Source organism: Eubalaena glacialis, chromosome 17 (genome assembly GCF_028564815.1).
Source record: "Eubalaena glacialis isolate mEubGla1 chromosome 17, mEubGla1.1.hap2.+ XY, whole genome shotgun sequence".
Lineage (NCBI taxonomy): Eukaryota > Metazoa > Chordata > Mammalia > Artiodactyla > Balaenidae > Eubalaena > Eubalaena glacialis.
Genome location: NC_083732.1, coordinates 88216012 through 88352327, shown reverse-complemented (window position 1 = coordinate 88352327; position 136316 = coordinate 88216012). Strand labels below are relative to the sequence as shown.

The following is a 136316-nucleotide window of genomic DNA, read 5'->3' as shown; positions in this document are numbered from 1 at the left end:
ACCAGCAGGGCACCAAGCAGCCGCGAGCCGGTCCAGGGCGTGGGCGCTCCAGAAACATGGTCTTGGAGGACTGTTGTCATAATCGTGGTCCAGCCCGGCTGTGACCTGACACCCCTTGGTGACCCTCACCTGCGTGACCGCTGCTTCCCCACCCAGAAGGAGGAGGGAGGCCCCTTGGGGACTGCTTCCCGGTGGGGGGGTGGACATCGGCCACCTTTGCAGTGGGCCTCTCTGCAGTGGGGCCTTAGTATCTCAGGGCTCAGGCCCCTCTGGCAGCTGGGAGTTCCCAGTCCATGGCTGGGCACCGCCCAGTGGGAGCCCTATAAATAAATAAACCTCGTCATATAAATAAACCACAGCCTGCCGGGCAGTCCCGACCTGGGGGCAGCTGGTGTGCCTGGCCAGGCCGTCACCTGCATCCAGGCCTGCACGCAGCCTCTGGAAGAGGGAAGGAGCTGCCAGACGTTTCCGGTGGCTCCCTTCTCCCTGGCCCAGCACCCATGCCGGCAGTGGCTCAGCCCAATGAGACCAGCGGCTGGACCCTCGTGGGGTATGACTGGCCTCCCATGCACCCTCTAGCCCAGGTGATGGGCAAACAGAGGCCCAGAGACCCAGCAGTGTCAGCCTCAGGCCCCCTCCAGAGGGTGGGCCATGAGGGGCCGGGTTGTGACCGGCCTGACCCTGACTCTCCAGGCCCAGGCACCTGCTCTGGCCGCCAGCCGGGGCTGGGCCGTACTACTGCCCCTCCTGGCTTGGGAGCTACCTCCCCTCCACATGCTCCCAAGTCCTCCATGGTGCCCTTCCTGAACGAACAGTCCTGTTGAGGGCCCCTGGCCCAGACCAAGGTGGAGGGGGCTGCAGACCCCAGGGTCCATGATTGATGGGGGTTTGGGGGCTGAGGCCCCGCCCCGAGGTGGGCAGACGGGGAAGCAGCTGTCAGCTCCTAATGGGTCCCTTGACAAACAGGATGGAGGATGCTGGGGGAGCTTCCGATCTGTCCCTGCCCCCCAACAGGGCCCCCAAGGGCAGGGCAGTTCCGGCCTGGCAGGCAGGGGTCAGAACTGTGGTCTGAAGACCCACAGGACAGGGCTCTGCACCCCTCTCCTTGAGTTCTTTGGTGGCCAGTTCTGGTGGCCCTGGAGGGGAGGAGGAGAGGGGGTGGGAGATGAGTGCCAGGGTGGGCCCCTCCCAGCGTCACGGGGGAATGCTGAGCTCAGCGCTGCCAGCTGACCGAGGGCTTGAGGGACCATTAAAAACCCTCTCTGCCTCTGGCCGCCTGGAGACATCAATTTGCTGCTGGACTGTAGTTACCGCTGCCGCCTCCCCTCCCCCATGCCTGCTCCATCAAACCCTCCACCCATAGGGTCTCCCTTGGCTTCCCCCACCTCCCCCCCCGGGTGAGGTCTGCCACTCCCTGGGCAGAATACCTGCCCTCCTTCAAAGCTGCGGGGACACACGCATGATGCGGCCGAGCCTGGTGGATGTGTCCGCTCTCCGGGAGGGGGCCAGGGCCTGGGGGAGGGGTTGGGGGACTTTAAGCGGGGCAGAATCTCAGGTTGGGAAGATGAAAAAGTTCTGGAGCTGGAAGGTGGTGAAAGTTGTACCACAATGTAAATGTGCTTAATGCCACTGAACTGTGCTTATAAAAATGCTAAGATGGTGAAATTTATGTTAAGTATATTTTGACATGATAAAAAAAATCTAACTGTCCCGCGTCCCACGCCCTCAACACCAGCTCCTGGCCGCCCCCCAACCCAGTCCACGGAGTCTGTACTGAGGGGGTCCGTGTGCCTCATGTATTCCTTCTATTCCCATGCTAGCCAGGCCCTCCTTTGAGGACGGTCCTGGGTGGGGTGGCAGTGGCCGAGGGGGCCAGGGACGAGGGGAAGGGGGGAGGCTGGTGTTCCAGGCCAGCTTGGGCCTGGGGCTCCCCAAGGACAAGCCCAGGCTCAGGAGGGCACCCCAGGCTGTCCCCGTGAGCAAGGCTGGGGACCAGCGCTGGGACTGAAGGAAGCAGGGCAGGTGGGGCAGGGGAGGGTCTTCCAGAGGGAGGGGCATTTTCTTGTTGACACTGGTTAGTGCGGTGATGATAAAAAGCAGGGCAAGTTTTAGCTGGTCTATTGGAGTTTTTCAACTCTGTGTTTAACCCACCCCCTTTGCCTGCACAGGGCAGGCTGGCCGCTCCCCTCAGCACAAGACCACCTGGATGCCCGGTCGGGAAAGGGCAGGCCCGACCCCGCAGGGCGCTCCTCACCGGATCCCCGTGTTGGCCACAAGCTTGTGTCTACAGTGTAGGTGGGGGGCCCTCAGGCCTGGGGAGGCAGCCTTGACAGGGGCACTTGAGATTGACCATAAGGAGTGATTCTGTCCCAGGCTGGCCAATCTGGCCATCCCAGGGCTCACGGCTGCTGTCCTGACGAGCGGGAGGTGAGGGCTGCTGACCTGGCAGTGTGGGTGCTGCCTGGCGGGGAGATGGCAGGCTGCCCGCGGAGGCCGGCCACGCGGCTACCAGCCCAGAGGATTTAAAGGGTGGCTCGCTCCGCCATCCATCCACCCCGGCGTCTCTTCCGAGGTGTATAAAACTGCATGTTCTCCCAGTTAGAGAAACGGCCACGTTCGGGATAATTGATTGATTTTTCCTCTTTAGGAATATTCATAAACACCGGTTCCAAGAGCAGGTAAATCCCAATCCCCCTCCCAAGTCAGCCACGGGGGGCAGCTGGATGCCCCCACACAACCGCCCTCCAGGGCAGAGAGCGCAGCGGCCCCGCCCTGCTTCCTCTCACCCCCACTGTGCACATCGCCCTCGGCAGGGGATGCAGGGGCAGACAGAAGGTGGGCTGGCCCTTCGGGGCTCCCAGTCAAACCCTAACAAACTGCTCTGAACAGGCCCAGAGGTGAGTGTCTAGGTCCACCGACTCTGCCCAAATGCTATGTGACACTGGACAGGTCTCTGAACCTCTCTGGGCACTAAAACAGAAGTCCAAGCCCTGCCCCATGAACCTGAGAGGCTGTGTCATGGTCCAGGGCTTGGAGGGCCAGTGCTGCAGACAGAAGGTCGCTCAGTCACCATGGAGATTGTGGGTTGAAGGACCAGGGGTGGTGGTCCGGGTGGTTGAGGGGCCCTGGGCTGCTGATTCAGGTTGCCCACCCTCCACTGCCTCTGACCAACTGCTCCGCTGCCCCGGCCATGACCCACCCCTCACTGGCCCTCGGCCCGTTGGTGGGCCAAGCTGCCAAGGCTTCTCGAGCCAGGCTTGCCCCCAGCTGGCTAATCTCTTCTTGGAGCCCCTGTTCTTTGGGCAGGAAGCCCTGTCTGGCCGGTCAGGGTGCTCACAGAAGTGCAGGACGACGTGGTGTGAATGCTGCGTGGGGAGCTCGGGCCCACTTTCTTGGGGACAGTGGGTGGTGGACCCTCTGACCAGAAAGGGCCTGGCTGCCTGCTGTCAGGGCCACTAGGCCTCCTCATGAACAGCTCTGTGATGGGGAGCTCAGCCTTCCATGGCCCCCCACTATCTGAGACAGCTTTGCCTCGTAGAAAGTTCTCCAAACGGAGAGTAGTCTGGCCCAGGAATTCCTCCCAGTGCCCTGGTGGGATTCTAAGGTCTTGCCAGTCCCTTCCACCCAGCAGGCAATGCCTCAGAGGTGAGGGGTCAGCTGTCCTGAAAGCCCTGCAGGAGTCCTGGGAGTGAGGCCTCGTGGAGGCCCCCAGGCAGCTTTGGGGGCCCACCCTGCTGGGGCTTGGAGGCCACCAGGGAGATGGGCAGGTGGAGAGGCCCAGGAGCCTCCAGTTGACTGCCCACCTGCCCACCTCGCTCTCAGGGCCTGCCCCACTGTGGCTGCAGGGCCCGGCCATCGTCCTGCCGAGGCTCCCTGGAGGGCTGAGAGCAGCACAGCACCGGATGATCTGCTATTGATGGGACGGGATGCGGCAGGCTGGCCTGGGTCAGCAGATCCATCCCCCACTCAGGATGTCGGATTGTGCCTGGCCATTGATCAGACAGATGCTGGCCTGGCTGGGCCCTGGGGGAGGTGGGGGGCTGCCCGTGCAGCGTGGTCAGGGGGTGGGCATAGAGGTGTAGACACACTCCCTTCCTCGTGCCCACCAGCCTCTGCTTGGTTGACCCTCAGGCCGGGGCATCTTGATGCTGCCCTGGCATCGTCCCAGTGGGCAGAGCTGAGGCCTGGCCGGTGGTGGGGAGCTAGAGTTCCTCTGGCCTCAGCGGGCCAGTCCCTGGCCCTGTGCGGGCTCAAGACACCCCTGACACACTGTCCTTGCCTGGCAGGGAGACCCTTGCCCCGGGCAAAGTGGGAACTTGGCTGTGACCTCTGAACCCTAGCAGGCACACTGCCAGCCTGTACTGAGGGGCACTCTGACCTGGAGGGCCTGGCTCCCTCCTGCACTGGCTGGTCCTGGGCACCCCAGACCTGCCCAGGTATGAGAGGGTGCAGGCAGAGAAGTGACAGGTGCCCGGACGGAGAGGGAGGGGATGCGTGCATGAGAACCAGAACGAGAGGGGCACCTGGGAGACAGGCCAGGAGTGGGAGGAGCAGAAGGGAGTCGAGACCCCGAGGAGAGATGGACACAAAGGGGGAGCAACAGACACGCCCGGACAGAGAAAGGGCTGGGCCGGGACCTGGGCCCCCACCGCCGCTCCTGGGCGCCCCTCAGAGGCGGGACCAGGCTCAGGTCACCTTGGGCCGCCCGCCGCGCTGTCTGAGTGGTTCACGGTTGGCATGCGCCATCCCCGACCGATTATTGGAAGCGGGTTCCCTCGGTGGGGTCTGGGAGCCTCTGGAGCCAGGCGGCCAGGCCACCCGGAGAACCGCAGACAGGGTCTCGGCCCCTGCCCACAACTACCCTCCCGCCCCGGCCGGCACCGCTAATGAATTGGGATTTGATCCGCAACACCACAGCCGGCTGCAGCGCGACTCTCTGGCTCCAGCCCGGGGGGGTGAGGGGCGGGCGGGCAGCGGAGTCAGGCCCCGGAGCCCACTGAGCCCGCCGCCCCGCCTGCTCAGGGTCACCCGGGGCAGCCACCCCTCTGGGCCGGGGGTCCCCACAGCCAGGCAGCGGGGAGGCCCCCTGAGTGTGCCGCTCCCCGTGGGCCATCTCCTGCAGCAAGCTCGGGGCGGTGAGGTGGGCTCGCAGGGTCTGAGGGGCTCCTCCAGCGGCCTCAGCTCCCGGGGCTGCAGCCCGCCCCGGGCCGGCCCCCGGCACCACCCTCCGCTGCGCCCAGCGCCCACCGTTAGGGCCTGGCCCGGGCCAGCACCGCATCTGCCCCAAACCCGCCCCGGCGCCGGCCTGCTCTGTCTCTCCCCAGCCCGGCCTCCTGCCCCGCTCCCGTGGGCCCTCCTCTTACCTGCCTGGCCTCCCGTAACCCACCCCCTCCTCAGGGGCAGGGGCCGGGACTGAGCCCCGTCTGGGCAGCGGGGGCCGGCCGGGCGGCACCGCAGGACAGGCTCCGGAGCCGTGCGAGTGAATGAACGGTGAGCAAGTGAGGCGAGCAGAGCCCGGGAGGACTCAGGAGGGTGGCAGCTCGGAATGACTACACAACAGGGGCTGGGTGGGGTGCGGGCACACGGTGGGTGAGGCCACGTGGCCGTCACTAGAGCAGGTCAGGCAGGGGTCCCGGGGAGAAGGGCCAGGTGAGGGGGCAGCCCTCTAGGCCCTGGGCTTTCCCTGGGGTGCTGCCCGCCTGAGGCCAGGCCCGAGGGAGCCCCTCCAGGGGGGTGGGTGACAAGGTGACGGGAGGGGTTCTGACTGCGCCTCCTGAGAGGCGTCAGAGGGAGACGGGCTGCTGACGGATGCAGCTGTCAGAGCAGGAGAGTTTTAAGGCAGGATTCCAGGATTCCAGGAGAGAGGGGAGAAAAAGAGAGAGATTTGCCAATTTAATGGAAAATCAAGCAGTCCAGCCTCCTGGCCCGGTGCAGGCCCCCTGTTGGGCATGGAGGACCTCAGACAGCCCGGTCCCCTCCTCTCAGTGGGGAAGGAGTCCCTTTTGCAGTACCCGGGTCTGGGGTCAGCCAGAACCCTCCTGCTGTCCCGACCCCTGGCCCCTGCGGCCTCCGTGGAGTGACAGAGCCCAGGGCCTCCTGCCCTTCCCGCAGCTCCCCACTCCCCCTCACGGGCCTGGCACCTCTCACCACCCAGCTCGGCACGGTCACCAGGGCAGCACCAGCCTGTCTCCACAGCCAGCAGTACCATCGCCAGCCACACTGACCCTCACGGCCACAGACCGCTGAGCAGCCAGCCGAGACCACAGCCAGCCTTCCGCCCATGCGGCCAGTTGCGTGGACACCGACATCACCAGCACACCCCCCGGGCAGCATCCCCCATCCTGTCTACCCCACCTTCACCATACTGCTACCTCGCTCAGTCTCCAGGGACCCCTGGGTCTGCCGGGGGAGCCCCTGGCTGACTCAGCTGGACACTGGGGTCCAGGGCTGGGGCCTCCGAGGGGCTCTGGGGTAGGAGCCCTGGACCAGCCGAGTCTGGACGCCTGGGGGGCGGGGAGGCAGGTGTCTTCTCAGCAGTAAGCACCATGGGGTAACGAACAGGGGTGGGGGCTGCAGTATTTAACAGCCGCCGCCGTCGGATCGTGCGGCTCGGCCTGTAACCGGTGCATTATGAAGGCTAATGGATTTTTGAGGCCAGATTGATTTTTCATTAATTTGGTAAAAATCTTTTTCCTCTCCCCTATAATTCTGTCTTAAAACGCTCCCCCTGACAGCTCGATAAGTCACTCTTGTCTTAATGCACGTCTGGCTCACCCATCCAGGGGCCGAGGGGGAGGGGAACGTGGAGCCTGGGGGGCTGCCAATCAGCCCCAGGTAAATACTGCATTATGCATGGGCCTGGGGAGGCCGCCCTGCAGGGCCCTCTCCCAGGGTGGGCCTCGGCCCTCAGGACCCCCTGCAGGCCACAGGCTGCTGAGGAGAGGGCACAGCCCGCATCGGGACAGAGATAGTGTGTGAGAGACAAGGGGGGAAACTGAGGCAGGAGCCCCCACTCCCAGAAGGGGTGGCCTGCCGAGGCCTTCCTCCTGGTCAAGGTAAGGTGAGACCTCTGACCCCAGAGGGGCTGACCTTGACGGGGACCTGCCCAGCCCTCTGTCCATCCTCCTCCCACCAGCTCAGGGCCCCCCTCCCACCCCGATACCGGGGGGCCTACCCCCAGCCTGGTCTGGGCTGCCTGACCAGCAGGGGCCCCTGCCCCTCCTGGACTCCATGCCCACCTGCATCCTCCAGAGAGACCTCAGGACCCCCAGGGCCTGTCGCTCCAGCCACCACCCCTCAGCAGGGCCGGCCTGGCTGGGCTGGGGGCAGGGAGGGAGCTGACTACTTCCTCTTCTTCCTCTCCTCCCCTCAGCCGCTCCGCCTCTGCTCTCTGGGGCAGTGCTCCCTACTCCCCTCTGACCTCCCCCTCGAGATTCTCCCGCCAGCCTTCTCTTATGGAGTCTCCAGGCTGTCCCCCACTCCTCCAGCCCCACCACCCTCTCCCAGGGCTTCAGGTAACCCTCCAGGGCCCTCCCGCAACCCACCCTCTCCCTCCAGCCCCAGACCACGCCCAGCGGCTCCCTGGACACGCTCCTCGTGCCCACGGGCAGCCCAAGTCCAGTGGGTCTACCTTGAGCTGGCCCACCCAAACCTGCTCGTCCTCCTGGAATCGCAGTCGCACCACCACAGTGGCCTCACAGACGTGCTCCTGGAACTGTGAGCCCTGGTCCTCAGCGTCCAGGCCGCCAGGGGCCCTCCGGGAGTGGGGTGCAGCCCTGGAGTTATGCCCTTCCCCAGGCAGGGCCCCACCTTGTGGAGTGAGTCCCAGCCCGCAGGCCCACCGCAGGCACCTTGGCCCTGCCTCTCTTTGCCAAGCTGCCTCCTGCCCCCTCTAGGCTCTCCTCATCCCCCCTGTCCCCAGGGACCAACCTGAACCTGGGCAGGTGGGTGAAGGCCCCTTGGGCTCCCAAAGCTCCCTGTGCTTGTTGCTGCCTCTGCCCTGAGATGCCTGTCTCAGCCCCGTCAATGGTCAGCCCCCCAGGGCCGGCGCCTGGCTTGCCCTCTTAGTGCCTAGAGCCCAGCTCAGTGATGCAAGCTGAGCGGGGTGCTGGTGGCCCTCCTGAGCCGATCCTAGGCTAGCTCTGGCCCCTGTCGTCATCACCCCAGCACTGACTGGCCCCAACCTGAGGTCCTCTGTCCAGAAGAAGGGACGATGAAGGAGAGCCTGGCCGGGGGCTTGTGAAGCTGGCGTGTCGTGGCCGTTGAGGGGATTAAGAGCGAGTTAGTGGTGACACTGATGTGGCTGTCGGCCATGGCGGTGATGGTGCTGCTGGTCAAGTGACAGAGATGCAGTTTGGGGGAGATGATGATGTGGATGCCGGGGACAGTGTGGGGGTGACGGTGCTGATGGCCGTGGGGACGGGGTGCGGGTGGAGGTGCTGCTATTGGCCGGCAGTGGCCACGGTGCTGGTGAAGACAGAGGTGGAGCTGTTACTGGTCCGAACGTTGGCTGGAGCAATGGGGCAAGTGGAGCAGGCGATGGTGGCAAAGGGGAGTCTTGGCAGGGGAGGGGAGGGCAGGGGAGAGGAGAGGCAGCAGGTGGGCGGAGGCCGGCTCCTCTCTGCTCCTCTGAAGGCCCAGGAGCCTCGGAGGGGATCTAGGAAGTGAGGAGGGTCCTTCCTGCCTTTCCCGGGCTGACCCCGCCCTCTGGGCCCGGTGCTTCCTCCTGCGCTCCCTGGGGTGCCGTGGGCCAAGCGTGCGGGACCTGGAGCCGGCTTCGGCCTCGGGGTCTGCACGACCTGGGAGGACTGGCTGTGTGTGTGTGAGCGCGTGGTGGCTGGGCTCACCCCGACCCCGGCTGGCTGAGTCCACAGTCAGCGTCCGGAGAGGAGGGAGTCACGGCGGACACGTCCCCTCCGGGAGGGACGCATGACTCCCAGACGTCGCTGCCCCCCCTGCAGCAGGGCTCTGAGCTCTCAGATAGGGAAACTGAGACCCAGCGATGCGTTCTTCGCAGGCTGGGACGGGCCGCTGGGACAGGGCGCCCCAGGGACAGCCCCTTCCCAGTGGGGCCTTGGGCTTCAGCTGGGCAGTTCTGTCTCGTCCTTCCCCGCCCCCTCTGGGAGCCCACGTGCCCTCCTTCCCACACTTCCTGCCTCGACTCCACTCAGGGGCAGGTGAGGACCATGCCCACCTGGCCCCGGAGCTAGGTGCCGCTGAGAGAGTGCAGGCCCTGGGGAGGGGTGCTTCGGGGCTGCCCCGCAGGGGCCTGAGAGCGGCTCTCCTTTCCCTTGCACCAGGCCACAGAAAGGGCGGCCCGAGGTTGCCCCGGGAGACCCTCACCCCTGGTGCTGGGAGATGGGGGCTCGTGGTGGGGGGGGCGGGTTCAGTATCCTCTAAACCCTGCACTGCCCATTCCCTCGGCGGCCACACCGACCACTGACCCTGATCCAGGTCACCTCCACTCCACTTCCTTGGACGGCCCCAGTGGAGCCTTCTAAGTTTGCCTGGGGGCAACTGTATTTGGGTCCATCGCCCCCCCATAGGAGCTCGGTGAGGTAGACTCACCTGCACGACAGCTGAACGCACAGACCCCGGCCACAGGGAAGAGGGCAAAGCTTGCTAGGGTGCCTGGCCCTGGGGGTGGGGGTGGGATGGGGAGCTGGCTGAGCCTGGGCAGCCCCCCAGGCCTCAGACCCCCCTAACACACACAGCCAGGGGCGTGGCCGGGCTGCTCCACACGGGCTCTGAGCGACCCCACGGTCCTGTGCAGAGGCCTCACCAGCCACCGAGAGAACGGCCTCCCACCTCCCCCTGGGGCTGAGACCCCAGGAGGCAGCACTCAGGACCCGCGACCCGTCTGAGGGGTGGTGAGATGCCTCAAAGGCACACAGCCACCTGGGAGCCAGCCACAGAAGGCTCTGAGCCCCCAGGACTCTGAGGCCGAGGGAGATGAGCAGGGTGGGGGATGTCTGTGGCTGCCTAATCCACTCGGTCAGTCTCTAGCGGGGTAGCCCTGAAATGCAGATGTTCAGGCCATTGTAACCGAGTGCCCCAGCCAAGTGCTTCAGAATCTGGGGGTGGGGCGGGCTTTCCAGAAGTGGGAGATTCTTCTCATGGACAGCTGGGCTGAGCCCACCCCTCTAATCCAACACCTGAGGCCCTGTTGGATCATGTCCATCCTACGGAGAAGTGGGAGATTCTTCTCATGGACAGCTGGGCTGAGCCCACCCCTCTAATCCAACACCTGAGGCCCTGTTGGATCATGTCCATCCTACGGAAGGACAAACTGAGGCCCAGAAACACGGGGACTTGTGTGAGGTCAGCTTATTGGCTTCCTGCTGCTATTCTAACAAATTATCCTAAACTCGGAAGCTTAAAACACCAGAAACTTGTTCTCTCCCAGTTCTGGAGGCCAAAAGTCTGAGATCGAAGTGTCAGCAGGGCCGTGCTCACTCGGAGGCTGGAGGGGAGGACCCTTCTTAGTCCCTTCCGCTTCTGGTGTCCCCAGGTGCTCCTAGGCTGCTGCCTCATCACTCCAGTCTCTGCCCGTGTCTCCACATGGCCTCTCCTCTTCTGTCTCTTACTGGGAAATGTGTCAGTGGACTCAGGGCCCACCGGGTAATCAGGATGATCTCATCCCAAGATCCGTAACTTGAATACATCTGCAAAGATCCTTTTTCCACACAAGGGCACGTTCACAGGTTCTCGGTGGCTGTATCTTTTGGGGGCCACCATTGAGCCCTCTGCAGTCAGGCAGCAAGTTCAGCTTCTCCAACAAAAGCTCTGTCTCGGGATGCCAGGAGTACAGTGTGCCTCGGGCTTCTTGGGCTCGGGTCCCTACAGGACACCCCAACGCTGGAGCCCTACCTCCCAGCCTCCATGAGAGCCGGCAGACCTCTAACCCAGCCTTATCAGCAGGGCCTTGGGAACTCGGCCCCACCAGGAGCTCGGGTCGGAGCGGCTGCTTCTCCCACTTACCGCCTCCCACGCACCCCACTTCTGGATCCCCAGGGCCCTGGGACCACCCTGGCTGCCCCCACCCCCGCGGCGGCTGTGCAGCTTTGGTGAGCCGCACCGCCTCTCACACTGGCCCTGGGTCCCCGAGTGCTGCCTCCCGTGGGCTCACCCCAGGGGCTGGTGTCCAGTGGGGTGAAGGCTGGGAACCACCACGTGGCCATGGTTAGTGGGGTTCTGGCTGGAGTGTGCCATCGATCCAGGTCCTGTTCTGGAGGCTCCTGGGCCAACCCTGCCTTTTGGGGGATTGGGGCAGATTGAGGCGGAGGTGGACGGGCCTGGGCTGGGTGCGGGTGAGGGTGGGGTGCGGTGGGAGCCCTGGGAGAAGTGAATTGGGGGGTACGGGGAGAGAGCGAAGCCAGGAGGGGTCCCCCCAGCCGGCGGCCCTGACACCTGTCCTCCGCCTGGCCCTCTCCTGTGACCCCTGCGCCCCACCCCCTCCCTGGCCCTCCCGCCTCCGCCCCGGGGCTCCCTTCCGCACCCACGCCTCTCCTCACGTTAATCTGCTGTGCTCACTGCTGACCCAAGCGAAAGGGAGTTTGCCTTTTCCCCTCGCGGCAGTTTTCTGTTGGCAAAGCAAAACGATCACAGCGTGCGCTCACCCCGACCTCCCGGCGCAGGGGGGAGACCACTCTGGAAAATGAGACGTCCTTGAGTGGGGCGGGGGCGGCGGCCGGGGGCGGGCCCGGGCGCGCGCTGGGGACCTCTGCGTGCACGCTGCTCAGCGCATGTCCTCCTGGGCCCTCCCTGTGCTGGGCACGGGGGCAGGGGCAGTGTCCCGCTGCCGCCTCAGAAGCTCCCGGGCCTCACCCTCCCTCCCCCGGTGGCACATGCATGGGACACTCGCAGCAGGTGGCTGCATCTTCCCAGGTATTTGTGGAGCTTGTGGATGAACTGGTGCGGTCCCTGTCTGTGGCCCACGGCCCATCCGGGGTGCCGCGACAACGGGATGTGGCTGGACCAGAAAGTGGGGGGCTAGAGCCGTGACCTGAGACGTGGCCACGTCTGAGGAAGGCTGAGCACATCCCAGCTCGGAACTGAGGGCGCAGAGAGCACAGGGCAGAACGGGGCTGGGGCGCTGGTACGGGCCAGGCAGCGGGGGAGAGACGGAGCGCCGAGACACGTCAGGGCAGAGTGCATGGGCCAGGCAGGCACGCGCCTCCTCACACCCACCCCCACTTGTGTGCAGATTCCCACGCGCCAGCCCGTCAGGGCAGCCACTGCCACTGGGGAGAGGACTCGGCCCAGGTGGGCTCTCAGGGCATAGCCCCTCTCCCAACCTGGACAATCCCCCAGCACACACGGAGAAGCCCCTCGGCCGCCTGCTTCACTCCTGGGCTGGGCCAGGTGCTTACACGACCCCAGGCTGATGTCGTGTGTGGCGGGACTCACCCTCGGGTGCCAGGCAGGCCACTGCCAGCTTGTTCTGAGTCTTGCCCCCACCGGGGTGCAGTATTGCCCTCAGGGTGGGGGTCAGGCCACGACTGACCGCTGGGGGTCCTGCCAGGCCCAGAGTCATGTCCATGACCTCATCCCCAAGGCCTCCTGGAGCCAGCCCAGGACTCCGCCTTCAGCCAACTCAGCCGTCCAGGGACACTAGGGAGATGCCAGGGAGACTGGGTGGGCTGGGCCATTCCTGTGTGCTGAGGTGTGCTGGACACAGGGTGGCAGTACTCTCGGAGTCCAGGAACAGCTGACAGGTGCCTCAAGTGGCTGGAAGCGTGTGGGCAGAGCCTCCGCTAGCCTTGTGGGACGCCGGTTGGTCTGTGCCCCACGCTCAGCACCTACTTTCCCATCTGGAAAGTGGGTTCACTGCTTCCTGGAGAGCTGGGGCTCCCCTCGATGCCCAGCCCCACCTGGCCCAGGGGAGCAAAGGCCCTGGCTTGCCTGAGGGCCAGGAGGCAGGCCACTTGTGCAGGGCAAGGGAGGGGCTGGGAAGGCCCTGGTGGGGCGTGCACCACCGGCTGTCCGCATGGGGAGGGTCTGGTCCTTGGCAAGGGGCCCTCCCCACCTGCCTGGGGCGAGAAGCAGGTAGCAGCTCCGTGCCCAGTCCCAGCCCCTCTTGGGTCCAGATCGGCTGCTGGAAGCAGGGAAGTTGCTGAGTCCTGGACAGGACCTGCCAGCCCTGTCGTCCCCAATTAGCGGGTAATGCTTCTTTGATGCACAGTTTTATTAATCAAATTAGTAAGTCCTGAGGTGACCTTGGCCGGTTCTGCTGAGAGGGGCGTTCTCCCAGGAGGGGCAGGGGGGTCGGGGAGGGACGCACCTGGATGCCCTGTCCCCAGGTTCAGGCAGGTGGGGCAGCCCTGCCGTCCCACTCCGAAAGCGGCATGCCCTCATCACACCCACTTACCCATTCCCTCACACTCTCACACCGCCCCCACTCACTCCCCTGCCCCAGTAATGCTAAAGAAGGTGGTGGATGGCAGGGGCCAGGTCCCACAGGGCTGCTAGTGCCTGGGGACCTCACGGAGGGGACAGGGATGATGCCCGGACACGGGGGTGGCTGGGCCTTGGTCTGCAGGGGGGCTTCCCTGCTCTCCGGGGTCTGCTGCTCGCCTCTCCCCAAACCTGCACTGCACTTAAGCGGGCAGCGGCTGCCCCCTGGTGGCCACGGGGACCCCTGCCCCCCAACCCTAACCTGCCGAGGGCTGCAAGCGGCACCCCGTCCCACCTCTCACTCTTCTTTTTGGGGCCAGATCCTGAGCCACACGACCGCGGGACCCAGGAGAGTGTGGCCGCCGTGGTCTCTGGGGGCCGTCCACCAGTATGCATGGCTGGGGGACACTGAAGGCTCACGGTCTGAGGAGCCCAGTTCAGTGCCAAAGGGGCTGGGGAGGAGTCCAAGGGGGCTAGAGTGGGCTGGGGGCACCCCTCAGTGCTGGGCTCAGGTGCAGGGGGATGAAACGGCCCCACAGACACCTGCCCGAGGCTGGAGCAGGGGCCTCGGACGCCCAGGCTCGACTGCAGGGCGAGGACAGGTGGGGCAGAGCCTGGCAGGATGGGGCGGGGCCTAGCGGGGTGAGGGCGGAGACAGGGTGAGGCCAGGCGGAGCTTGGCCAGGTGGGAAGTGAGGGTGGGGGATGGGCCTGGCTGGCAGCTTGGAAAAGGACTGGACCTCAGGTGCAGGGCTGGGATCAGATCTAGGCCCTCGACGCAGAAAGGGTCAGGATGAGAGGACAGGAAGGACGGAAGCAGGGGTGGGTCCCCGTTCTGTGCACGGAGGGACAAAGGTGTGGCAGTAGTTGGCCTTGGCTGGGACCCCGATCAGATGGGAGGCGGTGCTGTGCGCACTCCAGGCTGCTGTGTGGAGGGAGGGGCAGGGCAGGAAGGTAGCTGAGCCTTCTCCAGCCTGTTCGGTGCCAGGTGGGCGAGTGGGAGGGGTGCCCCGAAGGAATCACTGGGGGCCAAACAGAAGCTTGGCTTGGGGCGGACCCAGTCCTGAGGGAGGGTGTGGACAAGGTATGGCACGCTGGGGGGTGGGGGGCAGGGGGATGGGGAGAGCTCAGCTGAGGGGCCTCAGGGCCCAGCACAGGGGGCATGGGCATCTGGGCTGCAGGGACCCGCTGGCAACACATCACCCCAGCCTGCCTGGCTCTCTGGGGACGGCTCCTTCAGGATCCAAGAAGGGCAGCCGGACGCCCCCACCCGGGAAGCTGCCCTCGAGTGGGCACTTGGGGCACAGGAGGACAGGGCAGCCTCCTGGCACTTGGGAGTCGGTGTCCAGAGGCGACTGTGACACTTCCCGTGGGGGGGGGGCAGCACCTGGCCCCCAGCACGGGGCTCGGACACACCTCATCTGACAATGTCTTTAATGGGCAGCTCCGGGCACTGGGTAGGGCAGCAAACTGGCCCGAAGGTGCTCTGGGGTCAGGAAGGCGTGCCTGGGGTCCTCACTCCCAGCCAGCTGGAGCCTGTGCGGGGCTCGGGTGCGGGGAGAGCGGGCCCCTCACCGCCAGCCTCAGCAGCCCAGCTCAGGGGTGTGGCGCCGGGGACAGCCTCCTGCCAGTCTTGCCCCTCTTGGCCTTACGGTTCCAGCCAAGGAGGGGCCTGGGGCTGGCCTGCGCGGGCTCTGGTGTCTCCCAGCCACACTCCTTCTGGCTCCTCAGAAGCCCCCCCAGGGCTGGCCGGCGGTCCCCCTGTGTTCCGGATGGAAATGGGTATCGGTCGGCATCCTGGCCTGGCCTGCTTGTGGCCAGCCTGGTGAGTGCAACAGGGACGAGCTGGGTGGTATTCAGGGGGCACGTGGCGGGGTTCCTGGGAGGGCAGCCCTGTAGCAGGGCGCCCCTGGGTTTGCCGCGCTGGGCGGACAGAACTCCCGCGCAGCTCCTGCCCGGGGCCTCCAGGAGGGTGGAGGCCAGCTGAGGGGTGGGCTGGGGCCTTGTCAAGGGCAGGAGCTGCCACCAGGTGGAGGCCGCAGCGTAGGTGGCTGCTGCCTGGAAGGTCATCCCAGTGCTCTCTTGGCATCTGCGGGTGTTTGGGGCTTGGCGGAAGGCCCAGGGCCGGGGCGGGACAAGGAGTGAGGGACCACCCCCCCAGGGCCCCCGGGGCTCACCGAGCCAGGCGGCTCGGCACTGGGCAGCAGCGTCAGCACCTGCAGGCTCACGCCCGCGTCGCCCACGCGCTTCAGCTGGGCTACCACGTCCGCGTGCTTCCACCACCTGCACGGCTGCCCGTTCACCGACACGATGTAGTCACCCTGCTTCAGGCCGGCCGCCTGCAGGGAGACGGGCAGAGGACCGCCGGCACCCCTCCACCTCTGGCCGGTCCCATCTTCCCCCTTCCCGCAGTCAGCCCTGGGGTGGGGGCCCTTACCGCGGCCCGGCTCCCTGGAACGACGGCAGCGATGAGAACGGGCGCGTCTCCCCGCAGCGTGAAGCCGAAGGCCCCCTCTCCTCGGGCCACGTGGATGGGCCCTGCCAGCCGCCAGCGGTTCTTGGCTGAGAACACGGACAGGGGCCCCTGGGGGCGGTCAGAGGTCAGAGGCCTGGCTGGGCTGCCGCACGTGGGGGAGCCCCGGCCTGGAGCACCCTCGCCCCGATCTCCACATTTGGGGACAGAAAGCAGCAGGGCCTGCAGGGGCGCCGGGCAGGGTTGGGCCCCCATCGAGGGCCTGCCTGAAAACGCAGCGCAGAGCCGAGGTGGGGGTGGCCTGGGAGGGGTGCTCACCAGCCGATGGAAGATATCAGCCACCTTCACCCGGGAGAAGCTGGGTGCCCTGCCCTCCGGCCTCCGCTGCGTCTTAGCTGAAAGGGTGAAGCGGAAGGGAGGGCGGGGCTGAGCCCAAGGCTCACGGCCCCAGAACCCTGGGAAGCAGCCGGGCGTGGCTCGGCCAGAGCAGAGTGGGTGACCCGAAGTGCAGCCCGTGCACACTGGCCCCTCTGTGGACCACCAGCAGGAGGAGCCCCGGGGGGTGGTTCTTGGGGATCCCAGGTGCAGGGAGAGGGGGGCGTGGAGGAGCAAGGGAGCTGCCATCATGGCTCCCCCGCCAACTGCCCTGCTCCTCCTTTGGGGGCCCATAGCTCTGTGGCAAATGGAAGTTGCTCGCCGGGAGGCCTCCGCCCACCGCCCCCCTGGGGCCAGGACACACCCACCCAAGGGGCCTGGCTGCTCACGCCGAACGTCAGGGGCCTCGGCGGCCTCACAGAAGTCGTCCTCGAGGTCGAGTTGCGAGTACTTGGCCAGAGAGCGCCGCAGCGCCTGGGTCAGCACGAGCTGCAGCAGGTCCACGCTGCGCAGGGCCCGGCACACGGCGTGCAGCCGCAGAGCCTCCTCCTGACCCAGCACGGCCCGCTTCAGGTGGGCCTTGCCTGCCCGGGGCAGAGCTGTCACACGCCGCCTGCCTGGCCCTTCCAGGCCGGGCCCCAGCTCCCCCACCCCCAGATGCTGCAAGAGGAGGGCAAGTGAGGGCTTCTGGGCTCATCCTGAGGGCCCGCTGGCAGGTCTGAGCCGCGAAAGAGCTGCTGCCGTGTGTGGCTCGCCCCCCCGCCCCCGCCCCCTTCCGACGCTGCCCGCACTGCTGGGGCCCCTGCTCCAGGCGAGCTGGGGACCCCACCCGCCAGGGCCGGGACACCAGGACTGGGGATGACAGGGTGGAGTGGGTCATTCACCCCCGCGGAGGCCCCAGCGCCCCACCCTCCTCCCTCAGCCACCTCACCCAGCTTCCGGCGCTCCTCGTGCTCCTGGGGCAGTGCGGGGCCCCGGGGCTCAGACGAGGCCGGGAGCCCGAGGAAGATCTGCTCGAGGGCTGGAAGCTCCGCCTCTGCCACCGCTGGGGGTCAGAGAGGGCGGTGAGGCGCCGGTGGGGCCCTGCCGGCACACGGGCATGCGGGGCGGGGCACTCACGGGCGCCGTCACACAGGGCCAGGGCCGCGTGGTAGTGGGCCAGGGCGCGGAAGTACTCAGCCTTCACGTGCACCAGGGTGGTCCAGGGGAAGGGCACGTAGTCCTGGACGGGCGGCTGGGTCATGGTCTGGTGCACCAGCCGGTACTCGGCCGCCACCTGCTGGCGCACACGGCAGGATGGTAGGGCCTCCCGCGAGCCCAGCAGTCTGGGCCCCCGCCTCTCCCCACCCTGGGGCTTTGCCCCGACCAAAGCCCCAGCGGCCCTGTCCCACGCCAGGCTGAGCTCAGGGGCAGGGCCCCAGTTCCTGCCCTGATTGGCGTTGCCCCAGAGGCGGGGACTCAGGACCTCGGGGTCGACAGCCAGCTTTGGGACCCTACAGGAGACCCTGCACCTGGCCACCCCGGCCCAGAGCCTGGCTCTGCTCCTAAGCTCCAGCCGGCACCCTCGACCCAGGCCCTGCTGCCCACTGAGACACCGCAGCTTGGCCGGGCTCCCCGCCCTCACCTGGGCGGCCTCCTGAGCCAGGTGCAGCTGGGCCAGGCAGTCATGGGGGGCCACGGGGGCCTGCAGCGAGAGGCCCTCGAAGACGCACTCCTGGGCCTGGGCGGTCATGAGCTGCTCCAGCATGGAGAGTGAGGCGGGGCTCATGTCGGGGCTGGGCGCGTGGGAGAAGTTCTCCCTCAGGAGGCTGAAGGCCCCTGCGGAGGGGAGGGGGCTCAGGGTGGCACGGCGGGGCCGCCCCACCCCCGCCCCATGTGCTCGGCCCTGGTTGGGGAGCACCCTCTGCGCCCCACAGAGGGCCTGTGCGTGTGACCCCTCGGGCCAGGGGGCCATCGTCCTGGGCCCCTAGCTCTGGCCACAGAGAAGGCTCTGCCCCTCACGTCTGGAAGCGAGGACCGCGCAGGCACAGCTGGGGGGCCAGCCCTGGGCGGCTCTCACCCACAGCCCTCTGAAAGGCCTCCACAGCACAGCTGGTGCCCTCGGGGCAGGAGCGGTCCTGGCGAGCCCCGATCTGGGTGTGGAGGGCGCCGATGTTGAAGAGCACGCTGCCCTTCTCGAAGGCCAGGGCCCGCTGCTGGGCCGGAACCCCCGTCAGCGAGTCGTACCTGCAGGGTCGGGTCAGGCTGGGCAGAGCCCTCACAAGAAGCCGGGGTCTCAGAGGCGGCCGCCGCCCCCAGCCCCGCCCCGCCCCGCCCCTACCAGTGGAACAGCAGCCCCAGGCTCCTGGCAGGGGTGACAAAGCGCGCCTCCTGGAAACACAGCTGATTGTAGTAGGCCGTGAGCAGCTCCAGGCCCGCCTCGCTCCGGCTGGGGGTCCGCGTGGCCTGCCGGGTGGAAGTCAGCGGGGTCCACGGCCCCAGCCCACCTCATGGCATGCACACCGCCCTGGGAATCCCCTTGAATGCCATAGCCCCAGGGGAGCACCCCAGGGTCTCGGGGTGGACACGGTCACACCTGCCCTCCCGGGGGCTGCTGTGGACCACATGTGCCACTCCAGGAGACTGTGCAGGGCACTGAGGTGAGAGACCCAGGCAGGGTCCCTGGGGTGGGGACAGGCACAGAGTAGCCATTCCCAATGGGACAGCAGCACCGAGCTTCTGTTTTCTCACCTACGGACTAGGGGGAGCCCACCCACCTGCCGCAGGTCCTCCAGCTCCTGGATTTCAGCCTCGTAGGAAGCACTGTCCTCTCCAAAGTGCCCTGAGATCAGCTCCTGATTCGAAGGGACAGGCGCTGGGCTTCCCTGAAGTCTCCCAGCCCGACGTGGGTGAAGACCCGAAGCGAGGGGAGGCCCTGGTCTACACACGGACGTGGATGCCCCCCACCACGGATATGGGGCCTGGAGACTTGGTGATGTTTCTACTTGAATTCCCTTATTAACCCCACGAGGCAAGTGCTACCTGCCACTTGACAGGCGAGGACACTGAGGCCGAGAGGTGAGGCACCTTTCTGCCGGCCTGGCCGGAGTGGCAAGTTGCCCAGGGCAGCCAGGCTCACGAGCCCCCACAAGCACCCGGGAACCAGTGGGTTTTCTCAGCACAGGCTCTGACTGGAAGAGGTGGCCCCCGCCAGCGGGACCCTCAGAGTGAGAGTCAGGACCCTGCAGCCGTCTTGGGGCCTCCAGTTCTGCTGACACCCATCCCAGGGTGCATGCCTTTCTGCAAAGCCGATCCAATCCAAATCCCCCGTAGCCTGGGGAGGCCAAGCGGCTCCAGGGCAGACCCCTCTTCTCTCTGGGCCTCAGAGTCTTCATCTCCGTGAGAAGGCTGGACCAGGAAGCCCCAAAGACCCCCCAGAGCCCAGGGCTCACAGGCCAGCACTCACCTTCAGGGGTGTGGCCCAGTCTAGCTGCTTGGTCTCCTTCAGCCCCAGGGGGATCATGGGGACAGTGATACCTTCGCTAGAACCAGAAGCATCGAGTCTGGGCTCTAAGGCTGGACTCTGCTGTCCCCAGTGGCCACGAGTCCACCCGCTACCACTCCTGCCCCACGGGACACGCCCCTCCTCTGATTATGGTACATGTCCTTGCACACCACACACATCCCACCACGCTCTGTCCTGGATCACATCCTCCCACACACGCGTGGTGGGTGGTGTTCTCCTGCGCACGCATGCACACGCACCTCTGGGGCCACTCCGCATCCTTGCACACACGCACCTCTGGGGCCAGGCTGCGTCCTTGCACACATGCGCACACGCACATCTGGGGCCAGTCTGTGTCCTTGCACACACGTGCACACGCACCTCTGGGGCTGGTCGGCGTCCACGTTGCCATCGAGCCCCTCCAGCTCCTCCTTCAGCAGCTGCAGGCTGGAGTTGACGTAGCTCAGCTCCAGGGCCACAGTCTCCCTGACCCGGGCGTTACTGGTGGCTCTAGGGGAGGCCAGGCTGAGGTGAAGTCCTAGCCCTGCAGGTGGACCCACGCCCCTGGGCTTTGCTGCAGCCCCTGCCCCATCCTGAGCTCTGGAGCCCACTCCCAGAGTGATGTGCCGGTGGGCCCAGCCCCCTTGGGGGGCAGCAGTGGGGTCCAGGGCCCACCAGATGACCTCCCCCTTCTCTGCAAACCCCCGTGGTTCATGCAGACTCCTGTCCACGCGGGTATGTCATGACTCCGGCCCAAGTACATCTCCATGGCCCCTGAACTTCCAAGGCATAAATGTCCTCCACCACCTCTCCCTCCCCCAGGACACAGCTCACGCCTGCCCTCCACAGCGAATGGAAGCCAACTTCCCTGGAGGGGCGGGGATCAGACCCTCTCTGTGGCTGGCAGGGGGGCCACAGGTCCAGGAAGGCAGGGCTGGCCCTACGGATGGGAGGGACAGGGAGGCAGGGCTGCTAAGGAAAAGGAGGGGCCCAGGCCCAGCAGAGCCCCGCCCTGGGGCTGGCTCTGCACTCACTGGCACTCTGCACTCAAGCAGGCCAGGCCTCCTCCCTGGGCCTTGGGCCATCAGCGGTAGACGGGCGTGTGTGTGAAGGTCAGCACACAGCTGCTGGTCACCACGTGCATCTCAAAGGCTCCCACACTGCACACCGGTGGGGACATCCCTTCCAGCCCTGCTCCAGCCCCGCACGGAACGGAACTCGGCTGGCCCTGAGCCTACCCCTGCCAGTGAGGGCCACCAAGGTGGGGGCCTGAGTCACCTGTGAGGGTCTCAGCTGAGCGGCATGGCTGCCCCAGACCCCAGTGGGAGGCCCAGCCCTGCCTCTCAGGAGCCTGAATGGGAGTCCACGGTCACGGAATCACATGTGGACCACAAGACCAGGCACCCACCTGGGTCACTGCCCTGCCCCAGGATGCACCTGCCTCGCAGGGGCCTCGGGGAACACGGCACTGTTCTCCCATGGGTCGGCCGGCGGCAGGTGTCCCAGGCAGCCAGCACGCACCTGTACAGGTTCTCGGCGCCCGTCCGCATCCTCAGCTCCCTGTTGATCTGCTGGTGGATCCGGGCCCTGCGGCTCTGCAGGCAGCCGTGCTGCGAATTTGCCAGGAGGTCACAGCCCTGCAGAGAGGCCACAGGTCACGGGGGCCAGGCCAGCAAGGACATGGCGGGCGGGGATGTGGCTGGGACTGGGGCCCCGGGAAGAATCTGGGCCTGTCCGGTGTGGCTCTGGGTCTCAGCAGCCCAGCCTGGAGCTCCTGCCGGGAGATGGCCAATTACTCACCACACATCCTCCTGAACTTTTGAATTCCTTCTGTAACCCCCACGACCCATCCCGCCCACACAATTATGCCAGGCCACACACGTTTAATTGGAGGGGATGCCCAGCCGGCTCCTGCTGGGGTGCTAACAGAGAGGAGGCTCCCCTGGGCCACGCTGAACATGGCCGGGCTCCGTCCCAGTTGGCTGCTTACTGGCGGCAAACGCCCAAACCACAGGCCCAGGGTCCCTCCGCTCACAGGCAGCAGGCCAGGCCTCCCAACGGCCACCATCTGAAGTGCCTCCGCGCGGGTTCTGTACCGCATATGAGCCACCTGCCAGCCTGCCCACGTCCCGGGCCCCAAGCAGGGAGCCCTGCGGCAGGTTCAGAGGGTGAGAGGCTTCCTCTGGTGAGGGGAGGGGCTTCAGGGCCCCAGTGGGACTGGTGCAGCCGCGGCTACCACACCTCCTCCTGGCCATTTAAGGACCTCCCGTATGGGTCAGTCACCAGCCCAAGAGTTGGGAAGGATTTCTCAGAACGTACTTCCTTGGGCAACGTCCCCTCAGGCTCAGGTGATCACCTGGCCCCCTGATTGGAGCAGGGGTGAGAACACAGTGCCTCCCAGGACCCTGCCCTGAGGGCACAGACAGGGGAAGTTTTATTCATGCGGGGCTGACGCTGGCCTCCCTACAATGGCCACTGTCTTCCGCAAATCTGAGGAAGCATGCCCCCACTGTCACACACAGGGCAGTTTCCCACCTTCTGGGGGCTCTAGTTTGTCCCAGCCCCGTGCAGGGGGCACCCTAAAGAAGGCCTCACTCCCTTGCACAGACAAGGCTCCTGGCGCATGGCCACCTTGGATTACGGCCCAACATCTCCTCCACACTCCAGTATTCTCAGGAGAGATCAATCAGGGAAGACTTCCTGCAGGAGGAGGCATTCTTCTGGGACTTGAAGGATAGAAGGCTTCAAGGTAACTGCGGAGAGGGGACTTGTCCCCATTGAACAATGGGAGAAAGAGCAATCAACTTGGAAGACTCCCTGCTGTGGGACCCTGGGCAAGCCCTCATCTGTAGATGGGAAGGGGGCTGGTGTCAGGGTGGCACCAGGATGGAACAAGACAAAACACGGCTCTCCTCTCTCCGCTCTGCTGGTTGAGTGTCTGTCTTCCCACTGGCCTGCGCCTCTTCTCCGTGGTGCCTCCCACACCCACTTGGTGCAAAAGGGAATGAGCAGAGGACATGAGCAGTCTCCCCTCCAGGAGGCCTGAGAATTTGGGGAGAGAGGGGCAGGCCACAGTCGAAGCTACATCCCTATCCCTCCGAAGGTCCAACTGCAAAGCTCCAGCAGGTTCTAAGGGTTCTGGGTGAGCAGCACTGCTGTCTGCCTGGGGAGGGGTGGTCCACGTGTTGGGCAGAGGCCGCCAGCCCCGCAGGGCTGTCCTCATCAACACAGTTCGTTTGTCTCCAATGTCAAGTGCTCCTGGAGAGATGTGTTGGAGGCAGGAGACCACGGCCTCTGAGCCAGGGTCCCCTCTGAGCTCCGCAGCCAGCACCCCCATGGCCTCATGACCCTAACGCTCCCTCCAGAAGGCAGTCTGGCTGCGTGACCTGGGTGGGAGGTGTGCCTACGGCCCAGTCTGCAGTGCTGGGCGGGCTGAGAGCCACACTCACCCCCATTTCCACACCAGGTGGTAAAGGGATGTGCCAGCTCACCCACCTGTGGAAGAACCCCCACCCTGACGGAGAAGAGGAGCGACCCCCCACACCCTCCCTGCAATGGCCCTGATGGCATGGGTCTAGCGGATCCCCCAGAAGCCCAGAAGGAAATGGCATGGGCAGTGGCCAGAACTGGCTACGTGTGGGGGCAACTATGCCAGCACAGGCCTGGGAACAATCAGCAAGATGGTCAGCAGGGCCAGGCCTTACACCCTTGTGGGTGCAGGTGCCACCTATGCTCGGTGGCACCAGACTGAAAACCCTTGGGGACATGGATGCCCAAGGCCTGGCATAAAACTGGGGCAGCCTCTTGGTGACCACCAGGGGACAACTGGGCTCCCGGGCTGCAGAGGGAGGGAGCCAGAGCACCCTCTCCTTCCCAGGCACAGACTCGAATGTCTCCACACCCCCTCCCTTCCAGAGCTTCCCCAGTCCTCCTGGAAATGGTCCACAGTCCACAGTGCGTGGGGTCAGGGACTTCAGGAGGGGGCAGAGGTGCGGGGAAGTGAGGAGGGACAAACCGCCTAGCTGGGCAATCCTCCAGCCATTTCCTGTACCCAGAAGGCTTCAGCCACCTGTTGCTAAAAGTTTCATCACAGAGCTGGGTGCCCAGGGCAAAGCTGAACAGCCCTAGGAGAGAGAGGGGAAAGCTAAAAAACGAGGAATGATGGGCACCAGGAACAAGCACGAGGGCCACGGGCTGTCACTGACCAGAGCCCAACACCTGTCACAGAAGGGGGTCCTGAAGCGTTGGAGAAAACCACAAGGTGGACTTGCGCTCCCACCTGTTCCTGGTCGACACAGGAGGGGTCCCCAAACGGGCTAGAGAGGAGCCCAGCACAGGCAGACAGCTGGGCTCTGGCTCCGCACCGGGCCCCAGTTTCCCCAGCGATAAGCCCACCTCGCCTCTAGGGGCGAGCGAGATGTGGGGTTCGCCCCGGAGTCTAGCGGCGCGCTCGGACGGGAGAAGCCAGCGCCGACCCGGCAGCCCCGCGCCCGCCGGAGTCAGATGGCGACAGGACCACGTCGGGTCTGGCACCCCACCTCCCGGCGCCCCCCGCCCTGGGGCACTCCCACCTTGCGGACGCTGCCGGCCGCCTGCAGCCGGGCGCTCTCCTCGCCGGCGCCCGCGCCGTCCGGCCTCCCCTCGGGGACCATCGCCGCCCGCCGTTCGGGCCGCGCCCGCCTGGAAGCCAACGCCGGCGCAGGAACCCCGCGCGCACGGGATCGCGCACTGCCCTCTCCTGGGGGGCGGGGGGGGTGGTGGTGGCCCGGTCGGCTGGAGGGGCGGGGCGCTGGGCGCCGAGCGTGCGAAACTTTCCGCTGCCCAATCGGCGGCAGCGGAGACTCCGACGGACAGCAGCTTCGGCCAACCAGAGTGCGAGGGAGGTGGTTCCGAGGCCAGGCCCCGGCCGCCCGCGCCCGCGGAGCCCCGGGGGAATGCGGTCGCCCCTGGCAACCGCCGGCCGGCGGATAAGGGAAAACACTGCGCACCGCAGGGCTCCGGACAGCGCGGGTTTTACCCGCACAGGCGGCGGGGCCTCCGCGGGGCTAGTCCGGAAACATCCGCAATGGGGTTAACGGTTTTGCTAGCGCGAGCGCCCGTGCAGCTCTTAAGGTCCGCTTTCCTGTCTCCGCGCGGGTACCCAGGCTCCGGCCTGGCCCCAGTGAGGTGCCATGGTCGGCCGTCCTTTGTCACACCTCCAGAACCCGCTTCCAGAACCTTCCTCTGGAACCCGTCTCTGGAGCCCACACCCCAGAATCCTCCTCCAGAACCCACCTCCACAACCTGCTTCCAGTATCATCTTGCTTTCACAACCTACTTCTAGAACTGACTTGCCTCCAGGACCAGCCTGCTTCCAGAATTGGACTCTTTCCGTAACCTGCTCTCCCTGCAGGGTTGCTCCAGCGATGTGCCTCCGTCCAGGTCCTTTCATAATTTCTCTAGTTATGGTGACTCTGCAACGCACTCAGATTTCATGTGGGCCTCACCTCACCTAAGAACACACCGTTTGTAGGGGCAGGAACACCAGAGCATAAGCAGTAGCCCTAGTTTATCTTCAAGTTCCGATAAAGTTCCAGCTTGTCCGTCCTCACCATCTCCCCTCCGTGCAGAGCCCTAGGCTCCTTCTCTCCAAACGTGCACGCCTGATCCGGCCGTTCCCCAGCGCTAAATCCTGTAAACTAAGCTCCTTGGCCCACCCTGGCCATCTGCAACAATAACAACTCCAAAATAAGGTAATTGTTAACTCCTGGGAAAATAAAATGTAACCACAGAATATAACCTGACTCAGCTGTGTACTTCAGGATGTCCTGGAATCTTGACCTCAGGACCATTATAACGAGTTTCTGTTAGGAGGAGGTAAGAGAGGAAGAGTGAAGAAGTGGGTGAAAGAAGCTGAAGCTTCAGCCTCCTGAGGCGAAGTCAGTAGGTAAGGCCTCAGTTAGAAAGCAGAATTCCGGATGCAGAAGTATGTTGTTCGGAACTGTGGAATTCAATACCAAATCGGCAGCTCAAAGAGTTACAAGAGGTCGCCCCTGGGGAGGGCGGTAGGGCACTGGAGGAGACTCCTGTTTGGCTAATCGGGTCTTGTAGAGCTAAGGTTGGTGAAACTCTGCACCTTCTATAACAAAGCAATCCCAAAGCTTAGTTTTGGAAGAGTGGATGTCTAGAAATTGACAACAAAAAACATCCAAAATAAAAGGTAACCATTGGAAGTGAAGAGATATTCCTAAATAAGGTTTGAAATAGAAGAAAGAACACAAACTTCACATTACCTAAAAAATAACTAGAAGGCTTCCTTGGTGGCACAGTGGTTAAGAATCCGCCTGCCAATGCAGAGGACACGGGTTCGAGCCCTGGTCCGGGAAGATCCCACATGCCGCGGAGCAACTAAGCCTGTGCGCCACAACTACTGAGCTTGTGTTCTAGAGCCCGCGAGCCACAACTACTGAAGCCCGCACGCCTAGAGCCCATGCTCCACAACAAGAGAAGCCACCGCAATGAGAAGCCCGTGCGCCACAACGAAGAGTAGCCCCCGCTCACTGCAACTAGAGAAAGCCCGTGAGCAGCAACAAAGACCCAATGCAGCCAAAAATAAATAAAATAAATAAATTTAAAAAAAAAACTAGAAAGTAAATAATGTTATATAAAATGTGTGGAATAAACCAAAGGAAATTCTGTAATCTTACAGGTGTTTATTACTATATAGATGTCATATATGTGAAATAAATCAACAACATCAAAAAAAAGAGGAGGAAATAAAGATTAAAAGCTGACATCAGTCACGTAGCAAAAACACCCTGAGTGTTTGAGAAAAAAAAAAAGTTGATAAATCCCCAAGAGGCCCAATCAGGGAAATAAAAGAGATTGTATCAGCTAGGATCCGCCTCTGACTGCATGAGATTGGGATGCAGCGGCTTAGACCCCGGGAGTGAGATGCTTACTATTTTTCCCCAGGTCACCATTCAGAGATGGATGGTGGTGGTGGATGCATCCACAGGGGCGTACACCACGGACCTTCAGCCTCACAGTGGAGAAAAGGTTACTCCTCCTCCGGGTTCAGTTCTGGTTTCCAGGGAGGAAGAAGCATCAGGAGGAAGGCAAGAAGTCCCCCACGTCCCCCCAGAACTTTGTCTCACGGCCACACGTGGCTGCAGGGGAGGCTGGGAATGTATTGTCCTTGTTGGCAGGTGCTGTCCCAAACTACTTGGGGTTCTGTCTGTCAGGAGAACTGGAATGGGTTTGGATCCCACAAGTAGTGGCTGTGTCAGAGCGAAAACACAAATACACCACATTAAGAAAGGAAAAAAGAGCAATTACCAAGACATGGGGAGATTTTACAAACCACGAGAGAACATTGTGACAGAAACTGGAAGATCTAGAGAAGATGGATGACTCTGTACCCAAACATAAATGATCAAAGCTGACCCCAGAAGAGGGGGAAAACAAGAATAGACCACTAACTGTAGAATAAACTGTTGGAAGGGGCTCTAGACTCTAACAGCCGCGCAGCAAGTCCACCTAAGAACAGGTGCCTCCTCTGCTCCTCAAAGGAGCCCAGCCTGTGAAGGGGACGGAGGGACATGGAGCCGCTTACCAAGGTAAGATGCCCACGTCTAATGAGGAGAGGGCATGAAGCACTGCATTGATTTCACCCACACACCTAAGCGGCACACTGTCGTTGGCCCGGTCCTTTCCACCTGCCCCGCCCCTGTTGTTACAGAATCCACATGGGAAGGACAGCCAGTCAACCCCAGAAGGCAGAGACCTCAATGAATGACCAAAGGGTGTTGGAAAACATGGGGGGCCGTGTGGGTCACAGTCTGGGGAGGTTAAATGCCCATGACGGGGCTTCCCTGGTGGCGCAGTGGTTAAGAATCCACCTGCCAAATCAGGGGACATGGGTTCGAGCCCTGGTCCGGGAAGATCCCACATGCCACGGAGCAACTAAGCCCGTGTGCTACAACTACTGAGCCTGCGCCCCAGAGCCCACGAGCCACAACTACTGAGCCCACGTGCCAGAACTGCTGAAGCCCGTGCGCCTAGAGCCCGTGCTCCGCAACAAGAGAAGCCACTGCAGTGAGAAGCCTGCTCACTGCAATGAAGAGTAGCCCCCGCTCGCCGCAACTAGAGAAAGCCCGTGCGCAGCCAAAAATAAAAATAAATAAATTTAAAAAAACCCCAGATCATCTTCAAAAATGCAAAGAAAGAAAAGAGACGTTAAAAATATATATAAGTAAGTAAATGCCTGAGACGCCAGGGCACACCCGCACGGAGTCACTGTTCAGTCCCAACACCGGCAGGACACAGTGACCCACTGTGGTCACCTTAGCCCATTCCTTTGGCCAGCCATCGGCCTGCACGCATGGGCTCAGGATGTAGTTGTGGCCGGTTGGGCAGGGGGCGTCTTCAGAGGGCCCCTGGGAGAGCCCCACAGGAGGAGTAGTTTGTAGCTTTTAGTTAAGGAAATAATGCAGGGAAACTAAATACTAGGGGAAAGAAGACAAAATTATCTTTATATTCAGATGACATGATTGCATAATTTAAAATCCCAAGAAATTCAACCAAAAAGAAACCCTATTAGAACTAATTAGATAATTTGGTAAGGTAGCTAGTGTTAAGCTATGTTATGGACTGAATTTTCTCCACCTTCCAAATTCCTATGTTGAATCCCTAACCTCCAATGTGATAGGATTTGGAGGTGGGGCTTTTGGGCGGTGATGAGGGTTAGATGAGGTCATGAGGGTGGGGACCCTATGATGGGATTAGTGTCCTTGTAAGAGAAAAAGACACCAGGGAATTCCCTGGCAGTCCAGTGGTTAGGACTCCCTGCTTTCACTGCCGGGGGCCTGGGTTCGACCCCTCGTCAGGGAACTAAGATCACACAAGCTGCATGGCATGGCCAAAAAAAGAAAAGAGACACCAGAGTTTGCTTTCTCAGCCATGTGAGGACGCAGTGAGAAGGTGTCCGTCTGCAAACCAGGAAGAGAGTCTTTACAAGGAGCTGAATCAGCTGGCACCTTGATCTTGGACTTAGCCTCCCACACTGTGAGAAAATAAATTTCTCTCTGTGGCAGTACACGGTAAGTGCCGATGAGCTCTGACTTACACTTTTATACTGATCGATACTTTGCAACTATGAGCCAGATAGGCTCTTGATGCGAACGTGAACACCCAGATTTTCGAGTTGGGAGGAAAGTTGGGCTCTGTTCTGAGCCTCTGCAAGTTCCAGAGGAGGGCCTGGCCATCTGGAGTGTCACCGGCTTGCCCAAGACCCAGTGGCCGGAGAGGAGCCAGGACCCTTGCAGCGTCCAGCACCTTCTCTGCACGCAGCCCCTTTCCTGGTAGGGACTGACCATGGGGAATGCCCCAGGTGAGCCAAAAATGCCATCAGGAGGAGGAGGTGGGACAGAGAAACCTAGAGAAAGCAGCTGATTCTAGAAAATTCCCACCTGGCCTGGATTGGGCCATTTTGATGGCTGCCTCGTCCCCAGGAGGGGCTGAAGAATTTGGGTCTGGGGTCTTTTGGTTCAATGCTAAATGTTGAATGACTTGGTGAAAAGTGGTGGCACTTCCGTCGACCTTCTCTCTGGTCCCAAGTCTCAATTAGGGACGGTGCTGACACTGTTTATTTACATTCGCATTTTTTCAGAATGAGGGGCAGAGGAGTCAGGCTCTGGAAGCACAGGATTGGCAAAGAATTCCTTTACTCCTGTATTTGCTCACTGTTGTGGCATGCTAAGATTTTGGAGTTTTGGTGTGCGCCTGTACTTACAGGGTACGCAACATAAATTGAAGAATAAATAACCGTAAAGCCCGAAGGGAGCATGATATACTGCTGTGTGCAAGCCGCTTGTCTGTGACGAATGGCGTACCAGGCACCACGGGACCACAGGAAGCCTTAATCAATGGAGGTAATAGCCACCAATGCATCAGCCGTGCGGGTGTCACTGAGGGACCAACGCTGGAGAAGAATCAACGGAACGTGAAAAAGGAATTGTTTGTAAATACAATCAACAATTTTGTGTTCGTGAGAAAGCCATTCATCATTTGGAAACCACCTTTAGTAAAAGATGCACCTGGTTTCTCAGTGAGACAGGGCTATCAATCCCACCCAAGTCATGGGGCCAGCTCAGGGCTGTCAAAGGCCCAGGGAACAGACACACATATTTATTCTTATTTGAAGGCAAGTTGAGAGTCATTTGGGAAAAAAAAAAAAAAGAGCCACTGAGAGCATTGGCTGCAGAGGGCACCTAGAAAAGCCACTTGGGAGCAGAGAGAGCTCCTTAAAAGTGTCTTCTTCAGGGCGCCCAGCCCAGGGCCCTGGTGGGAGGGGCTCTGTGGGCCCTGAATACCCACCACACTCTGGACGCTTCCCAAGCCACGTCTGTGCTCTCGCCCCTCCTGGACACAGAGGTGCATGTGGGGAGGGAGGGAGAGGTCTCTCTCCAAGCAAGGACGGTGGCTTCTGGGGAAGTGGCACTTTTCGGGGATGAGGTCCAAGGAGGTGGGGGGGTACAAATTATTGTCCTTGTAAGTTTGGCATCGTGGCCTGGCTCCACGGACTGGCCACTTTGGGGAACTAGTTTTATCCTTTGAACAGTGCGAGGTGAGGACGCCCAGGGCTCCCCAGAGCGTGGTGTTTACTGGTCTGATCCCTGGCAGACGGCTGAAGGCACCTGCATGTTTTCCCCCACTGAGGCCTCCCCACGACCCTCTGTGGAAAATCCTGCTGCCGAAGGACCACCCTGGGCTCTGGAGGAGTGGAGGCCAGGTGAGGCCAGGTGGGGAGCGGGCCGCAGGCAGGGCCACGTGGGGTGGAGCAGTCATGGGCAGACAGCTTGGCAGTTCATGGCAGTGTCAGGAAGAGGAGCAGCAGCTGGGGCAGCAGGGCTGGGCCAGATGCCCCCCAGAAACCTGGGGAGGGACAGGGTCCAAGCAGCGCCTGTGAATGAGGCGTCAGCCCATGTTGCTGACGGTCAGCGGGATAAGGCCAGGGAAGGTGGCGGTGGGTGTCGGAGACCTCACTGGGGGCCGTCTCAGTGGGGTGTGGGGAAGGCTGCCTTAACGGGGATCAAAAGTGAGCCAGAGGACAGGAAGTAGACACCCGTCTGGGGAGTTCTGCTTGGTGGGGGGGCAGAGAACTGGTGGGACGCGTGCTTGTGGGGTCAGGGGAGGGCTGAGGGGCTGGCCAGCCTAACAGAGGTTCGAACAGTCCAACCACAGCGACAGGAGGGGGCAGAGGAGGGATGGCGGACACAGGCAGGGCACACGTGGGGCTGGGAGGATGCGGACACTCCCTGTGGGCTGTTTCTATGTGTCGGTGACATAGGAAGCAAGGCCCCCGCTGAGAGTGGGCCGAGGAGGGGTGCTGGAGGTCACAGGAGGCGAGGAGGAGGACAGCTAAGGACAGGGGGGTGGGGCTTCCTGGTGGGGCGGGGGCCCCAGCTGGCTTGTGGCTGCCCAGAAGGCAGAGGGCTCGGTTTAACCAGGGTTTAAGGGGGTGAGAGGGCGCGGGCAGCCGAATGATGCTTTGCATACTCAGCCTCACTGATGGGCTGTGACACCTAAGAGAAGGAAAACACCCGTCATTCCAAGGACTCATTCGTGACCTAATCCAGAAAGATTCAGATTCTGGATGGCGGTAACTCTGATGACTGAATACCTTGTTGTCAGACAGTTTTGGATATAAGTTATAAAGTGTTTTTGACACCTGCCCAGTCAGTCAACTGACAACAAGGCTCTTACCCCAAATCTGGGACCACCTAGACATAGCTACCCTCGAAAATATATATCATCGGAAAATATGCATCCTTTATTTACCAAGCAAAAAAGGGGCATAATTCAGTGGAACCAAAGCTTCCTTTTCCCTGAAAACCTGTTTCTATTTTCCACGTATGACTAATTTTTAATCTCAGTGACTGAGCGGTAATGCCATTGTCACTGATGCTGACAATGGGGTTTTTTAAGAAGCATATGATAGATGTTGCCTTCATGGTATCCTTTTTTGGTTATCGTTCCGTGGCGTTCTGAATAAAATGAGTTCAGCCTCCGTGGGGCTCTAGCAAATCCAGGCGTAATTGTAGATTAGATGCCATCTTTATGCAAAGCTTCCGCAGCACACACTGGGCTGGCAGTGAGAGGCCGTTGACACGACAGAAGGCTTCCGTCTGGCCATTATTCACCAAAGGAGGAAAACAGCTATTTACCTAACGTCCATTTGTTAAGAAGGCAGGAAAATGGCATCTTTAATAACGTCAAACAAAGGCACCAGAACTTATAAAACAACCACCAAATTGTAAAGTAAGGAGCATGTTTGTAATAGCCTCCTCTGTTTTCACCAAAGGTATGTTTTTAGGCGGTTTTCCTGTGATGGGGTTTTAGGGTCAGAGGACAGCCCCACCCACGCAACCATGCAAACTGGAACCCTGGGTGTCATCCTCAACTCCTCTCGTCCCCACCTCCACCATCCTCCGCTGGCCGACCTCATTGCCGTCTCCCACGGGACCAGGCACTCAGTTTCCCGCAGGCCTCTCTGCCCCAAGAGCTGTACTGCCCACTGAGGCTCATTCATCCCTCTAAATGCAATGGGAGCACGTTATCTTTCCTAATCTGACAGTCCCCGCCCCCCTCCGCCTGCACCATCACGTCCACGCCCCGCCGGCCCTTCCCCAATCCCAGCCCGCGCACGCAGGTGCATGTGCACACTCACACACATACATGCACCCTCACACACTTGCGCCAAGATCTCCCGCGGGGCCCTGGACCCTGGGCTGCCCCCTCGTCGCTCCCACCCACCCTGCCAGTGCCCACCTCCCGCGCCGCCTGCGTCGAGGAGTTCGCGCCCCAGACCCCCAGCTGCCGGGCCGCGCAGGAGCCCCGCCCCGCGCTTGCGCCTTCTGCCTTCCCGGCGGCCCCCGCGGCGCCGAGGCGCGGCACGTGGTGGTGGAGGCGCTGCGCACGCGCGGACTTGATGGCAGGAGAGGGCGCGTCGGTAGACGGTACGCTCGCTGCGGAGCCCGAGGCCTCGAGGAGCCGCAGGTGGGAGTTCCGGAGCGCGCGGCGGGTGGGGTCCGGAGGGGGACATTCTCCCCGGTCTCCCCTTCTCCGCACGACCCAGCGTGGCCCGCGGGGCCTCCTGTGCCTGACCAGCTCCCTAGGAGATGGGCGTGGACCGGCGCCGACACACGCAAATCCCTCGGTGCCCGGGCTCCAGTCCCCGCCGGGGGCCGCCCTGGAACCCAGATATCTGCCTTAGGGCCTGGGTTGTCCTCATCGTGGAGCCGCCCGCTCCATTTCCTGAGTTCTGATCTGCCTTCTTTGTCTTTACCACCTACTGGCGTTCATCTTGTTAACGCCACGAGCTTACAGCTTTCTTTTCCTTTTCCTTTTGGTCTGATGCATCTAAAGCCATAAGTACTCAGCTGGAATTGGCAAACAGGCTATTTTCAGTGGAGTTGATGCTTGCCTTCAAGATAGTTAATTGTGACGTTTCAAAATATAAAGATGATGACACATAAAACGCGGGAAAATGCTCAGGACCTGTTAACTGAAACTGTTCCTGGAGACTGTTTCTGTAGTAATGGGGTCAATAATGACATGCACCTCCTGGTGCACCTGTTGTATAGAGACCTTGTGAACAGTGGGCCTTTGCTCTTCTCTTAGTCGTGGGTTGATGTGAGTTAGCTGTTGATGTGTTTTAGATGTAGACTCAGCCAGTGGGACCACCGGCCACAGGCATGACAGGCCATAGAATGTCCCTGCACATGGGCCCAGGCTTACCTCCTTTCCGACTGACCTGCTGCTTACCTGGGGTCCTCTGTGATGCATTTCAGCTCTGTTTTCTCACAGTTGGAGACACACGATAACAGGTAAAGAAGAGGCGATGGGAGATGGTCAAGTGTCTGATTTGAAGCCATTCTCGGTGAAGGATGAAGTTGCCCTCACAAGGTAACTGAATGTTTTTGGGAAGAAGTGGCCTTTGCTTAGTGGAGTGTGATTTTTATTAACGAGCTGGCTCACCTCTTGAAATGCCCTAGTCTAATTGGCCCCATCCCTGCACTAGTGGAAAATGGGATGCGAAGAGTGTGTACACACAGACATGGCCCAGGTGGTGTCGAGCAAGGAGTCTGGTGTCAGGCTGGGGAGGGAGACAGCGGGGTGATCCTATCGCTTTTCTGTGCAGTTTGTATTTTTCCAAGCCAGAGACATCGTTTCAATGTTGGCTTTACATTTCCTCCCTTGGGACTTGCATTAAAATTTTTTTTTCATTAAAGGAAGAGGGAGAATACTGACCAGATGAACCTAGAAAACCTGAAGAAACAGAAAGTGAAGGAGCCAAACCAAAAAAATCAGGGAAGATGTGGGAAAGACCAGGTTTGAATCTTTCATTTACTGTTAATGTTCTATTTTTAAACTTGACAGTCTTCACTAAGTTAAATTCTTCATTTTTTTTTTTATCCGTAAGCCTTTCTTAGTCTCTATGGCATTTTGATAGTTTTAAAAATGTACATTTTGCGTGTAAAGTACATTTATTTCTAATTTCAGAAGGCGCGCTGCTTTCTGTGTTGTGCCTGGGCCTTGGAATCAGTTCTGGGAGGGGTGGGTTTGGTTACGCATTACTCAGAATCCTTTGAGGCGGCTGCCACTCTCTTGCTGAGTTCTAAGGACCGGGAAGCTGCCGGCTGGGGGCGTCATGGTGTCCTGGACCTGACTTGCTCACTTCCTGAGGGTCATGTTTGCTCTTCCCAGGGGCCACTTCAGGACACATTGGTGGTGGTCTCTTTAGTGTTTTAACAAAAGTTCTAATCATTACCGCAACATGGAAATGTTCTCAGTAAAACTCTTTGTCTTCTTGTGACTCGTAGCAGTGCCTGAAGGAAGAAAGTACATTCTCCATTTCAAAAGATATCAGGTAGGGTTTGTTCTGTGTCCCTTTCCTCTGTGCAGGAGGTGAGGTGGGGATGGTGAGGAGGCAGCAGTGGGAGGGGCAGCGACATCACCTTCAGTCCTGACTCCGCCCTTGGCATTGGAATTGGGACCTGCACTCCCTGTTTTTATCCAGTCTTTGCTCTCACTTGAGCAGAAGTGAACAATCCAGTAGAACCACAGAACGACTGGTAACGGGAGCTGCTGGCTGCCGCGCAGGAAATCAGTCTTTTGCGCATTCTGTGAAGGCCGAGATGTCAGGCCGCTGTCCTGAGGACTGGCCCCCCTCACCTGCCGTCGGTCCTCTCTTTTGTGGTTTTTATTTTATCAATAAATAAAGGATCTTGTCAGAAATAATAATAGGTAACAACAGGTACCCACATCTTTTTCAAAGAATAGAACCAAAAATAGTTTAAAAGGCATTAGGCATATGGTTGTTGCTGACCTTTCTTTACCTCTCCTGTTTTCTACCACTTCCTTGTCTCAGAGGATAGTATAAATAGCTCTCTTTGTCCAGTAGAACAAAGAAAAAACCTGATGGAAAAAAACCATGGTAGTTTTGCTTTTGGAAACTTCGGTGCTGGAAACACGTGTGGCCTGATGACAGGATTTGCGTGTCAGTTCATGGTGAAAGGAATCTAGGCTTTAGAATCAGGCAGTTGAAGCTCTGTTCTAAATAGTATTTCCAGTTTTGAACGAAGCACCCGGCCTCGGAGTACAGGATTAGTTTAATTTGATGTTTTCTCTGAGTCATGTCAAATCATGTTTTTTAGTTTCCCGTAATTGGGTGGGGGGGAGTGGGGTGGGGGAGGGTGGGCCGCTCCCTTTTCTGGCTGCCATTTGCTCCCTCCCTCCCTGCTGGACCCCCGCTGTGAGCGGTGGATGAACTTCTGAGCAGGCTCCTGGGTATGCAGCTCACACACCACGGTTATGGTGAAGCGTCACGAATGTTAAATGTTGCTGACATTTTACAGAACTGCTTGGCCAGACATACAGAAATGTGTGCGGCCCAGGTCTAGCTTGTGGGCCACATCGTGCGGCCCCCATGCTGTGAACAGAGGCAGGATTTCTCCTGTGCCTGGTGTTCTGTCCCAACTCTTCTTTTTCTCTCATGGAAAGTGTCAGAAATTTTGGGAAACTTTCCTTTTGTGTTTGTTGTTGTTGTGATAACATTCATATAATGTAAAATTCATCATTTTAACCATTTCAGAGTGTACAATTCCTTGGCACTAAGGACATTCACAATCTTGGGCAACTATCAGCACGATCTAATTCCAGAATTTTTTCATCACCTCAAAGAGAAACCCCATACCCCTCATTTCCCTCTTCCCCAAGCCCCTGACAACCTCTCATCAGCCTTTTATTTCTACGAATTTTCCTATTCTGGGTATTTCGTACAGTGGATCATACAATATTTGTCCTTTTGTGTCTGGCTTCTTTCACTTAACATATTTTCAAGATTCATGCACATTGTAGCACGTATCAGCACTTCATTTTTATTTATTTATTTATTTATTTATTTATGGCTGTGTTGGGTCTTCGTTGCTGCGCGCGGGCTTTCTCTAGTTGTGGCGAGCGGGGGCTGCTCTTTGTTGCAGTGCGCGGCCTTCTCATTGCGGTGGCTTCTCTTGTTGCAGAGCACGGGCTCTAGGTGCGCGGGCTTCAGTAGTTGCGGCACGCGGGCTCAGTAGCTGTGGCTCACGGGCTCTAGAGCGCAGGCTCGGTAGTTGTGGCGCACAGGCTTAGTTGCTCCACAGCATGTGGGATCTTCCCGGACCAGGGCTCGACCCCACGTCCCCTGCGTCCACAGGCGGATTCTTAACCACTGTGCCACCAGGGAAGCCCCAGCCCTTCATTTTTATGGCTGAAAATATTTTACTGTTTGAGTATAGCGCTTTTTGCTTATCCGTTCATCTGTTGATGGACGTTTTGGGTTGTTTCCACCTTTGGGCTCTTGTCAATATTGCTGCTGTGAACATTCGCTCACAGTATTTGTATGAACACCTAGGAGTGGAGTTGCTGTGTCTTGTGGTGGTTGTTTGCCTCGCTCTGGCACTGCCACACTGTTTCCCGGGGTGGCTGCATGATTTTCCATTCCCACCAGCAATGTGCGAGGAGCTCGCGTTCTCCGCATGCCTGCCAGCACTTGGTATTGTCCATCTTTTCGCTGTAGCCATCCTAGTGGGTGTGAAGTGAACGGTTTTGGGCGGTCAGTCGACTGGTGGCGGGCCCCCCTTGCCCTCCGTAACCCAGTGCCTGGCCCCCCCGGGCCTGGCCCCGTGGCGGCCGAAGGGGCTGCCCCGCTGCTCCTGCTCCGGCCTGTTGTGTCTCGTCTTCTCTCTGTTTAGTTTGGGTTTTGTTTCTGAATGTGTTTCTCACAATTACTACTTCTTAAAGGTTACTTTTGAAGGACCGTTTTTCTAAATTGATGATTTCCTGGCAGTCGTAGTTTTTTTTTTTTTTCTTTAATTTTTAATTTTTTTGGCTGCGCAGCATGGGGGATCCTAGGTCCCCAAGCAGGGATGGAACCTGCGTCCCCTGCATTGGAAGCGTGGAGTCTTAACCACGGACCACCAGGGAAGTCCCATGGCAGTCATACTATTGACAGGGGCCGGGGGTGGGCAGAGGTGGACCTGGTGGGTGACAGGGCTGGCTCCGCCATCCGCTCTTTCTGCAGCCCCCGCAGGTCTCCTGTCGGCAGGAGGTGTGCCAGGGGTGCTTCTGCGGCTTCCAGCAGCTCACTAGTGTCAGACTGGAGGTGCGCTCATTCTCCCCCTGCCCACAGATGTCCTATGAACATGCTCATGTTTACCAAGCATGTTGTGAAAAATAGAAGAGTCCCCTGAAAAGACTGGAGACTCTGTAGTCCGTAATGTAGGTTATTTATCTGTTTTTTGGTTATCTGTTTTCAAAATGGTAGGCTTTCTAAGTGAGCAGCAGATTTATGTATATACGTTTGGTTTTGTATTCTAGATCTGCACAGACCACCAAGCCTGTGAAGACGCGTAACGGTGAAAAGCTTTCCAAGAAAAAAGGCCAGGTAACATCTTCAGGTGTGATTCGCATGATCAACTTTCTAGGCACTCGTGCTTGCGTGTTTATTCTTGCAAGTGTAAGAAGACAATGAATGGGGATATCCCTGGCGGTCCAGTGGTTAAGACTCCATGCTTCCACTGCAGGGGGCATGAGTTCCATCCCTGGTACCGCGCGGCATGGGCAAAAAAAAGATAATGAATGACCTTACTGTCTGACTTTCTTTCTTTTGTTAAAAAAATATTTATTTTTTATGGCTGTGTCAGGTCTTATTTGTGGCACGCGGGATCTTTGTTGAGGCGTGCGGGATCTTTTGTTGCAGTGCACGGGCTTCTCTCTAGTTGTGGCATGTGGGATCCAGAGCACGTGGGCTCTGTAGTTTGCGGCACATGGGCTCTAGTTGAAGCGCACAAGCTCAGTAGTTGTGGCGCGTGGCATTAGTTGCCCCGTGGCATGTGGGATCTTAGTTCCTCGACCAGGGATTGAACCCATGTCCTATGCATTGGAAGGCAGATTCTTTACCATTGGACCACCAGGCAGATCCCCTGTCTGACTTTCTAATAGGAATGTATTGAGAAATGAGTCTGTAGAGCCTGGGTGGGGGAAGTGGCATTGGAATAGCTGCTCCTCCTGTGCCCTTTCCCAGTGGGGTTTGTGCCTGGGGGCAGTGCACTGCCCTGGGTTCCACTCCTGACAAGGGCCAGGAGGGCTGAGACACAGAAGCTATTTTCTGAAGCTCCTTTGGAGGCAGTAGAGGCGCATAGTCTGGATTTGTTGCCCCTCTGATGGCAGCCCCTGTGGGGAAGGGCAAGGCAGGATGTGGTGAGTAAAGCAGTCACTGGGGTCTGCGACCTGGGCGGGTGCTGCCTGTGGGGTGTGGCCCACTCATAGCGTGCTCTCTCTCCTGCACAAGGTTCCAAGGCTACAACAAGGCCCTGGGGACGAGAGGAAGATGGCCCTTGGTGCTCTCCAGGTGTCCTCTGAGGATGGGGCACTGCAGGCTGTGCCCAGCGGCCAGGACGGTGGGAAGGCTGTGTGGCCCAGCACCCTGGGAGAGGGAGACAAGGAGCGAGTGGACGCAAGCCAGGGAAAGGATGGGGTGAAAGTGAAAAGCAAACAGAAAAAAAAAAAGGAGAACAAATCGGAAGAGCAAAGGCGGGAAGGGCTTAAGGAGAAAGGCGCTAGGAGACAGACCAAGGCTTCGAAGCCGGAGGAGGGCAGCGGGGACTGGAGGGGTGCGTGTGGCCACAGCAGGAGGGCGCCTGCGGAGAGGGGGCGCGGGCCCAGCGGGGAGGCGGTGCATGGAGGCGACAGGGACGCGGGAGCCGAGAGCGGCAGGGAAGACGCGCAGGCGGAGGTGGGGGGAACGTCCACGACGGGGCAGCTAGCCTACACCGAAAAGGTGGGAGAGTTGGTGGGGAGGAAGCAGCTACGAGGTGAGGTCGAGGAGGGGAAAGACGTGTGGGCTGGAGAAATTAAGAAAGAAGAAAATGAAAAATGTGGTGCTGGTAACGAGCCCGCATCAGAGACTGTGGTTTCCAGAAAAGTCAAAAAAAGGAAGAAGGACAACGCAGGCGGGGCAGGGGCTCCGGAAGCAAAGGAACGGAGACAAGGGGATGGGGAGCTGGGGAGGGATGGGCGGGCGGAGAGGGCCGTCAGGCGTGGACTGGGCCGGCCCGGGAAGGACGTGCGGTGGGAGAAGCAACGGAGAGAGGAGAGAAGTCGGTGTGGCCTGGAGCGGGGCAGAGACGAAGAGGAGGAGCCGGTCGGTGCAACGTCCCGAGGGAGAGACAGGAAAAGGGACCACGAGGCCACCAAAGGGCCGGAGGAGGAGGGAGAAGGCAGGTGGAGATGGTACGCCCGCGCCGGCCCCGCCCCCACTGCCCATCACCACCCCCTGCAGGCCGTGCCCCGCCCCTCACCCCGTCACCACCCCTGTAGCCCCGCCCCGGGCCCTCGGCCCGCCTCCGCCCCACCCCCACCCGCGGTCTCTTTCACGCCCACGTGTGGGCGTAAAGAGAAGGTGGCTGTAAGTGCTGGCTTTTGCTGCCAGCTGTGGGCCTGTCGGGGAGGCGTGGTGGGTAACGCCAAAATGCTGTAGTGCGAGGGCAGCTTTGGAATGTAGGTGTTACCGGGTGCTAGCGAGAACCAGCGTCCGTGATGCACTTGCTCTGTGTCTCCATTGCTGTTGGCGAGGTAGGTGCTGTTATCTCCACTTACCAGCTTAGGAAACTTGAGGTACAGAGAGGTTAAGTAACTTGGCCATGGTCACAGGGACACTAAGCAGAGGAGCACACATTGGACACCGCCGTCTTAACCATTCCTCCTGGGCCGTCCAGCCTGCAGCCGCCAGCCGCTCGTGGCTGTGAGCTCCTGAGACGTGGCTTGTCCCGGTGGGGACATGCTATGGGTGTAAAGTGCATGCTGACTTCAAATAGTAGGAAAAAAGAATGTGAACTCATTTTTTATATTGATCACACATTGTAGTGACAATATTTTAAATATTTTGGTTGAAATTAAGTATATTGCAAAAAATCAAATCGGTTTAAAATTCACTTGTGGCTTGTGTCACATTTCTGCTGGTCAGTGCTGTTTCACACCTAGTGAAGGGGTGCAGCAGAGACCACAGGTGGGGCTGCCAGCTTTGGGATCAGAATGGTCTTTATTGGTATCAGCTCCTGCTTTCAGCAACGATATGATTCTGGGGAAATTAGATTTTCTGAGCCTTTTTTCTCTTGTATGTGAAATGGGGTACTCTTTGTGGAGTTGCTAGTATGAGGAGACATGTGAAGGCTTATGAAGTGGATGGGTGTGAAGTGGTCTCTCATTGTGGGTTCAATTTGGATTTCCCTGATGGGTAAGGATGTTGAGCATCTTTTGTGCTTAGTGACCATTTGTATATCTTTGGAGAAATATCTGATCAGTTTCTTTGTCTATTTTTTTTTTAGTTGGGTTATTTGTTTTTTTATTGTTGAGATGTAAGTGTTCTTTATATATTCTAAACACTAGACTCATCAGATACGTGATTTGCAAACATTTTTTCCCTTCCTGTGGATTGTCTTCTCATTTTCTTGATGGTGTCCTTTAAAGCACAAAAGGTTTGAAATTTTGATGAGTCCACTTTAGCTGTTATATTTTTCCTTGCTTGTACTTTTTAAAAAAAATTTATTTTATTTTTGGCTGTGTTGGGTCTTCGTTGCTGTGCGCAGGCTTTCTCTAGGTGTGGCGAGCGGGGGCTACTCTTCGTTGTGGTGTGCTGGCTTCTCATTGCAGTGGCTTCTGTTGTTGCAGAGCACGGGCTCTAGGCTCGCGGGCTTCAGTAGTTGCGGCGTGCGGGCTCAGTAGTTGTGGCGTGTGGGCTCAGTACTCGTGGTGCACAGGCTTAGTTGCTCTGCAGCATGTGGGATCTTCCCAGACCAGGGATCGAACCCGTGTCCCTTGCATTGGCAGGTGGATTCTTAACCGCTGCGCCACCAGGGAAGTCCCTGTTAAATCAGAATGTGAGTCCTCTAACCTTGTTCTTCTCTTTCAAGATTGTTTTGGATATTCTGGATAGCTTGTATTTCCATGTGAATTTTAGGATTGGTTGTCAATTTCTGCAAAGAAGCCAACCTTTTGATGGGGATTGGGTTTTTCTGTGGATCACTTTGGGGAATATTGCCATCTTAGCAAAATGAAGTCTTCCAATCCATGAATATGGGATGACTTTCCATTTACTTAGATCTTCTTTAATTTTTTTCAGCATGTTTTGTAGTTTAAAGTGTACATATATTTTACTTCTTTGGTTAAGTTCACTCCTAGCTATTTTCTTTTTTTTGGTGCTACTGTAAATGGAGTTGTTTTGTAATTTTCTTCTCAGGTAATTCACTGCAGGTGTAAAGAAAGAAAACCAATTTTTGTATATTGATCTTGTACCCCACGACTTCGTTGAATTCATTTATTAGCCCTAGTAATTTGTTTTGTTGTTGTAGAATCTTGTGGGTTTTCTATACACAAGATCCTGCCATCTGCAAATAAAGACAGTTTACTTCTTCCTCTCAAATTTGGATGCCTTTTATGTCGCTTTCTTGCCCGTGTGCTCTGGCTAGAACCTCCAGGACCGTGTTGAATAGCCGTGTCCAGTTCTGGTCTTGGGGCCGTGGCGCCTTTGAGTACGGTGTAGCTGTGGGGTCTTTAGCTGCTCTGTCTCAGGTTGAGGAGGTTCCCTCCATCCTAGTTTGTTGAGTGTGGCTTTTTGCTTTTATCGTGAAAGGGTGTTGGATTTTTTTGTCAGATGCTTTTTCTGCATCTCTTTAGAGATCTTATGGTTTTTGTCCCACCACATTCCCGTTTACAAAGTTGCACGGTCTGAATTTAAAACACAGTGGCCTCAGCATTCTGTGGAAGGAACAGTGGGCCTGGGCTAGAATGTACGTCCTGATTTTAGAAGGATTATACGGGAGAATATATGCAAGGCCTCTAAGCACACCTGGCAGAAGGTGGGCCTTAAGGAGTGTCAGCTGCTGCAGTCCTAGTGCACGTCCAGCCAGCGGCTGCGTGGCTTATTCCAAAACGGTGGTGACCACCGCCATGGCCCGCCTGGGTGCTGAGATCCAGCCCGTGCAGCCATGCAGCTGTGTGCCAGTGCTTCAGCCACCAGATGTCAGCGGGGACTGAGGAATTGGTGGCAGTAGTGGGGGTGAGTGAGGATGTGGGCGGGCCTCTGCTGAATTCCTCTGGTGGCAGGAGGCATGGCAGGCGTGCCTGGGCCTGCTGCGCACTCGCTGGGCGGACGCTGACAGGTGTGCAGGTGTCCGCTTCCCACAGCCCCTAAGCTGCGTCTTACAGATGCAGGAGAGTTGGACGCCTGCCCAAGGTTGACAGATGGTGGGGCCCTGTCCACTGCTGGCTCAGGGCCCGCGGATGGGCATCGTGGCCTGCTGCAGACCAGGACTGGCCCTGGAGGGCTCGCAGCTGGATCACGCTGCCCAGGGCGGAAGTGGGGGTCAAACCCAGGGACAGTGAGTGCGGGAGGGAGGGTTCAGCTGCACAGGGGCGAGAGGTGAGGGGCTGGTCTGCAGTGATTGTGTTACAGGACTTGCAGGAGGCCGCGTGGGCCTGGATGGAAGGCGCCCCTGGTGTTTGCACATCGTACCCTTACACAGCTTCACTTGTCAGGCCCTCTGACAGCGTGGAAGTGCCCCTCTTCCATGTCTGGCCTGGTGTGCCCGGCGAGCGTGTGATCACAGAGGACCCACCGGGTGCCCTCGGGAGCTGGGGGGCGGAGGGAGGTGGGCAAGCGCTAAAGCCCTGTGCCGGCCCCTCGCGCCGCTCCCAGGTGGCCTTCCGGGAGGAGCCTTGGGCCGGTCATGGGGCCCGTGAGCGTCCCGCAGCTCTGGGCCAGAGCTAAGGGACCTTCGGGACGGAGGGGTCGGCGGGACTGGACTTGAATCCAGGGCCTGTCCGCATCGTCAGGAGGCTGGCCCGAGAGCACAGGGAAGCGGGCGCAGGAGCAAGGCGGGGACAAGGGACCGCGCGGGACCGCCCTGGCCCTGCCCAGTGCCGCTGTGCGGCCCCCAGGAGGCCGGCGCGGTCCGCGTTCACCCGCCGAGTCCGCCAAATGCGCCGGGGCGGGGCGGGGCCTGCGACGAGGCCTGGGGGGCGGGACCTGCCCGAAGATGAGGGGCAGGGCGGGTGCGCTGGGCCTTTGCACATGGGGGGCAGGTTCTCGCTCCCGGGGCTTCAGAGGGCGGAGCGCAGGGTGCGCCCCGACGGCCCCCCGAGGCCCCCAGACCCGGCGGAGGGTCGTCAGCTGAGTCCGGTAAGGTGGCCGAAGACCTTGGGCAGAGGCTCAGGAAGGGCGCATCCCTGCTCCTCCCAGACATCTGACCGCTGCATCCGGGCGGGATGGGAGCGCAGGGTGCAGCGCACGTTGCTCTTCGGTTTCCCCAAAGGGGATCTGAGACCACAGATGCAGCACGTGCCGTTTCCTGACCGCTGGACCACACGTGCCCCGTCTCACCCCTGCTCCCCCGGGGGCCCCCATTTGGGAGTTTCTTCCCCCACTGTTTTTTTGTTTTGGTAAGCTCTGTTGCTCATGTAGCTGTGCCTGGCCTAAGCACCGTAGTGTTTGGTTTTGAACGTGATATGTGTGTGGTCTCACACTGGCCTCTCATTCCATGTTGGATTCTCAGTTCCTCCACTTCCAGGAGTTTTGGTCCATTCATTCTCTTCACGGGCACGTAGCCCGTGGTCAGTTCCCCTTAGTGGCTTTTGTGCTCCGAGCTGAGGCCTGCTTCTGCCCACTGTGCTCCCAAGCTCTTTCCTGGGGGTTGTGGGCAGAGGCCCTGTGGTCACGTGGGGGGTGAGTTGTGGCCGGTGTGGAATAGTGGGAGGGAGGTGGGGATCTCCTGTGTGTGAAATGCCACCTTTCCAAAGAGCAGGGTGGGTTCACACCCGTATGGGGCTGCGCTCAGGCTTCCTGTTGGAGGTCTGACGTCATTAACTGAGTGCTTCCAGATGACGTCTCACCGCGGTCTAACTGGTCCCCTTCTGTGACCTAAGTCCTATCAGTACTTCCACTTTACAGCCAGGGGCCAGAGACTTGCCATGATCATGGAGTCCCGTCTGCCTCTGGGGGCTCGGGCTCTGCTGGTGGGGGTGGGAGGGACAGCGTCCTGGGAACAGAGGGGTCAGGCCCGAGTGTGGAGCTGGGTTGCAGTGGCCGCTTCGCTGGTGCACCCTCACTAGATGCATTCCAAAAAGAGCTGCGAATTACAGTTGCACAAGATTGGGAAAGTAGGTTGGAGCCAGACCTGGGGACTCTGGGGGCGGCCCTGAAGGGACCCAGCTGGGGGAGCCTCTCTGCCCCTTTCCCTCTGGGTCCGGGAGGTGTGGTTGTTTAACGAGAGGCGTGGTCTGAGGTCGGGCAGGGTCAGTCCCCGCACCCCTAGTGGGATGACCCCTCCTGTTCTTTACCTAGCTCAGCTGGGAGGTGGTCACGGGGCGTCCAGAGGGATGCGCAGGGAGGACCTGCGCGCAGGTGCGGCGTGAGAGTCGGAACCTTCTCGTGTGTCCTCCAGGTGGGAAGAGGAGAAGGAGAGCCCAGGCGGCGTGAAGTGGACGCAGCTGGAGCACAGAGGCCCATGGTTTGCGCCCCTGTACGAGCCGCTTCCTGAGGGAGTTTGCTTCTACTATGATGGTGAGGACTGCCTGGGTGGCTCGAGTGACTGTGGCCAGGGACCTTCTGCACCTGGTAACTGGCGGCCACCCAGGCCTGCTCCGCTGGTGGCTCTCCCACCAGGGTCTGGGCTGACCCGTGCACCTGGGACACACTGGCCCTTTGCTCAGGAGCCAGGCCAGGCTGCTTCCAAGTCTGCAGTTCAGAGGCTCCCTGAGACATCAGGGGGGCCGGCCCTGCTCATCTGCAGCCTGGCACCCCCTCAGAACTGCCGTGCTTGGGGGGGCGGGGGCTGCACATCCAGTGCCCGCTGAACCAGGTGGTGTCCTTGAACTCGCCCAGCTTGGTTCTGCCACCCCTGCCTTCCTGCTGTGCTGGCATGGCCCACGTGGGCTTGCATCCAGGAGGACCTTCTGGGTGAGGGCCTGAGTCTCTGGGTCCCTGGGTGTTTGGAGCAAGCTGCCTGCGGTCTCCCAGCTGTTACCGTGGGCACGTGCTGACTGGCCCGACCCCTCACTGTCCCTTCCCTGGCCTCTGGCCCTCATCCTCTCCACCCCTCTGGTTAGGAGTGTCAGCTTAGTTGTTTTTTTTTGTTTACTTTTCTGGCTGCGTTGCTGCGCGCGGGCTTTTCTCTAGTTGCAGCAAGCGGGGCTTCTCTTATTGCGGAGCATGGGCTCTAGGCGCGCGGGCTTCAGTAGTTGCGGCTCGCGGGCTCTAGAGCGCAGGCTCAGTAGTTGTGGCGCACCGGCTTAGTTGCTCCGCGGCATGTCTGATCTTTCCGGACCAGGGCTCGAACCCGTGTCCCCTGCATTGGCGGGCGGATTCTTAACCTCTGCGCCGCCAGGGAAGCCCCTTCTGCTTAGTTTTGTGCTGCTAGTTTGACCTGTTTCCCCCCATTTTCTGCACCTCTGCTAGGGTAAGCCTTCTGAAGGCGGCCCTCCGCCTCTCCTGGGTCAGACCAGGCCCTCGGCAGGGCATGCGCAGGCACTGCACACAGGCCAGCCTTGGTCGCTGGCAAGTTGTCCCGGCTCCTGCAAGGCGCTGCCACAGGGAGGCCTTGGTGGACGGCAGGGAGGACTGCCTCCCCTCCTTCCCCTCCTCTCTCGCTGGGGCTCTTGTAGTGCTTGCCTCCTTGGGGGATCTGGTGACCCCGTGGGCTCCTGCTGGGTCACACGTGCCTGTCCCTGGGGGACACTCGGCCAGCACACACAGCCACGCTTTTTCTTTGTTCACTGCGACTCCATCGATGTGGGTGTTGGTTTAGAATCTGGTTTTCCGAGCTAGACTAGATTCCGTGACTGTCAGAGCTTGCCCTCGTGGGCACCTGGGCGGCCCAGCCATGGGAGGGGGCGCTCGCAGGGCAGGAGCTGAGCCCCTCGGGCTTTGGCTGCTCAGCTAGTTCTCTGTCCTCCCGAGAAGCTGGTTTGGGGAAGAATTGTGCTGTTTTATCACAAGTGCCTTTTTCTTATTATCAAAGTAACGCATATTTGTTTTTCAAACGTTTGTGATAAAAATTTTCGAACGTACACAAGAGTTGAGAGGACTCCGTGGTGAAAGCCCCCACCCCCGCCCCCCGGCCTTCGCGCTGCTCTGCTGGATCTCTGTCCCGCACTGAGCCGTCTCTAACACTGATTCTTGGAGTAAAATGTCGGAAGTCATTGGGCAAATGGGAGGGTGTTTAAAAGGTTGCAGCTGCTACAGTTATTCACATCTTTCTGCTTTGGAGCCTTAACTTTTGTTTTACTTTTACATTACGTGGCGATGTGTGTCCTAAAACTTCTCGTGTTTTTGAACTGTAAATTTCCATGTAAGCGTAGCAGCAAAATAAATCATTAAAGCAGTATAAACGTGAGCAACTCTGGCCGTTGACGCCTTCTGCAAAGGCCTGGCCTGGGCTCCAGGATGCTCACAGCCGCACCTGTGCACGGGTGTGGTTGTCTTCTTAAATTTAGAGCCTTCTCCTGAGCTACGAAAAGTCAGCTATGTTACGATACAATACAACGTGTGTAACAAAGCGCGACCTAAGGAGCAGGATGTTGAGGGCCGGAGGGTGAGGCAGGGTCGGCTCCCTAAATCAGTGTATCTTCCGGCGTCTGCAGGGAAGCCCATGAAGTTGAGCTTAGCAGCCGAGGAGGTCGCCACGTTTTATGGGAAAATGCTGGATCACGAATATACAACAAAAGAAGTTTTCCAAAACAACTTCTTTAGCGACTGGCGGAAGGTACGTGCTGCGCGGCCGCGGTCTCTTGGTGTCGGCCTGCTGCTGTCAGACGCTTGCCCGCCTTCACTTCTCTCCAGTGGCTGGAAGGGCAGGGAGAGCCAGGCTTGGAATCTCCAGGAAAGGGAGGTTGCGGGGTGCCAGGAGTGGCATTTTCTGGCCCCCAGGAAACAGAGATACTCGTTGGGAAGCTATCTGAAGATAAGGTGCTGGTTGTTTTTTCTTTTCTCGTTAAAAAAAAACTGGGTTCTGTGCGCGTCTGCACTCATCTTGGCTAGACCTGTGGACTCTGCCCCGAGAAAGCGCAGCCCAGACCCCCTTCCAGCTGCTTTGGGCAGGACACCGGCGCCACGTGTGTCCCTTCCCGGCTGGCGGGCACCTGGGTTCTGCCGCAGGGTGTGGTGCGGCCTCACACCTGCCTCTGCAGGGACCTGGGGGATGGTGGGGCTGCGGGCTGTGTGCGTGTGGCTGGACTGGGGACCGCCAAGCACGTGTGCGTTCCTACCGCGCGTGGGGCGTTGGGCCGACTTCCCTGGTGGTGAGTGCCATACACAGCCCACGCGGCAGCCAGAGGGGGCGGTTCTTCAGATGTGGCCACGTGGCCTAACTCAGAAGGCCACTAGGAGGAAGCACCGGGGCCTCAGCTCTCCGCCTGTCCACCTGCACACCTGGGCCACCTGCCTGAAAAGGCTCTCTTTGGGGGACAGCTGCAGAGGCTGCTGGTCGGGGTGGCCTTGGCGTCTTTGCCCAGAGTCTGCTCCTCCTGCTTCTGGGATGTCACCGTTCCCTGTGGAGTGGGCCCCCTGCCGCGGTGGGGGAGGGTCCCCGCTGCCCCTGTGACCGTTGCCTGTGTTGGATGTTGAGAACGCGTGTCTGATTTTGGGGCAGGAAATGACAGCAGAAGAGAGGAAAGTGATCAAGCACCTGGACAAGTGTGACTTCACGGAGATCCACAGATACTTTGTGGACAGGACCGCCACCCGGAAGGCCCTGTCCAAGGAGGAGAAGCAGGTCGGGCTGCCCTGGGGCTCAGTCTGGCTTGGGCCCCCGGGGCCTTGCGTGGGAGGCTGCTGGTATGCAGAAGACGACCCCCTCCTCTCACAAAAGCCGTTCCTGTGGGATTCTTCTAGACGAGAACCCGACAGGGTGTGGTGAAGGGGCCTCTGATTCTGCTCCGTTATTCTCAGACACTTTTGAGTTACGTGCCCCTAAACGCATTTAAAAAGCGCTCCGCCTAACCAGAGCACGGGGGGACAGTGGCCCTGCCATGTGAACTAGTGGCTCCGTAGTTCATGCTCCGTGGTGACAGTGGACCAGCACAGCTGCAGCCGGGAGCTGGGGGGGCGGGCGCCCCGCCCTGCGCTCGGCCTGCCTGCCTTGCTGGGCCTCCCGGGCTCCCGCAGCAGTGAAGGGGCTCTGACGAGCCGTGGGCACCAGGCTCGTCCTGTCTCTTCACCACTAATGCCTACACGCTATTCTATGAACGCAGAAGCTCAAAGAAGAGGCGGAAAAACTTCAGCAAGAGTTCGGCTACTGTATCTTGGACGGGCACCGAGAGAAGATCGGCAATTTCAAGACCGAGCCCCCTGGGTTGTTCCGGGGCCGCGGCGACCACCCCAAGATGGGGATGCTGAAGAGGAGGGTCCTGCCGGAGGACGTGACCATCAACTGCAGCAGGTGCGCGCGGGGCGGCGGGGGGTGGTGTTTGGTCCCGCCTCTCACCCGGGGAGTGGGGCCCGATGTAGGGTGTGTCTCCGTCACTCCAGGCTCTGTGGGCCGGGTGGGAGGGCACCTTCCCCACAGATGGACGCTCTGCGGCAGCCCATGTGCTGTTTGCTGAACCAGCCCTTGTCACTCTGCCCCTTGCTTGAGATTTCACTCCACCAAGAAAGCGTGTCCGTGTCCTTCCAACACAGTTTTCCATAGTTCAGGTGATCGAGATGGGCTAGTAACACATGAGTGTTTGGAACTTACGGGCCACGCTCCAGCAGGAGCTTCTGTTCCTCCGCTGCGTGGACCACGGCCGAGCCGGGTCGGCAGAGGCATCCTGGGAGCCCGGGCCCATCGGGAGCCCAGCGGCGGCTTGTGTCCCGTGGAGCTGCCGAGCTGGCAACGTGTGTGGCCTTGGGGGTGGCCGTCCCGGTTCACGTGTGGGAGCAGCTCTGAGCGAGCCCCTCACACGCCTGGCGACACAGAGGCCGCGACGCGAGGGTGTGGCCTGGGCGAGGAGGCACCTGCAGTGCCAGCGCGGTTGCAGGAGGCGGTGGCGTTTGGCCGGTGTTTCAGGGAGCAGGGTCTTGGATGGTCGGGTTTGGGTCACTCTCCTGCTGCAGGGACTCCAAAGTACCCGAGCCTCCGGTAGGTCACCGGTGGAAGGAGGTGCGGTGTGACCGCACGGTCACGTGGCTGGCGGCGTGGACGGAGAACGTGCAGAACTCCATCAAGTACATCATGCTGAACCCCAGCTCCAAGCTGAAGGTGAGCCGGCTCTGACCCGCTGCCCCCGGCTGGGCCCGGGCCGCTTTGGCAGGGAGTCCCTGAGGCCATAGGCATTAGCAGGCCAGTTTTGAAGTGATATTGTGTCCAGCGGCCATTTGTCTTAAAAAACAAGGAATTTAGATTTACACTCTCTTTAAATTTCGCTGAGTTCGGAGTCTGCCCCCGGCCCTGAGCCGAGCAGGTGAGAGCGGGCCCGGGAGGAGAGTCGGCAGTTTCCTGTTGGAAGGGATCACCAGGGTTTTCTCTGCCACTCGCTCCCTTCGTTAGGGGGAGAGAGACTGGGAGAAGTATGAAGTGGCTCGGCGCTTGAAAGGGGTTGTGGGCGAGATCCGTTCTCAGTACCGGGCCGACTGGAAGTCCCGAGAAATGAAGGCGAGACAACGCGCTGTGGCCCTTTATTTCATCGACAAGGTGCGGATGGTTCCAGGCTTTCCCGCCTGCTGTTCACAGATGCTCCAGTCGGTCTCAAAGACCCGGTTGGACGGGCAGCTGGGGGAACCGTGGGGCTCGTGTGTCCTGAGCCGGAGCCTCGGGCAGGTGGAGGGGTGGGTGTGCGCCCGTCTGTACGTTGTGTGCCCGAGGGGGCGTGTCCGTGTGTGCCCCGCGCCCTGATGGGCCCCGTCCGCCCAGCTGGCGCTGCGAGCCGGGCACGAGAAGGAGGGCGAGACGGCTGACACGGTGGGCTGCTGCTCCCTCCGCGTGGAACACATCCAGCTGCACCCAGAGGCCGACGGCTGCCCGTACGTCGTGGAGTTCGACTTCCTGGGAAAGGACTCGATCCGCTACTACAACAGAGTGCCGATGGAGAAGCCGGTGAGTGCCTGGTGTGGGCGGTGGGTCGTGCCCCACGCTCGCCCCTGAGATCTGGGCGCGCTCTTTCGGGGAGCATCAGAGGAAGGCGCAGGGCCACGAGGCCCATTTGCCTGTCCCGTCAGGCGTGGTGGCAGGGCCCAACGCCCGGAGGCCGAACTGGACCTGCCCTCCAAGGCGCCAGCGCCGCCACTGCTCTCCTGGTGGGTTAGGGTGGCATTCTAGAGGCCAGGATTCCGAGAGCAGGGTGTTGGCAGGGCCGTGCGCCCTCTGCGGCTCTGGAGAGAAACCTTCCAGGCCCCCTGGCGTCTGGAGGTGCCCGTGCATCCTGGCGCGTTGGCTCGAGGCTGCAGCAGTGCAGCTCTGCCTCCGTTGTCCCCGCGCGTCTGTCTCTCTTCTTGTGAGGACACGGTCCTGTCGGAGGGCCTGTGACCTGGTCTTGACTCATTGCATCTGCAAAGACCCTATTTCCGAAAAAGGTCACGTTTTGATGTTTTGGGAAGGACGTGAATTTGCGGGGGGCACTGTTCACCCCAACGCGCCTGGGAAGGGTCTTCTGGCCGCTGGGCATGCAGCTCGCTGTGGTCACTCTGGCGGTGTCGCCGGTCTCCCCTCTGTGAACGAAGAGGTTCAGGGGTTGAGCCTGCTGGCTGACCGCCATGCCCACGGCGCCTGGCCTCGCCCCTGCTGGTGGAGGGACGGATGAAGTCGGGGTGGGGGGGTGGCGCGGGGGGTTAAGTCTCTGGTTTGCAGAGGGCTCTGAAGGGAAATCAGGATTTCCACTCCTTCTGGAGTGATGAGCCCTAGAGTGTCAGTCGCCCTGGCCTCCGTCTGGGTGGGCCCCGTGTCATAGCAACGAGAGCAGACCCAACACTGACCACCTGCAACTTACACACACCTTACACACAGACATGGCTGCCCGAACACAGAACGGGAAGTCTGGGGAGACTGTCGAGGGTGACAGAGAAACGCCCACTCGGGAGGGGCTGCACAGCGTGCCCAGGCATCTGAAATCTGTTCCAGGGCATGAATTGGTGGGGAGCCACAAGTGAGGAAAAGGAGAGGCTCTCCTTGGGGCAGGAGCAGGGGTTTTAGGAACAGAAGATAATCACCACACAGCTCAGTTCGGGCTGCTCTGATAAGTACCCGGCCTGGGCGCCTCGTTAACGGTGTTTCCGTCTCCTGGTCTGGAGGCTGGAGTCGGAGGCTGTGAGCCGGTGAGGCCCCTTCCTGGCGTGGCCGTGCTTTCTCACTGTCCTCACGTGGCAGAGGGCGAGGGAGCGCTGGGGCCACTTTCCTAAGGCACTAGCCCAGTCAGGAGTCGGGGGACTTGGGGGCCGCGGTGCTGAGAGCGGGGGCTGTTCCAGTCGCTGTGGAGCTGGGTACACGCAGAGCGGCATGGAGAGACAGGCCCAGGCCGACAGGAGCCGGGAGGACATTTGCGCTCCCTTAGCAGGATGGAAAGGAAAGTGAGGGTGGAGGGAAATTGGACAAAGGGACCTTGAAGGTCCTCTGTGGTGTTGGGCGAGTCTGACTGTGGACGTGGGGTCACCTGGAGGGACCCGGCGTGGGTGACGGAGGAAGGAGCCAGGGTGTGCATTGTGAGGGGATGGCGCCAGCCTCGCGACGGACAGCAGCCTGGACACGTGGCGCGTGACCCTGCGGTGGTGCTGACTGCTCCCTGGGAGAAACCCCGTCTGCTAGTTTCCCAGTTCTGTCGCACAGCTGGCCCTTCGGGCCCCTCGTTTACCTCCATCTCCTCGGCCCCAGAAGGCTTCTTCCTGCCCGGGGCACGAGGGGGTCTTTGTAAAGGCTTCTTCTCTCTGCCGCAGGTGTACGAGAATCTGCAGCTGTTCATGGAGAACAAAGGCCCTGGGGCTGAGCTCTTTGACAGACTGACCGTAAGCCTGGGGGGCTCAGAGCAGTGCTGATGGGGTGACCCAGGGCCGCCAGCGCAGCCCGGCCTGTCTGCGTCCAGAAGGGCCAGGCTGACGCCACGGCGCGAGCGTGAGTGCCGACTGGCACGTTCTCTTGCTCGAGAAGGCTGAGGGCCGTCTGTCTAACCAGCAGCTTCCTTCCGCCCAGAGGTGTGGGGCGGGGGGGCCGGGAAGAGTGCTATGAAACTGTCCCCAAAGGAGACCACGTTTTGAGACCCACCTTCTTCCCCGTGTTCAGACCGCCAGTCTGAACAAGCACCTGCAGGACCTGATGGATGGCCTGACGGCCAAGGTGTTCCGGACCTGCAACGCCAGCCTCACCCTGCAGGGCCAGCTGAGAGCGCTGACCAGAGGTGAGAATCCCTGGTGTGGGGACAGGGCGCCTGCTTGTGTGCTGGTGCCCGGCTGCTGGGTTGGTACGGAATGCCTCATGGCCGATGTCCAGGGCGGAGTGGAGCTCCCCTGGCCCGCGGGGACGGGTCAGGGATGTGCGGGTCCCCAGGCCGAGCCGCCCCTGCAGGGCCACCCGCACGGTTAGGCCCCCTGCCCGGTCTCCGCGTCTGCTCCTCCGCCGAGTCGGTTTTGAAGCGCCTGTCCAGCTCTGCGTGTCCCCCCAGCGCGTGCGGGAACCCTCTTCCTGCCACTCCCACCCCCAGCGGGGGCTCCTGGACGTGGGCCCGATGCTCTCGGGGGGCTCTGGGGAGGCCTCTTCTCTGCCCCTGTTGTGAGGCCCTTGGGCTAGGTGTGGACCCTGAGTCCTGTCCTGTGAGGTCCTTCCTCGGGGCGGCAGCGGCTGTTGTCCTGTGGCTGCCGCTGCGTAACAGGCTCCTGTTTTCTAGCTGAAGACAGCGTAGCCGCTAAGATTCTGTCTTACAACCGAGCAAATCGGGCCGTTGCCGTTCTCTGCAACCATCAGCGAGCAACTCCCAAGACCTTCGAGAAGTCGATGAAGACTCTTCGGTTGAAGGTGCGCGACGGGCATGGCGGGAGGGCCTCTGCGGGCGACTGTGCGGCTCCCCTCCTCTGCCCTCCCTGGGACCGCACGGCCCTCGGAGGTGCTTGGGCACATCAGGGCTGCCCGGGGCCAGGTGCTGCCCAGGAGGGGAGAGCCGGCTAAGGGAGGGCCAGAGGCTGTCCTGCACGGCCTTCTGGTGTGGAAGGGCCTCTAGCCCAGGAGGGAGGTCAGCGGAGCAGGGGGGCCGGGTCTGGCTGGAGCAGGTGGTATGTCTGGGGCCTCTTGGCCTCACCCTTCCCCTGGCCGCAGAGTGACCCATCAGGGCCAGCGCTCTGGCACCCTGACTGGGCGGACGGGTACCCAGGGGACCCGGTCAGCTGGGCCCTTTCGGGGCATAGGGCCTGGGGCTTGACTAGGGTGGGCAGGGGCAGCCCTGACTGGGTCCCTCTTCTTCTGCAGATTGAGGCGAAGGTGAAGCAGGTGGCCGAGGCCAAGGCAGAGCTGAAGAAGGCAAGGGCCGACCACAGATCCAGAGGGGACAGCAGGTCCAAGAGGCAAGTGTCCGGAGGCCCCAGCCCATCCAAGTCACGAGGTTGGCAGTGAACCTGCTTTTCTCTTCCCCAGTTCTCTGGTTTTCTTTTCAATCATATTTTCTGATTCAAAAAATATAAACTATATTTGTGCCAAAAGGTGAAGCAGAAGTGCAGAAGTGCAGGAGGAGAAGCGCCTGTACTCGGGCACCCGAGCTCCAGGCCACGTGGGTCTCTCCTTCAGAGGCTCTCGGCTCTTGGCTGCGGGCGAGCGGTTCCGGCTCGTTCACAGAGCTGCACAGCCGTCGTCACCTTACATTTTAGAGCGTTTCCATCACTGCAGACAAACCCCCTCCCCTCTCCCAGCCCCTGGACATTCGCACAAATGGAATCCCACCACCTGTGGACCTTGTCTGGCCTTTTTTGTTTAGCGTAATGTTGCTGAGGTCCACCCGTCAGTGCTTCAATCGCCGAATATTCCGTTGTGTGGCCAGACCACGTTATACTGTCCATGTGTCTGGACGTTTGGGTGTTTCCACTTCGTGACTTTTGTCGTAGAATTGTTGGGTTACTCTGTAGCGCCAAGGTTTAGCATTTTAAGAAAGCGCCACCTGTTGTCCGCTGTGCTCACGTTCTCACCAGCCGTGCACTGGGTCCCAGTTTCTCCACATCCTCCCTGGCACTTTTCTCGTCTTCCCTCTTTTTGGTTACAGCCCAGCGGGTGTGGGTTTGGTTTGCGTTTCCCCGATGGCTAACGATGTGTGAGGATGTTTTCTCTGCTTATTGGGCGTTTGTGTGTGGTCTTTGGAGAAATGTCTGTTCAATCCTTTTTCAGTTTTTCAGTTGAGTTCTTTGTTTTTTTTTACTGTTGAGTTATAAGAGTTCATTATTCACTCCAGATACGAGCACCTTTTCAAATATATGATTTTTTTTTTTTTTTTTTTTTTTTGGCCATACCACGTGGCACGCAGAACTTCCCCAACCGGGGATCGAACCTGCGCCCCCTGCAGTGGAAGCGTGGAGTCTTAACCACTGGACCACCAGGGAAGTCCTCAAATATATGATTTGAAAAGACTCTCTTCTATTCTGTGTGTTGTCTTTTTACTTTCTTGGTAGTTTCCTTTGAAGCACAAAAATCTTGATGAGTTTAGTTTTCGTTGCTTATTTTTTAGCTGTCACGTCTAATAAGGCTTTGCCTGACCCGAGGTCATAAAGATGCATTTCTAGGTTTTCTTATAAGAGTTTTATAGGTTTAATGTTTACATTTAGGTAGTTGATCCATTTTGAGTTATTTTTTGTATATGGTGTGAGGTAAGGATTCAACTTCATTTTTTCTCATGTGGACACCCAGTTTTCCCAGCACCGCTCCCACTAGCTGAATGGTCTTGACACCTTGTGGAAGATCAGCTGATGGTAGGTTTTTCTGGGCTCCGTTCTGTTCACGTTCATCTGTCTGTCTGTCTTCCTGCCAGTACCACTCAGTCTTGATTCCTGTAAGTTTGAAATCAGGAAGTGTGAGTTCCAATTTGGTTTTCTCGTTAAAGATTGTTTTGGCTATTCAGGGTCCCTTGAAATTCCATATGAATTTTAGGGTTGGCTGGTCAGTTTCTGCAGGGAAGTCAGCCTGGATTTTGATTGGGATGCGTTGACACTGTAGGTCAATTTGGGAAGTACTGCCTTCTTAACAAGGCCAAGCCTTCCAACCTGTGAACACTGGGATGTCTTTTCAGATGCACCGTTCTTCTTCCATTTCTTTTAGCAAAGTTTTGGAGGACAAGTTTTGCACTTTTGGGGGTTAAGTTTATTTGAAAGTGTTTTATTTTCGTTGCTGTTGTAAATGGAATTGTTTTCTTAGTTTCACTTTTGGCTTGTTCACTGCTAGCTTTGTTGCGTGTCCCCGAGCCCACCCACAGGTTCCGTGATTCGCGAGGAGGACTCCCAGGACTCGGCATCGAGCTGAGATTCCTCCCAGGGGCAGGACACATGGGCGGTTCTCAGGTTCTCGGCCGCTGCGCACGACTCCTTCCCACTCCCTGGGCTCAGAGCCGGTGCTGCCGCCCTCCTCCCCAGGGACCAGGATCTCAGGAGTGTTCCCCCTCGTTGTTACAAAGTCATGTTCGTGGCCAGTCATCATAACTTTGCATTGCTTTCTTTCCCAGACCTTTCATCTGGGTTTTGTGCACAAGGGGCAGAAGTGTTGCCCCAGAGAAACGTTTGTATGCATCTGGGCCAGAAAAACACACCACACCCGGGCGCTGGCGGGACGGACTCTGGAGTTCTCACAGAGGTTCTGGTGTTTGTGTAACGTCCACGTGTGCACGGCTGTACCCTCCTGCTGACCCAGTGAGCAGCAGCGACAAGACGGGCTGTGTCTGGGGGTCCACCTGCCCCGCTGGGCTGTGCGCCGGGGTAGCCCCCTCCCCTGCTGCGGGCTGCCCGTACCTGGAGAGCCTCCGGTGGAGCGCCGAGGCATCCCTGGGGCAGCTGTCCCTGTGATGTGCGCCCCTGCCCCCCGCTGGCACACGTGCAGGATCCACCCTGGGCCGCGGGCAGTCTCTGCATCAGAGACACACGGCCCGGCGCACTTGATTTCTGACTGCCCCGCCGGAAAAACGGGCCTTTTCCCGGGGGCATCTGCAGGTGACCCCAAGGTCCAGCCAGCAGCTACGTCTGCATGGTTAGGGTCCCATGAAGGGGTGTCCTGAATCTGCCACAACCCTGGGGTCTGAGGTCCAGTCCTGGAGCCTCCGTCCCACTCGCTCTCCTGCTGCAGACGGTGCTGGGTTTCTGCCTAGAGTCAGGCCCAGGCAGCAAGACCCAGATTCCCAGCAGACGGGCGGCTTTCCTGCAGCAGCAAAGTGGAGACGCCGCAAGTCCAAGTCACAAGGCTTCCCTGAGCCCTCAGTCGCTTGTCCATCCGGAGGTTAGAAGTTGATCTGCTCCAAAGGGCACACGTCAGGCCAGAAGGGCACCAGCCTGGGTTCCATCTCACGAGAGCTCGTTAGAAATCCACCCAGCTTTCCAGACTCCAGGACGTGTCGCCCTCTCGGGAGAACCTCCTTCCTCACGTGGTCTCCTTCCCCAGAGATGTCAATAGGCAAAATCAGAGTAAGAAACCATCGTTTATGGAGATGTGTTTGCTGCACTCAGAGTTTGAATTCTGACCCTCCCACAGCCTTGTTCTCAAGGCTGTTGAGTCCCCTTGGCACTTTTCCTGGGCATCCTTTCTGATTGCGATGATTCCTCTGGCATTTATGAAGTTACAAGGATTTTCCTTTTTTTTTGGCCGTGCTGTGCAGTGTGTGGGATCTTAGTTCCCCGACCAGTGGAAGTGCGGAGTCTTAACCACTGGACCGCCAGGGAAGTTCCAGCCATTTTACATTTTATGTCAGCTTTTTACTCTACGTCCAGATGCGGTAGCCACAATACAGAGCCATTGCAAGAATTGTGCTGTTTTTCTTTTTCTTTTTTTTAATATTAATTAATTTATTTAGGCTGCTCCGGGTCTTAGTTGCGGTACGTGGGATCTTCATTGCGGCATGCGGACTCTTAGTTGCGGCATGCATGCGGGATCTAGTTCCCTGACCAGGGATGGAACCGGGCCCCCTGCATTGGGAGCACAGAGTCTTACCCACTGGACCACCAGGAAAGTCCCTGTCCTGCTTTTTCTTACTGCTAATTTTTTCAAACCCCTAGCAGGTAAACCTTTACAGGGTTAACGTTACAGCTGCCTGGGAAGATCCCAGCTGGAATGGGGGTTGGAGGGGGAGAGGGGAGAGCAGCAGTCTTTTCTAAAACTTTGTTCCAGGCTTTTCTGCTTGGAGGGGAGAGCAGTGTAAACTTTTAACATTTTTGGCCCATCCAGAGCTCAATTTTGGGAATTTTTGGGTCCTTTCTCCCACCTGGAGAACAGAAGCCCAGGCATCACCTGAGCTGTATTTTCCCCCCTCACTTCAGCCATGGTGGTCAGAAGCAGCCTGAGGATCCGAGCCCAGTCAGCTGGGGTTGGACCTGTCATCTCCAGGCTCGCCTTCTCACAGCAGACGGCAGCTCTCCTGCTGTTGCACACCGAGCGAGACTCTGGGCCACCCAGGGACCAAGGGCGTGTCCTGCCCCAGCCCTTCGTCCTTCCTTTCCAGAACAGTGTTCTTGCCGTGTTTCATGGGTCAGAGTGCTGGCGAATCCCACTTTCCCGCTGACTCCCCAGACCACCTGTAGGTTCGATGATTCCGTAGGACTCACAGGACCCTGCACGGTCACGGCTGTGACTTCGTACAGTGAAAGGTCATGTGGGCACCCTCTGCCTGGCACATCCCAACCTTCCAGACTCCGGAGGAAAGCAGGAGTTCAGCATGACCTGTACTGTTGGTACACAACTTTGGGCTCCATGAGCCTCTCTTTTCTTACTGGTTAGGGAGATGGGCGCCCTCCCGACATCCAGCCTTGTAGGCAGGCCTTTCTCTCCAGGGTTGGTCGGGCCTGCTGTGTTGACTCGTCCTCTGCAGACCACATAGAAGTAGAGTTGATGCGTGTGGGTTGGTCTCACACCCTGCACCCCACTGAACTCACCTGTTCGCCTTAGCAGTTTCTTGGCGGATTCCTTAGGGTTTAAGATCATGTCATCCTCAGGTAGAGATAGTTTGCGTCTTCCTTTCCAACCTGCATGCCTTTTACTTCTTTTTCTTGCCTGATCCTCTGGCTGGAACCTCCAGCACAGTGTTGAGGACAGGTGATGTGTGTAGACCCCTAGTCTTGTTCTCACCTCACAGGCAGAGCTTTGACTGTTGAGGAGGATGTCAGCTGTGGGTTTTCTTAGATGCCTTTATCAAGGTGAGGACGTGCCCTTCTATTCCTTTTGTCGAGGTTTGTGTTTTTCCTGGAAGGTGTTGGATTTTGTCAGATGCTTTTTCTGTATCTATTGAGACGATGCTGTGTTGCACTAACTGGATTTCGGGTGTTACATTCTTGCATCCCAGGGATAAATCCTGTTTGGTCATGGTGCAGAATCTCTTCTATAGATCCTGGATTAGGCTTGCTGCTGCTGTGATGAGGATTTTTGCTTCTGTATTTACACTGGATAATGGTGTATGGCTTTCTGGTGATGTCTTTGGTTCAGTGTCAGGGTGATGCTGGTCTCGGAGGGACATGGGAAGCGGTCTCTCCTCTTCTCTTTTGTGAAAGTTTGTGAAGAGTTGGAGTTAATTCTTCTTTAACCATTTGGTAGAATTCACCAGTGAACGCCTCTGGGCTTGGGCTATTCTTTGTGGGAAGTTTTTAAATTGCTGAGTAGTCGCTTTGTCTGTGTTCCCTGTCGCGTCAGCACTGGTGGCATGTCTCCCGGGAGCTGGTCTGCCCCACCAGGACACAGTCGTCTGTGGTTTCCCTCATCTTCCTTGTTTCTAGCGGGGTGCCCCCTTTTACTCGCGGCTGCTGTGGCTGTGAAAGCATGAAAGTTTCCTCAGGTGCAGGCAGGTGCTTTTTAGTCGTGGGGTGTGTGTGTGAGAATGTCCAGCCATTAGACCGAAAGGTATTCATGTTCAGTGAAAAATGAGGCTCCCCAGAGGCGGCTGCTGGGAAGCCTCTTGTGTCTTCCAGGAGGACTCGAGTGCGCCCCCTGCCCCTCCCCTCTTGGTGGCATCAGCAGCTGCCTGCCGTTTGCCGCTGGCACCTTGGCGTTCGGCTGGCGCTCTGGCGGCCACTGCAGAGCAGTGCCTGGGGCTGCGCCCACCCTTGTGCACAGCCTGGGGACAGACACCGCCTCACGCTCCGCTGTAGTGTCTGTCGGGGCCGCTCAGCCTTTGCGGCGTTTCCTCCACCCGCGGTCCTTCCACACGTGTCCAGGTGGATTCGGAGCCGGAGTTCCTGGAACAAGGACTGGGGTCGAAGTTCACGTGCACATGGATGTCGTGGCTGTGCCTGTCCTGTGCCCTCTGCAGGGTGCCCTGTCTGGCGTCTCAGGAAGGGCGTGCGGAGGGTGAAAGGAGGGTCCTGCCTTGATAAATCAGCTTTTCTGTAAAACAGTAGGAATAAGGACTGAGCATCTTTCACAGATGTGAAAAGGCTTTTGTATTTGATTCTGTCCTTTGCCCGCATTTCTGTTTGCTTGTGGCCTTTGGGTGCTTCCTGTGAAGTCAGGTCTGGATGGATGGTCCCTGCTTCGTGCCGAGGGTGGTCTTCCCTGTGTTCCAGCCTCCTAGGACTCCCCCAGGAGATGGAGGAGGGCAGTGAGGGGCAGCACGGGCCTCCCCCATCACTGGGCTCACCTGGCCTGAGTGGAGCTGGGTGGTGCCAGCATGGGGGCTTGTGCCCCTCCTTCTCTCGCCAGCTTCCTGGAGAAGAGGGGACGGCTGCTGGAGAAACTGGAGGAGCAGCTCGGGAGACTGAGCATGCAGGCCACAGACAAGGAGGAGAGCAAGCAGGTGGCCCTGGGCACGTCCAAGCTCAACTACCTGGACCCCCGGATCAGTGTCGCCTGGTGCGTGGGCCCAGGCCGCCGTGCCCACTCGCGGCCTCAAGGAGGGGACTGGACCCCTGAGTGGCCCCAGTTCAGTCCCCTGGGCCCTGTGGTCAGGACAGGTCCTTCCTGTGATGGGACCCGACTGGCTGGTGTGTCTAATGCTGAGTCCTGGGTCACTGGTCCTCTCTGCCCGAGAGCTCTGGGGCCGTGGAAGGCTGGGGTGGGACCCCGAGCTGCCCACCCAGCCACAGAGAGCCCAGCCTGCCCACTGGGGGTGGGGGTGACTGGGTCGGCTGTGTGCCCCGTAAGCGTTCCCTGAGCACCCCGCTCGGAGGACACTTGGGCTGCACGGGGGGACACTGCCTCCTCCCTGTCCTCCTGCCTCCCTGCTGCCCTGGGCTGGTGGCCGTGCTGTGGGTGCCGTGCCCAGGAGGAGCAGGTTGGGCAGCCTGGTGTCCTGACCTCCGTCCCGCTCCTCCCGAGAACCCTGGTCTCCTCTTGGCAGGTGTAAGAGGTTTGGGGTGCCCGTGGAGAAGATCTACAACAAGACACAGAGGGAGAAGTTCGCCTGGGCTCTCGACACGGCAGGCGAAGACTTTGAATTCTAAATGAGCATCTCTGTGCCTCGTTGGAACTTATTTTTTTTCACCATTAAAGCAGATTGGGGAATTTTGTACAAAGTCGTGTCTTTTGTGTCATCACACAGAAGGTGGCGGACGCCCGGCCGGGTGCTTTCAAGTGTCCCCTCCCCCATCAGGTGTCCCCTGGCCTGGCTGGGAGCTGGCGTGGCTGTGTGCCTGGTCCCAGGCCCTGACTTGGGGAGGGCCCGACTGTCCCGTGAGAGGCCTATGCCTCCCCACTCCCAAACTGCCCCAGCACCCGGCAGGGACCCCCTCAGACACGCTGCACCTGTTCCCTCAACAGATGGGACGGCGGGGCCCTGAGTGCCCACTGAGCCTGTCTCTCCCTGGTGGGTGGGTGGAGTCCACGTGTCCCTGAGAGAGCAGCTGGCAGCACGTGGGGCTGTCCTGAGTTCCGGCAGGAGTTGTGGTGTCTGTGCCCTCAGGCCGCCTGGTGCGGCGCGCCCTCAGGGGCTGGTTTTGGAGTCACGGGGAAAGATCTCAGGTGGGTGTGTGGCACTCAGTGGCCAGGGACATGTGGGTGTGGCTGAGGATGGACGGGAGCGTCACTGATGTGGGGTGGGAGGGACGTCCCTGCCGCAGCCAGGCCTGCGGTCTGCCTGCAGGCTCCTGGAGCTGGAGGTGGGCAGGGGCTGGGAGGTGTCTTTTTTCAAATTCTAGGTTGGGGGGCAGATAATTTTTCTTTGTAGTTTATAGGTCTCTGGCTCAAGAGGCGTCTCATCTACTACACCCAGACCAGGTGAAACTCACCAGAGAAGAGCCTTTGGATGGGACTTCCGGGTGCCTTAGGGGTGGGCATGTTTTGTGTGGAAGGAAAAGTGAGTAATTGTGGCTACAGCGTGGAGTGTAGAAAACTAAGTGGTCCCAAGTCTGCAGATCCGTGTCATTCCCTGGGGCTCCCCCTGCCCTCGCCCCTGTCTGCAGTGGATTCCCTGTTTACCGGACCCCACCCACCCCTGCCTCCCAGCTCCTCGTGTGTTTGGGGATCTTCTTTTTGTAGCCTCCTGAAAAAAAGTTTCATGAACAGCAGTGAAAAAATTTCAGTTTGCATGTCTGAAAATATTGTTATCCGACTGTCACACGGGACTCACAACTCAATACGCATAAACTTACAGGTTGCAAATTATTTTCAGTTGTAACTTTCAAAGCATTGTTCCGTTGTCTTCCGACTTGGGACGTGCTGTTGGGAAGTCCCCTGGGATCTGATTCCCGGTGCTCCATGGGCTCTGCTGTCTGGCCTGCCCCCTCTAAGGTCGCGTCACTGATACTCTTGTGTTCTCCACGTCGAGACTCGGCATCAGTTTTCCTTTGTTGTTTGTGGAGGGTACTGGGAGGTGCTTTTGCTCTGGTGATTCACGTCTCTTAGTTCTGGGGAAAAATTAAGATTATTTCTCTGATAATTTCATTCTCACCATTTTGTTTCCTTTTCTTCCCCCTAGAACTCCTGTTAGTCTTAATCTTTCTATCTTATCATCCACCTCCTTGTCTTTTTATTCTTTTAAAAAGATTTTCTCAACTTTACCTCTCAACCGTCTTACTAATTTTTAAAAAAAATATTTTTATTTGGTTGCACCGGATCTGAGTTGCAGCTCGAGGGCTCCTTAGTTGCAGCATGCATGTGGGATCTAGTTCCCTGACCAGGGACCGAACCCGGGCCCCCTGCATTGGGAGCACAGAGTCTTAACCACTGCGCCACTAGGGAAGTCCCCTAACGTGTGTGTGTGTGTGTGTGTGTGTGTGTGTGTGTGTGTGTGTTTAGATTTATTTATTTATTTTTTATTTTTGGCTGCGTCGGGTCTTAGTTGTGGCATGCGGGATCTTTCATTGTGGCGCACGGGCTCTTCGTTGTGGTGCGTGGGTTTCTCTCTGGTTGTGGCATGTGGGGTTTTTTTCCTCTGGTTGTGGTGCACAGGCTGCAGGGTGCGTGGGCTCTGTAGCTTGCGGCACGTGGGCTCTAGTTGAGGCGCGCGAGCTCAGTAGTTGCGGCGTGTAGGCTTAGTTGCCTCGCAGCATGTGGGATCTTAGTTCCCCGACCAGGGATCGAACCTGCGTCCCCTGCATTGGAAGGCAGATTCTTTACCACTGGACCACCAGGGAAGTCCCCCCTAATTTGTTTTTAATTTTACTTACCACATGTTTTTAAGATTTGTTTCTTTCTTTTGAATTGTTCCTTTTAAAATACTATTCTGTTCTCTTTTTTTTTGCTGCAGTGCACAGCATGCGGGATCTTAGTTCCTCGACCAGGAATCGAACCTGTGCCACCTGCAGTGGAAGCGTGGAGTCCTAACCACTGGACCACCAAGTAAGTCCCCTATTCTGTTCTCTTTTAGTGGACACAGTTCCTTCTTGATCTCCTTGAGGTTACTAACTACCATCTCGCTCACCTTTTCTACATTTCTTGCACTATCTCTGTTTCCTCTGAGTTTGTAAAAAGCTCCTTTTCTTTGGTTTGACCTCGCATGCGCATCGAGAACCTCCTCAGCTGTCTGGCGCTGGCCTTCCATCCATGGAGACGGGGTGGGGGCGTTCTGAGCCCAGGGGAGCCTTGCTGCCTCTGGAGCAGCTGAATGCGGTTGCCACTGAGGTTGGTCCTTATGGCAGGACTTTGTTGTTTCTCCGAGATGGTTCCTGTTCTCTGGTGAGGACCCTGCAGACCCGCCGTCTCCAGTCAGGGAGCCTTCCCAGAACTTCGCACAGCAAATTGGCGGGCGTCTCACCTCCGGAGGCCCCTTGGCCCCTTGGTGGACTCCTCCCTCTGCCTACTTTGTCTTCACAGGTACTGTGGTTCTTAATTACAGGCTCCTCCTACCAACCTTACTGTTTTAACTGGACATTTCATTTAGTTAGGTTTACTGTGATTATGAACCTATTTGGGTGGTTTCTACCATCTTACTCTGATTAGCTTTTTTCAGATTTTTCTTTTCCTATTTATTTTTTAGTTGATATAGTAAGTTTTTGTTCATTTTAAATTATTGCATTTCTTTTCTATTGGACTGAAAACATATACACCGTTTATATTTAGTAATTAAGGTTAAACTATACTATGCATATTTAAAGTCTAAAATTAAAGTGTGTTACAGCCCTTCCCAACAAAGGAGGATCTTAGAACCTGAAAGTCCCTTCTGCCCCCGTGCAGGGCCCAGTGGACGTCCTCACACACAGTGTGGGTTTACACTCACATCGATCTTCTTTGCTCCAACTCCATCTTGTATCGAAGGCTGTCATTCTGAAATCATTTTCTTTCTTTTTGTAGTACAAACTTTAGAAGTCCTTTCAGTGAAAATTGCTTAATGAAGAACTGCCTCAGATTTTACTTATTTATAAATGTCTGTTTTCACCTTACCTATAAAAAATAATTTTGCTGGGCGTGCAGTTCTAGATGGACAGGTGTTTTCTCTCAGCACACTGAAGACACGAATCCACTGTCTTCTGTCTCTTACTGTCACCTTGAGCAGTGTGATGGTGTGACTGTGATGGTGGTGATGGTGTGACTGTGATGGTGGTGATGGTGTGACTGTGATGGTGGTGATGGTGTGACTGTGATGCTGGTGATGGTGTGACTGATGGTGATGGTGTGACTGTGATGCTGGTGATGGTGTGACTGTGATTGCTGGTGATGGTGTGACTGTGATGCTGGTGATGGTGTGACTGTGATGGTGGTGATGGTGTGACTGTGATGCTGGTGATGGTGTCTTTCTCTGGCTCCTCAAGGTCTTTGTCTTGCTGGTCTGTGTTCTCATTGTGTTGTGTCCAGGTGTGGATTTCTTTTTATTTATGCTGCTTCATATCATTATACTTCCTGCATCTGTGAATTTATGTTTTTCATTAAATACACAGAAGCCTTGCTGGAACACTGTGAGCGGGGTGTAAAGTGCAGAGTCACAGTACTGTGATTGTGGCACAGGGGCCACCAGAAGTTGTGGAAGTCCATCCAAGCAGTCAGGCCCTCCATTCTCAGCTGTAGGTTGGCACGACTTGCTGGCAGTTGTCCACTCTGGCTTAAACATTGAAGATGATGATTCTGGGTCTTGAGAATGGCTGGAACGTCCAGGACATAGATAACAATTTCAACATTCTCTCCTTTAATTGATTGTTTCATTGGCCTGATTACGGGGAGACTGGTTGAGGTTAAATCTGGGGATGCAGACACTCATCTTCACCAGATGGGGTTGGCTGTTGTTTCTCTGCCTGGATGGCCTGTGGGAGAGGATCTGCATATTCACAGGGGTCAGTGTAGGGTCTTGCTGTATCTCCTCTCCTTCATTCTCTCCTCCTGGGATTTTGTCACATCTACGTCAGACCTTATTCTCTTCTACAAATCTTTGAACATTTCCTTCATGTTTCCCATCTCCTCGTCCCTGTGGTATCCTGGGCCTCCGTGCATGTTTCTTCCACTACACTAATGCTTTCTTCAGCTGTGTCTAATCTGCTACTTAACCTACCCATTGAATTCTATTTCAGTGATTATAATTTTCATTTCTAAAAGTTCTACTTTATTTATTTATTTTAAAAAAAATTATTTATTTATTTATTTAGTTTTTGGCTGTGTTGGGTCTTCGTTTCTGTGCGAGGGCTTTCTCTAGTTGCGGCAAGCGGGGGCCACTCTTCATCGCGGTGCGCGGGCCTCCCATTATCGCGGCCTCTCTTGTTGCAGAGCACAGGCTCCAGACGCGCAGGCTCAGTAGTTGTGGCTCATGGGCCCAGTTGCTCCACGGCATGTGGGATCTTCCCAGACCAGGGCTCGAACCTGTGTCCCCTGCATTGGCAGGCAGATTCTCAACCTCTGCGCCACCAGGGCAGCCCCTAAAAGTTCTACTTTAAAAGCCTGCCTTTTCATGAGTGGTAGTCTCTTATTGCTTTCTTGTCACTGTGTCTGTCTTCTTTTTTATTCTTTTTTTAAAATTGAAGTATCGTTGATTTACAATGCTGTGTTTGTTTCTGGTGTACAGCAAAGTGATTTACACTTTATATATATATATATATATAGACACACACACACATACATATATATTTTTTCATATTCTCTTTCATTATAGTTTATTACAAGATATTGAATATAGTTCCCTGTGCTATACAGTAGGACCTTGTTGTTTATTTTATATATAGTGATGTGTATATGTTAATCCCAAACTGCTAATTTATCTCCCTAACTTTGGTAACCATAAGTTTGCTTTCTATGTCTGTGAGTCTATTTCTGTTTTGTAAATAAGTTCATTTGTATTTTTTTTTTTTAGATTCCACATGTAAGTGATATCATATAGTATTTGTCTTTCTCTTCCTGACTTACTTCACTTAGTATGATAATCTCTAGGTCCACCCATGTTGCTGCAAATGATATTATTTCATTCTCTTTTATGGCTGAGTAATATTCCATTGTGTGTGTGTGCGTGTGTGTGTGTATATATACACACATATATATTCAGTTGGCCAAAAAGTTCATTCGGATGTTATGGACGAACCTGAATGAACTTTTTGGCCAACCTCATACCACATCTTCTTTATCCATTCACCTGTTGATGGACATTTAGGTTGCTTCTATGTCTTAGCTATTGTGAATAGTGCTGTTATGAACATTGGGATGCATGTATCCTTTGGTATTAGTTTTCTCCAGATATATGCCCAGGAGTGGGATTTCTGGATCATATGGTAACTCTATTTTTAGTTTTTAAAGGAACCTCCATACTGTTTTCCATAGTATGGAAGCCAATTTATAGTCCCACCAACAGTGTAGGAGGGTTCCCTTTTCTCCACACCCTCTCCAGTATTTATTATTTGTAGACTTTTTGATGATGGTCATTCTGACCAGTGTGAGTTGTTACCTCATTGTAGTTTTGATTTGCATTTCTCTAATATAATTAGCTATGTTGAGCATCTTTTCATGTGCCTGTTGGCCATTTGTGTGTCTTCTTTGGAGAAATGTCTGTTTAGGTCTTCTGCCCATTTTTTGATTGAGTTATTTTTTCTGTTATTGAGTTGGATGAGCTGTTTGTATATTTTGGAATTAAGCCCTTGTCAGTCACAACATTTGCAAATATTTTCTCCCATTCCATAGGTTGTCTTTTTGTTTTGTTTATGGTTTCCTTTGCTGTGCTTTCAAGCTTTTATGTTTGATTAGGTCCCATTTATTTTTGCTTTTATTTCTTTTGCTTTGGGAGACTGACCTAAGAAAACGTTGCTATGATTTATGTCAGAATGTTTTGCCTATGTTTTCTTCTAAGAGTTTTATGTTGTCATGTCTTATATGTCTTTAAGCCATTTTGAGTGTATTTTTGTGTAGGTGTGAGGGACTGTTCTAACTTCATTGATTTACATGCAGCCGCCCAGCTTTCCCAGCACCACTTGCTGAAGAGACTGTCTTTTCTACATTGTATATTTCTGCCTCCTTTGTCGAAGATTAATTGATGGTAGGTGTGTGGGTTTATTCCTGGGCTCTCTATTCTGGTGATCCGTATGTCTGTTTTTGTGCCAATACCATGTTGTTTGATTACTGTAGCTTTGTAGTATTATCTGAAGTCTGGGAGGGTTATGCCTCTTGCTTTGTTCTTTTTCCTCAGGACTGCTTTGGCAATTCTGGTCTTTCATGGTTCCGTATAAATTTTAGGATTACTTATTCTAGTTCTGCGAAAAAACGTCATGGGTAATTTGATAGCGATCGCATTAAATCTGTGTATTGCTTTGGGTAGTATGGCCATTTTAACAATATTAATTTTTCCAATCCAAAAGCATGTCTTTCCATTTTAAATCACCTTCAGTTTCCTTTATCAGTGTTTCATAGTTCTCAGCATATAAGTCTTTCATCTCCTTGGTCAGGTTTATTCCTAAGTAAGTATTTTTTTTTTTTTGGATGCCATCTTAAAAGGGATTTTTTTTTTTTTTTTTTACTTTCCCTTTCCAATATGTCATTGTTAGTGTAAAGAAATGCAACAGGTTTCTGTATGTTGATACTGTATTCTGCTACCCTGCTGAATTTGTTTATCAGTTCTAGTAGTTTTTGTGTGGACTCTTTAGGGCTTTCTATATACAGTATCATGTCATCTGCATATAATGACAATTTTCTCTCTTCCCTTGTAATTTGGATACCTTTTATTTCTTTTTCTTGTCTGATTGCTGTGGTTAGGACTTCCAGTACTATCTGTTGAATAGAAATGGTGACAGTGGGCATCCTTGTCTTGTTCCAGATTTTAGTGGGAAGGTGTCTGATTTTTTTAAACACTTCATGCGTAACTATTCTCTTGCCTGCATTATCTGGCAATTTCAGTATCTGCAGTTTTTGTGGTTTTATATCTGTTCTTTGCTGATTTTGTTGACCCCCAGTCAATGAGACTCACCTTCCTGTGTACTTGGTGATTTCTGTAAGTTCATTGCTTTGATCTCATGATCAGGGACACTACAGGGTCTAAGTAGGGAAAGTTTTCCTCCAAAAAGAGCTACCTGGGAGGCACAAACCTGGGTCTTGGCTTAGCATGGGAGTGCCAGGCTTAGCGTTCCACCTTACCTTGGCCCAAGAGTCAGCAGCCCAATAGCTGTGGTGCCACTGAATGCACTCTGAGGGCAACTCTGCCCCTACAGGCTGCACAACCCTGTGGCCTAAGCTCACACCGTAAAAGAAATAGGTGCCAACGAGAGCCCTAGAACTGAGCTAGTATTTTGGAAGTCCCAGCCAGCTACAGGACCCAAATAATTCAGTCAGTAGTTAAACTAGAGCAGACAGTTCCCACGAAGTGGTACCAAACCACAGCTTGACTAGGACGGATTTGGGTCCTGCAGCTGGACCCCCAGGACTTGTGGCCAGGTGACTGCTCAGATTTGTCTTAGTCATTACAGTAAACTTTCAATAACATGACCTCACTCAGTTTGTTACAGCAGAGTTTTATGATATGTACAGAGTATCATCCCCTACAAAGACACCTCTCCCTTCCTATCTGGCAAATAGCATTTGTAGGTATCTATAACACTACTGTACTGTGATATGAAATATCAGATCATGAGCAGTGAGCTCACCTAGACCACTGTTTTACACACCCTTTTTGTCTAATCTCCCAGCTACGAATTGGAAGGTCCTCTGGGTGAGCACATTTCTTAACGCTCTTCAAGCTCCCCTAGTGTGCCCTGACCTCTGCTTTGTACACAACATTTAATCCATCTGCTCAGGAATCCCCTCCCCTGGGTGTTCACCCCCGTTTTCCCCTTGCCCCAGTCTTGTTTACTGCTCTCCTGTGTCACTAGTTCCCTCTATATACTTGTTATTGGACTTTTACCTACAAAGTCCTTGAATGCAGCCATCACAGTGGCTTTGTGTTTCCTACAACAGTGGCATAAGAGCCTGGACAGCTAAGTGCTTAGGAAACGTCTGTTGGAAGTACAAACATCTTAAACTTGCTTTATCTTATACTACCTTCCTGAGCCTGAGAAGAGTTCTGTATACTCCAAAATGGCGTGAAAACAAGTGAATCAGTACCTCCTCCTTCCGGCCAAGCCTGTGGTCTCTCCTCTATGCCTATCTTTCATAAACTCCCCTGCATATTTCATGTACTTATTTTTTTGTGGAGTGCACATCCTGTATCCGGGGCTGTGCTAAAATAATTCTAGCTACAGGGGCTCATACTTTGATAGAAAGACACAGACATAAGCATATAGCTTTGATACAGGGTAGAAAGTGATTCTTGACTTTTCAAAAGAGCTATGAAACTGAAAAAAAAACACAAAAAAACGCCCAAAACCTACTGATACATGGATAAACCTCAAAAAACGTTAAGCAAAGGGAAAAAGACATAAAAGAGTATAAATTATATCACTATTTATATAATGTTCTAGAACAAGCAAAACTATAGTGACAGAAATGAGATCACTGGTTGCCTCTGAGGATAAGGGGCTGACTTGAAGGGGCATAAGGAGACTTTCTGGGGTAATGGAAATAGTCTACATCTTGAGAGTGTGGTGGTCGTAAAAGTCAAAGCACATTGTACTTGTTGAAACTCATAAAACCAAACACTTAAGATCTATGTGTTCCACTATATGTAAATTATACTTCAGGAAAAAACCCAGTGCTGTGAAAATGAAATAAACTAACTTCCGAGGCACACGTTGCCATCACGTCTCCTTCCCCAAGGCTCCTCTTTCCTTTCTGGTGCTCCTGGCCAGGCGGCGGTAGACAAACTGCAGGCCTCCACGGGCAGGCTTGGAGACCACCAAGACAGTTTTATCCTCTTCCTGTGGGGTGAAGCACACAAAGCTGGGGGCATGGGCAAAAAGTGAAGGGCGTTGTACCCACACTCCAATCTTATTTACTCAATTTTCCACTCCACGTTTACCCCCCAACAGGCTCACTCCGTGCTGTGAACTTGCTGGTGCTGGATAAGATGAAAGCTCAGGCGGAAGGCCCTGCCACACCTGGCACAGTGGAAAGGCTTCTCCCCAGTGTGGATTCTCTGGTGCCGGAAGAAGCCCGACAGGGCCCTGAAGGCGCGGCCGCACTCGCCACACTCGTAGGGCTTCTCCCCGGTGTGGATGCGCCGGTGCTCGCTGAGGAAGGAGCTGCGGCTGAAGGCGCGCCCGCACTCCTGGCAGGCGTAGGGCTTCTCCCCGGTGTGGACCCGCTGGTGCTGAATGAGGTTGGAGCTCTGGCTGAAGGCTTTCCCACACTCTTTGCATTCGTAAGGATTCTCTCCATGGTGAATTCTCTGGTGCCGGACGACGTTTGAGCTGTGGATGAAGGTTTTCCCGCACTCGCTGCATTCGTACAGTCGCTCGCCAGTGTGAATTCTCTGGTGCTTAATGGCGTCTGACCTCTGACTGAAGGACCTGCCACACTCAGCACATTCGTAGGGCTTCTCTCCCGTGTGGATTCTCTGGTGTCTAATGAGGTTGAAGCTCTGGCTGAAGGCTTTCCCACACTCCTTACAAACGTAAGGCTTCTCCCCATTGTGAATGCGCTGGTGCCTGACGACGTGGGAGCTGTGGATGAAGGCCTTCCCACAGTCGCTGCACTCATAGGGTTTCTCCCCAGAGTGAATGCTCTGGTGTTTCACCACATCCGAATAGCATTTGAAGCTCCTGTCGCAGGTGCTGCATCGGTAAGGCCGTCCTTTCCAGTGGCTTCTCCTATCGGCCGTGGAGGCTGCATTCAGGGTGACCTCTGACCCGGACACACTGTCCTCATGGCCATTCTGCCCTCCAGTTTCCTCATAAACAACTGGTCCCCGAGGGGAATCTCTGGGCCTCTCTCCAGCTTCCTCATTCCCACAAGGGTCCGGAAACCGCAGTGCCTGGGGAGGCCCCCGTAACAGTCCTGGCACAGCCTGTCCAGGGCATCCCCCTTCTTCTAAGGTTGCCTGCCGTGGCATCAGCCCTGGGCTCTGAGCCCCTTTCTCAGCCACCGAAGCAGCGTAGCAGGAAGCCGGGCCGCCACTCGGTGCCTGTGCTAGAAAAGCTGGAAAAGAGGGGCAGAGATGCACAACTTAGAACTCTGCTAACGACACACAGATGGCACGGGAGAGCCACGTGATAACAGGAAACAGTAAGACGCCAGTGGGCAGCAGACACCCATTATCCCGCCTGTCCTCCTCCTGCCCAGCTCTCCTCCCCAACTTCTAACACCTGTGGTCACAGGAATGGACAAGGGACTGGGGGAGAGCTAATCAGCAGGCTTCCCTGTGACTCCAGAAAAGGCCCAAGCCTCTAACCTCAGTCTGCCTGGTCTCACGAGTGGGGGGAGACAGACCCTCAGGCTCTGGTGACCCCCTCGTATGGCCTCATGGCCTGGAATGCAGAGAGAAGTGGTTGGCAGCAGAGCAAGCACGTGTGGCCACGTTTGAAAACACTTCCCAGTGTCACAGTGGGGAGGGGGCGCTCCTGGCACCTAGTGGGGAAAAGCCAGGGAGGCTGCTCAACATCCTGGAATGCACAGGCTGCCCCCAACAGGCACCTCCAGCCCAAAGTGCCCAGAAGTCTTCCCGGAAGGCAGAACCTGGGCTGCCAGACGTCCTAACCAAGAAGCTCAGTCCCCTGGCACAGATGCTGGTCACCACTCTGACACTGGGACCCCGCCCTCAGCCTCACCGCCCTTCAGGCCGTACATCTCATAGTATATGCTCAGGCCAGCAACCAAGACAGGGTGCTTTCTCTTCATTCCTTTTCTGGATGGGATGTTTTGGTGACCTGTTTCCCTCCACACTCTGTACAGTGGCATTTGCTAAAATTAGCCCCAAGTTGTGAGACTGAAGAGTGCTGTCTGGGCCGGATCTGGTCAGGATTAGGGTCAGACAAGGGAGGGAGACGGTGGCCTGGAAGTACTGGGCCCGAAGGGTGGCTCCATGGCTGCGCCTCTGGGTCATCCCCAACTCACCCACCAAGGGATGATGTGCAGGGACACAGGGTGGCTGAACCACCCAACACGGGGGTCCTGTGACTTCCCAGGAGAGCAGGTGCACGTGTGTTTGGGGGAGCCACGGTCATGTTCTCCCCAAGCGCCCAGTGCTGAACCAGAACCTTAGGGTAGAGTATGATGGGGAAAAGCTTGAAATGGCACGTGTCTTTGCCAAGGGAAGATGGCCTGGTTGTTAGCACAGGTCATGTGACAATTCAACAACAGCAACAACAGGCAACTGAATACGAGCCCTCCCCCAAATGTGGCCTGAACTCTTCATGCCCCAAATGTGGCCTGAACTCTTCAGAACAGAGGGGCCTGGAGCCGGAGAAGGAGGTGGCCAGTGGGTGGGAGGCCAGCCAGATTCTCATCCACTACACACTTCCTGGTCACCAACCCTGAGCCTAGGCCAGTTGACACTGCTGGGCCCTGGTGAGACAAAGCCAAGAATTAATATTCTTGTTCCTCAAAGCTGGAGGCATAACCCTCCCAGACTTCAGACAATACTACAAAGCTACAGTAATCAAAACAGCATGGTACCTACCTAGGGAGACAAAAAACCTGTATGCAGAAAACTATAAGACACTGATGAAAGAAATTAAAGATGATACAGATGGAGAGATATACCATGTTCTTGGATTGGAAGAATCAATACTGTGAAAATGACTATACTACCCAAAGCAATCTACAGATTGAATGCAATCCCTATCAAATTACCAATGGCATTTTTTACAGAACTAGAACAAAAAATCTTAAAATTTGTATGGAGACACAAAAGACCCCAAATAGCCAAAGCAGTCTTGAGGGAAAAAAACGGAGCTGGAGGAATCAGACTATACTACAAAGCTGCAATAATCAAGACAATATGATACTGGCACAGAAACAGAAATATAGATCAGGATAGAAAGCCCAGAGATAAACCCACGCACCTGTGGTCAACTAATCTATGACAAAGGAGGCAAGGACATACAATGGAGAAAAGACAGTCTCTTCAATAAGTGGTGCTGGGAAAACTGGACAGCTACATGTAAAAGAATGAAATTAGAACACTCCCTAACACCATACACAAAAATAAACTCAAAATGGATTAGAGACCTAAATGTAAGACCAGACACTATAAAACTCTTAGAGGAAAACATAGGAAGAACACTCTTTGACATAAATCACAGCAAGATATTCTTTGATCCACCTCCTGGAGTAATAGAAATAAAAACAAAGATAAACAAATGGGACCTAATGAAACTTAAAAGTTTTTGCAAAGCAAAGGAAACTACAAACAAGACGAAAAGACAACTCTCAGAATGGGAGAAAATATTTGCAAATGAATCAACGGACAAACGATTAATCTCCAAAATACATAAACAGCTCATGCAGCTCAATGTTCAAAAAACAACCCAATCAAAAAATGGGCAGAAGACCTAAACAGACATTTCTCCAAAGAAGAGATACAGATGGCCAAGAAGCACATGAAAAGCTGCTCAACATCACTAATTATTAGAGAAATGCAAATCAAAACTACAATGAGGTATCACCTCTCACCAGTCTGAATGGCCATCATCAAAAAATCTACAAACAGTAAATGCTGGAGAGGATGTGGAGAAAAGGGAACCCTCTTGCACTGTTGGTGGGAATGTAAACTGATACAGCCACTATGGAGAACAGTATGGAAGTTCCTTAAAAAACTAAAAATAGAACTACCATATGACCCAGCAATCCCACTCCTGGGCATATATCCAGAAAAAACTCTATTTTGAAAGGATACATGCACCCCAATGTTCACAGCGGCACTATTCACAGTAGCCAAGACAGGAAGCAACCTAAATGTCCATCAATAGATGACTGGATAAAGAAGATATGGTGAATATATATATATATATATATATATATATATATATATATATATATATATATATAATGGAATACTATTCAGCCATAAAAAGAATGAAATAATGCCATTTGCAACAACATGCAGCAACAGATTATCATATTAAGTGAAGTCAGTCAGACAAAGACAAATATATGATATCATTTATATGTGGAATCTAAAAAAATGATACAGGGGCTTCCCTGGTGGCGCAGTGGTTAAGAATCCACCTGCCAACGCAGGGGACACGGGTTCGAGCCCTGGTCTGGGAAGATCCCACATGTCGTGGAGCAACTAAGCCCGTGTGCCACAACTACTGAGCCTGTGCTCTAGAGCCCGCGAGCCACAACTACTGAGCCCAAGTGCCACAACTATTGAAGCCCACGTGCCTGGAGCCCGTGCTCCGAAACAAAGAGAAGCCACTGCAATGAGAAGCCCGTGCACCGCAATGAAGAGTAGCCCCTGCTTGCCGCAACCAGAGGAAAGCCTGCGCGCAGCAACGAAGACCCAATGCAGCCAAAATAATTTCAAAAATAAAATAATTTAAAAAAAATAAGAAAATGATACAAATGAACTTATTTACAAAACAGAAACAGACTCACACAGAAAACAAACTTATGTTTACCAAAGGGGAAAGGGAGCGGAGGGAGGCATAGATTAGGAGTTTGGGACCAGCAGCTACACACTGCTGTATATAAAATAGGTAAACAACAGGGTCCTACTGTATAGCACATGGAACTATGTTCATTATCTTGTAATAACCTATAATGGAAAAGAACACAAAAAACATGTACATATAACTGAATCACTTTGCTGTACCCTTGAAAGTAACACACTGTAAATCAACTATAATTTAAAAAATAAAATTCTTGTTCTCAGAGGTCTCCAGGTGGGGGGACCAGAGAAAGGAGAGAGCAGGGTGTAGAGTGTGTCCAGGAGAGCAAAGGAGGGAGGGGCTGAGGGAGCACAGCAGGCACAGAGGTGGGGAGCTGTGATGGTTAGAAGCTGCCCAAGCCTAGTAACACCTCCAGAGTAGCAGCCAGGCAGATGGACTTGGGAGCCCCAATTCCTAAGCTGTCCCCACGTCCCTGACCCCAGGATGGCCCTCTGGGCCTGGCTGCCTCCCTCACCTGTGCATGTGTCCATCAGGGTAGCCCTCTCTGTGGCGTTCTGCGGACCCAGGCTGGGGCTCTGCTTGCTGCTTCCTGCAGAAACACCAGTAGTGGGGCACCTGCCTGGGAGAAAGAGAAAGAAAGGGGAGAAAATGAGAGAGAGAGTGGGGGTGAGGTCAGAGTACCTTCAGAGAAGGGAGGGTCAGAGCCTGCCCAGAGGGCCCTGAAGGAGCCACCTCACTATAAATCAAGGTCTGAATAAGCAGACATCCCAGAAACTAGTGCTCCACGGGACACCCTCTGGGAACTGTCTAGGCCATGCTGGCTCCCCCACCCCTGCCCCCAAGCAGATTAGGAGCAGAGACAGATGTTGGCAGCACCTGTTACCTGCCCGCTGTGGTCTCAGCTGCACCAGGAACCAACCAGCACCTTTAGTCAGTCTTTGGATGTCTGGAAAAATTTCTATGTATTTACATTTTTTCTTGATAGTAATAAAAGATCTGAATATAAATATATGAAACCAAAAAAGTAACGATCTGAGTGGCGCAATTTTGGATTGAGGAATGCTTTTGCTAAGCTTGCCACCAAAGGTAAAGTGTGACAGATTTAACTACACAAGGACATTTACTGTCAAAAACAGAAAGGAAAAAAAAACAAAAAACAAAAAAAGGGAGAGATATTTGCAACACAAGGATTCATATCCTCAATATCTAAAACCCACTATATATACATGAAAAAGCACGAAAAACTAGTAAAATTTATGAACAGGTAACCAGCAGAAGAAAATAAACAAGTAGCTGGGACCTCCCTGGTGGTCCAGTGGTTAAGAAACCGCCTTCCAGTGCAGGGGACACGGGTTCCATCCCGATCGGGGAACTAAGATCCCACATGCCACGGAGCACCTAAGCCCGAGCGCCACAACTACGGAGCCACGCACTCTGGACCCCATGCGCCCGCAACTAGAAAAGCCCAGGTGCCACAACGAGGAGCTCGCGTGCCTCAGCGGCAGTTCCCCCAAGCCACAACTGAGACCCGACGCAGCCTAAAATAAGTAAAATATTTTTTTAAAAAAAGGCTTAAAAACTGTGGCACCTTATGAGCATACAGACGATTAGGGGAAACAGGCACCTTCATACACCGCTGGAAGAAGAAAAAGTGCACTGGACGGCGGGTAATTCGATGATTTACAAAGGCTTTAAAATCATACTGTGACTTCACTTCAGGGAACTGTCTGAGGCTGTCCCGGGGCCTTCACACTGGTCGTCACAATGGGCGGGGAAGTCTGTCCCCGGGGCCCTCACACGGCGGGGGTAGGGCCGCCCCCCGCTTCCGCTCTCCTCCCGGATGTGAGCCCTTTCGCAGGGAGAGCCCAGGACAGACAAGGGCCCCGTGCCCCGTAGGGACGGCCCGTCCTTGCGCCCATATTTCTGTTTCCCTCGCGGGCACGGCCCAGCGTCTGCCACCCCCTACCCAGGCCTCGGTCCGCCGCCACTTACCCGGATCCCCCGCCGCCCGCCGGAACCGCCACCTCCCTCTCCCGGGCGGCTCGGGCACTTCCGGTGACGTTCTAGGGCGCCGGAGGACCTGCACTCAGCTGCCCTGGAGGCCGCGGGGGGCGGCGTGAGCCTGCCTTCGCGAGTTATGGGCGGATTCCCTAGCTTCGCGTGCAAGACCCTCGGTTGCTGTCCGGCCACCTCCACACCGACTGCTCCCGCCCCTGCAGGGCTTCACTCCCCGCACCTCTGGGACGCCTCCCGGGCCCCCGCCCTGGGCCGCGTGGCCTCCACCAGGTCCAGGCCTGAGGTCCGGGGAGTAAGCCGGGTTAGGTGACCTTGCTGACTGCGGAATGAGCGAATGCACGGACGGATGAAGTCAGCGCTCTTGGAGAAAGGGGGGAGCACCCCGGGGGAAGAAGCAGGCAGAACCGAAGGAACCGCTTCCCCATGGAGAAGATCCGCCGAGGGGAGGGCGCCCCGAGCCTGCCCGGCCTGGGCGCCAGAGCCTCACAGCGGCTGGTCCTCGGCAGGTGGATCCCCCTCCTAAGCCAGAGGCAGCGCAGAAATCCTCTTCCTCCCGCGCGCCGGCCGCTGCGCCACATTCTCCGGGGTTCCCTCACCGCTAGTTTTCAATGACCACACACTTAAGGGCTTGAAGCATCATGCGTTTATGATCTCATGGCTTCCTTGGGTTGCACGAGTCCGGGCACAGCCTGGCCGGTCCTGGGCTGGGGTCTCTCCTAGGCTGCAGGCAAGGTGTTGGCCACGACTGGGGTCTCACGTGGCTGTGGGCAGGATTCAGTTCCCGAGGGCGGGAGTTCTCTGGGCTCCACACGTGACGTGGGGCTGCAGGCTTCCCACAGGAACGGCGGCCTTGGGGTCCTCTGCAGAGTGGGTGCTCTTGTGTTTAATCCCGGCTGAGAAACCTTCACAGCGTCTGCCTTAGACACGTGTCGTGGGGCCTAGGCGACGAATGTCCTGTCCCCAGCCCATCACTGAGTTGTCTCTCCGTGCTCTGGGCACTTTCCTGTAGATGACTCCTGTGGTCTCTCCTCAGCCACCTCATTCTAACCTGCTTCCAGAAACCCCACAGCCCAGAGAGCCCTTGAAATGACCCCCTGGTCCCTGACAAAGTCCCTCCGCAAGATTCTCCTTCTATGGAAGTCTGGTGCTCTGGCACCCACCCCGGGTTCTTAGCCCAGACAGAAGCACGGGTGGAGACTGGCACCCTCACAGCTGGGCTGGGCCTTCGATGGTGGCCCAGTGCCTGGACGGCAACAGGCCTTACCTCCATCGGCTTCCACCCACCTCTCCAGTGTCACCTCTTCCTCCAGCTCCCCCCAACTGTGAAACCGGTCACTGCTCCCTGAACACGCCAGGCTCGTTCCCGCCTCCCTCCGAGCTTTGCCCATTCCCTTCCCTTTCCGCATCACTGGACGCAGGTCGCACCTCTCCAGCTGGAATCCTGCAACCACGTGTCCTCTGGGCGTCACGTGGAGGGACATGGTGTCCACGGGCTCTTCACTGGCTAGTGATCATTTTGATCACACAGTCCTCTGGTTTTTTGACTGTGTGGGTACCATTTTCCCCCTTGCAACTAATAAACCATCTCGGGAGAGAAGAAAGGCTGAGGAACTGCTCCACACTATAGATTGCTCAGGAGACACAGTGACCACAGGCAGGCTAGGATCCCAGAATGGATGCTGGGTTGGAGGGAAAATGCCACGAGCACGATGAGAAGGCTCGCTTTGTTGAGCATTGTATCAATGTCCGATTACCTGGATTTGGTACCTGCACTGTGGTTTTATAAGAGAATATCGTTGAGTATAGGAAATACACACTAAAGGGTTATGGAGCCAAGAGACATAATGGATGCAATCCATTCTAAAAAGATTCGGGGAAGAAAGAATTTGTATAGATATAAAAAATTAAAAGGTACATTTCTGCCATGTGGTGTGAACTAGTGTGATTTCTTTCTTTTCCCCACTTCCCAAATTTTCTACGCTATATTCTGTTTATATAATAGGGAAAATGGGCTTTGTCAAAAGTTTTATCAAAAAGTGAAATCTTGACAAACAGCAGTCATTGAAGATCTTGTAAAACATGGAGAAAGCCTGTTTTGTTTTTAAGCCCCAAAGCAGATCATAAATTGCATACTGAGTTTGTTTTCCGATGGTGCAGATGAGGCCGACAACCACACCCCTGGACGCAGGTGGCGAATGGTTTTCTTCTGCACATGTTCCCACATGTCCCAGTTTCCTATCACGCACGTGTCGCTTCTACAACCAGGTGCCCGGAGGGAGCTTTCTTGTTCAGAGGCTACAACAATGGCTCCCTCATGGGACATGCACTGGCTTTTCTTTTCCAACAGGTTCAGGGGTGCATCTGGGGGCCTGTGGCTTGCTTCTGCTCGGGACCCCTTCCTTCTGGGGAGTGCTCCTCTCCCTCTCTTCCCCTAGATCATTCTGGAACCCCCACCACCCGCTTCTCCAGGAGCTGGGGTGAGAGAGGGCTCTGTACTCTGCAGCCCGGGCTGAGATGGTGTTAGACCTGGGGAAGGCCGGTCAGCGGTTGGAGCCTGAGGCCACATGGGGCCTGCAGAGATGAGAGGCGTGGAGGGGACAGAGACCTCTCTGACAGGCCAGAAAATCCAGATTCCTGGGGCTCCTGAAGCAGCTCCTTAATCCCGCGTGCTGCCCGAGCCAGTGCTGAGGGGTTTCTGTCGCTTGCTTTGTTCATGGGTAGTGGGACCACTCAGCTTCCAGGACCAGGCCCTGGGCACCGGAGAGCTGGCCAGTGCCCAGAGGGGCGGACAGGCTTCAGTGGTGCCAGGGCTGGGCCGGCACGAGGTGGGGAGGGCTGAACTCAGGCTGGCCTGAGGCCCCAAGCGCGCAAGTGGTCTGTCCCTCCACTAACAGCCCCAGGGGGATGGTGCAGATACCACTCAGTCTGCCTGCTCCCAGCCACACTCTCCTTGGACAGCCCTGCACTGTGTTCATCACCTCTTCTGATATTAACCCCCAGAGAGAGACCGTGTTTCCAGAGGAAGGCGCTGGCACATGGAGAAGGCAAGCACCACACCTCGCTCGGTCAAGCCCGACTGCGCGGTGCTGACAGATGGGCACCGAATCTCCCCGCTGGAAGCCAGAGGTCCCTGTTCACCACTGGTCAGCGGCTCTGCTCTGCCCATCTTCCTCCATCCAGGGCCAACAAAACAGGTGCCACGGGAATGCTGCTGCTGGTCGCTGCGGGTGCAGGACAGAAAGGTGGACGAAGCCCGCTGGGTCTTCCCAGTTCCCTTTTACTGCCCAGAGCAGCTGGGGCCTACAGTCCTGCCACAACGTAGGGGGAGAGATGAGGGGCCGAGCACAGTGGACACGCCTTCCAGTAGGTGACTGGGCGGCAGCAGCAGGGCCAGGAGGGGAGGAACCAGGTACTCTGGACCCCCACCAACAGCCTAAACAGTTACCTCTTTGGGACCAAAACCAGCTTCAGAACGCAAGAGCTGAAGCCGGAGCAGCCCTGAGCCTACTCAGTACGTGCAACCTGCAACCCGCAACCTTCCCACCTCTGGACTCCCCGCCATCCCCGGGACCCCTCTGGAGCCTCTCCCGCAATCCCACCCAAACGGGGCTCCCCGCACCAGTCTCCTGCCAGCCCACCCTGTGTGTTGAGGCTTTTCACAGCAGAGGCATCAGTAAACGCTGAGTACACGCCCACCACGCACTGCATGTAATTGTAAAAAATTATAAAAATCATAAAGCACACATAAAAATTAAAACATCTTAAAAAGATGATCTAGGGACTTCCCAGGTAGTCCGGTCGTTAAGACTCCACATTCCCAATGCAGGGGGCCTGGGTTCGATCCTTGGGCAGGGAACTAGATCCTGCAAGCCGCAACTAAAGATCTCCCGTGCAGAAACTAAAAGATCCCCCACGAGGCAACTAAGATCCCGTGTGCTGCGACTAAGACCTGGCGCAGCCAAATAAGTAAATAAATAAATACATATTAAAAAACAAAAAGATGATCTAAAAACTAGAAATAAGCTTGCCGACGCATCACAAGGGAAAACCTCCAGTATTCTGAGGGCTACTCTTAGCAAAAACAACACTCCGAAAACGCCAGCCCGACTTCCCTCCTGAACTTTCGCTCCGACAAGCCAACAGGCAGTCCAGGGGTCTCACCTGGGCGCAGGCATCCGGAGCGCCACTACGGCCACTTCCTACCAACGTTATCCACATCTGGGCCTGTGCTCTAACCTCTTCTCGCAGCCCTATAACCGCAGAGAACACCCACTAGGCTCAACTAAGCTCGCAAACCAAAACTCTCGAATGGCCACCGCCGCGCCCCGCCCCTGGCGGCGCCCCGCCCCTGGCGGCGCCCCGCCCCTGGCGGCGCCCCGCCCCTGGCGGCGCCCCGCCCCTGGCGGCGCCCCGCCCCTGGCGGCGCCCCGCCCCTGGCGGCGCCCCGCCCCTGGCGGCGCCCCGCCCCTGGCGGCGCCCCGCCCCTGGCGGCGCCCCGCCCCTGGCGGCGCCCCGCCCCTGGCGGCGCCCCGCCCCTGGCGGCGCCCCGCCCCTGGCGGCGCCCCGCCCCTGGCGGCGCCCCGCCCCTGGCGGCGCCCCGCCCCTGGCGGCGCCCCGCCCCTGGCGGCGCCCCGCCCCTGGCGGCGCCCCGCCCCTGGCGGCGCCCCGCCCCTGGCGGCGCCCCGCCCCTGGCGGCGCCCCGCCCCTGGCGGCGCCCCGCCCCTGGCGGCGCCCCGCCCCTGGCGGCGCCCCGCCCCTGGCGGCGCCCCGCCCCTGGCGGCGCCCCGCCCCTGGCGGCGCCCCGCCCCTGGCGGCGCCCCGCCCCTGGCGGCGCCCCGCCCCTGGCGGCGCCCCGCCCCTGGCGGCGCCCCGCCCCTGGCGGCGCCCCGCCCCTGGCGGCGCCCCGCCCCTGGCGGCGCCCCGCCCCTGGCGGCGCCCCGCCCCTGGCGGCGCCCCGCCCCTGGCGGCGCCCCGCCCCTGGCGGCGCCCCGCCCCTGGCGGCGCCCCGCCCCTGGCGGCGCCCCGCCCCTGGCGGCGCCCCGCCCCTGGCGGCGCCCCGCCCCTGGCGGCGCCCCGCCCCTGGCGGCGCCCCGCCCCTGGCGGCGCCCCGCCCCTGGCGGCGCCTGTTATCCGCGTCCATTTCTATGAAAGGGAGAAGACTGTTTCGGGTCAGGGATAAGTACCCGTAGTACAAGACCGCAAATATTTCGTTAACTATTAGGTCGTACATATGTTTTGGGCATATTAATCCTATTTTTAAAATAATCCTTAACATGCAAAGACCGTTGGTCGCCTGACGGCTGTACACAATCAGGCCCCAGGTGCTCTTCCCCAGCGCCTGAGCCCTCGTCTAGGCCTCGGTCAGGGCTGCCATTAGGGGGACCACGGGGCGCTCAGGCCCTACACTTCCCTGAGTGTCTGTCAACAGCAAAGCCGCCAGGTCTCCCAGGAAGAGAAAGGGCGTGGCCGCCTTGCCTCGACCTTCTGTCCCGCCCGAGACCTGGACTCTGTTCGCACTTGTTTCACTGGGCGGCCCTGGGGCGGTGAGGGCTGGGGGAGGGTGCGGTCGAGGGGGCGAGCGCCGGCATCTTAACTGGGGTGCAGGGGCCAGCTTCAGCGGGGGTCCGCGTGCTGCTCTCCCCGCGCCCCTAGCGGGGCGCGGCAGGCATCCGTAGCGTCCACAGCGCCCTCCAGTGGAAGGTCGGCTTGGCGCGGCACAGGCCCCGGTGGACCCCTGTGGTCCCAATCAGCGGAAAGGGTTCTCCCCGGTGAGGACGCGCTGGTGCCACAAGCAGCCCGACAGGGCCCTGAAGGCGCGGCCGCGCTCGCCCCTTGGTAGGGCTTCTCGCCGGTGTGGACCCTCTGGTGCTTCACCAGGTCCGACCTGCGGCGGAAAACCCTCCCGCACTTGGGGCACTAAGGCTTCTCCCCGCTTGGAAGCTGCCACTGCTCCAGAACGTGGGCTCCTCATGGGGAGGCCTCGGGGCGCACGGCCCGGTGCAGTGCTGGTTCGCCCGCTGGGGCTCCCCACGCCTGCTGGATTCTGAGTGGCTCCTCCAGCTGGGGTCGCAGCTACCGGGGCTCCCTCCTGCGCGGTCTTCCTGGCGGGTCAGCAGGCTGGCGGTGAGGCAGGCTTTGCTTCTGGGCTCATGGTCATGGTTCCTCTCTTCCTCGGGAATCGCCTGGTGCGCGCAGGCCTTGTGTGGCAGCCCTGCCCGCCCCTGTGAACCCCGATGGCTTCTGCACGGCCCGGCAGGTCCCTGGCCCTGTGGCCCGCGCCTTAGGACCTTTGTCCCCGGGACACCCTGCGGTTCTGCCCCAGAATCTGCGCCTCACTCTGAACTCCGTCCTCATGGTCTGGAACCAGAAAGGGAGGAAGCAAATGATACCAGACTGTGAACCAGAGCATGGAGAGACTTCGGCAAAGGCCGCATCATCTCATTTAAATCAGCGGGGCGGGAACAAAGAAATTAGGCCCTCTGTCTGGGATGGGGTTACGCAGGGATCAAGGTCAGGGAGCGGAAGGTGTTAGAAGGACACAAACTCCCAAAACACTATTAAAGAAAAAGAAATCCGGGAGCACTCCTAACCACTTCCAGTTTGGTGCTGCCTGATTCCAAACGATTTTTGCTCAAATAAACTTTTTTTTTAATTTAAAATTTTTATTTATTTATTTATTTTTGGCTGTGTTGGGTCTTCGTTTCTGTGCGAGGGCTTTCTCTAGTTGCGGCAAGCGGGGGCCACTCTTCATCGCGGTGCGCGGGCCTCTCACTATCGCGGTCCAGACGCGCTCCAGACGCGCAGGCTCAGTAGTTGTGGCTCACGGGCCTAGTTGCTCCGCGGCATGTGGGATCTTCCCAGACCAGGGCTCGAACCCGTGTCCCCTGCATTGGCAGGCAGATTCTCGACCACTGCGCCACCAGGGAAGCCCCAGCTCAAATAAACTCTTAAAGTTAAGACAAAATTACAAAAAAAGAAAAGAATTCTGTTAAAACCTGTCTTCCTTGAGGACTAGCCTTCAATTTCCCCTGAGATCTGGGGCCTGGCTGATCCCTGGGGCAAGGCAGCAGGGCTGGGGGGAAGGCACTGGGAACAGCCCGAGGAGGCTGCACCCTGAATGACAGATGCCAAGATCAGGACCTGTGGCCCAAGGGACAAAGACCAGGGCTCGAGAGGGGAGTACCATGTCCCTGGGTCCCCGCCTCCGGAAGAGGAGAGCCTGGCCCGGTCCCCTCGGCAGGCAGAGTGGGTGACAGCGCTGCCATCGGTGAGATGAGGATTCGTGCTGATCCGTGGAGAGGTCCTGAGGAAAACACACCCCAGCTGTGCAGATGGGGCCGTGCCCGGAGCCAGATGCTCTCCCCAAGGGCACACTGGCCTGGACTTAGCAAGGTCCACCTGGACACTCCAGGATGAGCGTCTCTGAAAGGGAAACCCGGGCTTTCCCGGGATTTTCAAATCTTCCAGCGGACTCCCTAAAATAAGGAGTTGGGAGAAGCACGGTTTGGGAACCTCGCCTGTGGCCGTCCAGGCCCTGGGCCCAGCAGGCCGGGGGCGCCCTCCTCGCGCACGGACGGAGCTCGGGCGCCGGGGGTCGAGGCCGCCGGCCACGGTACCGAGAGCGGCGGGGGGCGCGGCTGGCTGGTCGTGCGGACGGCGGGAGGGAAGGCCTGAGGGAGCCGGGCGCGACGCCGCGTCCCCCGCCGGCCCGGCTGCAGGGCCCAGCGACCAGCACCGCGGGGACTCTCACCCACCGGCCCCCGGGCCCCGGGTAGCCGGAGCCGGAAGCGCGCGCCGCGCCCACAGGGAGCCCCGCCCCGCGCCGCCGGCACTTCCGGGAGCTCTAGGAAGCTCGGGGGACCCTCTCGGGGTACCCGCGGGGGGACCCGCCCAGGGGAGCGGCCGTGGGGAGGGCTCCTGGGGAGGAGTCCCGGGGAGAGGCTCGGGGGACCCGGAGAGGCCCAGGGCCGTGGACCTGCGCCCGGAGGCGTGCGCGCGTCCCTGGAGCTGTCCGAGGTGCTGGGCTGCACTGGCGATGGGGCCTCGGAGAAGTTGTCGGCGAGGCAGAGACCCTGGGAGGGAAAAAGCAAGGGGACCCGGCGTGTAGGGCCCGGAAGGCCGTAGGAAGGGCTCTGGGGAGGAATGACGCACGCTGGCTTGGACTGAGGTGAGAACATTACCGTCCATTGCTAAGGCAAGTCCACAAACCCTGCGACCAGCTGAGGGAACTGAGTGCTTAGAAAAGAACCGCAGGGGGGAGGAGATGGACCCTGGCCTGACCACTACCTTCAAATCCTGAGGGTCCTTCCTACCAGTGAGTGCAGCCAGGCTACGACAGGCCCAGAGGGCAGAGCTGGGAGCAGCTGGCGGTGAGAGGGCAGATCCTGGCGCAAGGCAGAGCTGGCCAGCAGTTGAGGTCGCCTCTCCAGGTGGGGTCTGAGTGGGGCTTGGGCCACTGCCTGTGCAGATGCACCTGCTTGAGGGACTAGATGAGACCAGAGGTTCCCAAGCCTGGCACACTGTCAACATCACTGGGGGTGTCGGAACTAAATCCGAATTCCCTGGCTCCACCCCAGGCCTATTGAATCTGTCTTCCCTGGTGTGGAGCCTGGGAATCTGTGTTTTTCAGCAAGCTCTGCCCCCAGGAGGAGCCTCTGATACTCATTCCTCAGGGGTCTGTTTCCGGCATAACCCCTCCTTCAGCTCAGAGACCCCAGTCAGAGACCTCTGAAGAACAGTTTGTCTCACTTTCCCTAGTGGAGTTGGAAAAGTCCTGCCAGATTTGATTTAGCCTGCAGCCTTGGGTTTAAAAGATAAAGTCAGGGGATCTGACCATTGATACACTTGGGTGACTCCAGTGACTGTTTAACCATACAGCAGTGCACAGGCCACCACCGTGCTGCACATCGAGGACAGAGTTGGGTGTGACGTGCTGTGTGGAAAAGCAGCCTCCTAGATGGGGACATGTACAGCCCAGAGCAGGTGCTCAAAAAGGGTTTACTGAATGAATGGGATGGAAATAAATAAGCGTAATAAACTATCATGAGGGAGGATGTATATTTTCCAGGTGGGAAGTGGATGTTAACTTCTGCTTCTGGCCTGTGCTCTGCTGGCTCTTCACATAATGATCTCATTTAGTGCTCACAGAAACCTTGTGATGTATTCAATAGAATCACTATCGCCAATTTACCGATGCAGCTTAGAGAGGATATGGACCTTGCCCAGGTGGCATAGAAGTGAGTGGCAGAGCTGGGCTACAAAGTAGAGTGAATGTCCTTAGAAGCTGGATGCTGGGAGAGCCTGCCTTCCTGCCCACCTGCTTTGGGGCACACGGCACAGAGCAGATGAGTCCATAGACCACGTCTTGGCTTCCACCTCTGGACCATCATTCATCTGGGGTCTCTCAAAGTCCGAAACCCTTGGGATACTGAGGTAGCCCAATATGGAATGTTGCATAGCAACTGAAAAAGACAAGCGCGTGGACAATACTGGTATTGAAAACGTGTGCAGAGGACCTTATGGTTCTGTTTGCCCATCCCAGCAACCTGCAGCCAGCCATGGGTGTGACCTTGAATCAGGCTGAATGACACTCTCTGGGCCCATCTCCCTGATTACAGCCCTTGGCCCAGGGATGGACAGTGGGTGGCATGAGACCCCAGCAGGACCCAGCAGAGCCCTTCCCTGCGATGCTTCCCTTACCCTTCTAGTGGCTAAAATAGACGCGAATGGGTCTGGGGCCGCTTTGAGCTCTGCTCTGCGTCACGGGGAGAGAGCACATCCATATCAGGAGGAATGAGGCCAACCCTATGGCATTAAGTACAATCTTATCCTTGCTCGAGATGGTTAATTTTATGTGTCAACTGGACTGGGCCACAGGGTGTCCAGATATTTGGTCAAACGTTATTCTGAGTGAGATCAACATCTGAGGCAGCAGACTGGGTAAAGCAGGTTGTTCTCCCTAATGTGGGTGGGTCCCAGCCAATCAGCTGAAAGACTGAATAGGACAAAAAGACAAAGTAATACGGAACTCCTCCTGTCTGACTGTTGAGCTGGGGCATCAGTCTCACTCTACCTTTGGACTTGGACTGAAACACTGGCTTTTCTTGGGTCCTGGGCCTGCCAGCTTTCAGACTGGAACTATGCCATCGGCGCTCCTGGGTCTCCGGCATCCTGACTGCAGGTCTCAGAACTTCTCAGCCTCCATAATCTCGTGAGCCAATTCCTAAGAATACCTACCTGCCTATCTACCTATCTCTCCAATTGAGTCTGTTTCTCTGGAGAGCCCTAATACATCTTTTTTTTTTTTTCCTAATTAGAAAACAAATTTGGAGACTAATAACTTGTCCAACATTACACTTAAGTGTAGAGTTGGGCTTTAAGTTTCAAAGTCGATTCTCTTAACCATCATGCCACACTGCTTATATTCATGTAAAAATAAAAACCCTTGTATCCAACTGAAAAGTGTCCACATTTAGGCCCAGCTTTGTTGTTATTTCCCGACTCACAGGCACACGCAGCCCACTCTACACTCTGCACAGAGCCCAAGATGGATTGTCAGCTCCTGGACCCTCTTCCCTGTGCGGGGCCCTGGGAGCTCCTCACAGGACCACCTTTCTTTAGGGCTCAAGATCCTATAGGGCTTTTATTTACTTCTAAGGCCGAAAGCAGATACTGCCCCTACACAAGTGACCACTTCCTGGGCTCTGAAACGCACAGGGACCGCTTTCCTGGTGCCTCACTCCTTCTCCCTCAATGTTCTTTTACACTTGCCGTGGCCGGCCCTGGCCCCAGGTGGCTTTCTGCTGAGGCTGTCCATTAACAGTGTTCCTGACCTGTCCCTGGTTGTCGACAGAGCCTTTCCAGGAGCCCCTTTTATGGGTTTTTGCTGTATGCCTGGCGGCGTGCAAAGGATTCTATGGCCATCCTCCCAATCACCCTATGCGGTGCCAACAGACGGCTGTCCCTATTTCCAGAGGAGGAAACAGGCTCCGTGAGGGACAGTAAGTGCCTGGGCTGGCATCAGGGCAGGCAGACCCTAACCCTGGTCTCCCGGAGACCAGTGGGTCACTTCAGGGAAGAGTGTGAGGCTGGCTGGAGCCGAGGACATGGGCCTGGGTGTGAGGGAGAGCAGCCCATGGGGTTGGAGATAACGGGGTCAGCGGGAGGCGAGGGACAGTGGCCGCTGAGCTAGAGGCACTCGCAACCAGGGCTGGATAGAGGCTCCAGAGCAGGCCAGGGCACAGAGCTGGAACTGGAGGATGACGATGGCGGGGGAGGCGGGGCGTGACGCCTGTGCCTGAAACGAGGCAGGACAGTGCAGAGACTCTGGGCTGTACCCATGTCCCAGGAGCGGTCAGGGGTCGAGAACTATAACGTCCTGTGCAGCCAGATACTGATAAACCTGGGCAGCCACAACGGGCAGAGAAGATGCCCTGAGGAGTCCTTGTCTGGGTCCTGCCGGGCGTCCCAGGTTCCCGGGAAGTGCTGAATGGATCAGACGGAACCCTCGAGAGAGAACCGGTCCCAAGCCAGCAAACGCAAATGCCACTCAGCCCATCTCAGTGGGCCCCACGCGACAAGGGAGGACACAGAGCCTTTGCTGAGTTTACCGCCTGGCACCGAAGAGCTGCAGCTGGGGGCGGTTGATTCCACGCTCCCCTCCTCTGGGCAGCCTTCCTAGCTTGCACGCCTGCTGCTCAGTGGTCTGGGAGCTCCCGCCCTGAACCGTCACCGAGGGTCTGCCGGGCCACCTCCAGGACAGTCTAGGACAATGTGGAGGACCGCTGGGCTCTGCTCTGGGGCTGCCCGCTAAGTCCGGTTGTGGTGCAGGTATCCGAGTCCAGCCTTGGTGCTGAGGCTGCAGGATGACCCTTCTGGAGCACAGGCTGAGCCGCCGCTCCCCGGAAAGCCCTGGGGGCTCTGCTCGCCCACTCCGCGGCCTGGCTGCCCAAGGTGGAAGCTTCACGATACCCAATAGCCGCGTGGTATTAGGGACAGGGGACTGGGGAGAAGGCGGGTGTCCCTCGTCTTCCAGGGCGTCACAGTGCACCAGCAAAGACGACTCAAGGGGGTGTTCTGACCCTCGTGGGGGAGTCCAAAGCGCTTGATGGCCTCGGGGCCCTGGGAGTGTAGCCTGGAGAGGAGGGGCAGCCCAATCACAGGGCTCTCCATTGGGGTCACTGGGAAAGAGGATGCGGAGGCGAGGCGGAGTTATACCCTGGAGAGGGGCCGGGCAACTCCTCCATGTGTGGTGCAGGTGGGGGGGGGGGTCCCAAAGCTGTCCAGGAGGGAGCAGGCAGGCAGGCAGGCAGAAGGCGTCCCCACCCAGCTGGGCTCTCCCCTTTACCACAGGGGCTGGAGAGCTACCGGGCAGTCATGGCAGATCTGAAGCCGGCTACAGACAATGCCCAGCTGCAGTTGCCTAGACCTGTCAAGCGGGGAAACCCCTGGGCCCCCCGCTTCCTGGGGCTGGAGGCAGCTATGAAGGCTGGGCGGGGACACCTTCCACTGAAGCCCGCTGGCCTCAGGCAGCCACCAGTAGGTGCAGAGGCAGGGTGAGAAGGCAAACAGAGCAGATCCGAGGGCTTGCTGCAGAGAGAACATGCTACACACATTCTCCCAGATGCATGAGGGAACCAAACCACCAGAGACTACAGCCCAGGGTGAGAGCGGGCAGCCCGGCCCCCCCACCCAATCTGGAAACCACCCGTCCTGGGGTGCCTGACCCCGCCCTGGCTATGGCTCTGGTAAGTCACGATGCCCGCAGGCCTCCGTCGCTAGGGCACACGGTGGGCTCTGCCTTAGGTCCCTCACTCCTCCACCGAGAGGAGCCCTCAGGGATGGGGGGCAGCCACGTGGCCTTCCTCCCGCGTCCATCAAGTACACAGACTTTATTCGGGACACGCACGAGACGCCGGCTGCGCCAACCAGGAGGCGCGAAGGCAGGAGCCCTCCGCAGGAACTCGCCTCGACCTCAGGCTGCTGACGCGCCCCCTGCGCCCGCTACTCTCGGAAGTGCACCCTCTGGTGCTGGATGAGCTGGGAGCTCTGGCCGAAGGCTTTGCCGCAGGCGCCGCAGGCGAAGGGCTTCTCGCCCGTGTGGGTCCGCAGGTGCCGGAAGAAGTGCGAGCGGCCGCGGAAAGCCTTGCCGCAGTCGGGGCACTCGTAGGGCTTCTCGCCCGTGTGGATGCGCTGGTGCTCGATGAGCACCGAGCTCCAGATGAAGGCCTTGCCGCACTGGCTGCAGGCGTACGGCTTCTCGCCCGTGTGCAGCCGCTGGTGCCGTACCAGGTTGGAGCTCTGGCTGAAGGCCTGGCCGCACTCGCCGCACTCGTACGGCTTCTCGCCGTTGTGGATGCGCAGGTGCTGCGTGAAGTGCGAGCTGTGGCTGAAGGCGCGGCCGCACTGGCCGCACTCGTAGGGCTTCTCGCCCGTGTGGATGCGGTGGTGCTGGATGAAGCCCGACCAGCCGCGGAAGCGCTTGCCGCACTCGTGACAGGCGTACGGCTTCTCGCCCGTGTGGATGCGCTGGTGCTTCAGCAGCAGCGAGTTGTACTGGAAGCTCTTGCCGCAGGCCTCACACCTGTGCGGCTTCCCGCCCCGCGGGCCACCCTGCCGGGCCCCGAGGCCCGAGCCCCGGCCGAGGCTGCCCGCCAGCTCGGCGGCGCGCCCCGGGCCGCCCTCTGTCCCCGAGGCTCCCTGCAGCCCGAGCGGCCCATGCCAGGTGCCTCTCTTCTGGGGGCGGGGCCCGGGCCCCGGCCGCTCCAGGCTGCACTCCTGCCCAAAGCTGTCCCCACACTTGGGTCTACGGGGAAGGCTCCTCGGAAGGGTCCTGAGCACCCCCGGGTCCCGGTGCGCCTGGTCTTCAGGATCGCGTGGCTGGGGAGACGACGGGGCCTGCTCGCGCTCCAACTCGGGATCTGAAACGGGCAACGGGAGAGGCGGAGAGCACTCAGCCGCCCACCAGGCTGTCCCTCCACGGGGACCCCCGTCCCATGCCAGATGACAGGACCGGGGTGAGAGCACACAGGGTGTGTGTGCATGTGGAGGGGGGGAGGCCTGACAGGAGATTCAGACACAGAGCCAAGCAGAAAAGCCCCTGATCCTGAGGACGCTGCCCACACGGCCCCGAAGCTGCTCCACGGACCCCCAGAGGACACCCCAAGGGCTGCTCTAGGGGAGAGAGGCGGGGGTGGGGTGGGGAGGGAGAGAAACGAGGAGCTGAGGGCCTGGATGAGCGAAGCCCCAGGGGAAGGGGATGGGACCAGAGCTCGACTTAGGGGACAAGTGGAGGCCGAGGGCAGTACACAGGGGGGCCAGGACGACTCCCTGATTGCTGGCCAGTGGTGCCAAGTCAGACACTCTAGCCAGACAGGCAGGTGGATATGGGGGTCTGCGCTGCACTCACAGTCCAGAAAGTGTCAGCAACAAGACCGGGACTGAACGGGGGGAGGGGCTGTGGGGGACAGAAGTGAGCGCTGAGCCAGGGACAAGTAGGGCCCCGGGGCCTGGCAGCGGTGGTGGGCGGCCGCAGGTAAACGTGCCTCTGGGCAGGGCCCCGCAGCAGGTTCCGCTCGCTCACCTGGCCAGCAGATGTCTCTGCCAGTCTGGACCTCCTCCACGTCCCGGAGATCCTCCTCCTGTGGTGGCTGGGAGAGCACCTCAGGGCTGCAGCCGGGGAAGCCTGGGGGTCACAGTGGGGCTGGGGCTCATCTCCCCCTCCTCTAGAATGGGTCGTACCCCCCAACACACCTCCTTGCCCTCTGGAGGCTCGCTGAGTGGGATAGAACACATCTACCTGGACCCTCGTCCTGGCTGTCAAGAGCTTATTTGTGTCCTCGACTGTGAGGGGAGTGAGGCCAGGCCTCCTGTGGGACATGGGGCATGGAAGGGACCCCGGACTCCCTGACGGCTGAGTGTGAGCAGGGTCCAGGGGCACCACACACCACAGGGCTTGGACATCCTCCCCGACCAGTTGTCGGCTATTTCCACACCTGGACACCCCCAGATCCTGCCGGGGGGCAGAGCAAGGCTGGTGGCTCCATCCCTGCAGGTCCCTGGGGGTCCCCACCCAAACCAGCTTGCCCAGAACTCTGGAGACCATTTTCCTGGCATGGGATCAAAGGCTCGGAGAGGGAGATAAGGTGACTGACTCCTCTCACATAGGCCTGGCCATCGAGGCTGCTTTTTTTGCACCCCTCGTCCCCTAAAGAAACACACTCCAAGGGACTGTCCTCTAGGGAGCCACTGCTCACACAGCTCGGCCCCCAGCCTCAAGCACTGCTGCCCGAGTCCCGACCCAAGCACCAGGGTGCCGGAGCCCCAGCGCCCAGTGAACTGCCTGCCTGCAGTGACGGTGCAGGGAGGCAAGTACCATGTTGATGGCCGTGGAGGTGAAGCTGGGCCTCGTGGTGGTGGTAGGCTCCAGGTGTCTCCGGTGACTCGAAAGTGACAGTGGACAGGACATGAGGGGGCTCCTGACCGTCCCCCAGGGCCGCCATCTTCCCCCAAGGCCTGCTGGAGGAGTGCACACCTGGGAGCCGGGGAAATGAAAACCACGGCGAGATGAGGGGGTCAGAGGGATGTGCGGGGTGGGGCCGATCAGCCACAGGTGAGCTGGAGGCTCCTCCCCCGGGTGAGGGACTAAACGCCAAGAGGTAACCTGTGGGGCCCACAGTGCGAGGCCACCGGGGCCCCTGGTGTGTTAGTTCCACCATGTGCACAGCACCAGCGCACCCACACGAACTGAACCCAAGCTCTCCTCCCAGAAATGCCTGCAATGTCCTCCCAACCCAAGGCCTTGCCCACGGAGAGAAGCAAGCTGGTTCTCCCAGAAAAACCTCCCCCATCACAGCTGGGGGCCGCTGGCCCTGGGGAGGGCAAAAAACGGAACCTTGCCTGCTGGAGCAGGAACGTCCTAGGTTAAATCTTAACGAGACATTTCCAGAGAGGAAAACCCCCCTCAGAGGCTGCAGGCTGGGACCCCTCGCATCCCAGCCCCGCCCAGGGTGCTCCGAGCCTCCTTTGGGGTCAAAGATACTTTTCTTTAGTCTGGTTTGCAGGAATAGCTTGGTCTAAAATGAGGATTTTTCTTTCACACTTCCATGAAGTAGGAGGCCTTATCTGGGAGTGAAAAGGGGCAGGGGAAGGACGAAAGGTAATGTACATCCAATAACGGTGCAGACAGTACCTGCTTCAAGGAAGCAGGGAGGCAGACGCCACAGGGCTCCTCACCAGTGGGGGCCTCCTGGGTCAGCCCCCGACAGACCTCAGCCCCTAATGATGGGAAGGATCACCCGCAGCCAGGTAAGTGGACACACGGTGGGGCTGCAGTCCTGACATCAGGGTATGCCACATCTTAAATATCTGGGAAAGGGCACGGTCACCCCTAGCCGGGCTGTCTGAGGGGAGGTGGCGGTCACAAAGGGACGCCAGTTCAAACGTCCACGCTGCTGCAACAGGCTGAAGGCGGAGGGGACACAAACGGCACCGGCCCAGGAGCAAACCCTCCTCCACCCCCGCTCCCAGCTTGGAGCCTGTGCGCCGCCGGAAAGACCCCGAACTCGGGGCGCTTGGCAGCGGAGAGCAGGGTGCCCCGGCTGAGTCCGGCCACGGACCTCGGGCCAGGGGCAGCTCTGAGCCTCTTTTCCATCTGCAAAGTGGGCATCACCACAGCTCCCGTCCCTGGGGTTCCGGGCGAGTGGGGAGGCGCCCCGCAAACGGACACCCGCGATCGTCAGGGGCCAGTGTGCCCCCTGCGTCCCGCCATCCGCGCCCCCCACGCCCGGCCGAGGCCAAGGTCGTGGCGGCTGCGGGGACAACGCGCGAGCGCGGGCTGGGCCAGGGGTCCCCCGCAGCCGCCACCACCGCCGCCCGGCGCCCACTCACCTTCCGTACGGTAGGTGGCCGCCCGCCCGCCTGCCTGCCGGCCGGAAGTGCTCCCGCGCCCCGCCCGCCCGGCCGCGCGCACTTCCGGGACGCTCTAGGTCCCCGGAGGACCGGTGCCTTGGTGACCTCGGGGGCGGTGGGCGGGGCGCCTCGGGGGTGGCGGGCGTGGGCCCTCGCCAAGCGGGGCTGCCCCACAGGTGTGCGACCCCGTGTCTGCGGCCTTTGACCACCGCAGCCTCGCTGAGGGCCTGGGGCCGGGAAGGTCCCTTCGCGTGCCGCGGACCCGCCTGTGCCCTCTCAGCCCAGAGCCCGGAGCCCGTCGAGGCCGGCCGCCCCTTGTTCGTCTGCGGAGCTCGCGGTCTCCGGTCCACACACTTCCAGGGCAGCGCGCGTCTGGCACGCATCCCTCCTTGCGGAGCGAGGCTTGGATCTCACACATATTCTTTTAGCCCCTGGAATTCTCCCTTCCGCAATATGAAAAATTCCACCCAAATCATCCTTGGAGGGATCTTTCTTTCCCCACGATGGACGGCCATCATTTGCTGGGGAACTTGCTGAAGACATTCTTCCCCCCTTTTTTGGGGTGTCTCGAATACCCCCTAAACTGTCCTTTCATTGAAGTGTGCTCCCAAACTCTAGGGCCTGAGGGGTGTGTTACAGATGTTCCCAAAAGCTTTCCGTGGAATTCTTCCTGAAAACAGCTGGAGGAGGATTCCATGAACCTATCCACCAGGGATGGACGTCCAGCAGGGCTGCGTGCCCACGGCTACCCCTGAGCCTGGGCAGGTAGAGGACAGGAAGACAGCAAGGGCGGAGCCACAGCCCCAGGCCTGAGGATCTCATCAGGGAGGAAGAGACATCTGGTCCCAGGGCAGATGCCAAGGCAGCAGAAAAACTGGATGATCAGGGACGTGTGGAAGACCAAGTGTCTGGGCGGGGGGGGCCGTGCTTGGTGGGTGGTGAGACCAAGATGAGAGCTGGGAAAGAGGCTGAAGCACACCTGGAGCTGGAGAAAAGGTGCCTACACCTGGAGCAGCTGATTCCCACCAAAGACTAGAGGTGGAGATAGTGGAGCCACCTGCTCAACCTGCCCCACTCCCGGTGGACCCCCGTCCTGTAGGTTCCGTAAGAGTTACCCCCTGACCCCCTCTGCCTGACCTGGTACCAGGCCCTGGGCCACAGGCTGGGGTACAGTGTGGAACAGGACAAGTCCCTGCCTCCAAGGGCTAAGGAGGTGACATCAGAGAAGAAAGGGAGGGAGGAGGGCAAGCTAGTCACACAAAGGCTGGAGGTGAGAGCGTTTAAAGCAGAGGAGCATGTGCGAAGGTCCTGAGGCATCGTGGAGTGTCCCCGCGGATTTGGAAGACTAGGCAAGCTGGAGTGTGGTGAGCAAAGGGGGGACAGAACAAGCTGGACAGCGGGCTTGAAGCCAATTTGGAGCCTGGATTTCATTCTTCTTGCACCAGGAGCCACTCAGGTCCCGAGCAGGGGAGTGAGGAGTGCATTTAAGAACAGTTTGGGGCCGTGGGGAGGCAGGAGAGAAGGGGAGAGATGGGCTAGATGGAGAGGAGGCTCGGTGGGGCCCCGTGTGGGCGGCAGAACTGACAGTACTCGCTGCCCCCTGGGCTGTGGGGCATGAGGACACCTCGGGGTTCAGGCAGGAGGGAGACGGGGAGATGGCAGGGGAGAGGAGGGGGGTTGTGATGGAAATGCACACAACCTAATTCTCCTTGGATGTGTCCTCCCCGATGGTGGACAGCGGTGGCCGTGGGCTGGACTTTCACCCTTTCTCTTCTTCAGTCTGTCCCGCTGGTTCAGTTTCAGAGGGATGGGGGCAGCCTTCTGTTTCCCATGAGGGTGGGGAGACCTCAGGGGTTCTAATTACTCCCGTGGAGACTTTTAGCCAATCACCCTTTTTCTTAGCACCTCTGCCCCACTGTCAGGGTTAGCCGGGCCCCCATCCCCAGGCCCTGCCAGCCTTCTCAGCCTGAATGTGCACCTTGTCAAGTGTGTAGGCTTCTGCCGAAAGCTGCTTCTCCTCATTTTCCAGCTTCTGAAACCTCCAGCCAACAGCGCTTACTCTTCTCTCTCCGGCCTTGTGAATCTTCTCTTTAGCCCTTCGCCTAAGTCACGGATCTAACTCGGGTCCCCACCCTCAGCATCCTGGGCTCTTTAGGACGCTGAGCAGCTTCCCTGCCCCCAGCAACTGACAATAGCACCTCCCCTCAGTTGTGACAACCAAAAAAATGTCCCCAGGTGTTGCCAGTGTCCCCTCCTGAGGGCAGAATCGCCCCTCGTGAGAACATCTGCTCTAAGAGAGGCAAAGTGAGCAGGGGCACAGAGGGGAGGACTGACAGAGCGTGTCAGAGCTCAGGACCTGAACGGGGTGCTTACAGGGTCTGGGGGCAGGCAAGGTCACGTCACACTGCAGGCATGAAGCAACGACAGGGCCTAACTTTGTTTCCCAGGTAAAAATGTCCCCCTGCTTTTGGAAAGTTCGCTTTACACCACTTTGCCTTTACAAGAGACCTACGTTAGTACCTGTTTTCCAACAAATCCAAACAGGATTTTAGCTTTTTTTGAATAAAGGCAAAAAGTAAAAACAGCGCTCAGCATTTGTTCTGCAGCAGCTGCAACCGAGGCCGCGAGAGTGGCCCTGCCAAGCTCCTTTGGAGCTACACTCAGCGCCAAGCTGCCAGGGCTGCGAACCGCGTCTGGGGGCGTCTGCGCTTCCTCTCGATTTGTCTTGTGCGCCGTTGAGCAACATGTGTCCTAACAAGGTAACTAAGTGCCTCTTCGCTTTATGCCGTTTCGGCCTTGGAAGGTGTCACAGGAACGCTCTGCTTTTGGATAGCAGGGGAACCTGTATCCAGGCTCAGAGAGGCGGTGTCTATTGAGGAACACGGTATTTTGCTGTAGCAAGGGGTCATGCCCATCCTAAGTTAGCACATTCCTTTTCTTTTTTTTTTTTTTAATTTTACTTATTTTATTTTTGGCTGCGTTGGGTCTTCATTGCTGCGGGCGGGCTTTCTCTAGTTGCGGCGAGTGGGGGCTACTCTTCATTGCGGTGCGCGGGCTTCCCATTGCGGTGGCTTCTCTTGTTGCGGAGCATGGGCTCTAGGCCCGCAGGCTTCAGCAGTTGTGGCTCACAGGCTTCAGTAGTTGTGCCTCTCGGGCTCTAGAACACAGGCTCAGTAGTTGTGGCGCACCAGCTTAGTTGCTCCGCGGCATGTGGGATCTTCCCGGACCAGGGCTCGAACCCGTGTCCCCTGCATTGGCAGGCGGATTCCTAACCACTGCGCCACCAGGGAAGCCCAGCACATTCCTTTTCTGATTTGTGTGTTGGTCTCTTACAAGTTTGGTTAAGAGGAGGTGGCCCCCAAGAGACGCATCCAGAGGCAGTGACCAGCTGGGACTCTGGCTCTGCAGGCCTGGGCCAGACCCTGAGCTGGGAGATGGTCTCTCCCTTGAGGCAGTGGCACCTCCCTGGGGACTCTTGACTGTGGGGCGAGCAGCTGAATGCAGTGAACAGGTCAGAACAGATGTTTATTGTAGGAGAAAACAAGATCCAGACGCAGCAGGACAGGGAAGCACTGACGGATGCCCAGGGCATCTGGGAAGAAACGTGGGGACCAGCGCAACACCCGTCTGGGTTAAGAGAACACCGCGTGAAAAGCAAGCCCCGGGAAAGCGAGGCGAGAACAAAAGAGAACATCTACCCCAAATGTAGACCACACTTGCTTTCCACGGACTGAAGGATGTGAAAATAAAGTAAAAGTTCAACAAATTTGACTAGTTGGAAAGTTGCATTTCTAGGACTAAAAATAACAGCCGGAAACACTAGACTGGGGAAAGCGTCTGCCCCAGCACAGGCCCAAGGCCACCCGCTGTGCATAGGCGTTTATAGCCCATGGCCACCTCGGTCCACCAGGGGAGCATGAGGAGACCAGCAGCCCCAGTGCTGAAGCTCTCCAGGAAACACACACGCAGCAACACCAGAGGCAGACAGGACCAGAACGCTGCGTGCGTGAGGCTGCAGGGACACAGGCCACGCGGGGCCGCAGGGAGCTCGCAGGTGTGTCGGGCGCACCTGACACCGGGGCCGCCCAGTGCCGGCATCGCTGTGTGCACTGGGGCCGGGGCGCCGGGAGCTCGCCCCGAGGGACAGCTGTCCTCAGGCCTTGGAAACCCCCGTCTGTGGAGTCTGCAGCGTCAGCCTCGCCCTGTGGCCGGGCCTGGATCCTGCAGGGGCTCTGGTCAAGGGGGGGACCTCCGGCTCCCGGGTTCGCTGACAGGTGGCTGGAGTTTGTGCGGAAGCAGCCAGGAGACAGTGAACTCCGAGCTCGGGGCAGGGGTCCTCGAAGGCACCGGCTGCCTCTCAGAGCACAGCCCTGACCCCAGGCAGTGGATCCCGGGTCATTCCCGCCCTGTCCGCCGCCATTTCCCTCTCTGGTCCCAACACTGCTTCCTTGGGCCTCGGAGACACCCGCTTTACCCCTCCATCTTTGCTCAATGAAAACCCCACCCTCACCGTGACCTCTCTCTGTGCTGCTCCAGAGCAAATGCCCAAGTGCCCCAGCACCAGGGGCTTCCATTGCAAGCAGGGCGACTCGGAGCCCTGGCCTTGCCCACAGGGCCCAGGCCAGCCCAGCGTCACTCTGCAGTGCATCTTGGTGTCTAGCTCACCGGCAGAAGAAAGGAATGATCACATCTTGGTGCCCAAAATGGGGACAGACATGAGTGGCCATTAGAAATAAAGCCCAGGTGACATGGTGGTGCCCAGAGCCTCCCCAGGGGTGCAATGGACCTGGCGAGGGCGACCTGGGCCGAAGCCCATCAGCCCCGCCTGCTCTGTGGCCCGCACCGCCAGCTTCCCTCAGAGCACAGGATCTGGCATGAAGGACCACAGACGTCATGTCCCCGGGACATCCGCAGGTGTCCTCACGTCCATTCAAGGCCCTCTGTGCCTTCGCTCTGACGCCAGGGCATGCTGTCCCAGCGCGCTCCGTGCTGGCCCCGGCGGCGGGGAGCCTGCCCGGTGACTCAGGTGCCCTGACGTGTTTCTGCGGTCGCTGCTTTAACAGTTCTCCTGTGTTCGGTGGGGAGGGGACACCCTGAAGGGCATTTGCCGGGACAAGCTCCGAAGCCAAGGAGGTTCTGACTTGGCCGGCAGCTGCTTCCTCCTGGAGCCTGTCCTACAGCACTCCTGGCTGAGGGAGGGGAGCTGAGCGCCTCAGAACCTCCAGACGGTTCCCTGCAGTTACTTCCCCTTTTCATCTCACTGCTTTCACAGGGCCTCTCAGCCGAAACACCTCCCTCCACCTCCACCTGACCCGATGGCAGGCACTGCCCGAGGGTGGAGTGTCTGCTGCCCGGCCACCTGCCCTGCGGTGACAATGCCCGCCCTGCAGTGACAGCCCTCCGCGCCCGTGTCCCCGCACGCCCCTCCTGCTGCCTAGCACGTGGACCGCAGGGGCGTCCTTTCTCACCATGGCCGTTCTCTTCCCTGCCTTCTTGACCTCTGTTCCTCCCTGGAGCTCAGGAATGTGGAAGCTTTGCTAGTTTTGAGGTTCCTTTTCACGCATATTTCATCAGGAACTTCTTGCTTTGGGGCTGATCTGCTTTCACAACCGAAAAAGGACGAGAAATACCTTTTGAATAAATAAAGCAGCGCAATTATCACCTGGTTGATAATTGGGAAATTATCAACAGTTGGGAAATAGCCAACTGTGTGAATAAGGCCATGGCTCTGGGCACATGGACACGCGGACACTGGTATTTGGTGGGGATAACAGCCACGGGGGCTGGAGGAGAGCAAAGTGGGGAAGGGGGCACGGGCTGTGGCTCAACCCGTGTATCCCACCCTGGGTGGCAACAAGATTTCAAGGAAAGTGCTTCAAAACTTGGGACTTCCCTGGTGGCACAGTGGTTAAGAATCTGCTTGCCAATACAGGGGATACGGATTCAAGCCCTGGTCCGGGAAGATCCACGTGAATATTAACAGTGATGGCAGAAACTCTGTACTGCTCTTGTTTTCAAAGAGAATGCCGTTTAACATTTAACCTTAAGGTTTAATTTGCTATAGGTTTTTTTGTTCTTTGATTTTTATTTTATATTGGAGTATAGTTGATTTACAATATTGTGTTCATTTCAGGTGTACAGCAAAGTGATTCAGTTATACATACATATATGTGTGGGTATATATATATATTCTTTTTCAGTTTCTTTTCCCATATAGGTCATTACAGAGTACTGAGTAGAGTTCCCTGTGCTATACAGTATGTCCTTGTCAATTATCAATTTTTATATATAGTAGTGTGTATATGTTAATTCCAACCTCCTAATTTATCCCTCCCCCCCACCTTTCCCCTTTGGTAACCATAAGTTTGTTTCCTAAGTCTGTGAGTCTATTTTTCCTTTGTACGTAAGTTCATTTGTATCATTTTTTTTAAGATTCCACAAATAAGTGATATCATATGATACTTGTCTTTCTCTTTCTGATTTACTTCACTTAGTATGATAACCTCTAGGTCCATCCACGTTGCTGCAAATGGCATTATTTCATTTTTTTTTATGGCTCAGTAATAGTCCATTGTATATATATACCACATCTCCTTTACCTATTCCTCTGTCAATGGACATTGAGGTTGCTTCCATGTCTTGGCTATTGTAAATAATGCTGCAATGAATATTGGGGTGCATGTATCTTTTGAAATTATGGTTTTCTCTGGATATATGCCCAAGAGTGGGATTGCTGGATCATATGGTAGCTCTATTTTTAGTTTTTTAAGGAGCCTCCATACTGTTCTCCATAGTGGCTGCACCAATTTACATTCCCACCAACAGTGTAGGAGGGTTCCCTTTTCTCCACACCCTCTCCAGCATTAATTATTTGTAGACTTTTTGATGATGGCCATTCTGACCAGTGTGAGGTGATACCTCAGTGTAGTTTTCATTTGCATTTCTCTAATAATTGGCGATGTTAAGCATTTTTCATCTGCTTTTTGGCCATCTGTATGTCTTCTTTGGATAAACGGCTATTTAGGTCTTCTGTCCATTTTTTTGATTGGGTTTTTTGATATTGAGCCACATGAGCTGTTTCTATATTTTGGAGATTAATTCCTTGTCAGTTGCATCGTTTGCAAATATTTTCTCCCACTCCGTGGGTTGTCTTTTTGTTTTGTTTATGGTTTCCTTTGCTGTGCAAAAGCTTCTAAGTTTGATTAGGTCCCATTTGTTTATTCTTGTTTTTATTTTCATTACTCTAGGTGGATTCAAAAACATCTAGCTGCAGTTTATGTCAAAGAGCGTTCTGCCTATGTTTTCCTCTAAGAGTTTTATAGTATCCGGTCTTACATTTAGGTCTTTAATCCATTTTGAGTTTATTTTTGTACATGGTGTTAGAAAATGTTCTAATTACACTCTTTTACATGTAGCTGTCCAGTTTTCCCAGAACCACTTATTGAAGAGACTGTCTTTTCTCCATTGTATGTTCTTGCCTCCTTTGCATTGATTAATTGACCATAGGTGCGTAGGTTTATCTCTAGGCTTTCTATCCTGTTCCATTGATCTATAAGTCTGTCTTTGTGCCAGTACCATACTGTTTTGATGACTGTAGCTCTGTAGTATAGTCTGAAGTCAGGGAGCCTGATTCCTCCAGCTCTGTTTTTCTTTCTCAAGATTGCTTTGGCTATTCAGGGTCTTTTGTTTCCATACAAATTTTAAGGTTTTTTTGTTCTAGATCTGCAAAAAATGCCATTGGTAATTTGATACGGATTGCCTTGAATTTGTAGGTTGCCTTGGGGAGTATAGTCATTTTGACAACATTGATTCTTCCAATCCAAGAACATGGTATATCTTTCCATCTGTTTGTGTCATCTTTGATTTCTTTCATCAGCATCTTGTAGTTTTCGGAGTACAGGTCTTTCACCTCCTTAGGTAGGTTTATTCCTAGGTATTTTATTCTTTTTGATATGTAGGCAAGTGGGACTGTTTCCTTAATTTCTCTTTCTGATCTTTTGTTCTTATAGAAATGCAACAGATTTCTGTGTATTAATTTTTTATCGTGCAACTTTACCGAATTCATTGATGAGTTCTAGCAGTTTTCTGGTGGCATCTTTAGGATTTTCATGTATAGTATCATGTCATCTGCAGACAGTGACAGTTTTACTTCTTCTTTTACAATTTGGATCCCTTTTATTTCTTTTTCTTCTCTGATTGCTGTGGCTAGGACTTCCAAAACTATGTTGAATAAAAGTGGCCAGCGTGGACATCCTATCTTGTTCCTGATCTTAGAGGCAATGCTTTCAGCTTTTCACCACTGAGTATGATGTTAGCTGTGGGTTTGTCATATATGGCCTCTATTACGTTGAGGTATGTTCCCTCTGTGCCCACTTTCTGGAGAGTTTTCTATTTTTTTTTTTATCATAAATGGGTGTTGAATATTATCAAAAGCTTTTTCTGAATCTATTGAGATGACCATATGGTTTTTATTCTTCAGTTTGTTAATGTGGTGTATCACACTGATTGATTTGCGAATATTGAAAAATCCTTGCATCCCTGGGATAAATCCCACTTGATCATGGTGTATGACCCTTTTAATGTATTGTTGGATTCGGTTTGCTAGTTATTTTGTTGAGGATTTTTGCATAATATCAGTGATATTGCCTGTAGTTTTCTTTTTTAGTGGTATCTTTGTCTGGTTTTGGTATCAGGGTAATGGTGGCCTTGTAGAATGAATTTGGGAGTGTTCCTTCGTCTGCAATTTATGTCGTCTATGCATCTATGAATTTATGTCATCTATGAATGCAATCTGTCTGGTTAGAGGATTCTTCAGGCTATTTCCTCGAGTTGGCTTCAGTAACTCATCTTTCTTCTATAATCCACTTCATTTGAGTTCTCACATCTCTTGGTTCGACAGTTTATCCTTCTAATCTCTGATGTATCTGCCATTATCCTCCCCTTCTCACTCCTAATAGCTCCTTTGCTCCTTCCTTCTCTCTTTCTGGATCCCACTGCCAGGGAATGTCAATTTTCATAGTCCTGTCAGAGAACCAACTTTTATTAAAAATGCTCTCCATGGTATCCATTCCCATTAGTCATATTAATTTCTATAATTTATTTCCTCCGTTCTCCTTTGAGTTTATTCTGTTGGCCTTTTTTCACTTTTAAAGTTGGATACTTAGCTTGTTGATTTTCAGCTCTTCTGCTGGTCACATAAGGCTACAAATTTCCGTTTGGCTTTAGTTGCACCAGAAGTTCTGGCAAGTTGTATTTTCATTATCATCCAGGTTTAAGTATTTTATAACTTTGATTACATTTTTTCTTCTCTCTTTTAAAAAATTTATTTATTTTTGGCTGTGTTGGGTCTTCGTTGCTGTGTGCGGGCTTTCTCTAACTGCGGTGAGCGGGGGCTACTCTTTGTTGCAGTGCGCGGGCTTCCCATTGCGGTGGCTTCTCTTGTTGCAGAGCACAGGGGGCTTCAGTAGTTGTGGCACGTGGGCTCAGTAGTTGTGGCTCATGGGCTCTAGAACGCAGGTTCAGCAGTTGTGGTGCACGGACTTAACTGCTCCGTGGCATGTGGGATCTTCCTGGACCAGGGCTCGAACCCGTGTCCCCTGCATTGGCAGGTGGATTCTTAACCACTGCGCCACCAGGGAAGCCCATGTTTTTCTTCTTTGACTCAGGCTACTTAGAAGGTTTTCTTTTTCGGGAATTTGAGTTTCATTTGAAGAGCAATAGCAAAAAAAAAAAAAAAAAAAAAAAAAAACCCATCAAAATAGATTTATCTGAAAGATTTGGGTTCAGTGCTTGGTGGTGATGTGGTTTCATAATGGTTAACTCAGAAGAAATGGGAAATGAGCCCGTCTGTCTGCGCCAAAATGACAGGAGGCAAAAAAGACGGTGGACTGATTTTAGTTTGATTGTGTGATTTATTTTCTCATGTCTCTCTTGTTTTCCTGGTTGATTTCATTCTCTTGAGAGAGGAACTGATGGTTGTCTGCTTGCACAGCCACCTCTCATGCCTGTCCCCTCACTAAGGACACTAACACGTGACCAGAGCTGACAGTGGCTGAACTGGGGGTCAGCACGACACTGAGGTCACACACAGTCACTGACCAGGTTGAGCACTGTCAGTGCCTCCAAGTCACCTCTGAGGAACCATAGGCACAAGGAGGTGAAGGATGGGCCCAAGGTCCCACATCTCCAAGGCACGAGGGTCGAGTCAGTAACCCCTGGCTTGAGAGACTATGCTCTTTGCCACCTGCTTCCTCTCTAGAACACAACAGATTAGAATGCTTCTTCTATCAAATTGGCGAGATTAAAACCCATCTGCTGTCTGTGCACTGCTGGGGCACTTATGCAGCACAACCTGGGGGAAGGTATTTGCCAGAATGATCTCCCCGTCAGCTCATTTCTGGCAACCGGTCCTGTTGGCCCTAAATGTGGAAAAGATGTTTACTGCATTGCTTATAATGACCTAAACTGGAAACAGCCTACATGCCTTTGTTAGGAGACGGTTAAGTCAACTTTTAATTTAATGGATCATTATGCAGCCACAAAAAATGCTTCCCATTGGTATTAACGTGGAAACATAATAACATAAAAAACGATAATTTTTCTATAGTACATGTGATATGTTGTAATTTATGGTACATTTATACAATATTTTATATATAACAATATATCCATCATGGTATATTATAAACCATAATAAATAAAAACCAAACCAAACCGAAGCAGATGCAGACACCCCGGGAACGTGTCACATACCCTTCATCTGGAACCGGCCAAATCCAGCCCACTGTCTGCTTCTGTAAATAAAGCCTTATTGGCCGTTTCTGTGCTGTGACTGCTATTGCATGTCATGGCTGAGCTGAGTTGTGGCAGAGACCTTATGGCTACAAAGCCAAGAACAGTTATTATCTGTCCCTTAACAGAAATGTTTGTCAACCTGCCAATCTGCATTGTTGTTATTGCTTCTTTGCTCAGCCTTTGAGAGCAGACTGCAGATGTCGTGACCCTGTGGCCCTTGAGACCTCCGCATGCATCTTTCATGACAAGGACGTTGTCTGGGATGGCTGCAGGCCATCAAATCAGGGAGCTTTGACACTGATGTGGCCCCCCTCCCCTGTGGACAGTCTAGACCCAACGTTTGCCAAATGTCCCAGTGACCTCCTTTATAGCAACCTTTCCCCACCCAGGATCACAGGTGTGTTTTCCCTAAGCCAGACCCTGGCACCTGTTTGAACAACTTTGCCTCATCACATCTCCAGTTCCGGGGCTGTGAGAGCAGGATCACAGGTCACACCTGGGGCCTGCCTGTCGGGGGAGGAGGAGGGCCTGCTGAGCTGTGAAGCGGAGGTGCCAGCTAAGGTAGAGCTGTTATAACGTCATAGCTTTTAGAAAGAACAAGAGTAAGAATCTTAACCTGGAGGGATGTTTCCACTGGGAGCACTCTCTCCTGTCTCCTGAGGGAGGAGCCCCCAAGACCAAGGCCATTATTAGTTTTCTGGGTCCAAAGAGCTGAAAATGTAGGTATCAACATTTTCCTGATAAAAAGCCCTATTACTTCCTGGATGACAGTCACCTCGCCCCTCTTATACTGTGCTGAAATTCTGGGACAAACCACAACCCCGCCCAGGAGAACATGGAGGCCCATCCAGACCACTCTTGGAGGGAAACCAAGGGCAGGCACAGCATGTGGATGTGAAGGGGGTAGGATGGAACCTGGGGGCCAAGCACAGAGAAGTGGAACTAACCTGAACGGAGAGCTGGCCCTGGGGGGCAGGCCCACCGTCTCGTGTCTGAAAGGCCGCATGGCAGGCAAAGGCTGCATCCAAGCTGCCGTCAACATCCCGGGGCCCCCCATGGCCAGGGCAGGAAGCTTCCACAGCGGCAGCATTTAGTGTCCTGAGTGGTCCACCTGGTAAGTCAGGCTGCTCAGCTGGGATGATGGCTGATGCGGGAGGACACACAGAGAGCCCAGTTCCTGGGAGCAGGGGCCAAGTTCAAGGAATGGTTCTGCAGAGAGGAGGGAAGGCAGAGGACAAAGCACAGCACCGCCGCCACAGCCAGCCAGGGGGACAGTGGGGTCCCCAGTGCTCACTGCGGAAGCACTGCCATCCAGCTCAGGGCCACAGGCCTCCTGCCAGGCTGCACGGAGATGGACTTGGGACCCAGTGGGCCAAGGGTCTGCAGCTCAGTCTTCAAAGGAGCTGGTGGGAGGGCCGAAGCCAGCATGGGAGTCACAGGCGGAGGCGGCAGTGGGAGGTGCTGGCCGTGCTCAGGTCTGAAGCCTGTCCCCTGGACAGCAGTTTGTACACTCGCCTCCCTGGTGCCACAGCTGCGAGGAGCTGCCTTGTTATCATGATGTCTTGCCCCAGAGATCCTCTAGACCAGAAAGGTCTCCGGCCACACTGGTGTTTGCTGACCTGGCTGGGGCGGTTTTCCTGGTGACGGCAGGACCCCCAGGCCGATCAGACGCCAGGGGACGAGGACCCCCAGGCAGGCCTGCCAGGACAGTTCTCGCGGGCACAAAGCTCCGAGTCTGGATGGCTTCCCCACGCTCAGTGCTTCTTCCTTGGGTGACGTTTCCGATGGCGAATAAGACATGAGCTGTAGGCAAAGGTTTTCCCACATTCCTTACATTCGTACGGCTTCTCTCCAGTGTGGGTTTTCTGATGTTTTAGGAGATTGGAACCGCAGTTAAAGGCTTTGCCGCACTCACTGCATTCAAAGGGCTTTTCTCCGGTGTGAATCCTCCGGTGCTTGGTCACGTCGGAGCTGTGCCTGAATGTCTTCCCGCACTGGGCACACTGGAACGGCTTCTCTCCAGTGTGGACTCTCTGGTGGCGAACGTGATCCGTCTTGTGCTTGAAGACGCGCCCACATTCCCTGCATTCGTAGGGCTTCTTCCTCTGGAAGGGAGTGAACACAGGAACCCCCTCAAAGTCATCTTTAAATGAAGCATTGAAGGCCTCAAACATGTGTTCCTCGTCCTCACGACTCAGGCGGGGTTCCTTAGTGTGCTTTTTGGCCAAAGTGGATCTCTGGTTTGGCTTCTTTTTCCTAGATGCTTTATCTTCCTTGGGAGTGTCCTTCTGCACACGTACTTCTTCCTCTGGGGTCTGTGCCTTCTTTTTCTTGCCTGTGGGCTTTTCCATCCTTCTTGTCCCCAGGAGAGAGGAAGGACCACTGGAAGCCGGCAAGGGCCAAAGAGAACGACCAGCAGCAAAATTCTCCAGCCTTACGAATTTCCTTGTAACTCCACTTCTTCAGAAAGGTCTTGCTTTAGACACAACACTGTATTTTTCCAAGCTGGTAACTGCAGTTCTGGAACAGAAACTCTGCAACAAAGAGAAGAGCACCAACAACCCTTCTGAGGCTGGAGAGAAACAAGACCATGAACATTAGATTAAACGAGTGTTTGGGAGGAACACAGCCATGAGGTCTTTGAACGCCGAGTTACGAAGGGACAGATGGGCAGGGAAGGGGTGGGGGAGGCATGGGAACACGGCCCCCTTCCCTTCCCTGCTCACGTATCCCACCTGGACATCTAACGAGTCTCAGGCTGGACGTGACCAAACAGAGCACTTATTTCCCAGAAACCCACCCCCGTCAACCTCACTGTTCCCAGTTTTCCTCATCTCAGTAGATGGCATCGTCGTTTACTCAGTTGCTAACCAAGGAATTCTTTTTTTAAAAAATTAATTAATTAATTAATTTTTGGCTGCGTTGGGTCTTCGTTGCTGCGCGCGGGCTTTCTCTAGTTGTGGCGAGCGGGGGCTACTCTTCGTTGCGGTGCATGGGCTTCTCACTGAAGTGGCTTCTCTTGTTGCGGAGCACAGGCTCTAAGTGCGCAGGCTTCAGTAGTTGTGGAATGCGGGCTCAGTAGTTGTGGCGCATGGGCTTCGTTGCTCTGCGGCACGTGGGATCTTCCCGGACCAGGGCTCGAACCCGTGTCCCCTGCATTGGCAGGCAGATTCTTAATCACTGCGCCACCAGGGAAGTCCCAACCAAGGAATTCTTATTCCTCTGCCAGGGGCCGGTGTCTCCACACCTGCGTCCAGTAGGACTCATGTGTACCATGGACCAACGACTGCCACGTGGTCCCCAAATTGGAGTTTTCCCCGCCCTTTACTTCCTCCTTCTCCACTTCTTGTAGTTGGGACCAGACAACGTGCTTTTGGAGTTACAGGCTGTGGGAGCCACATGTGACCCTCATGGAAGGTACCTCCCATCACCTGGAGCCTGGATTCTGAGCTGGATGAAACTTGCTCCCACCCTCACCCTGGCCCTCCCTTGGGTCCATCCTCCACAGAGCAGCCAGTGAACCGCCATCACATCTCTGCCCAAATCCCCACTGGCTCCCCTCACACTGCTGCCCCTGTGCTTCCCCACTCCCCCAGCCATCCTTAGGTTTGCCACACATTCCTTCCTGCCTCAGCGCCTGGCTGCTCCTAGACACAGGTCCTGAGAGGAGGTGTTGGTGCTGGCCCCTCACTCATTCAGAGCTCTGCTCTGAGGGCCCTTCTCAGGCAGTCCTCCCTGACCCCACTCCCTGGTTCCCTTACCCGGCTCCCATTCTCCTTGTGGCACTTAACTGGAGCCAACTCATCCACTGAAGGCCAAAACTCCAGGGAACCATCAACTACGATCTTGCTTGCATTGTCTAAAAAATCTGACATTCTCTGTCTCTAATCCCATCTAAAAGAATCCCAATTTCACCACGAATTCAAACAGGAATCAGTCGGTCCCAGTGATAGGTCAGGTCCAGGTGCTTGTAGAAGCATCACCAGCATGGCTCATGTTTCATTGGTTAAGAACCTTCATCTATTTCTTTTTCGTATTATTTCTGAGCTTCGTTGACCTGCCTCTTCCCTCAGTGCTAACTAATGCAATTCCAGGATAAAGCCTTGACAAACTTCAGGCTCTTTAACCACTAGCAAAAGAAATCCTCCTCAAGATTAGGAGAAAGCACTTTCCAAAGAAAGCAGATCGTGTTCTGAGTCCTCAAATCATCCCTGAGAAGACCTCCCATGGCCTGTGCTGGTTACCCGATCTACTGGGAGGTCCATATCCTGACAGGCTGTCTCACCCTACAATGTGGTGCTCTGGGTGATAATGTTCCAAGTGACATACGTTTTGAGGTACAAATGCTTTGAATTCCCTTTAAGTTAAAGGGGGTACTTGGGCTTTCATCCACTCTCCCATGCATAGAGGCAACGCATAAAACGACTGGACAGGTTTCCCAACTTGACAAGAGTTTGAGAGTCTGGTTTCTTCTAAATGCAAATGTTTAGATACATCTGACTTGGTTTCAGGTAAACGTCCTTCTCTGAAGGCTCTGTTGGAGGGAGCTTCTGGGAGGAGGCTGCTCTCAGCATCAGGTGAGAGCCAGAACTGAGGGCGACGGAAGGCCACCTAGGCTGAGCGAAGCATGCACAAATACGGGAGCATCTCTGCTGGGGAGGCAGGCGGAACCAGGGCAGAGGCTCACGGCCCCAGTCAGCCAGGCTGGAGTTTGAGCTCAGGTGTAGTGTTAGTAGGAAACAGATGAAAACCAAGAACCAACAGGAAAGTGCCATCAACCCTCTAGCCCACGGCTCTCCAGGGAAGGTGTAAACTCAGCTTGGCTCTGTGCTGACCCACTTGATGGAGAGGGGTGGTCCTCGAACCCACTGAGCCTGATAACTGCCGGCTGTGCTCCAAGAACTGTTCCCCCACCAGGACTCCTGTCACCCCACGTGTGGCTTGTCACTGATGCGGCAGTCTCCCGATGAGGCGAGGGCTCTTCAGGGCAAGGATCGTGTCTTTTTCATCCTTGAATCCCTAGTTACTTGGCTGTAGCCTGCACATACTGCACCTCAGGAAACATTCTAGATAATCGTCTTGTCTGCCTAACTCAAGCTGGCAGGTGCTTAATGGCAGAGACTGGACGTACTCACTTCTCTAAGTCCCGTGCACACCAAGGAATAAAACATTTAATTATTAAAAGCGGCGTAGACCTGAGGTCATTGTCTTGGTCTTTTCATTTCACAGGCCTGTAGGCCTGGTGACTGCTACAGCCACGCAGAAAACTCAATCCACCTTGCCAGAGCAGACGAGAACCCTGACCTAAAGGCCGGGGTGCTGGTACCTGCTGTGCGACTTCAGTGTAGCTCCTTCACTCTCTGCGCCAGGCCTCTTGTAACATGAAGCTTTGGGTATCCTCCTGCAGCAGGACACTCCGTGATAACCTCACTTGTCCTCAGAAGCCGGGGTCTCAGGGAGAGACTGGATAACTAGTGGTGGGAGATCCAAGGGCAAATATGCACCCAAGCAGTCTGTGGGCCCCGGGCCCGCCAGCGGGCCCGCAGCGGTGTCGAAGCCGAGGAGAGGGCGCCTGACAGAGCCTCGCCAGCCTTGGGCCCGGGGACTCCACCTCCATCCGCACGGAGCTGGTCTTCGAGCCTCGCCCTCCTCCCCGCGGCGCCCAGGAGCCGAGAGAGGAGTGCCGTTGCTCTGGGCGGGGGGCCCACGCGACGCCAGAGGGACCCAGTGAATTCCTGCATGGAGGTTGGGGCGGGCGCGCCCCTCGCAGCGTTCCCGGGCCGGGAGGCACGCCTCGTCGCCGAACCCCGCCGCAGCCCAGCTACCCAGTGCCGGGAAACTGCACAGTCGAGCAACCCCGCCCATGCGCCGGCCGGAAGGGCCCGCCTCTGGGCCCGCCCCTTCCTGCGTCGCTCTAGGAGGCGAGGGCTCGGGCCTCTCTGTGGTGCTCCCGGGAGGGCTCCGCCCCTCAGCTGGTTTCCCATTTCAGGCGATCCCCGCTAGCCCGCCCGCCCGCTCGCCTTCGGTGCCCGCAGGAAGAGCCTGCTCCCAGCCGGCCGTTTCCGGTGCCGCTCTAGGTGGCGAGGCCCCAGCAACTCGGTGGTGCGCCACGGAGGACCCCGCCCCCGAGCCACCTCCTCCCACTCCGCTGGGGTCCCACACGCCCCCTCACGCAGCCACCGCCCCCCATTAGCTGCACCTCAGTCACCTCTGCACCCGCTCCCTTACTCTTGTGCCCCCTTACTCCTGTACTCCATCACTCACTTCAGCCCCCCTCGCTCCCCCCGCATCCCCTTCCTTCTCTTGTGGCTGCCCCCACTCACCCCAGCCCCCTCTCTCACTCGTGCCCTCCTAGCCAGCCACCTGTTTGAGTTCCTTAGAGGCAGCAGGCACGCTGTGGCGTGCGTTCAGTTGCACTGGCCACTCGCTCTGCCTGGGACACTTGTCCCCAGCTGTCTGGTTGGCTCACTCCCACTTCCGCCTGCTGAGAGCTCACCTCCTAGAGGGGACCCCTGACCACTGACTGCCCTGTGTGTATTAGTTTCCTGGTTATCACAAGGTTAGCAGCTTAAAACAATACGTGTTTGTTATATCACAGTTCCTGTGGGACAGGAGTCCAGCGAGTCTTAGGTGGTCCTCTGCTCAGTCTGGCAAGGCTGCGGTCATGGTGTCCGCGGGCTGTGTTCTCAGCTGGAGGCGAGACTGTGGAAGGATCTGCTTCCACACTCATGTGGTTGTTAGCAGGCTTCCTTTCTTGGTGGCTGTGTGACTGAGGGCCAGCTTTTTCTGGGCTGTTGGGAGGCTGACCTTAGGTCTTAGAGGCTGCCCACAGTTCCCTGCCATGTGACCCTCTTCATGCTCCTTCAGGGTCAGTGGAGAGCCTCTGGCCCCGGTCTACTGGGGTGGAGTCTCATATGACCTAACGGTAGGAGCAGCCTTCTGTCACCTCTGCTGTAGTCCTCTGGTTAGGAGCACGTCCTGGGTGCTGCCTGCACTGTTGGGGGTCACATTCTGTAATACCACAGCATTCTGCCTCTTTCTCCACCTTCTGGCCCTCACCCTTCCCTGCATTTTTTTTCATAGCAGTTTCCACTTTCTAACATACTATGTAATTTCCTTATTATTGTGTTTATTATGTTCATCTTCCCTTCCCATGCCAGAAAATCAAGTCTTTTGGGGCACATGGTTTTGCTTTTTCTGGTGGGGTCTCATTATGTGTGGTGCAACGAATGGGCACTTGACCCTGATGTCACCTAGATACAGCCTTCTCCCACATATCTCTGTTTCTAGCCCCTGCTGTCCAGCTCTCTCCTGGACTTCACCCTTGCAGGAGCTTTAGGTACCTCGATTTCAAAATATTCAAGACCAAACTTAACTCTGCTTCCTTCTTTGTTGCTACTGTCAACTTCAGTAATATAATAATAGCCAGGTATTTTACCAGCAAAAGCAAGTTTATTTGGGAATAGCCAGAGGAATTGCAATTCAGGAAATGCAAGCTATGGTGGACCATAGGCAAATCTAGAAGGAAGGAAAAGGGGGGAGTTGGGAGGGGCTGGTCCCACAGCACAAGGGATGGGATGCTGGTCCCACACACACCGGGCGTGAGAGCTCCCCCTACAGGCCTGAGAAGTCCCCTTACCTTGGCCCTCCAGCAACCTGCTGGCCACCCTCTTGCCACTGCTTGCCCTTCCATGAGACCCAGCAAGTAGTGTACGTTTCTGCAAGACCCGGGCTTCAGGCCCTGAGCTCCCCTGCACCTGGCATACCCTCCCGCCTTCCTGCACCTGACTGACCTGTCCTCCAAGACTCTGCTCAGTTCAGCCCTCAGTGTGTGCTTCTGTCCTACCTTTGCAACTTTATGTGGAGTTGTTCTGCTCGTGCGTCTGTCTCTACACATTACATACCACCTATGACTCGGATCAGCACCTGCCTTATTCACCTTTGTATCCCCAGGACCCTAAACATGGTCCAGCCCAGAGCTGGTGCAGAATCAATATTATTGAGTGACTGATGGCTGGACAGAGAGAATGCGACTGAGAAGAAGCAACACAGCAGAAAGAAAGGCGTTCTCCTGTCTCTGAGGAGAGACACAAAGCTTGGCCTCCTGGTGGCCCTGGTGGCTCCCTCCAGCCCCCCCTTTGGTGGCCGAGTTGGTCCACCAGGAGCTCCAGGTGATGCCAACAGCACTGGTGTGTAAGGTCTGGTCAGAGGCCATTTCCCCGGCCAGGAAGCCCTGCTGTCACCCAGACCTGTCCCCCCCGCCCCCCCACCAGCTGCCCTATAAATATGTACGGCAACATTGGGGGATGAGGGAGGAAGGGGGTCCTCTTTCCATGGGGGCAGCCTCTGTGAGGAGGAGAGCTGGGGGACTTGGAGGCTTTTCTGGAGCATCCTTTGCTCCAGGCCCCTGCCAAGTGCTCAGAATGCTCACCTTCCGGAATATCGGCTTCCTTCTCGCTGGGGCGCTGTAGCCCGGGCACCTGCATACAAGGTGCATGTGTTCTGATGTGGGGGTCACAGGTGGGGGGCCAACAGGGAGAAGAGAATTCTAGGACACGAAATGGCACATGGGAGGCAAGCTTGGCTCAGCAGGAAAGAGCTGTGCTCACCTAGATTGAATGTTATCCTAACTTGTACTGTCGCCGATACACAATCAGGGAAATTTCCCACCTCCTTCTCTCCCACCTCCTCACATTTTAGAAGTTACGTTATTTCTACTTGGTCAGAAAATAGATATAAAGTGCGTTCTTCCACTCACTTTTTTTTTTGACCACGCCACATGGCTTGCGGGATCTTAGTTCCCCAATCGGGGATTGGACCCGGGCCACAGCAGTGGAAGCGTGGAGTCTTAACCACTGGATGGCCAGGGAAGTCCCACCACTCACTTTTTTTTGATGTTAGACCCAAGGTCAAGGCATTAAATGATCACACCATCCATCTTTTTTTGCTGAAGTTCCTGTCATCTCTTGGTTGGATGAAGCTTCTGGTACATCCCTCATGTTGGGCTCAAAGGTACAGGATCCCTGAGCTCCTGTAAGATCACAGTGTGAGTGGATACACAACCCTTGGTTCACAGTTTCCTTTCTTGTTTTTTTTTGAAACTTCTACTCCATTGTCGCTTTGCTTACTGTTGTGGATTTTGAGAAATTTGATGCTGGTCTAATTCTTCTGCTCCTGGAAAGTATTTGACCTTTTTGCCTGGGAACCTTGACTTTTTCTTTATCGTCAAAATCTCACAGTTTTTGTAGGCAGTCTCAGACTTGGTCATTGTGGCTTATGTTTTCCTGGTACCTAGTGATCCCTTTCAAGATGTAGATTTAGGTCTTCTTTTATTTCCAGAAACTTTTCTTGGATTATAGTTTTAAGTCTTAGTTCTTTTCCATTGTTTTATTTTCTTCAGGAATTCCAGTTTTCCGTACATTATCTCTTCTTTGCCTGTCTTCCATTTTGATCACTTTCTCTCTAACACTTCTTACTTCTTCATTTTTAAATTCTCTTTGTTATTTTCCTGCTTTCCTTATTAATTTCATTCAAATCTGTTCTTCCTTGTGCATGATGTCATTCAGTCTTCATTTCTGATTGGTTATTGATTTTTCTTCTATGTTTTCCTGAGTTCCCTTATTTCTTCCTACTTTTTGTTCATTTCTGTTCTGATTCAAGTTTTTTTCCCCCTTTGTTTCCATATCTCCAAATACTTGCAGATATTTGATTCAGTTTGGAGTTTCAGTTTCCTTCTATTTTGCTATTGGTTATTTTGGGAATTTTCATGAGCTGAATTGTTTGATCCCCATTTTCTCTCCCTTTGCGTAGTGGTTTTAGAGAGATGGTGAGCTCACCCCTGCATTTCTGTGTACAGAGGTATGGGTTGTTTTACAAGATTCCTAGCCCAAGAGGGACCTCTTGTGTAAATGTAAAAAAAAGCATAGTTTCGTTACCTGATGGCTTTTGTTTGTGGAAGAGGGGTGTCAGTGGGGAAAGGATGTGTGATGTTTGATTTTTGAAAACTTTCTTTTGTCTCACAAGATCTTAAATTCCCCTTCTTGCTTCTTGTTTTACAGGTAACTCAAAGTTCGGATGTTTTCTGTCTTATAGTTACACCTAGGGCATGAGTTTTCTGTCATTTTATTTGTTCTTTATTGATATTTTGAAGGAAATGTTAGAAGATTCACATTTATTCTGCTGCTATTACTTCAACTATTCAGAATTTCCTCAATACATATTTTTGAATGAACAATAATAGCTGATGTTTACTAAGAGTTTATTGAATGTTCTAAGCATTTTACATGTGTTATCTCATCTAATCCTCACAGCAACCCAATGATTTAGGTACTATAACATCTCCATGACATGGCTGAATAAATTGGGGAACAGAGAAGTCAGACAATTTTCCGGAGGTTGTAGAGCTAGTGCGTGCAGAGCCAAGCTTCTGACTCCAGAGCTTGTATTCTTAATCATCATACCACACACACACACACACACACACACACACACACACGCACAATGACTGTCCTCAAGATATTGTTAAGTAAAAAGAAAGCAAGTTTTATTATAAAAGCAAACAATGGCTAAAACAAAACCTATATTCATGTATTTGTTTCTATATGTCCATATGAGAACAGAGAAATGTATGGAGGGACACACACCAGGCTAGGGGCCAGCAAACTTTTTCTGTGAAGGGCCATCTAGTAAATATTTTAGGCTTTTCAGGCCAGATGGCTTCTGTTGTAGCTATTCAGTTTTGCCCTGGAAGTGTGAAATTAGCCATAGACAAAATGTAAACAAATAAGGTGGCTGTGTTTCAGTGCATCTTTATTTACAAAAACAGGTAGCTGGCCAGATTTGGCCTGCAGGATGTAGTTTGCTGCTCTATTAACTTTGGCTACCAGATGGGGTATATGGAGATGAGGCAAAATGAGAGGGAAGGTGAATGGAGAAATAAAGTTGTGCCGAAGTGGAAAAAAGACACACTATAATATTAAAATAGAGATGCAGAATTAACTGTGACTATTCAAAACTTAAGTAAGCATATGGATGCATGAAAACGTAATTTGATTAAGCAATGGGGTTGTGGACCTATTTGGTCTTAGATTCCTGTTGTTATTTTAATACTGCTGTGAAATTTAATGAACAGAAACATCATTTAAAATGGAGTCAGGAGGCCAGAACGGGGAGCTCTCACACCCTGTCACTTCACCTCAGTTGCAGACCCAGCAGGAGGAAGGTTACCGCTTACTACCCAGCAGGAGGAAGGAAGATTTTCTCCCTGCCTGGCAACAGGACAAATGTATGGAGGCACATGAAAAACCTGTGAAATGAAAAATGAAAAACCACTAAACTTCAAACTCCCAGTTTCCTCCAATGGACTCTGTTTAGAACAGCCTCTCCCAACTCCCCTTTGGTTATTTTGGGAATTTTCCCAACTCTGAGGCTGTGTTCTGTCCGCACAGCTTCTCTTTCATTGTAGCTGGTGGTTCACAAGCAGTCTGGAGCTGAGGGCTTTCCTGCAGCCGCCGCACTCAGGGGTTTCCTGCCTGAGGCTGTTCTGAGGTTGGGGCTTCACGGGGCTGCTCCTCTCCAGGACGCCTGCTCTGCAGGGCTGAGAGCCCATGTGCCACCGCCCCTGCCACGTACCCTGGGTTTCTTTCTGGGAGGATTATGAGGCTGAGTAAGGGGGCACCCCGAGGGGAGGTTTTTCCACGTTACTCCAGCATAGCCCCCGCCCCAATTCTCCATCTCTGGGTGCCCAGAGCCACCCTGGTCCCATGGGTGAGGGCGGCTCTGCTCTGGTCAGCATCCTTGACACTGAAACACATTTCTGCATCCCCAAGTGGGCCTCCCCCCAACCCGCTCTCAGGCAGGAGCCCTTGAGGTGTGCAGGCCTGACATCTTCGAGTGACATCGCTGTGACTCCCCTCCCTTCCGGTGAGTTCCTGGTCGGACTGTGTGCCTGGGAGTCGGTGGTCTCGCTCAGCTCCCACTGCTGACCAGTCCCCGAGTCCATCGGCTTCTGCGAACCCCGGTGGTCATTGGAGGGCGCCGCTGGGTCTGTCCAAGGCCGATGGCCGGGAATCTCTGTCCTCAGGAATGTCCTGCTTTCGGGTCACTGCTTCGTCCTCACCCAGTTCTCATGGTCGCGAACAAGGACAGGAAATGCGACCATGGCCATCTGCTTCCTGCGCTAAGAGAAAGGAAGTCCCAAAGAAAACACCACGTTAAAGGAGCTGGGGCGGGATGCCCAGGACTGCCCACTGGGACAGGACTCCCGCAGCCCCTCGTCCAGCTGGCAGCTCGGGTGAGCCCAGAAAAGAAGGGAACACAGCATCCTGCCTGAGCTTGCTGCCAGCGCCAGGGCTGGGTGGGGACACAGGGTCTGAGGGGATCCCAGGGGGTGCAGAAGGGGTCCCTCTGCCCACTGGGTTCATTTGTTCCCTTCTCAAGGGGGCCAGGGGGTGGGACAGGGGCAGGGGACCTGGAAGGGAGCAGGGCGAGTGGGTCCACCCAATGCTGGGAAGAGAGACAGAAGGCCTGCCTCCAAAGGCCAAAGTGCAGGGCCCAGAGGAACCCTCCCAACCCAAGGGACAGCAGCTCGGAGCTCAGAGCAGCCCCCCAGGGACAGCTCCGGGGTCAGAGCAGTGACCATGGCATTCACCCCTGGCGTTGGTGGTGCACCAGGGCCTGGCAGCCGGCACCCACCCAGCCTCCACGGGGATGCTAGGAGATGGGCTCCGTGTTTCTGCAGTTTCGTGGAAGAGACAACTGAGCACAGAGAGGCCGAGCCTCTTGCCAAGGCCTCTCAGCCAGGAAGAGGCCAGTTCAACCTGGAGGCCCAGCAGGCATCTCACGCCTGGTCCCCATATCACACTGGAAAAACCGGGAAGCCTCAATGGCGTCTGAGCTGCAGGGCAGAGCCCTTACCTGGGGCCACCAGGCCCCGGAAGTTTCCAGCATCAGGCTCTTGAGGGGGGCCCTGTGGGGGGCCGAGCGCCTGCACGTGCCCGGGGAAGGGCCTGCTCTGGAGGGTCCCGAGGCCTGAGCACCGAGGCCCGGAGGCTGGCCCACCGCCCGGGGCCCCTCCCGCTCCCGTGCCTGGCCTCTGGGACAGCCGTGCCCCTCCGTGTCCGCGGGCGGGCCGGGCGCCTGGAGGGGCCCCTCACGCCCCCCGCTCTCGTCCAGAAGGAGGCACCTCACAGAGCCGCTGCCGTCGCCGGCTGGGCATCTGAGGAACGGCCGGGTCAGCGGGCGTCCTCTCCTGCCTGGCCGGTGCTGCTAGAGGCCCTTCAGCAGCGCTGTGCCCACGGGAAGCCCGCTTCCAGGCTCCTAGGAGGACGAGCACCCTCACTGCTTTGGTGGCAGAAAGTTGTGCCGGGCTCGGTCACCCGCAAACGCCACAGGGTCCCCGAGGCGAGGGCAGCGTGCGGGCCGGGGCGAGGGGCTCCGGCGAGGCCCCCAGACCGCCATGTGGGGGGCCCTCAGTGGGGCGGGCAGGGGGGAGCTGCAGGCCGTGACAGCACAACCTCTGGAGGCGAGAGGCAGGCGCAAGGTCACCACAGGTGCGTGCCCTCTGCGGGGCGGGGACAGCCTGGGGGCGGGTTTGCGGGCGGGCAGAGGCCTGCCTCCGTTGACAGGGAAGGTCTGCACACACGACCCGGTGCTCGGAGCTTGGCTGCCGCTGCCATGGGGCTCGTGGGGGACACAGGCACCCTGAGGAGATGGACCGAGCGCTGAGGAAGCCAGCAGGAGCGGGCGGCCCCGCCTGGCCACCAGCTGTGCTCATGAGGGCCACAGGCGGGCCGGGGCTCGTGAGCCGAGCCTCGGAGCTGTGAGCCGTGCTCCAGCCCTCCCCTGCCCACCGCGACCCACCCTCCACCCCGTCTGCCTGCAGCTCCCCCGCCCCTCCTCCCCCATCTCCACCACCCTGGCGAGCACCTCCTTTAAATTCAGTTCAGGGCTGTTGCCCCCCTCTGGGCCCCCCACAGAGCCCTGTCCCCCTTGCGACGGGCTGAACTGGTGTCCCCCAAATCCATATGCTGAAGTCCTAACCGCATGACCTCAGAACGGGACTGTGTTTGGAGATGGGGTTCTTAGAGGCGATTAAGGTACGTGAGGTCACGAGGGTGGCCCCAAGCCAATCTGACTGGTGTCCTTATAAGAAGAGGAGGTCAGGACACAGACACGCACAGAGGACTGATTACAGGAATTGGGTCACGCGGTCCTGGAGGCCGAGGAGCCCCGCAACCTGCTCTCTGGAAGCGGGAGAACAGGAAAGTGGTGCGGTAAATTCCCTCTGAGTCCCAAGACCTGAGAACCAGGAGCGCTGACGTCTGAGGGCAGGAGAGGATGGGCAGCCCAGCTCCAGAAGAGAGAGTGAGTTTGTCCTTCCTGCCTTTTTGTTCCATCGGGGCCTTGGATCGACTGGGTGATGCCCACTCACCTGGGCGGTGGTGATCTTCCTTTCTCAGGCCCGCCATTCAAATGTCAAGCTCTTCTGGAAACACTCTCACAGAAACACCAGAAATAATGTTTTGCCAGCTACATGGGCATCCCTTAGCCCAGTCAAGCTGACCCATAAAACTGACCATCACAGCCTCCAAAAGGGACACAGCCCTGTGATACCTTCTGACCTCCAGAACCATAAGATAATTCATGTGTGTGGTTTTAAGCCACCGAGTTTGTGGTCATTTGTTTGGGCAGCCGTGGGGAGCAGGGGCAGTGATCTAGATGGATATACTCCCCGCCAGCCTCCTGGGAAGGCGCAGAGGGGCTGTGACAAGGCCCTGGCTGTGACCGTCCGCTGACACCTCACACTGGACTTGGCCTGGGGACCCAGCTGGGTCTTGGCCGCCATCTAGCCACTTCCAACCTCTGGCTCAGGCACCCTGGAGCCACTGCCCGCCTGGCCTGTGGCCCCCCGGGAAGGCGGCCGCTGTCGGCGGGAAGCCCGCAGCTGGGTCCTGGACCTGCCACCACCAGCTGCGGGACCTTGCGCAGAAGTGTCACTTCCATCGGCGGGACTGTTGGGTGCCAGGACAGTGAGCTGGCTGGGCGGCGGGGAGGGGCGGTGTTCTGGGACGGGGTGCCCAGCAGGCACGTCAGGTCCCCGCCCACAGCTGGACCTGCCTGCTCAAGGCACCACTTGCTTCCTCCTGTGCCCTCGGGCAGGGGCAGGTTAAAGCCCCAGTGAGGGGTCAGGGCTGTGCTTTCTGCTCTCCAGGGCGGGCATCAGGGGCCCAGCTGTACGCAGGGCGCCCGGAGGCCCGAGAAGAGGCTGTCGCCAAAGCAGGAGCCCAGGGCAGGCCCTCCAGCCAGTGGCTTCAGACTGAGCCCGCCCTGGCTCCCTCCTGCTGCCGAGGGCCGAGAAGGAGGTCGGCTCCAGAGGCGCACGGGGGGCAGGGGCTTCAGGTCGGAGGGTTGAAGGGAATCCTGTGAACGCAGGTGATGGCGCCCAGTGTTTCTACAGCGGGCAGGTGTGGCTAACGAGGCTTCTTGTGATGGTAAAGGACTCGGGTGGGGCGTCTCCCATGAGCTTGCACATGCGGGTGGCACACAGGGGCGGGGCCATAAGGGTTGCCCTGACAACAGTAGCGCGTGTTTGCTGAGCGTTTACTCTCTGCCAGGCATGGGCTACAAGCAGCCCCCTCGGCGCTTCAGTCAATTCTCACTGCAGCCCTACAGGGAGGGGTCTCCTACTTTCCCACTTGGCAGATGAGGAAACCCAGCTGCAGGCGAAGGGGCTCACCTGGGGCCTGGAGCTGGAGGGTGTGGGCCTAACATTCGAACCCAGGCAGTGTGGCCCCCGAGCTCTGCTCTTATCTGCTATGCTTTTGTAGGGACTGTGTGTGTAGATGTGTGTGTCCATGAGTGTGTGTGCAAGTGGGAGTACATGTGAATACGTGCACATGCATGAGAGCGTGTGAAAATGCAAGAAACAGAGAAACCCAAAATAACTAGCTTCAAGATGGCAGAGGTTTATTTCCCTCCTAGGTAAAGGGGTCCTGAGCTAGGCAGTGCAAGGCTGGTATAATGGGTCCAGGCCCCTTCCTCCATGCTGCCCTGCCATTCTCAGTATGCCGCCTCATGGTGCAAGGTGGCTGCTGTGCTCCAGCCATCATTCCAGCCACAGGAAGGAGAAAGGAGAAGAGAAAGATATGCCATCTCTACCTAAAGGATTTGCCCCCCATCCCCAGCTAGGCCTTGAGGTTTCCATTAGTAAGGAAACGGGAGAATGGAAAGTGGGAGACTACTCTGCCTGCTGGGATACTTGACAGGCAGGATAGAGTTCTGGGCTTCCCAGCCCAGGGGATGTTGAGCTGGTGGGGATCAGGGGTCCTCTAAGCCTTGTTCTGTACTGCTCTGATGGGGAAACTGAGGTCCAGGCCCAGGCCCAGGCCTCCTCTCTCCCACTCCAGGGCTCTGTCCTGTCACCAGTCAAGAAGGCCAAGTGCCCAGCAGCCAATGACACCAGCCTAGCCAGAGCAGATGCTGGGGAAGCTGAGGTTCTCCTACCCGGCCCCCTCCCACTGCTCCTCTCCTCTTCTCCTCAGGAGCCCAGAGGCCATGTCACCCCTCCCTGATGCTGGTGGCCTGACCGCCCCGTTCACTGCCCCTATGCCCTCGGCACCCACCAGGCTGAGCGGTCGGCTGCAAAGTCCCATCTCGGCCACCCCTCCTGCCTCCCTCTCTTTTCTCTTCTTCTTCCAGCCCCTCATTAACTCCACCCTCAAACCCCAGCAGCCTCCCGGGGTGGCGGGGCCCTTCCTCCTATAGGCCAAGGAAGCCTTCCTCCCAAAGTCTCCTCCCCCAGATGGGCTGCCCATCACATGGATGGAGGTGTTTTGTTGGTGGGAAGTTGGGGAGCAAATTGGGGTGGTCTCCCCCCTGGCATATGGTGAGTGTTTTCTCTGCCAGGGGCGGGAGCTGTGTGGACCCACCCTGTGAGCAGCTGAGGCCTGGACCTAAGGCCCATGTGCTGGCCATCCTGCCACACACAGGCAGGGAGAGGAGGCCAGGGTGCTAGATGGGGAAACGGAGGAAAGGCAGACGTGGCTGTGAGGAACCAGTGCTGGCCGGATCATTACAGACGCTTCCAGTTTATTCTCCAAAGCTGGGGTGGGGGCAGGGGAGGGGAAGGGAGGGGAAGACAGTGGACAGAGTGCTGACCAGCCAGGGTATAAGCCGGGCTGGGGGTGGGGATGGGACGCCCCCCACTCAGAACCCCATTGCCTGAAGGCCAGCGAGGAGGCTGAGCAGGAAGGTGGCGGCCGCAGTTGAGGGTCTACCCTGGGGGCCACCTGCCCCACTTCCCTGGGGGTCCTGCCAGGGCGGGATGTTGCATAGGCTGGCCTGGCAGCAGGATATGGTCGTCAGGGATCCGTCCACCGTCCTGCTGACGGGTTGACATGTGTCTGCACACCACCCCGAGTAGGTGGTCCGGGGACCTGACTCTGGGTGGGAAGGGGGTGGTGGAGAAAGTGCGTCACACTGTGTGGACGGGGCAGGGACGAGGCCCCTCACAGACGTGGGTGATGGGCTCCTCCTGTCCGGCTGCCCCCGGGTGGCCTACTCACCAGTATTCCAGTGGGAGACGATGGTTTTGCATGTCTTGGGGAGGGTGCAGCTCTGCATCTGTTCGCAGCTCTCATCCCTGTGCAGGGTCTGGCAGGAGTAGCACCGCAGCCGCACTGGGAGGCCGGGCGGGCTCAGTCCCCAGAGCGCCCCGCTCACCCGCGCCTCCCACCTCCCACCTCTTCACCTCCGACGTCTCTTCCCAATTCCTGTCCAACTCACCCATTCTCAGCTGGTCCCCACCAACCCTGCCCTGCTGGAGCCTCCCTGCGCCCCTGCCTCAGCACTGGCCCCCTTTCCTTCCCCTCGCCCTGCCCCACCAGTGCCAGGATGCTCATGTCTTTCTGAACAGGACTCCACACCCAGGGCCTTTGACTCTCTGGTATCCCCGTCCCAGGGCTCTGCTGTGCTCCTGTCTGCTTGGTGAACTCCTGTTTAACCTCTCTGCCCCGACACCATTGTCCCTCCCAGGAATGGCTCCTTCTCTAGGCCTCCCTACTCTGGATGGCAGTTGAGGGTCACGGTCAGGGTGAGAGGTGAGGGTCTGCTGAGTGTCAGGGGCCCTTCCTCTCCCCTTCCCCCACGAGGAAAGGGAAGCTCACAGGCGGAGGCCTTTGCCTGTCGTGTCCTCACTGGCAGCCTCGCGGACCCTGGCCCTCGGCGGTACCCATGCCTGTGTTGGAAAAGGGGGACGAGTGCCCCACCGTGGGGTCGGGGTGGGCAGGTACCTGTGCCGCTGCTGCCTGCAGTCACGCTGGCCTCCTCATCCTCCTCGTCATCCTCGTCGTCATAGCCTTCGGGCCCAGAGTCCACGTCGTCATCCTCGACCTCCTGCGCCCACCCTCTGCCTGGCCGCGCAGGGACGCCTGTAAACCTCCACTACCCGGGCACAGAGGACACATGCTCGGGGTCCAGTGCCACGCCCCCACCCCTCGATCCATCAGCCCCCTTCTCAGTCCCTCTGTCCTCCCCGCTGCCTCCCAAGCTGGTGAGGTCGCTGCCTGGGTCTCCGAGCCCTGGCCCTGCTTCCTTACCTGTGTGTAGCCTGGCATTGTCCTTATCGGCAACACTAGGGGTTGTGTGCTGGCCCTTTACAGCAGCTGGCCCGTAGCCGTCAGGATGGCCTGTCCATTTCACAGAAGAGGAAACTGAGGCTGAGAGAGGAGAGGGCACCCCAAAGCCTGCCTCTCTGAGAGGCTGAGCCGGGGGTTGGGTGGGGGGGAGCCCGCGCCCCCAGGGCCTGGCTGGGCCGGGGCTGGAGGTTCAAGGAGCCGTGGGAACCCAGGACAGCCCCATCCACCTCCCTCTGGCCTTGGCCTCCAGCTGCACTCCCTCCTTCTTCCCAAGCCATGTCTTGCCCCCAGGCTGGATGATCCTGGGGGTCCTGTGTGCCTGGACTATGCTGTCCCCCTCGCTGCAGGCTCTCCCCTCGCCCCGAGTACCTTGCTGCCCGCACAGCAGCAGGGCCAGCAGGACAGCCGCCAGCGCCTTCATCCTGTCGGAGCTGCCGTGCATCTGCTCACTCGGGTCCTCGCTGGGCCTCTGGATTTGTGGGAAGTGGGACAAAGGACATTGCCGGGGGCTTCCCGGAGGCCCTGGACCCCCCAGCTCCAGCCTCAAACAATGGGCCTCACACTGGCCCCCAGGCCAGGCACTGGGCCAGGGATGGTCATTTCCCTCCCTGACCCCAGGGGCTGGGTGGGGGAGGGGAAGTCATTGTAGTTGGCCCTGGGGCGTCCCGTCCACCTGTGTGGCTCTGCCCTGGCCTTGAGGCCTCAGCCCAGTAGTGCGGGCCGGCCAGCCCACTGCCCCATGTCTGGACCCCAAGGACCCCGGCCCAGGCCACACAGTCCCGGGAGCCTGGCCTCACGGGCCCTCCAGCTGCAGACCACTCAGCCGTGAGTCATCATGGACATTCCGGGGGCCTCTTGTTAAGAGGATTTCAAAGAAAAGCACAATCGCAGTCCTCCCACTAGGCCTGCCTGTCACGCCAGCACTGCGCTCGCCCACTGGCCGCCGGCTGCCCTCCCCCCACCTCAGGGCCTCGTCCTGGCTGTTCCCTCTGCCTGGAATGCTGTTCCTGCCGACGTCCATGAGGCTGTCCCACCTGCACAGGCGTTACCTCCTCAGAGAAGCCTTCCCACCATCACCTCACACCCTATCCGTCCTTTGTGTTTGGCCCCTGCCCTCCAGAGCTCCATGCCTGCCATCCAGGGCGGGGTGGAGGCCTCCTGGGGAGCCGCTGGGAGCCTGCCTGTGCTGCACTGTGTGTGGGCCTGGGCTGCCCCACTCTCCCGTTCCTCCCCTGCGGGCCGCAGACCGTGCACGGGGGCTGCTGAGAAGCCCCTTCCTGGAGGCCATGGAAAGGAGGGGGCAGGGACAGGAGGCTAGACTGGGGCCTGGAGCCAGGGACGCGAGCCCACCCACTGTTTGCCTGGCCCACTCCCTGAACTTGCCCAGCCTGAGTTTCCCCAGTGGGTGGAACATTCTCAGGGACCACCTGCAGCAGAGGTTGAGAGCTGGCTCTGGGGTAAGACCGCCTGAGCCCAGTCCTCTTCTCCCTGGTTCTGTGGGCTTCAGTGCTCTCACGGTGGTCGTGGCCATCAAGAGCCAGTGCCCGCTGGCATGTACGGCGGCTCCCGGCACAGTCCCCACAGGGCCGGCTGGGATGACATTTCTCTGAAGTCTCAGCCACCAGGCGTCATCATCCCTCCCCCATTCCTCTGGATCAGTGCACTCTCGCCTTCCAGTGGGCACTGGGCCGGCCTGGCCACCCTCAGCTTCTGCAGGAAGCTGCCCGGCCTCCGTTATCAGCTGCCCCCAGCCCTTCCCCACCTGGAGGCCAAAATCACTCTCAGCCAGGGTCTCACTCAGTCTGGTGCTCACGGCCCTGGACCTGCCCTCTTCATTCCTCAGGCCTGTGTCCACGGCCGCCCCACCCAGCTGCCCCCACAGACCCGGCTTCCTCCTGCAGGTGCTTTGATCTGGGGTCACAGGAGCTGCTCCCAGGAAGGGCTCCACAGGGGCTCCCAGAACTGTTAGGGAGCAGGGAGTCTTCACCCACCGCCTGTGCCCCCAGACAGGCCCAGCTCCTCCTCGGCCGAGGTGCATATAATACTAGCACATTTAATTCACTAAGTAAAATTAAATGTCATTTTACTTGTCCTCAACAACTCTAGGGCTGGGTAGCGTTACCATCAACTGCTTTACCGACAAGGAATTACTGCAGAGGTTCAGCTCCGCCCTGACTGCCCCTCCCACCTCCCCACCCTCCCTGCCCCAGGCTGCACCTCACCCCTCCTCCCCCACAGCCAGGGGGCTGGGGGCTGGTCCCGCTCATGCGGACTCAGTCACGTGGCCAGGCCTGGCCAAGGCTGGTGGCCCACAGGAGTGCATGAGGCCCCCAACCCTCAGGTCAGAGTGAGTGTGGGTCCCCCCTTCGCCCCCCCAGACATTCTGGCCTCAGACACGCCTACTGGTGGCACTCTCTGACCCCAGGCTTCCGTGACAAGGGCCACCCCTGAAGACCCCCCCGGGTGGGGACAAGGCTCCCTCAGACCCCAAGGGCCAGGGTGGAGGGCAGGTGGCCCTGTGGGCACTCGAGGCCCTCTTTAGAGCCTCTGCCCTTCTACGTCAGGGCTTTCTCCCTCAGCCTTGCCCACGTGCACCAGTACTCTTCTTGGGCAGCCTGGGGGCCCAGCTTCCTGCCTGCAGACCCCTGCCTGGTGTGGGCCTGGCCTTGCCTGCTCTGCCCTGCTCGGTCGGGCTGGCTCCCGTGAATGGCCAGGTGAACCGGACCCAGACCTGGGGAGGGATGGACAACGCTTCTGATTGAGGGGTGGAGGTCTGGTGCTTGTGGGTGCGGGAACGGCATCTGCCCTGCCTGGCAGCACGCAGCCACGGGCCAGTGGGGCCTTTGAGGGCAGATGTGGGCTGCAGATGCGCTGGCCCTCCTGCCCCCTCCCTGTTCCGGGCTCCTTCCCACCCTCTCTGCAGCGAGCCGTCTCCACCGCTGGGAGCAGAGGGACGGCCTTCCTTCTTAGATCAGAGTCCAGACCGTCCTCCCGGTGGGCAGGGGGCCATGAGGCGTCTCTCGTGGGCTCTCTCTCTGCTTCTGATGGCCCCCCAGTGACTGGCCAGGCAGGCAGCTCCCAGGGACTGTTTTGAGGCACAGCCTCTTTCCTTCCTGAGATCCATAGCTGAGAAACAGGCAGGTGCGAGTGGGCCGGCCAGAGGCAGCAGGCTCCGGGTGGTCTCAGGGGGCCGACACCCCTGCGCCCCGGGACCCCGTGAGGAGACACATCAGGGTGTAAGGAGCCATCTGTTGATTCCAGGCCCCCATCCTCCATTTGTTCAACCTGTCCGCGTCCCTCCTCCACACGTCCACACCCCAGGTTAATTTCCTCTAACCCTTGGACACTCTTGGCCCATCCACATTAACGTCGGAGAGTCTCACCTCCCCTTGCCCCCCAAGCCCCACCACGGATCCCTGGTGTCCGGCGCCAGCTGCGGGGCTGCCTGTGGTACCCCCCCTCAGCCCACGGTGCCTATCAGCACCCCCTGCTCCTGCACCCTCAGATTACCCGCCCCCCCACTTCTATGAGAAGCCAGGCCTCTGGGGGCAAGGGCCCCGAGGTTGCCACCCTGCCGACCCTGTGCCCAGCGTCACCCACCCTCTGGATGTCCCCTCTTCCAGCCTCCCCATCCCCGGCATCCTTCTCCTCTCCTGTGCCTTCAGCTCCCCTCTCTTCTGTCTCCTGGTTCTTCTTTCTTTTTCCCCCCATTTTTTTAAATTGGTAAAATACACATAATATAAAATTTGCCATGTTAACCATTTTTAAGTGTACAGTTCAGTGGCATTAAGGACATTCACATGGTTGTGCAGCCATCACCACCATCCATCTGCAAAACTGAAACTCTGTTCCCATTAAACACTCGTTCCCCATCCCCCTCCCCTTCGTAAAGTCCTCGAGGTTCATCCATGTTGTAGCTCGTGTCAGAATTTGCCCCCTTTTAAAGGCCGAATAATATTCTGTTGTATGTAGAGACGACATTGTGTTTACCCTCCATCTGCCGCGGACTGCTGGGCCGCCACCGTGTTTTAGGCACTGCGAATAATGCCGCTGCGGACACGGGTGTGCAGACATCTTTTCCAGTCCTTGCTTCCAGTTCCTCGGGGTCTGTGCCCAGAAGTGGGATTGCTGGATTGCATGGTGATTCTGTGTTTAATTTTTGGACTGGTTCCTCTCCTTCTGCATGTAAACACACTCAAGCGTCTCTCATTAAGAAAATAAAAACAAGTCCCTGAAAAGCCCCCCTTTTCCTTAATTCTCCACCCAAACTTCCTCCCATCTCCTTCCTTGTGCAGCTCTCGGACGGCGATGTGGGGACATCTCCACGTGCCAGGAGCTGCGCTCTCGCCCACGAGTGAGCCCCCTAACACCACCATGGACCCCTGGCCTCGGCGCCGGCACGAGGGCCTGAGCACCCAGACCTGGGGGGAGGCTGCTCTGGCCCCGCCCACCGTCGGCCCCGCCCACCGTCGGCCTCGCCCACCCCCGCCGAGGGCTGCAGGCCTTGGTGTTGGCGCCCCCTGGGGAGAATGCGCTGGCGAGGGGCACATCCTGCACGGCATTTATTTCCTGGCGGTAGGGACCCACCTCCCCTGCACTGAGCTGTTACCGCTGAAAGTAATTATGCAGGGATTCTCTGCAGCCGGAGAAAGGGATGAAGAAGCTCTTTGTGTCCTGCATCGGGGAGCGGTTCTGCGGGCTAGGCGGGGCTGCGTGGCAAGAGGGGGGATGGGGGGGCTTGGCACTCTGTGCAGAGACCTCACGTCTGCACTGCGCCGGCCCCGCGCTGCCCGCCCCGCAAGCTTGGACCTAGGACGCCGGGAAGAAAGGAAAGACGCTGATGGCTGAGCTCGGGACGGGGGTCTGCACTTGGCGGGGGGGCGTCACTTAAGTCAAACTTGGCGGCAAGTTTGGGGCTGCGGCCCCGGGCGAGCAGACGCCCCTCCCCGGGCCGTGGGCAGGGCCCTCGGGGGTCGCACAGGCCCTCCCGGCCGCAGCGCTTCTCCCGCACAGGGCGGGCATTGGGACCCGAGCCCCGGGACGTCCCACCTGGACTCCCGGCAGGTGTGCTGGCAGAACTTCAGCTATAAGGCTTTTGCCAGCAGTCCTGCTGGGGAAGGGGGTGGTGGGAGAGGGGCGAGGTGAGACCCCTGGGGGGAGTGGGGAGGAGGGGATGGGGGAACCCATGGGGGGGCGTGTGAATGAGGAATCTGAGACTCAGGGATGGCCCGACTGGCCCAGGCCCTGAGCTTGGGGGGGTCGAGGCAGGGAGTGCAGCTGGGGTGCAGGGCCCTGCCCACTGCCTGAGGAGCTCGCTGAGTGGAAGGCTGTGGCTCCAGGATCCCGTGGGGCGGGGATGGGGCAGGGGATTCTGGGTGATGGGGGCCGGGACACAGAGAGCCCTGGGGAAGGTGGAACTCAGGCAGCGAGCTGCTTGCTCCCAGGGAGGTGGGGGTCTTGTTATGGAGCTGGGCCCCCTGAGCCGCAGGTGTGAGACTCCAGGGCCCAGACTTGGAAGCAGGACTGGGACGGGAGGGGTCAGTCCCCTTGACCTCCAGCCCGGGTGAGATCCCGCCTCTGTGCTCTTGCTGGAGCTGCCTCCCTCCCGGACTGCCCCTCCTCATCCCCCCAGCCCGGTGCCTCTTCTCATTCTGGGCTCACCAGGATCCCCGAGGAATTGGGGATCTGGGATTCAAACCCAGGCTTGGCTCAAGACTCACATCTCAGTTTAGCGCAGGCACTGGGAGGGTGAAATGAGGAGCCTCAGGTGAAGGCTAGCAGGTGCTGGTCCGGCCGCCCCACAGGTTTCCGTCTGGGCACGTTTGGGGAGAGGCAGTTGAGAAACCTGGCCCCCCCATCTCTCCAGGCGCCTCCTGACCCTCCCTACGGTCCTGGCTAGTGAAACAAGAAGGAGGTTCAGAGGGGCTCCCAGCTCGAGCTGGGCAGGCCTCTCCACCTCTCTGCCTTGTTTCTGCACATGGGTGACGAGGTGGCTGCAGCCTCTTTCCATCTGCCGTTCAGATCGGATTACTGCATGCAAAACAGTTGACCCTGCACCGGAAGGCGCTGTCCTGCCACGGAGCAGGCCCGGCCTGGGCACAGGCACTGGTGAGCATCCTCAGACACGGGCTGGTCAGGAACGGACTCCCACCCGCAGTGTCCCTCGTCCCCCTCCCTCAGAGCAGGGCAGCGGGGCCCACCTCCTTGTAAAGGCAGGAGTGGGCGGGCCTGGGGGAGGCACCTTGTCACGCTGCTCAGAACCTGTGCTCCCACCCTCTGCTTCTAGATCCTTCTCCAGAGCCCTGCCAAGGCCGACTGGGAGGGAGAAATCCATCCTCTGAGTTTTTCAAATGGGCAAACACGTTGCAGGGAAGAATGTGCTCAGGGCCACTCTCAGAGCTGGAACCAGAACTTGACTAGGCCCACTGGGGTCCGAGGAGACCCCACCCCAATCAAGCAGTGAGGTGGGGGGCACCATGCACCTCTCAGGGCAAGGGGTGGCCTCAAGGCAGAAAAGGGGCTGGTGCTGAGGACAGCAGTGACCACCCCTCCTCTGGGCTGGGGGAAACAGTGTCCAGCCCTCGCCGCTTCTCCACCCATCTGGGTGCAAGGGCAGCACCCACCACTGAAACGCCAGACCTCTTCCCTGTCGTGCTCCATGGTTCCCCCAGCGGACGCGGGAGGGGGCTGCTTTGGCCAGAAGGCGGGCTCGGGAGGGGCGGCATTCAGGACGCTCCTGGAATCCTCCAGGCGCTCTGTTTCCAGCTCCTGATCCATGTTCTAACCTCACTTGGAGCACCTGGTGGGTGACTCGGCTGTTGTAAAGCAGAGCCTGCGTGAGCAGCTGCGCCCCTGCTGTTGGCTCGCTCAGCCCCCAAAGGCAGGAAACCAGATCCTTTCAGCGAAACCCTGGCTCTCCGTGTGCATCATGAGTCAGAGATTTGGGACTTAGAACTTGCCATTCTCCTTCTTCAAGTGTCCAGCGCGTGGAGAGCAGCCACCCCATCCGTGGTCCTTGGTTCCGCGTGCCCCTCGTGCCGGTGCTGCCTCCTCGGCCCCAGCCTCGCCTTCAGTGGGCTCTTCCTGCCAGGTGACCGCTCGGGATCACCGCTGTTCTTCTTTGACCCTCGTGTACCCGTAGGCCGCCGCAGTCTCCACGCGGCAGCTCAAGCATCTCAAGGCTGGGGTCAGGGTCGGGGGCGATCCCACAGAACCGCTTCCACCAGACACTGCATGCTGCAGCTCACGCCCCTGACCCGAGTGGGTGCCTGGCCACCCCAGCCCAGTCACTGCGACCAGGGGGGCCCGAGGCCCTGATTCTGCAGTCGGAGTCCAGTGTAGACACATTTGTCCTCCCAGCAAGGTCTTGAAGGCCCTGCTGCCCTGCCGGCTGCAGACGGGGGTCACGGGGAGGGCTCTTCCCCTCTTCGTCTCCCGGGGCTGCGGGAACAGCGCCGCAGACGGACGGCAGCAGCTTTACTGCGTCCCAGTTCTGAGGCTGGAAGTCTGAGATGAAGGCTTCGGCGGGGCTGCTTCCTCCTGAGGCCTGTCTCCCTGGCGTGAAGATGGCCGTCTTCTCCCCGTGTCCTTGTGTGTCCATCCCTCTGTGCGTGTATGTCTCAGTTTCTCCTTCTTATAAGGACACCAGTCACACTGGATTAGGGCCCACTCTCGTGACCTCACTTTAACTTGATTACATCTGCAAAGACTCTATTTCCAAATAAGGTCCCATTCTGGGGTTAGGGCTCCAACATCTTTTCTGTGGGGACACGGTTCAGTGCAGGAAGCCCCATGACTGCCGCGGTCCTCCCAGCCTCGGTGCAGGTACACTCCTACCTCTGTCCCCTCCGCATGGTCCCCGAGGCTGGGACGCGGCCCTGGAGAGTGAGGTGTCCAGGCAGCTGTGTAGAGCGAGGAGGCCTGTGGGTGGGGAGGGTGGGCTGTGGGTGACCCCGAAGCTTGTGCCCCAAACTAACAATAAGCCTTCCCCCTTCTCAGTGGCTGTTTTTCTGTCTCCTCTGTCCACTCCCCAAATAAAAGGTTCTGATCACCAATTCAGATGTGTGTGTGGGGTGGGTTTCCCTACACTCTCAAGCAATTTCTAGACACCAGCTGGCTGTCCTACAATTCAGCTCAGCTCTGACTCTGTCTATCGGGGGTAGCATCAAATCCTACAGGTTAAGGGCTCAGTCCCACAAGACCACACCTCCACACACTGCAGATGCCAGTCACAGGTCCCGGTTGTCACCTATGCTTCTGACTGACCATCCACAGATTGGGGGTTCCCAGGGCCCCCGCCTTGGGTTTGATTAATTTGCTAGAGTGGCTCACTGAACTCAGGGAAATATTCTACTTACTGGATCACTGGTGTTGACCAAAACAACTAATCAATAGTTGATCTAAGAGAGAAATGGAAAATTTGAGCCAACCTGAGGATGATAACCCGGGAGACGGCCTTTCAGAAGCTCTGAGGACTGTTCCAGGACTGTTAGAGGTCAAAGCACAGTTACATACGTTTTTGAGACAAAAGGTTACACATCAAATGATGTATTATTGACAATTTACACAATCCAGATCTACATGTACAAAGTGAGCAGTGGGCCATGGGTCATCGTGGCCCCTTACAAAATTAAGAAGGAAGGTTATCTCCTAAGGAGGTCTGGTTCATACAGATGCACAGCACACACTAAAGGTGGGGGAGGAGGCCCTAAAGGGCAAAGAAAAATTTTACGTTTAACTTTTTCTCATCTTGCTGTAAAATATGAATTTTATTTCATCACTGGTTTATTATAGGAACAGTTCCCTCAGAGCTACTGAGAGGCTGTCTCCTCGGCTATAGCCCTCAGCAAGTTCTTCGAATAAAACTTAAATTCACAGCTCTCATGTAGTGTGTTTTTCTTTAAGTCGACAAGAGGCATAGGGCGAGTATAAGGAAGGGCCCATAGCTTCCTGGGTCTCCCTGTGTACGCCACTCTCCTCAGATCTCCTCCAGTGTGGAAGCTCTCCAACCCCATCCTTTTAGGTTTTAATGGAGGCTTCATTACATAGACAAGATTGATTAAATCATTTGGCCATTGGCGACTGACTCAACCTCCAGCCCCTCTCCCCTCCCTGGAGGTGGAGGTGGGACTGAAAGTTTGAACCCTCCAATCACAGGGTTGGTTTCCCTGGCAACCAGCCCCATCCTTAGGTGACAGAAGGGCTTTTCAAAAGTCACCTCCTTAACATAACAAAAGACACATTCATCACTCTCATCACTTAGGAAATTTGAAGGGTTTGGGGAGCTCTGTGCCAGGACTAAATATATATTTATTACAAATCACAATATCACACCAGCTGACCATTGTGGACCACCAGGATTAAAGACAGGTGTCCTGCCTGGGGAAGCCCAGGAGCTGGTTCTGATTCTGCCTGCGATCTCCAGGCTTTCTGCCCTGATTCCCGTCTCCACCGTCAGCTGGTGGTCATAATGTAGGCAGATAGGGTAGGGGGTCCCTGGAGGAAGAGAACCAGATATAACTTTCTTGCCACAATGGGCAGGAGGTAGCGGCCCCAGGCTGAGCAGCTGGGGCTTGTCTCCTGTTGACACTTCAGATAAAGACAATGGCAAGAGCAGCGAGGAGCTGGGCCCTGTTTGTGTAAAAGATAAGGAGGCCACATTTTCCTCAATCTAGGGGTCAAGTAGACCTCCCAGACCACACATGTGCAGAAAAGCTCCACGGGAGTCAGGGAAGGGAGGGGGCACCAGCCCATAATATGTCCTGCCAACCTCCCAGAGACCCTTGTGCTAGAATCCAGCTTGGCTAAATGATGCGTGTACACATCAGAGAGGGGCCTGATTCAGACCAAATATGGGCATGAAGCAAGACACAGCAAGATGATTGGCTAGAGGGATCCTGGAACACTGCCTCCTTATAAATGATTTAAACTACCCCTTTGGCACACGACTCTCTCTCTGATCACACTTGTTTGTTCTTTCACACGTACTTTGCTTCTAATAAACGCTTTACCTGCTTTGCTATGTCTGTCTCTTTGCTGAATTCTTTCTTCAAAGAAGACAAGAACCTAGGCCCTGCTTTAAGCCCGCTAGCCCTTTTGGTCTAGTGCTAGGATTCAGTGCTCTCACTGTCATGGCCCTGGATTTGATCCCCAGTCAGGAAACTAAGATCCTACTTCAAGCCACTGTACCCTGCAGCCCCTCAAGATCAATAAGAGAAGCCATTTTAGGCTTAAGCTATTTTGTGATCTAAGCAGGGCCACAGTGCTTGCCCTTGACCAGGCCAGGGAAATAACTTAACCATAACAGAGACAATAAATCAGTCACCAAGACTCCCAGTTCTGCTTCAAAGGTAAAGAATAGCCTGACACACATTCTTGAGCTACATTACAGGGTTTGAACCCCCTCGAACAATCAGCCACCAGACTAACTGGAGCCAGAGAACTGATGATGCTGACCTTTGCTGGCTGTCGTGACTTCAATCAACTAAGACCTGGCCTCTGCCAACCCAGGATGACTCTTGAATTCAATGACTCAACAGCACAAGAGTTTTTGCATCTCTTCACTCTGTAATCATCAGTTTTAGGAATAATGCCCCTCAAGCTCACAAGGTGGTTGCTGCAGTTCCAGACATCACATACTAGCATGACAACCCAGAGAAGAAGGGGACCCATTTTTCATGCCATGATTTTGTTTGTTTTTAGTTATAACCAACATAGAGAAAAATGCTCCAATCACAAATTCATGTTGATGAATTTTTACAAAGTGAAAATATCCATGTATTCAGCCTCTAGATCAGAAAACAGTTCACTAAGAGCACCTCAGGAGGCCCTGTCATGTCCCCTTCAGTCACTCCCAAGGGTGAGCAGTATCCTGATGTCTGATGTCATGGATTAGTAGCGCCTGTTTATATAATTGGAATCATACTCTTCCCTGTCTGGCTTCTTTTACTGAAGTAGGCTTCTGAGATTCATCTGTATTGTTGTGGTTGGATATCATTTGCCTCTTTCGAGTGCTACACAGTATTGTGTCACGTGAATATACCACAAGTTATTTATCTACCCTACGGTGGATGAACTTTGGATAATTTTCTGTTTTTGGCTGTTTCAAACAGTACTGCTATGAACAGTCTTGTATATGTCTTTTTGTCTCCTTCATGAAAAGAATTGTGATATAATTTACATACGGCTAAGTATATAAACTTTAAGTGTACAGATTGATGAAATTAGATATGTATAACATATATGTAGCACATATATAATATATATACATATATATGCAATGTAGCCACCACTCACATCAAGATACAAAGCATTCCAGAACCCCAGAAGGCTCCCTTGTGCCCTTCCTGCCAGAATCTATCCCCTGAAGTTCATCACAAATTGTTTCTTTTTAAACCCTGTATAAACGGCATCAGCTCCTTTGTGTCCCACTTCTATCCAGCCTTGCGCTGTGAATCACCCACACAGCTGTATGTACTGGTAGTCCATCCACTCTTATTTTTGTTGCTGTGCTGTGTTCCATTGTACAGAAATACCAGGGCCGTTGCCTAGTCTACTGCTGGTGGCATTTGGCCAGTTTTGGCTTTTATGAAGGACACTGCTCTGGACATACTTTACACATGTTTTGGTGTAAATAAGCCCTCATTTCCATTGGGCAGGTACCAGAGGTGGAATATACGTATGATTAGCTTCAGTCGGTATTGCCAAACATTTTCCCAAAGTGTTTCCTCCAGTATTGCAAGAGGGTTCCGGTTGCTCCACAACCTTGCCAACACTTGGTATTGTCAGTTTTTAAAAATTTTAGCCCTTCTGGTGGGTGTGTAGTGGTGCTTCATTGTGTTTTTAACTTTCTGGGTGTGGAAATTGATGAACGGATTCTGAAATTTGTATGAGACCAGCCATACATTAGAGGCCTCTCGACTCTCCAGTTTTGTCCTTCCTGCCCTGCATAATTGCCAGAAGCTCTGCTTGTTTCCTTTCCCCCTAGGAGTGGCCTCTCCCTTGACCAGAGCCAGATCCACAGGCTCCCGGCAGCCCCAAGACAGCGGGGGAGGTGGTGGTGAATTTTCCGGTCCAGCCTACAGGTTTCCCATCTCAGCTTTCTAGTGTCTTAAAAAATGGTTTCTGTGATTTATCCGCCTTTTCTTGTCTTCCGTGGGAGCATGAACCTGCCACAAACGACTTTGTCCTCCTGAGAGCAGGGTCGGCCGAGTTTCTCCTTTAGGGTGAGGGACCTTTTCCATAAACCCTCCCTTCAGACATCCTCTTTGGCCAGAATTGCTTTCTAAGCCTTTGACTAAACTAATTACCAACCGATGTTTCACCCCACCTGGCTGACACTAGGAAGGATTTACCCCCGGGCAGAGGTCACCTTCACAGAAAGGTGCGCACCTGAACAAAATTTGGATTCTGTCCAGGAAAAGGGTGGATGGACATTAGGGAAGCAATGGGGCCTGGGGGCGTTCACGGTCATTGTGCAATCAGAATGATGCTAGCCCTACACAGCCTCCGCAGCTGGGTTAGGGGTGCAGATATGGGCAAAGTGTCGGGGAGAAATCATCTGAGCATTTATGCAGCCTGACATTTTACTAAGATTTCCACCTGCATCCTCTCACTTAGCCCACGTGCTGACCGCATGCACCAGGGATCCCATCTTTACCTGGGAAAACCAAGGGGAGCAGAGAATTGCCCGAGGTCACACAGCTGGTGGGCAGCACGGCTGGGACCCCGGTCCTTCTATGTCTGTTTTATAAGATGCAAAATTTCTTTTGATAGCGGGACCCAGCAGGATGACACCGGTAGAAAGAAAGGCAGAACTCTGTAACTTATAGTGTGGCCACACGGGGTTGCACCCAGGGGCGGGGTACTGCAGGCTGGGGCGGCGTGTGTGGCCTGCGGCGGGGGGTCAGCTGGAGCACTGAGCTTTTCCTCACTGCCTGGTACCTGGCCGTGGGCGGTTAGGGTGGGTGTACAGTGACCTGGAGTGTGAGAGCTTTAAGGAAAGAGGTCGGGTGCGCACTTAAGTGGCTGCTCAAGAAGGGGAAATGACCGCCTCTAGCCAAGGCCTCAAAACCTGGTCAAGACAGTGCAGTAAAAACTATATTACGCTGACAACAATGATTGCTTTTGTAATAAGAAAAAAAAAACACCCTCTAAAAATAAAAAGATATACAAGCAAAACAAAACAAACCTGTATTACAGCAGAGCTGGGACCTGAACCCAGGTCCTC

The 136316-nt window shown here is 56.8% G+C and overlaps 6 protein-coding genes and 1 long non-coding RNA gene across 21 annotated transcripts; 2 read left to right on the top strand and 5 right to left on the bottom strand.

Moving 5' to 3' along the window:
• Positions 1-14811: 14811 nt before the first annotated feature.
• RHPN1 (rhophilin Rho GTPase binding protein 1) lies at positions 14812-25417 on the bottom strand. 12 transcript variants are annotated; one of them, XM_061171875.1, is made up of 15 exons: positions 25044-25413; positions 21248-21363; positions 20108-20236; positions 19688-19763; positions 18999-19076; positions 18563-18687; positions 18302-18468; positions 17867-18060; positions 17362-17521; positions 17174-17287; positions 16611-16826; positions 16186-16262; positions 15832-15978; positions 15572-15685; positions 14812-15155 (listed from the first exon to the last, which is right to left on the bottom strand). In XM_061171875.1, the coding sequence occupies exons 1-15, from the start codon at positions 25155-25157 to the stop codon at positions 14991-14993; spliced, it is 1992 nt and encodes a 663-aa protein (XP_061027858.1). In that variant the 5' UTR covers positions 25158-25413; the 3' UTR covers positions 14812-14990. The 12 variants fall into 12 exon arrangements, with proteins under 12 accessions (XP_061027858.1, XP_061027857.1, XP_061027859.1 ...); XM_061171874.1 differs by having other exon boundaries at positions 15611-15733; positions 25044-25412; XM_061171876.1 differs by having other exon boundaries at positions 15572-15733; positions 18563-18612; positions 25044-25411.
• An 8192-nt stretch (positions 25418-33609) lies between these two features.
• Positions 33610-60911, top strand: TOP1MT (DNA topoisomerase I mitochondrial). Of its 2 annotated transcripts, XM_061171902.1 has the most exons (17): positions 33610-33673; positions 34000-34099; positions 34591-34637; positions 37625-37691; positions 44746-44864; positions 46943-47064; positions 47950-48072; positions 48551-48738; positions 49395-49539; positions 49828-49971; positions 50191-50373; positions 52203-52271; positions 52546-52660; positions 53147-53274; positions 53722-53816; positions 60118-60267; positions 60755-60911. In XM_061171902.1, the coding sequence occupies exons 6-17, from the start codon at positions 46951-46953 to the stop codon at positions 60855-60857; spliced, it is 1557 nt and encodes a 518-aa protein (XP_061027885.1). In that variant the 5' UTR covers positions 33610-33673; positions 34000-34099; positions 34591-34637; positions 37625-37691; positions 44746-44864; positions 46943-46950; the 3' UTR covers positions 60858-60911. The 2 variants fall into 2 exon arrangements, with proteins under 2 accessions (XP_061027885.1, XP_061027886.1); XM_061171903.1 differs by lacking the exons at positions 33610-33673; positions 34000-34099; positions 34591-34637; positions 37625-37691 and adding an exon at positions 39339-39538.
• A 679-nt stretch (positions 60912-61590) lies between these two features.
• LOC133077207 (uncharacterized) lies at positions 61591-63645 on the top strand. The gene is made up of 3 exons (XR_009697685.1): positions 61591-61708; positions 63101-63192; positions 63512-63645. It is a non-coding gene; the product is annotated as an uncharacterized LOC133077207 (long non-coding RNA).
• A 5441-nt stretch (positions 63646-69086) lies between these two features.
• ZNF696 (zinc finger protein 696) lies at positions 69087-78232 on the bottom strand. Its single transcript, XM_061171741.1, has 5 exons — positions 78036-78232; positions 76972-77070; positions 76728-76798; positions 75250-75354; positions 69087-71319 (listed from the first exon to the last, which is right to left on the bottom strand). Exons 1-5 carry the CDS (start codon positions 78230-78232, stop codon positions 70214-70216), a joined length of 1578 nt encoding a protein of 525 aa, XP_061027724.1. The 3' UTR covers positions 69087-70213.
• A 10109-nt stretch (positions 78233-88341) lies between these two features.
• Positions 88342-93671, bottom strand: GLI4 (GLI family zinc finger 4). The gene is made up of 4 exons (XM_061171907.1): positions 93639-93671; positions 92125-92283; positions 91333-91434; positions 88342-90670 (listed from the first exon to the last, which is right to left on the bottom strand). The coding sequence occupies exons 2-4, from the start codon at positions 92249-92251 to the stop codon at positions 89754-89756; spliced, it is 1146 nt and encodes a 381-aa protein (XP_061027890.1). The 5' UTR covers positions 92252-92283; positions 93639-93671; the 3' UTR covers positions 88342-89753.
• Positions 93672-99205: 5534 nt separating this feature from the next.
• Positions 99206-110281, bottom strand: ZFP41 (ZFP41 zinc finger protein). Of its 3 annotated transcripts, none has more exons than XR_009697682.1 (3): positions 109780-110281; positions 105401-106987; positions 99206-99256 (listed from the first exon to the last, which is right to left on the bottom strand). XR_009697682.1 is itself a non-coding variant. In XM_061171913.1 (2 exons), the coding sequence occupies exon 2, from the start codon at positions 106802-106804 to the stop codon at positions 106208-106210; it is 597 nt and encodes a 198-aa protein (XP_061027896.1). In that variant the 5' UTR covers positions 106805-106987; positions 109780-110281; the 3' UTR covers positions 104217-106207. The 3 variants fall into 3 exon arrangements, 1 of the variants encoding a protein (XP_061027896.1); XR_009697681.1 differs by lacking the exon at positions 99206-99256 and adding an exon at positions 103450-104077; XM_061171913.1 differs by lacking the exon at positions 99206-99256 and having other exon boundaries at positions 104217-106987.
• An 11243-nt stretch (positions 110282-121524) lies between these two features.
• On the bottom strand, positions 121525-123576 carry GPIHBP1 (glycosylphosphatidylinositol anchored high density lipoprotein binding protein 1). The gene is made up of 5 exons (XM_061171929.1): positions 123458-123576; positions 123050-123169; positions 122744-122863; positions 122018-122131; positions 121525-121894 (listed from the first exon to the last, which is right to left on the bottom strand). The coding sequence occupies exons 1-5, from the start codon at positions 123528-123530 to the stop codon at positions 121659-121661; spliced, it is 663 nt and encodes a 220-aa protein (XP_061027912.1). The 5' UTR covers positions 123531-123576; the 3' UTR covers positions 121525-121658.
• Positions 123577-136316: the final 12740 nt, after the last annotated feature.

Bases quoted from the DNA above. Each gene is read 5' to 3' on its own strand.
- GPIHBP1 (XM_061171929.1), bottom strand. From the start codon at position 123,530: ATGCACGGCAGCTCCGACAGGATGAAGGCGCTGGCGGCTGTCCTGCTG. The intron at 123,170-123,457 runs GTACTCGGGGCG...CTCCTCTCTCAG, and splicing joins GCTGCTGTGCGGGCAGCAAG to CCTCAGTTTCCTCTTCTGTG. The intron at 121,895-122,017 runs GTGAGTAGGCCA...CTTCCCACCCAG, and splicing joins CGTCTCCCACTGGAATACTG to AGTCAGGTCCCCGGACCACC.
- GLI4 (XM_061171907.1), bottom strand. From the start codon at position 92,251: ATGGCGGCCCTGGGGGACGGTCAGGAGCCCCCTCATGTCCTGTCCACT. The intron at 91,435-92,124 runs GTACTTGCCTCC...TGTGACCCCCAG, and splicing joins CCTCCACGGCCATCAACATG to GCTTCCCCGGCTGCAGCCCT. The intron at 90,671-91,332 runs GTGAGCGAGCGG...TGCCCGTTTCAG, and splicing joins CAGAGACATCTGCTGGCCAG to ATCCCGAGTTGGAGCGCGAG.
- TOP1MT (XM_061171902.1), top strand. From the start codon at position 46,951: ATGAAGTTGAGCTTAGCAGCCGAGGAGGTCGCCACGTTTTATGGGAAA. The intron at 49,972-50,190 runs GTGCGGATGGTT...CCGTCCGCCCAG, and splicing joins CCCTTTATTTCATCGACAAG to CTGGCGCTGCGAGCCGGGCA. The intron at 52,272-52,545 runs GTAAGCCTGGGG...CCCCGTGTTCAG, and splicing joins AGCTCTTTGACAGACTGACC to ACCGCCAGTCTGAACAAGCA.
- RHPN1 (XM_061171871.1), bottom strand. From the start codon at position 25,157: ATGAAAGGACCTGGACGGAGGCACATCGCTGGAGCAACCCTGCAGGGA. The intron at 17,288-17,361 runs GTGAGTGCCCCG...TCTGACCCCCAG, and splicing joins GGCCCTGTGTGACGGCGCCC to CGGTGGCAGAGGCGGAGCTT. The intron at 15,979-16,185 runs GTGAGCACCCCT...GACCGCCCCCAG, and splicing joins CTGATATCTTCCATCGGCTG to GGGCCCCTGTCCGTGTTCTC.
- ZNF696 (XM_061171741.1), bottom strand. From the start codon at position 78,232: ATGTCCCTCCACGTGACGCCCAGAGGACACGTGGTTGCAGGATTCCAG. The intron at 77,071-78,035 runs GTGGGTGGAAGC...CTCATTCCGCAG, and splicing joins GAAGAGGTGACACTGGAGAG to TCAGCAAGGTCACCTAACCC. The intron at 75,355-76,727 runs GTAAGTGGCGGC...TCTTTCTCCCAG, and splicing joins GCGGGCGGCGGGGGATCCGG to GCAGGTGCCCCACTACTGGT.
- ZFP41 (XM_061171913.1), bottom strand. From the start codon at position 106,804: ATGGAAAAGCCCACAGGCAAGAAAAAGAAGGCACAGACCCCAGAGGAA.